The sequence below is a fragment of the Numenius arquata genome, chromosome 7, assembly GCF_964106895.1.
Source record: "Numenius arquata chromosome 7, bNumArq3.hap1.1, whole genome shotgun sequence".
Taxonomy (NCBI): domain Eukaryota; kingdom Metazoa; phylum Chordata; class Aves; order Charadriiformes; family Scolopacidae; genus Numenius; species Numenius arquata.
In genome coordinates, this window is record NC_133582.1 from 871,981 (window position 1) to 1,005,229 (window position 133,249).

The 133,249-nt window shown below is 44.5% G+C and overlaps 1 protein-coding gene across 1 annotated transcript; it reads left to right on the forward strand.

The window, feature by feature from the left end:
- The first annotated feature begins 8,134 nt into the window (after window positions 1–8,134).
- Window positions 8,135–74,274, forward strand: CD109 (CD109 molecule). Its single transcript, XM_074150576.1, has 33 exons — window positions 8,135–8,214; window positions 8,528–8,688; window positions 23,966–23,994; window positions 26,806–27,036; window positions 27,808–27,933; window positions 33,031–33,070; window positions 33,698–33,782; window positions 36,564–36,660; window positions 37,224–37,359; window positions 38,206–38,315; window positions 40,001–40,240; window positions 40,589–40,690; window positions 40,785–40,847; window positions 42,225–42,401; window positions 43,277–43,429; window positions 44,178–44,252; window positions 44,709–44,769; window positions 45,315–45,450; window positions 46,207–46,324; window positions 49,056–49,169; window positions 49,378–49,596; window positions 51,327–51,471; window positions 52,504–52,680; window positions 54,607–54,688; window positions 56,483–56,711; window positions 57,233–57,398; window positions 58,231–58,421; window positions 60,840–60,995; window positions 61,081–61,146; window positions 66,840–66,976; window positions 71,013–71,169; window positions 71,571–71,673; window positions 74,084–74,274. The coding sequence occupies exons 1-33, from the start codon at window positions 8,135–8,137 to the stop codon at window positions 74,272–74,274; spliced, it is 4,353 nt and encodes a 1,450-aa protein (XP_074006677.1).
- The last annotated feature ends 58,975 nt before the right edge of the window (window positions 74,275–133,249 follow it).

Consider the following 133,249-nt stretch of genomic DNA (forward strand, 5'->3'; position numbering starts at 1 on the left):
TTACCAGCAGGTGTCTAAGGAAGACATAAATAGGAAGATTCTCAGATGTTTGGTATCGAGGTGTGCTGAGCAAAAAGAAACAAACGTTGCAACAATGAAGATGCTTCTCCTTTGATGTTTATTTGAAAAATGTTGAACTTTGAAAGAGTAAATGTGGTGTCTTTTTACTAAAGTTATTTGTTTCAATTTTGCCCAAAATTGTGTCTCTAATTTGTTACTCTCTGCTCCAAAATTAAGCCTAAATTTATGATAGTTATAATATTTTCAAAACAGAACCAATCTGTTTTTTGTTTTGCAAATATTGGCAGCTATCCCCAGCTATTACATTTAGAGGATGTACATAAAAACTTTACATAGAAATAAAGTAGGATGATTACAAAACAAATGAGAAATAAAGAGGGAAAGGAAGAGAGAGAGAGAGAGAGAGGGAGAGGGAGGGAGAAGGAAAAAAGGAGATGGGCCCTGTTCAGTTAAGTTCTAAGAAGCTGAACCTGATCGTACAGCAGTGCTTATGCTGTCTCAGAGGAGTCATCTGCAACTGATGACTTTCATAACTTTCATATGTTCTTTAAATACTCTACAGGCATTTTTCCTTTTATTTGCTGGGGAGCATCAAGGCTCAAGAGCTGGAATTTTTTAAGACAGATGTAAAGTATATCTATACTTTATTTGTGACCCATGCCAGGGAGTAAACCTTGGTTTGACTGTGTGTCAACACACCTGCGTTGCTCAGTGTCGCTCTTGGGACAGCCTGGCCATGGACACACTGAATCTCAGCCGGATGGAATCCTGTCCTGATGCCTGTCACATAATCCTTGTACCTGCTTGCTCGGAGCTCTTTCCAGAGTGCCCCACACACCGTACTGCCGTGCCCTACCGACAGCGCTGAAACCGTGCTGTCACACACTCCTCACCACCAATGCTCATTTTTATTGTACTACGCAGTGTATAAGAGCTGTTTGTCCTGGTGTCACAATTTCTATTTACCACAGAAAAGGAATCAAGGCAGCAATCATTCAAATAGCAGCCTGGCTGTGAGTTACGTTATTTCAATTAAAATAAAAATATGTGAGCGTTGCAGCTAAGCGTAAGAAAAGTGCAGTTGGAAAACTTTAACAGCTGTTTCAGACATAATAAAGAATGTAATTGCAAACTCCCGAGATCTGTATCGTCTCACCATCAGGTTTTGCAGTCTCAGTCCTTGGAGGTTTTCAGGATCTTTCTGGCTAAAGCCCCGAGTAACCTTGTCTGACCCTGCTTTGAGCAGCAGGCTGCATTAGATGAGCTCCCAAGTCCTCTCCCCTGCATTTCCCTGTGGTACTGGGATCCTGCGACCCTCTCGGGAATGAAAAACATCACCTGCACTAGGTGTTTTAAATACAGTTTGTTTGGGGTTTTTAATATCTGAAGCAAATTACTGCTAAGGAACAAAATGAGAAGAAAAGAAGAAACTCCCAGAACTGCTGTTAGCGGTCAGAAAAATCACAGAGTGAATCTTTAGCCTAAAAGCTTGGCTAGGAGGCCTTAGGAAGTTGTCCAGTATAGGACATATTTCAGACGTGTGACAGCAGTTTCCAAATATTCGGTTGCTGCAGTAAGGTTTGGAAACATGAAGCTTTTGGGTCCACACCCTCTTCATTTAAATAAACAGGACTGACTGCGGCTGTGGGTGGTTGGCAATGGAACAAACAGTCGCTTTTTGAACAGGGTGAATGAATATCCTATAGTGACATTACTCAGGGGCTAAGTTTATTTAGACCTTGGGTTATTTCGTGACTTGAAACGTGAAACCGTTACTCAGGTTCTTCTTAATCACAGAGGTGGGACTCCTCACCCTCCCTCCTCTGCTGTAGGCAGTATGTGGTAAGAGTGAGTCCTCAGGGAGAGACAACTGGTATTTACCTGTCTCTAAAGTAAGCACAAAGTTCTGGGCAAGCTTTATAAATAGTGCGAATGTATTTTCTTTTAAAATCATTCTTAATTGCTTCTGTCTATAGAAGCCCTTTTAGCTCCTACGGAAACCGATTCTGTAAGAGACAACTTGTGTCACGAGGTTGACTCTCATGTTATCGACTGTCAAATGGATGTCATCGGAAACGGGATGGAGGTTCTGAGGAGTTTTACCTACATAATTCATGTCTGCCTGCCTCTGCTCCAAATAACTGCTGCTTCTTGATACCACGGGGGAGTTGGTTGGAAAGTAAAGGGGAGTTTTTCCTCCTTTTTTTTTTTTTTTTTAGATTTAAAAAAAAAAACAAGCTAAACTTAAATGTGGTCACAATTTTAGCTTTTGAACAATTTCCAAGCAGAAAGTTTGGTTTTCATTTTTAGAAGGAAAAAAAAAAAAACCTGTCCTGCAAGTGATCACATCCTACAAAAACTTTTCATTTTAACAACTACTTCTAATTTTGTCTTCTTTTTTCTGGTGTTGACCTTTTCTGGACATGCCGAGATGGAGGAAACCAGGACTGAAATAGTACAGTCTCTGCCACTGTTAGGTGCTTTGCTTTCCCTCTTGTCAATTCTGTTCCATTTCCTTGGGAGCAGATCCCTGGGATACGTTCATCTCTCGCTGGCTGATTTTGGTCCCTCAGCTCAAGAGCAACCCCATGGATTTTCACCCTGTTGCCTGGAGGTCCCCTTCTGTGTGCCATGGAGTGCAGAATTTCATCACGCTGCCCCTCTCTGTAGCCTGATTCCGTGGTGTAGATGTTGGAAAAGGCATTCAGGTTTGATGGGAAGCCGTGAAAAGCAGCAGCCCCCGCTTTCCCTGGCAGTGTGCTCAGGAAGAAACCCTTCTTGATCCTGTGTGCCACACTGCAGATCTGCAGTTGATTGACTTTAATGCCTGACCACTAGTTCTTTTTTACACTTTTCTCCCATATTTCAGCACCTGCTGTTTTCTTCCCACGAAGGCGTCGTGGAAGCCGCTGTCTTCAGTCTCTCGGTTTAAGGCATTGTCTCCACGCCTCAACTTACTTGTTTAGAAAATGTAGGGAATTAGGTTTGTCTGCGTGATGGATTGCTCTCAGGCCAGTCTGCTTTGAAAGGAAGCTGCCTCTGCCTACAGGGACTCACTGCTCCATAAAACAGCCTGCTGTACTAACATCCCATTTTTATGGGTAGATGAAAGTCATAAATAGCTATCACAGAAAAACACATTCATTAAAAAATCTGCTAGTTTTTCTGTACTTAACTAGAAGTGAAGTTACAAGGTACGAATGCACGCACTCCAGAGTGCTGTGAGAAACTGCTCTATGTCACGAGGAAACACTGCCTTTAGAAACTCCTCTTTATAAAAGCTGTAATTTAAATTTACAGTTTAATTATAGGCTATGGTTTAAGACAATTGAATCTCCAGGGAATTCTCACCTTCTTTAAAATGAAAAACTGTTAATGCACATTAAATTGTTTAATGAAAATGAGGTTTTTCTTGGCCATTTCAGCAGTATTTGCAGCGAGGAGGGGTTGCACTGACCTTTTGGAAGCCCTCAGAGAGCAAAGGGAATAAGGGCGGCTAAGATAAAATGATTAATGAATCCTGGTAAAGGGAATTCCATCACAAACGATTGTAACAAATACCGCCCTAGGAAAACAGGTTTTTGAGGACAAACTGCCATCACTGCACACTTAAAATTTTTTCACTTTTCTCACTTTCATGAAAACAGTACGTTGGGACCTGTTTTAACATGCCCCAACTGTATGGTTGAATGTTTTACAACCAGAGACAAATGCTAAAATAAAATAAAATTAAGGCATAACTTCTACTTTGCAATAAGAAAGGACATTACATGAGCTTCTGAAATGTTCTGCTCATAGGTATCTGATAAGATACAGCACACCAATCAAAGTCCCATCAAATAATGCAAGAAAACTCAGTTCTTCAGATCAAAGTCACGGAGATTTGAGGGAGGTGGAGGACCTGACCTCACTGAGTCCTGACCTCACTCAAGGCAATGGTTTCAGCGCCAGTGAGTTCTGTAAAGCCAAGAGTCTACTCTGAGGACACCTGCAACAGAAATTGGAACATTCAGCTGCACGTGAAAACCTGCCATGGATAATAAAATCAGGAACAAAAACATAGGGTCATTTTGCAGTAATTCATTGTGGTTCTGTGAGAACCCTTTCTTTCTGAATCTCATTTCTAAAAAGTGAATCTCTCAAAACCTCATGAAGCCTTAAGCATGATGTCCTTCTACATTTGATGTGTTTCCTACAAGACAGTGCTTTACTTTGTTGGGTTATTTCAAAGCACACATATAATAATGCATATAATGCAATAATACACTATTTACATATTTGATCCCATTAATTTTTGTGGGTATGGTTAAAATGTGTACAGGTATTTTAATGATAAAAATTAAAATATTATGAAAATATAAGCATATAATTCCAAGATAATAAGCTCTTTCTAAGCTATATTAACAACGAAGGAGCTTTTCTCCTATTTGGACATTGCTTGCTTGTTCTTACGCCAGCCTGTGAACAAATAGAAACAAAAGCTGATGCCTTCAAACCGGCCCTGATCCAAAGCTTGTCAAAATGAATGTCTGTCTTTAGGTTTGATCCATTAACTACTCAATGAGAACACTTAAGCTATGGTCATCTTACGTGCTCTGGCGACAACAAGATGTGTTTCAAATACTTATCTCGAGTCCCTATCAAGAAATTGATACTTTTAGGATGGGATTCAGTTGATTCATTTGGAAGGCCGCTTCTGAATGTCTGAACGTTCAAGTGTTGGTATCTTAATGAGTCGCATAAATCTGCTCTGAAAAGTGCCCGCTTCCCTCCGTCATCTCTCCAGCGACTGTAAAGAACTAATTGTAGAAGACTGCAGGGTCCACGTTGGCCCAGGTGAATCCTACCCCCTCTGCCTGGAGTAACAGTTCAAGTTGGAAGTGAATTTGCAAACAACATTATTTACTAAGAGAGATGTCTTCGGGTGCCAGGAAAAAAGGTCTTAATTGCAATGTAGGCCAGATTTTCGTGGAACTCCACCCTGGTAGCTCAGGGCGAGTTTCAGTGCGTGGCACACCCTTCCTCAGCCTAATGTAAAACGTTTCGACAGATTCCATCATCGGAACCAGCATCAGAGGTGGTGTCTTCTGGGAGAGCTTTCTGTCCTACCATCCTGTCAGGACTTTCCAGCAAACGCCAGTTCTTTGGGCTTACATCCAAGCCAGGAACGTGCCCTCCTGCTACCACGGGATCTCCTGCTACCACCCACCTATTTTTAGTATTCACTATAATTGTGCTCCGCTCACTGCAAGTGATAAAACAAACTTTTGCTTCCTTCTTAGGTCCACGAGCTGCTGAATCACAGTTTCTGCTAGGACCTCATCCAAAGCCTACTGAGATTAATTAAAAGATTTATTTGTCCCCTAAATGAGCTTTGTTGCAGGCCTTGAGTTCAGTGATGCATAAGGCAACCGGCTGAGCTTGGGAGACGACAGAATATTGTGCTGGAAAGAGACTATAGCGATCCTCTAGTTCGAATTTCCACACAGCATAGCTCTTCAGATTTCCCCGAAATTTGCCTCATTCCATGGAAAGAGGCTTTGTTTGTAGCACAGCCTGGCCGAGCGCCTGCTGCATCCACGGAGCGTCTGAGCGGCCAAGCTATCCCTCTGATGCTAAAAACAGGACGGGGCATTGACCGTTTGAGTCAAGCACGGTGGAGATTTTCCCCCAGTATTTTAGCTGCCGTAGCCCAGGTTTTCACATTTACCCGGAGGGTACTGTTTTCTACATGTGATATTGGAAAAAGCAGCCCTTGCTGTGCAGGTGTTTGCTTCCAGCCAACCTTCACACAAGCAGCAGCGCACGCCGGGTGCTGCCACCCTTCGTATTTACCGAGGCAGAAGGTGCTTTCTGGAACCATTCAGGAACTATTCCAGATCTCTGTATTGACTTACACACATCTTTACCGAGAGTGTACCTAGGCTGCAGCTCAGAGGTGTGATTTCAGCTGATGCTGATACATATCTTCTGGCTAGACTCAAAGCCAGTTTTACAGGAACAGGGAGCAGTGTAGCTGTGAGCGGCTGGAGGCTGCAGCCGGTGCCGTAGATGACTTTCACAGCCTTTGCAGGCTCTGGTTGTAAAGGACCGTGAAGGATTAGCAAAATTAGGTTCCTGGGGAGCAGTGAAGGTGGGAAAAGTGGGATTTTCCTTACGGTGACATATCACAGACGGGTGTAGAACTTGAGTCCGGTAATGCTTGCTTAGGTCTGAAAAGTACGAATTGAATGGTGAGGGATTTTTCAGCCAGCTGCCCTGGCCGGCACGCCGAACCCGGCGATAACCTGATTTACCCCCAAACTGTGTCACCAGAGCATCCCCTTCGCTGGCTTGGGGCAGCTGAAGAGGCTTCTCTTACTTCCCGCTATAGGAGTTCTTTATTGGTATTATTGTAGAAGAAGAGATCAAATAGATATTAAAAAATATCTTTAAATAACAAGCCTTTAGGAAAAACCAAAAGGGAAGAGGGAGTCCACAACAGTGTTGCAGAATGGGCAAAATCTGTGACATGTGCAAACGCTTTCCCTAATGGCCTTTTGGGCTACATCCATGCTAATGAATTAAACGGTGCCAGCAAATGTTCTTGGGACTGGGAGCTGATTGTCTCTGCCCTCAGGCTGAGCACGGCATGGCTTCGCCCTGGCCGGCCGGTGCTCTCTGGCATTCGAGGTGCGGTTTGGGGGGTAGCACGGACCCTACCCCATAGAAAGTTTGGGTGTAGCGCCTGTGTTTGGGAGAATGAGGGAGGTGTTTGGTAGTGACAGGAGCGGTGGCATGCCAGTGCCAGGGACCGGAGAACCGTAAGCTATGAGCAGCTTTACCCCCCGAGGCTGGGGCGCTGGGGGGGTAAGTGCTTTTCCCCACTATCTCCGAGAAGAGCAGTGGCAGTGACTGTTCATCTTCCCTGCCCGTTTCTCACAAGCAGCGAGTTAAGGGCTTACAAATAACAGCAGCAAACACCTCCCCCACTTTTCCTCGTTGTGCACCTTTTGGAGGTGAGGAGCAGCCGAGACTGACCGTCAGGCAGCAGGATACACCCCGCACAGGATACACCCTCCCTCCGGTCACTGCAGCCACCCGCGCCCCACAAAGAGCCAGCAGAGGCACGAACACTTACACAAGCAAATCTAAAAGACGTGAAGAGGCTGCGTGACTGCCTGGGACGCTGCTGGAGCACAGTGTGGATGTACAGTTACTGCTCATACGTTCATCAGAACGAAACGTGATGCTTCCATTCAGGGCTATAACCGATATAACACAATGTGACTATGTTTTTTCTGGGTGACCCGGTGCAGAGGTGCCAGCCCAGCGCTTCTGCAGAGACAGGACTTCCAAGAACTGGGTGGAATTTCTAAACGTATGAGACTCGTGCAGGGATGAAAGAATTCAGATGAGTCAAATCATCATTAGATGTGTCCAGTCTGCACAGTTACAACGGACCGGCTAAAGGGGCAGAATCTCACCCGGGCTGCTCCAGGGCACTTTTTGGCGTCTGAAAGTGGTTAAGATGCACACGTATGACCTTATTTTACAGATGCTGGGCACAGAGGACAGTCCGGAGCCACGTTACCAATCGGTTCACGCTCAAGCAGCTACAAGGCTCCTCGAATTTCCGCCAGCACCATTCTCCCCGTTCAGAGGCAGACCCCTTCCCGGCTCGCCCCCGAGCCCCAGCCCCCTGCCAGGGGGGACCCGGGGGGACTCCCCGAGCCTCTCCCAGCTCTGTTCCCGGGATCAGACCCCGCCGCGCCCCGCGCTACGGGCGGAGAACGTTCCTCCCGGGGGGTGGGTTTTGTAGGACGTTGAGTTCTCCGAGAATCCCCCCTGCTCCCCGGCCGCATCGGCCCCGAGGCGCGGGGTGTCGGGGGGGCAGAGATGGATACGGCTGCGGATGCGTGTGTATCTCGCTGCTTGGCCGCCCCCCCCGCCCCGGTTCTCCCACCCCCGCCCCGGGCCGGCCCCGGGAACGCCCCCGCGGAGCTCTCCTGGCGCTGGGGCAGCGGCGGCCTCTCCCTTCCCTCCCTCCCCCGCCCGACGAGGCGCCTCCCGCTCCCGGCCCCGCTCCCGGCCCCGCTCCCGGCCCTGCGCACAGCGGCGGACGCGGAGCGCCATGGCGCGGACCCTCGGCGGCGTCCCCTTCCTCCTCCTCCTCCTCCTCCTCCTCCTCCTCTGCAGCTCCGCGGCGGCCGGGTACGCCGGGCCGGGGGCGGGCGGGTCCGCGGGGCGCCGCGCATCCCCTCCCCGCCCGGCACGGACGCTGAGCGGGGCTTCCCCGGCGGGTCCCCGGGCGGAGCGGGGCTGCCTTCCCCCGGCCGGCTGAGCCGGGGGGCGCTGGGTAGCCCCCGGCGGGCGAGCATCACTTCCAGCCTCCCCAGCGCAGCGCAAGGGAAGAGCTTTGTAACTTGCATCCTACCTTGTTACTTTTTTTTTTTTTTTTTTTTTTTTTTTTTGGATTCTCTCTCACTCCCTGCCCTTTCTCCCTCTGCCCCTTTGGATTTTCCAGACCGACGTTCCTGGTGGCAGTTCCTTGGAACATCAGGCCCGGAGCAAACCTGAGCGTTGGGGTAGCCCTGCTGCCGGACAGCCCGGCGCAGGTCACCGTGAGGGGAGAAGTGGTCAGGGACAACCAGACCATCTTGAGCAGGGAAATGGTCTTCGAGAAAGGTAAGAGAATGGAGCTGGCCCGGGAGGATTTAGATTTGTCTCCCCCCACAAATATTGTGTTGCTCTCAAAATATCACAGCCTGTAAACAGTACTAAAATAGGAACTTTATTTTCCCAAGAAGGAGTCACTTACGGGAAAATCCTGTACTCTGCTGGCTCTGCGTGCAGGTGTGTGGCTGAGCGGGATCCCGAGTGAGTGCATGGGGGTGTTACCGTGTTGTAAACTCTGAAAATGATCGGACAGTAGCAAATGTGATGGCTGCGGGGTTTCTGAGGAGCCAGGAAGTACCAGGAGTCAGTCAATGCTGCGGGGCCACCAGAAAAATAGCGGGAGAGGTGCTGTCCTAGAATCATAGAATAGTTGGGGTTGGAAGGGACCTTTAAAGCCCACCCAGTGCCACCCCCTGCCCTGGGCAGGGACACCTCCCACCAGACCAGGTTGCTCCAAGACCCGTCCAACCTGGCCTTGAACCCCTCCAGGGATGGGGCAGCCACAGCTTCTCTGGGCAACCTGGGCCAGGCTCTCACCACCCTCACAGCAAAGAACTTCTTCCCCAGATCTAATCTCAATCTCCCCTCTTTCAGTTTAAAGCCCTTACCCCTCGTCCTATCACTACGGTCCCTGATAGAGTCCCTCTCCTTTTCTTCCACTATCCATACTGACTTCTATTTCCTGCTTCTCTTCTGCTTAACATGAAGTTCAGTGAGCCTTGCCTGAGTTTCAACCTGTCTGTTGTCCTTCCCAACATTATAAAACAGACCAGCAACTGGTAGTTCCAGGCACGGGAAGGTGTGTGGAGGTCTGTATCACAGCACACAGGACGATGCTTGGCACTGGGAGTTCCTTAAGTCGGAGGGAGTGGGGGGAGTCCAGGAACAGGTATGGATACTCTGTCAGGCTGGATACAGGGAGAGAAAAGGAGAAATGCTATCAGAATATACTATACTTGAAGTGCATGGATTTCTTGTTGATTTTTAATCTTTTTTCCTGTCTTTTAAACATACATTTGAATTTTCTGAGCTGTTTTACTTGATAAATGGAACAGGAAAAAAAAAGGGTGCTGATCATCTGAGCATTTATTTGTTATTTATTTTCTCTCTGTGAACAAATACATAAGCAAAAGCGATGCGGGCCAGCAGCGAGGGAGCTGCTCTGTGACAGAGGGTGCAGTGTTGAAGGCGAGTGTCTGAAGGTGCTACAGGAGTGGTCAGTTGTGAATAGTTACTCGGAGAGAAAGCAGAATTTGTCAGAATAAGACTCTAAAGCTCTAAATTCTTCACTGAAGAACAAAACAACCTCAAGATAAAACATGTAGCAGAATTGTTGTAGCTGTGTTGGTCTAAGAATGAGAAGGAAGAACTGGGGGAGGTTTTCTTCAGGGCAGCTGTTGCAGCTGAAGGAAAAACCCCAAACATATCTCCGGGCACACAAAATCTTTAAATGACATCATTGCTGCATATATTAGTGCCCAGAAAACATTGCTTTATCTGTCACTTGGGCCCGTTAGGTTACATGGAGGGGCTGATACAGTGGTATTACTGTTCCTGTGCTGCACAGGAGTTTGATGACTTTTATTACCGTGTGTCTGTGCGGAATAAGCATTAAGAGAGGAGCAGGGTGTAGCTGAAGCTGTTGATATCCAGGGAGCTGGAACTGCCTGCCCTGGGGAGGCCGCACATTCAGCGGCCCTGTTGCCTAAGCTGGCTCAATTATGTTCTGTATTTTTCCTTGCATGAGGACAGCAAAAGCAAGGGATTAACTGCTTTGAGAAACTGATCCAACTGAAAAACAAAGTTTTTATTTTTGCTGAGTGTTTTTTTTAGGCAGACGGGTTCCCTGGTTGGGTTTGCAAATGTTTGTGCCGGTGAGACTGAGATGGGTGCAGAGCCGGGGATTTGGGTGCCGGGGACAGAGGGCAGGCTGAGGACACGGGTTCTGTTAGTGCAGCCCAGCGTCTGAGCGTCAGAGCCGTTACCTACCCGGCTGGCAAAGGGCTGTGCAGTTCCCTGAAGTGAAGGATGGGCTCTGGTTCTCCAGCTCAGCTCGGTATAGTCCATGGACTGCTCCAAATTTCTCAGTTAGCTCCGTAATAGGAGCTTGTTAGGTTGGAGACACAGTTATTTTTTCTTTATATAACATAACTCTTGCTTTATATAAGAAATCGAGTGCTTGCCCTCTGGTGGGTGATAAAACATGCACTGGTTTAATGTTACTGGCAGGGGAATTTTGATATCTGGGTGATTCTTGGGAAACTGTCCACTAGAGAAAGGCTTTAGCCGTGGAGGTTGGGTCACACCTGTATCGCGCCTTTCATATCGCAGAGGGAAAGAAACATTTATCAATAACTGGCTAGTTTGTCTTCTTTGGAGTGAGGGAAGAAGCGTGCGTGCCCACGCATCTAAACAAGTGCTTCGCTCAATATTCCAGGATCCGAATGTACTGCAGCAAGGGATGCTGTTTAAGACCAATGTTTTGGTACAGAAATTAAATGAATTAGATTAAATGTAGTGAAAAGAGATGCACTGAACGTCTGCAGGCAGGATGTTGCTGCTCCAGGTAAACTGCGTGTGAGCAAGTACAACCAAAAAAAAATAAAACGCAGTGCGTCACCAGGAGGGAACAGGTTGCCGTTGTCTGCAGCCAACTCCAGAAACACACAAAGCTCGAAGTGAAGCTGTGTCTGTGCCCCGAATCGAGCCTTGACACATTTTCTGTGGGGATGCAGTGTCGGGGAGATCCTCACCCTGATTGGAAGTGGCTGCGGAAGGTGACAATGGCTCATGTGCAATCTGAGCTGTTGGGTTTTCTGGGTCAGCAACAGCAGCAACAAAAAAGACAGGAAAGTTAAATTTTATGCATGGGTGGCTTGATTCTCAGTGATTACAGTGAAGGGTGACTCTTGCCATGCGTTGTTATCCAGTCCTTGATAACTAAAGGTGTAGTCTGAATTGGCAAGAAGTGCGGTCCTACAGGGTTTGCTACCCAGAGACTGCAGTGTGTGCCAGTGTGTGAGGAACCTTACACCTTAACGGCCAGAGCTTCTCAAAAGTCCCTTTTCCTTGCTGGTGCTAGAATGATTTGGAAGGAGTAAGTAGCATCTAATCAGTTTTAAGAAAAGCTTTCACGTGTAATAAGGTGTCATTTACCCAACTGTGTGAACGCTTTTAATTCTTAAAGATGAGATTTAGTTAGAGATTTTGGTGTTTAAGGTACACCATAACATGTTTAAGGCATGGTGAGCGAGAACTGCTTTGTGAACTGAAGAATCTGGTTTACAAGAGCATGCGTAGCTTGCGTTCCCTGCGAGATACTTGTATGCATTTATGACTTTGCATTGCTTTTCTGTACTTCCAGAGAGGAGTAAACGTTAGTTGTTAACAGAGGTAATGAGCGAGAGCGTGGTAAATGCTCAGGTAGGATTTGCGAAACATGAGAGAGTTTGTGAGAATGTCTGTCAAGCTCTGACATGCAGTGATCATCCATACAGACAGCGGAAAACCTGCTTTTTCCAGAAGGCGTGTTTAGTAACAGCTTTCTGTTTTAGTAACGTGTTTCAGTAACAGCTAAATGGGAATGAACGGCCTGAGTACGCCGGTCCCTTTTGCTAACCTTGAGTTGCCTCTGCATACCTTATTCCAGAATCTTAGAATCATAGAACTGTCTGGGTTGGAAGGGATCTTTCAGATCATCTAGTCCAACCATCAACCTAACTCTGATAAAACCCATCACTAACCCATGTCTCTAAGCTCTATGTCAACCTGGCTTTTAAATCCCTCCAGGGATGGTGCCTCAACCCCTTCCCTGGGCAGCCCATTCCAAGGCTTAAGAACCCTTTCAGTATAAACATTTTTCCTAATATCCAATCTGAACCTCCCCTGGAGCAACTTGAGGCTGTTTCCTCTTGTCCCATCGCCTGTTCCTTGGGAGAAGAGACCGACCCCCCCTGGCTACACCCTCCTTTCAGGGAGCTATAGAGAGCGAGAAGGTCTCCCCTCAGCCTCCTTTTCTCCAGGCTGAACACCCTCAGCTCCCTCAGCCACTCCTCAGAAGTTCTCCAGACTCTTCTCCTTGATTTCCAGACCCCTCACCAGCTCAGTTGCCCTTTTCTGGACACGCTCCAACACCTCACTCGTAGCAGAAATGGTGGCAGTGGGGCTGCTTTTACAAAGGAGGGGATATTACATACACCAGTGTGGGGTTCCCTGCTGCTGCTGTGAACTGGAGGGGCCTTACAGCTTTCAGGAAAGGGGGGAGAGAGAAAAACAAAGTAAAGACTCTGAATTTGGTGAAAAAAAATATGATGCCAATAAACAACAGGAATTGGGAGGTAAGATGTTATCAGAAACCAGAAGGAAGGGAAGCAAACGGAGAAAGCTCTTGAGGGATTCATATTAAAGGGATAAGTACACGTTACCCTGACGTAGCAGAAGGGTAAGAAATAAAGTAACTAAACACGATCTTATCACTGGCCAAAACCCAACAGAATAAAGGAAAACTATGTGTATAAAGTGAAAATGCGATCAGATGACAAAGGTTGAGCTTACAGGAGTAGCATGGGTGGAAAAAGGACAAAACTGGCAAGACCAAACCATGAGCGGGAAGGAATCTGAAGAGTAACAAGGCATGATTTTTAAGTCTCATATTGACAGCGAGAAAGCCAGCGAGGGGTGTGCCATGCTACTGGCTGTGATGAGAGGGGCATTGGCCAGCAATGCTGGGGGCAGCAGGGGTTCAGTCTTCAATAGGAGGATCGATGGACTGCCATGGGAAAAAAAGGGTTAAGAATTAAGGCAACAAAAGGGGAGGGACAGGCTAAAGAGTGCTTTTGGAAAGTAGATGTTGATAAAATTGCCTGTAAAATATTTAGAGCATTGACTGAAATAATTTTAAAACTGCTGGTGGAGCTTGGAGAGCATGAGTGAAGGGAGAGGTTCTGGAAGGCTGAAAACCTGCAAATAAAATGTGTTCCACCACGGGCTGGCAGGGACTGTAGGTGGAGAAGCAGCAGGATATGGTTCTGTTTTGCCTTTAGTAAGGCTTTTGATGGTCTGGTGTGGCACTCTGACGAGCCAGCGGGGACAGCAGGGAGCTCTGATTAAATGCCTTTGTGGCTGGATGGAAAGTAATCTCCACAAAGTAGCTCTAAGTGGTTCACTCTCAAACTGGAAATGGGTTGCCCTGAAACTGTACTGTTCAGCAGGACGGACGCGGATGAAAAAGGGAGAACACTTATTGGATTAGCGAAGGGGAGGCAGGGATGCTGGGAGGGAGGATTAGAGTTTGAACTCGTTTTGGCAATACAGGAAATTAATAGGGGGAAAAAAGGAGTGTGATTCACCAGGGCAGCTTCAGAGCTCTGCTCTTGTATAGGGACGAGAGATTTACTCATTTACTGGGTGGGGAACAAAGAGAGGCAGCAGTCCTGCAGGAAAGGGGGGGTGTGAGGGGGTGGGTGATGGTTTAAAGATACAAAAAGGTGAAATCTTGTAAGTAATACTGTGGTGCTTGAAGAAGAAGGCAGATGCTGTACTCGAATGTATACACAGAAACATTTTCTGTAAGCAGTGAGAAAGCATTCCGGTAATCTTCACAGCCCCAGGTAGGCATCCTGGGGAACGCTGATTTGGGGCGCTGGAGAGATTCCAGGGAGAGCGGAGGGAAAGATTGGAGATCTCTCAGGAGACAAGTTCAAACCAGACAGAAGAAGGTGGGCCTTCACATGAGATGGAAATAACTTGTGGAACTCCATGTCCCAGGTGTGGATGGAAAATATGATTGCACAAATTCATGAGATAAAAGTCCATCAAGGGCTGGTCCAATGCAAAGGCATTAATTTTGGCTTTTCAAGCCCCAAGGCTCAGATTGTGTGGGCTGGGAAGGGTACACGAGTGCCCAGTACTTGGTCTGTTCAGATGTTGGGCCTTGACCATCGCTGGAGACGGGCGCTTGGGCTGAACAGACTTGTGGTTTGACCCTGGGAGTCTCTTCTACGTTCTGGGAAGAATCTCAGGAGAGATGGGAGGAACTGGAGTGAAGTGTCCGGAGAAGTGTGCTGTGCGCCTGGTTATATATATATATATATATAAAAGGTAGCTTTGAAGAGAAAGGGGTGGGAGCTAACAGTGGGTCTGCAGATGGGTCTCAGGTGATGTCCTTAGTGGTGTCTAATTAGAAAGAGACCCACGCTGATGTGTTGGGGGTTTATAAGCACCCACAGAGGCAGGAGGCAGTTGGGGAATTCAGGGGTCTCCAGTCATACACAGGTGAATTCTCTTCTCACGAGACTCTTGCGACTCTCTGCACTGGTGGCGTTGGTGGGTCCCGTGCTCTGCTACCCCTGACTTGTGAAGGCAGAGCTGAGGTTGGGGTTACAGAGCCTGAGGAGCACGTGGCAAGAAGTGATGATGGTCACCGAGATTCACTGCCGGCCAAAAATATATGTGTGTAGAAAACATGTGACGGACCCTTTCTCCCCCAGTTCTCCAGCTCCCTGGAGCTGTGAGGTCCAGGTGCTTATTTTGTATGGTTTGGGAATTATATTACCTTTATTTACCAATGAAGGAAGTTCCTGGTAATATTTTTATATACCTAAATTAATTTGTGATCTGGGAAAAGCTTTGTGGCTTTGCCGTCACAGACTCCGAGTGCGTTCCAGAAAATAGAAGAAAACCACTATGCAAACAAACCTTCTTTTTTCACTCCCTCTAAGAGAAAACTTAAATAGTTCCTGAATGTTTTATTTGCAGTGAAGGAGCTGGAGAGGTGACTTGACTTTGGAATTTTTGCTCCAGTGGCAGCAACTGATGCGATGAAGGTGACATTAATACCGCCCAATCTCTGGCACAGACAGGCTGAGCCACATGTTGTCCCAGTATGATTTCCTGATGTTTAAAGTTGGAATAAAAACTGCAGCTGCTTTAAATTGCAGTGATCGTGGCTTTGTCTGTGTTTATTTCATGGACATCAGAATGGATAATAACAATGGCCAAGAGTGCCTTGAAAGCAGGATGTGGAGATGCCTGGGAGTTTGTGTGTTTGGGTATGGCCACCAAGGGAAAACGGGGTGAGTGACATGAATTTCCCAATTTCCCATTTAGTTGAGTAAAAGGCTTAAGTCTGAGATTATTCTGAACAGTCTGCAGAGTTTCATAGAGCAGTTCTGACGTCAAGAAAGTTTTCTCTGTAGAGAAGGCGGCTCTACAGAGAAAGAAGACGACTCTTCTCAAGAAAGTTTACACCTGTCTTACAGCCAACAGCTGCACATGTGTAGTCTCGGGGGCAGAGCTCTTTGGGTATGGTGGGCAGCCATAATGTCATGTGCGTGACGAAAAGTCCGTGGATGGCTCCTAGACCCTGGTCTTGGGGAAGGCTGACAAGAGCCTGTGCTTGTGTTTAAGCTAGTGTTTAAGCGCCGGGGACAGCAGTTGCTGGACACTGTCAGAAGGTCTCTGGTTAAAGAGATGATTTGGTTTTAGAAATGTGAAGCCATTTTCTGGCGTCACTCTTCACATAAGACGGTGAAGTCTTGTAAGGAGCGGCTGAGGGAGCTGGGGGTGTTCAGCCTGGAGAAAAGGAGGCTGAGGGCAGACCTTCTCGCTCTCTACAACTCCCTGAAAGGAGGGTGTAGCCGGGGGGGGTCGGTCTCTTCTCCCAAGTCACAGGCGATGGGACAAGAGGAAACGGCCTCAGGTTGCTCCAGGGGAGGTTCAGATTGGATATTAGGAAAAGTGTTTACACTGAAAGGGTTCTTAAGCCTTGGAATGGGCTGCCCAGGGAAGTGGTTGAGGCACCATCCCTGGAGGTATTTAAAAGATGGGTAGGCATAGTGCTTAGAGACATGGTTTAGTGATGGTTTTTATTGGAATTAGGTGGATGGTTGGACTTGATGATCTTAAAGGTCCTTTCCAACCTAGACAACTCTATGATTCTATGATTTTGTTTTCCTCCCCAGTGTTGCAGGGTCTCAGATAAATCACCAGGAGTTTGCAGTGCTGTGTTCTCGGCTGCTCTCCGAGCACTCAGGTGATGGTGGCGATAGCAGCAGAACCCCTACAGTTGGGTGTTTTACCTCAGAAGACTGAGTGGAGAATTAAATGTCTGGATTATGACCTAGGTCTAAAAGGAAAATAGAAGGGCCGGTCTGCAGGAAGGTTGGTGTTGGCTTGTGGAAGGTACTGTGGATGTGGCAGGTCAGGGGAAGGGGCACCCGGCATCGGCAGCGTGTGTCTGGGGGTGGGAGATGGTGGTTCCCTCAGGGGTGGAGCCGGCAGTGCTGACAGGAGAAGAAAGGCTAAAACAGGGACACTCAAGGAGGTGCCGCCACTCCTCTGCCACGTGGAGCAGACATACAGCAGGAATGCCATGGTGAGGGCAGAGGGGAGGAAGGACAGCTCTCCTCCTCTTCATGCCCTCCATAAATCTGTGTCTGGTCTGTCCTGGCCAGGAGTCTTCTGTTTGTGCCTTCTATGGTCGGGTTTCTACCGCTCTCCTGATTGTGGGGTAAAAGCAGACTGGGGAAACCCTTTGGATTTAGATGGAAAAGGGTTGGGGTTTTTTTGGTCATGAATTGTCCTGGTTGTTAGGAAAATATCCCTGCCCTCTGCATTGCAGACTGAAGCTAGAACCTGCTAGCGACTGCAGATTTGGGTAAAACATGGCTTTAATCACAAAAACATCTTTGCATGTTGCCTTTCTCCTGTCCTCTAAAGTTGTGGTGCCCTGGCTATTGGCCACTCCCTTCTTTTTTTTCTTTTTAAAAACCACAAAATGGTATATGTTTCAGATAGGATGAAAACTCTGGAAGGACGTTGAAGAACAATATTTTTTAATTTCTCTGATGCTAAAATGAGTTTTTCAAATAGACTCCGTGGTAGAAAATAACTCCATTTACCGCTGCAGAGATTATGCTTTTCTGTAAACATTTTCTAAGCACGGATATGCGAGCGGGGCTGCCAGAAGAAAGACGTGGCATCTTTTTAGTGAGTCAATCCAAAGGGATTCCAGCTATATTTTCCTGTTCTCACAGAGGACTAAGAAGGAGCGAGAATGTCGGTGGAAATGGTTAAGCGAGGAGTTTGCAGCGATACCTGTCACATGAGAGAGAGTATGGAGTCAAGACCCGAGTTTGTGTCAATGCATTAGAGACCGGAGCGCTGCTGTCCTGACTTACACTGGCACAAGCTCTGGGTCCCTGTGCCAAGCCGTACAGTCATTTTTCTGGAACCTCTGTCCTTTTTCGGGAGTGGAAGCTGAGACATTTAGGTCTGGTCCTTGTGGTGGGTGGTGTCAGCTCAGGAAGGGGCAGCCTCCGTTCCTGGGTTTGAGTCAGGCCCACGCAACGGGAGGAATGTCAGATGCCATCGTTTGTGCAGCTTTCCAGAAGTCTAAAAAAAGATGCGTGTATTTGGCTCCGTAGAGTTTTCTTCCTATTTGCTTTGCTGATAACAAAACTCCAACAAATGGCATGGTGGCAACGTATGTTTAAACGAGGACTTAGTTTCCCAGTGCTGTCCCTACCACGTTGCCTTCGGTTCCTCTTCTGCTGGGCTGTCCTCAATGCCAAGGACTGAGGAAAAGGAGGCAGGACAATGTGGCGTCTGTTTCCACAGTATTTCCATACATTTCCTCAATGGAGTATTTATTGAATGAATACAGTATGAGCTTCAGGAATTCTGTGAGAGAAATGATTTTGTGAGCGATGAGGAAGGACGTTTTTTCTTGAAGGATCACGTCACTTCTGCGGGGAGTTTTTTTGGGTGTTTGTTTTTTAACTTTCCTCAAGATGAGTCTAGAATGGTCCACTGGCTTTTCCCTGCCTCCCCCTGCAGCCCGGGCACGGCTCCCGGTGGGGAGGTGGCTTTAGCTGATCCCTGGTGGCCCTGGGGACCCCAGTCCTTGCCCTCTGTGGCCCATGGCAACCGCACGGGTTCCTCTGCGGCTGCCCAGAGGGGATGTGATGAGTCAGGGGGAGGCCTTTTGTGGTCTGTGATGCCTTCTGCAGGGGGTGTAGCAGCTCCAGGCTCCTTTCCAAACCCCCTGCTGCTGCCGGGAGACAGTTACCTGTAATATTTAATAACTGAAGGGCTCCCTTGCGGGGATGTGCCGAAGGAGGGTGACAAAGGTTGCCGTTTCTGGGGACGGCGGACTCAACTGAGGCCACGTGTAAATCGTGTGGAAGTGTGACACACCACACATGAGTAAAATTTTCCGAGCAGTGCCACTGGCTGGCTGTTGGGCACCGGTTAACCCTTCATAAACCTGAGACTGCTGTAGGATTAAATATAACTATAATACAATCAAGTTATAGAAAAGTATTATTAAAGTATAAATATAATCAAGTGGATGGAAAAACATGGTGGATTTCAGCAATTTGGCATCAAGGAAATATTTTGCCTGTGGCTCTGGCTCAAGCCCATGGGAAGCCACCCCTGGGCGTAGCTGAGCAGAGCTCCAGGGGATTGATCGCGGCTTGGTAGTCTCTGAGAACATGGGAAAGGCTTGCAACAGCGGGGAAATTCACTGCAACGCCAAAGAGTTTTGGTTCTGCCCAGGCTGCTCGGCTCCTAACAAAATAATTATGTAGTGACATGAACTGGAAGATGATTACCTCATGCCCCAGAGCCTCTTTGATGAGTTTGGCTGGCTGGGAATGAGACGGCGCTCTGGGCTTTGTCAGGGCAGCCGGGGAGGCTGCAGCTCCCGAACGCCGCTCCGGAAGGGAAAGGCTTTCCATGTTTCGCTCGAAGTGACTGTGATTTAAATCTCCCTCCTCCCCAGCTGCTTCCCCCTCTGCATCACGGCTACGTTTGGCGCAGACCCCATGTCAGGCCTGGGAACATGGCAGAAAAGCGGTATTTCTGCCTTAAGGTGGGGCGTAGGTTGGTGTGTGTGCGTTGGCCCGGGTGAAGATGGAAACAGAAACCCCATGGTGTGAATATGGGATTTTTGCTTGGTGACTCCCAACGTGCTGAGGTCGCTGCCGCAGCCAGTGCTATAATTAGCAGTGTTGGGCAGATTAAAGCTGCTGTGGCAATACTTACCATGTGCATATGCACCCAGGCGCGTGTGGCAAACAAAAGTTCCTGTTCCTTGTTAATAACCAATTATCAGCAGTGACAAAGGTGTTGGGTTTGTTTTTCTGATGGCACAGAGGCAGGGGTTGTGGTCACACAGACCCCAGCTTTAGCACTGCTTTATTTCACAGGAGGGTGGGAACTAGAGAAGGGTTAGGCTTTTGGAATACTCGAAAGAAACTTCAGGAGGCAGCTTTATACAGAGTCACAGAATTGCCTCGGTTGGAAGGGACCTTTCGGATCATCTCTGTTGTTGCTCATTGCCCTCCACCCAGCCTCCCCTACCAGTGAAATATCATCAGCCCTTAAAAAAATTCTTCCCGGTTAGCAGTAAGTCCATCTCTCCTGAGTTAGGAAGGCAGACGTTTCCTTTAGCTAAAATGATGTCTCTGTGCGATTATTAAGCATAATTAGGTCTCCCTTATTAAGGGGAGACCTTCTCACTCTCTCCAACTCCCTGAAAGGAGAGTGTAGCCGGGGGGGTCGGTCTCTTCTCCCAAGTCACAGGTGATGGGACAAGAGGGAACGGCCTCAAGTTGCTCCAGGGCAGGTTTAGGATGGATATTGGGGAAAATGTTTACACAGAAAGGGTTCTTAAGCCTTGGAATGGGCTGCCCAGGGAAGGGGTTGAGGCACCATCCCTGGAGGGATTCAAAAGCCGGGTTGACATAGAGCTTAGAGACCTTGGTTAGTGATGGTTTTTATCAGAGTTAGGTTGATGGTTGGACTGGATAATCTTAAAGGTCCCTTCCAACCCAGACAGTTCTATGATTCTATTTGGGGATGGAGCTGTTTGGGCAGGTGTTGGGAATGAATGTATCGATGAGTGGAAAGGGGTTTGCGTTGCCTGCCAGTGGGGTACCCTGCGGGGCTGTGTTCTGGGGGCTGTCCTGCATCCCTGTGTGCCGGGTGTGGGGCTCCCGTGGGGCAGGGTGCCCTCTCCGCTGGGTGCTGGGAAAAGAACCGTGTATTTTCCCTCAGACTCCTGGCTGGAAAACCCCGAAAGGCGGTGGGGCTGCACAGAGTCCGTGACTGCCTGGGCTGCTGCTGGAGCGAAGAGGAGAGAGGGACGACAGGAGAAAAACATAGTGGTTTTAACGGTAGCGTAAACATGTTGTGGCAAGAGCTGTGTTGCTCAGAGCCCAAGGCCACATGTCCCCGTTAGGCTGCTGAAGAGCAGAATGAAGGACTGGAGTGTGCTACCCACAGGCTTCGTCTGTGGGATGTGAGTCATCTGCTTTAACTCGGGTTATAATTTGAGTGGATGGGGTTTGTCCTTCAGTGCTCCGGCAGCAGCCGGGACAACGGGCATTCAGCCCATCCAGACCTCCTCCTCTCTGCCACTGTCCCAGGGAAGAATTTATTATGTTCAAGGGTAGCCTCGGCTGCAGTGACCATGAGATGATAGAATTCAAGATTCATAAGGCAGCAAGGAGGGTGCGCAGCAAGCTGGCTACCCTGGACTTCAAAAGAGCAGACTTTGATCTCCTGAGAGATCTGATTGGTAAGGTAGCGTGGGAAAAAGAACTGGAAGGGAGAGGGGCCCAAAAAAGCTGGGTGGTATTTAAGGATTGCCTCCTCCAAGCTCAGGAGAGGTGCATCCCAAAAAAGAAGAAATCGGGCAAAATAGCCAGTAGGCCGGCGTGGATGAACAAGGAACTGCTGGACAAACTCAGGACCAAAAAGGAGGCCTATAGAGGGTGGAAGCAGGGAAAGGTAGACTGGGAAGAATACAGAGAAGCTGTCCGAGTCACCAGAAACCTGATCAGGCAAGCGAAAGCCCAGGCAGAACTAAATCTAGCCAGGGATGTGAAAAATAACAAGAAGAACTTCTATAGATATATCAGGGATAAAAATAAGACGAGGGAAGCTGTGGGTCCCCTCCGGAAGGAAACGGGAGACCTGGTCACCCAGGATGTGGATAAGGCTGAGCTACTGAATGACTTCTTTGCCTCAGTCTTCACTGGCAAGGGCCCTAACCACACTGCCCAAGTCACGGAGGGCAAGAACAGGGGCTCTGGGAATGAAGAAGCACCCACAGTACAAGAAGACGAGGTTCGAGACCTCTTAAAGAACCTGAAGGTGCATAAGTCCATGGGACCTGATGAAATCCATCCACGGGTCCTGAGAGAACTGGCGGACGAAGTTGCTAAGCCCCTCTCCATCATATTTGAGAAATCGTGGCAGTCTGGTGAAGTTCCCACTGACTGGAAAAAAGGGAACATAACTCCAATATTCAAAAAAGGAAACAAAGAAGACCCGGGAAACTACAGGCCTGTCAGTCTCACCTCTGTGCCTGGCAAGATCATGGAGCAGATCCTCCTGAAATCCTTGCTAAGGCACATGGAGAATAAAGAGGTGATTGGAGACAGCCAACATGGCTTCACCAAGGGCAAATCGTGCCTGACAAATTTGGTGGCCTTTTACAATACTGCCACAGACTTGGTAGACAAGGGCAGAGCGACTGACGTCATTTACCTGGACTTATGCAAAGCATTTGACACTGTCCCGCACGACATCCTGGTCTCAAAATTGGAAACTCATGGATTCGATGGATGGACCACTCGGTGGATAGGGAACTGGCTGGATGGCCGCATCCAAAGGGTTACAATCAATGGCTCAATGTCCAGGTGGCGGCCAGTAACGAGTGGTGTTCCGCAGGGGTCGGTACTGGGACCAGTACTGTTTAACATCTTTGTCGGTGACATGGACAGTGGGATAGAGTGCACCCTCAGCAAGTTTGCTGATGACACCAAGCTCGGTGGCGCAGTTGACACGCTGGAGGGAAGGGATGCCATCCAGAGGGACCTAGACAGGCTGGAGAGGTGGGCTCGTGCAAATTGCATGAAGTTCAACCAAGCCAAGTGCAGGGTCCTGCACCTGGGACGTGGCAACCCCAGGCACAAATACAAGTTGGGTGGAGAATGGCTGGAGAGCAGCCCCGAGGAGAAGGACTTGGGAGTGCTTATGGATGAGAAGCTCAACATGAGCAGGCAGTGTGCACTGGCAGCCCAGAGAGCCAACCGTGTCCTGGGCTGCATCAGGAGAAGTGTGGCCAGCAGGTCTCGCGAGGTGATTCTGCCCCTCTACTCTGCGCTCGTGAGACCCCTCCTGGAGTACTGTGTCCAGCTTTGGAGTCCTCAACACAGAAAGGACATGGACCTGTTGGAACGGGTCCAGCGGAGGGCCACGAGGATGATCAGAGGGATGGAGCACCTCTCCTATGAAGACAGACTGAGAGAGCTGGGGTTGTTCAGCCTGGAGAAGAGAAGGCTCCGGGGAGACCTTATAACAGCCTATCAATACCTGAAGGGAGCCTACAGAAGAGCTGAAGAGGGACTCTTTGTCAGGAAGAGTGGTGACAGGACAAGGGGCAATGGTTTTAAATTGGAAGAGAAGAGATTTAGATTAGATATAAGGAAGAAATTCTTTACAGTGAGGGTGGTGAGGCACTGGAACAGGTTGCCCAGGGAAGTTGTGGATGCCCCATCCCTGGAAGTGTTCAAGGCCAGGCTGGATGGGGCTTTAAGCAACCTGCTCTAGTGAGAGGTGTCCCTGCCCATGGCAGGGGGGTTGGAACTAGATGATCTTTAAGGTCCTTTCCAACTCTAGCCATTCTATGATTCTATGATTCTATTCTATGATTATTGACTTTGAAAATTAACATTTATTGGAGTTCAAAGGTTCAAGTTATTGCTTCATCTTGGATTGCTTTTATGTCCAGGATCAAGAAGGATATAAATTAAATGAATTAATTAAATTTTGTTTTGCTTACTCCATGAAGCAAATGAGTAAAAGATTGGTATAAACCTATTACTTTTTAAGAGATATAAAAAGGTCTAACTGCACGGGATCAGCAGAGGAAAATATGAGTTAATACGAGCCAGCAGTGAGCCCTGGCAACCGAGAGGGCAGCCCGCGTCCTGGGGGGCACCAAGCACATCTAACCAGCCAGGCAAAAGCGGTGATTATCTGCTGTAATTAGCGCCGGTGCGGCCTCACCCTGAGCAGGGGGAGCAGCTCTGGGCCCCGCAATTCCAGAAGGACGAGCAGCTCTGGGCCCTGCAATTCCAGAAGGACGTCAAGGTCCTTGAATGCACCCAGAGGAGGGCAACCAAGCTGTTTGTTAAACCTGCTAGTGTTGATGTCTGGGTAAGTTTTTATAAGCTTTCTGAGAGTGTGGTATTTCTTCTTTTTTCTTCAGATTCCTTTGGGACTCTTGTTCTTCCAGCAGTAAGTACTCCTTTCCTTTCCTCTTTGCTCAGGAAATGGTGAATCTCAGTAACTTTTCATCAGTGGGTGTCGATGAGACGATGTGTCGTTGAGATGATGCGTTTTGTGGGTGACTCTAGCTATTCCCACACGCCCAGAGGAGCGTGTTCACTGACCCACAAGCCAAGGAGTTTTCAGACCAAGTGCTCCTCAGCTTGTGACAAGTGACTGGGGGATTTGGGAGCTGACTCCCAGCACGGCACAAACCATCATAAAACCTGAACACGGAACTTGGCTTTGTGGGTTTTCTGAAGGGCTGATACCTACGGCTCTAGTCCAGACCCACCATGGGGGCTAATTAGAGCTGAAAGAATTCTGCAAAGCAATAATTGAGAAATGTTAAAATCAACATGTATTTATACACAGGCCTTGGAAATGCACATTCAGTGAAAGTACATAAGCGAGCTAGTTAAAAAAAAGTGTAATATTGAATTGTGTGTTGAGTATGAATCCCGGATGTTCATCCGGAAAACCCAATCTAAAGAATTCTGCATTTGTGTCAGGAAAAAAGTTTTACCAAAGTATTTATTTTTTTAAACATCTGTTAGGCTGAATATCCCTAAATCCAGTGGGTTTAAATTCTCATCTCAAGTAAACTGTGTCTCTGGTGAAATAATCTGGAAACGTTTGATAGATGGATAATGAATAGCAATGAGCAGCTCAGCATTACGGAGACTGGGTTGGAATGTGTCTGTATGAACTGTAAATTAACAACCATAGAAAATTCAGTTTTAAATAAAAAAAATGCAGGGAGCACCCCATGCTATCTGTCATTATTTGTCACAGGAAAAGATACAGAAAAAAATGTGAGGTCTCTAAATGGCATTTACAGACTTATAAAGAAGATATCAAAGACAACCCTTGCAAATCTGTTAGAATAACGCTGTAAGAGCACAATTCACCGCTATAGTGAGACAAAACAAGCCTATTTTCCCCCCATTTTGATTTTGAATATTTATAATCTTTCTTGGACTCCTTGTAGGGAATCTTGTCTGCTTTTTAGGGAATACACCTTCTTTAATAAATGGTAATATTTGTAAAATTAATTTTGAGGTAATATTTGACAGATGCAGTAAGGAAGGCTGTTCCTCCTATTTAATACATTCCAGAATACTTGGCCTGGAAGTTGGAGGGTGTTGAAATATGTGAATCATATGTTCTTGGCAACATGTACACAAAAACCTGCAGCTGAAGAAAATGCAGAATCCATTTCAGCGTGGAGCTTTGCACCTAAAATCTTGTTACATAAGTGCAGATTTTAAAGGGGGAACTCTTCTTTCTGTGCCATCCTACGCCTGCTCGTGGGTGAAAAAGAGAGCCTCTTTATTTTTCCCTTTCCTGTTGGTTTTTTTTGTGTTTTGTTTTAATTTTCCTGGCTTGATTTTAAAAACAGAAATTCAACAGAGAGGGATGAAATTGTAGCTGATTCCTCTTTGTAGGTGAACACACAGAGAAGGAAACGTGTTCGATACAGACATTTGTATCTACCTGGTTTGTCACCCTGCGACATTTTTCCCTGTTTGGGACTTTCCGTCCCAAAGAGCACCCCACCGCGTGCTCTTAAAGGGAGTTTTGCCAACACGGCAGCCCTTCCTTACAGGATGCTCCTGAAGCGCTGTGCCCGGTGAGCTCACAGCTGGAATTCTCATTGCCAGGGCAAGAGCAGCCCTTCGTTTCCGTACGTTATGCTGAAAAATGCAAGTCTGGAGGTTTTGCCCCGGATTTACTGTTGTAAAACCTTTTCCTCCCCCAAAGAGCCACCCCTGAGAGCCTGGTGTCACAGCTGGGTGTCCCTGCCGTCGCTCCTTGTCTTCTGCCCGAGGTGAAGTCCCCCAGTGCTATAGCAGCTCTTCTCTGAGCCTTTCCACCCCTGGGGCTGGGATTCCTCCTGCCTGACTGTAGGAAATGACCTAAATTAGGAGCCCTGGATTTCCCCTGTCCGCTGGAGAGACAGGCACAGAGACCTGGTTATTCAGATCTTACGGGGCCTAAATTTCCTCGCCAGTGATGTCTGGCTGTGTTTGCTGCCAGCGCTGAAGGAGCCTTCAATGTCTACCCTAAACAAGCTAGCCATATAAAATGCCTCTTCCTTTATTCCTTAATATTTTGGGAATCATAGAATCGTAGAATGGTTAGAGTTGGAAGGGACCTTAAGGATCATTGAGGTCCAGTTTTCCTTCCTAGATGAGTTGCAATATATGCTGTAATTATGAATTCATTAAACAGAGACAAAATCAGTGAGGTTTCTATTGAAAAATCAGTAGCCCACCTCATGAGATCTTCATGCTGAATTTGATTTTTCTACCCCATAGGACGTGAAGCTAAAGCTTGTAAACATAAGAGCAAGTTTTTCCTACTGTCCTGCTCATACTGGCTGCATAGAGCTTCTTCAGCTCTTTTTTTTTTCTTTTTTAAATTCATGAAGTTATGAAGTGATGAAGTCGGAAAAGAATTTGCCCCCAAGATCAAACCCCCCAAAATTTCTAAATATCTGTGAAAAGAGAGAGCACAATGTGTGTGTCTGTGAATGGTGTATGAACCCGTAGGTACTGATATCCACCAATATGTTGAAAAGATGCTTCTGCTGACACGTTTCCGGGTAATTGTTGAAATGACACTTTAAAGCCCTGAAATCCTCCTCCTCTTTTTGAGAATTTACATAAGTTGACAAGTTCAGGAATATGTCAGATGGCTATGTCGAATGTTTTTGTAATAATAACATCTTCAATAATATTTTGGATAGTTAACAGAGGGTCACTATTTTCCTTTTAGCTGCCTTTGAACAGCGCTGCTGGGAATTACGAGCTACTGGTAGAAGGCCATGCTGATGGCCGGCGCATCTTCTCCAACCGCACCAGCCTGATGTACATGTCCAAGAGCATCTCCGTCTTCATCCAGACGGACAAATCCATGTATAAACCAGGGCAAGACGTGATGTTCCGGATTGTCACCGTCTACCCTGATCTCAAACCTTACAAAGCATCTCTGAACATATACATCCGAGTAAGTATCCACAGGAACCTAGTTCTACGTTGGAATTCGCCATGTGTTCCAGCTTCATGTGACAACTAAAGGTCACCTGTATTGCTGCCTACACCTTGCTAGCAAGACCGCTGGCGTTAACGTTTGAGCCAGCAATGTGCCCTTGTGGCCAAGAAGGCCAACGGCATCCTGGAGTGCATCAGGAAGAGTGTGACCAGCAGAGTGTGACCCCTCTGCTCTGCCCTGGTGAGACACCATCTGGAGCACTGGGTCCAGTTCTGGGCTCCCAGTTCAAGAGGACAGGGAACTGCTGGAGAGGGTACAGCGGAGGGCTACAAAGACGATGAGGGGCCTGGAGCATCTCTCTGCTGAGGAAAGGCTGAGGGATTTGGGTCCTTTTAGTCTGGAGAAGAGAAGACTGAGGGGGGATCTGATCAACACCTATAAATACTTAAAGGGTGGGTGTCAGGAGGATGGGGCCAGTCTTTTTTCAGTGGTGCCCAGTGACAGGACAAGAGGGAATGGGCACAAACTGGAACAGAGGAAGTTCCATCTCAACATGAGGAGAAACTTCTTTCCTGTGAGGGTGGCAGAGCCCTGGAAGAGGCTGCCCAGAGAGGTGGTGGAGCCTCCATCTCTGGAGACATTCAAACCCGCCTGGACATGTTCCTGTGGGACCTGCTCTGGGTGGACCTGCTGTGGCAGGGGGTTGGACTGGATGATCTCCAGAGGTCCCTTCCAACCCCGTATCATTCTGTGATTCTGTAACGTGCAGCCTGGCTTTCCTCCTAGGACCCTCGGAAGAAGCTGATCCAGCAGTGGCTGATGGAGGAAGGTGATATGGGCGTAGTTTCCAAAAAATTTCAGTTATCCACGAACCCTCCGCTGGGAGACTGGTCCATAGAGGTGGAAGTGAACGTGAGTATTAATGTTGCCAGATCACAGAGAGATTTCATTTCTCCCAATAGATAAGAATAAAATTGTTTGGTGAAGCAAAACCAGAAATAAGCATGAGAAATAAGATGAGAAAATCCATCCCTCATGGCAAACACAAGATATTATGCAAGCTTCACAAGATTTTCAGCAGTATATGGTTTTGTAAGGAGAGATATTAAAAAAAGCATACATATTTTAGCCTAAGGTCAGTGTTTTGATTCTAAAATACAGATGTTATTTAAAAAGTGAGGGTTTTTAATATTAATATAAAAGAAAGATCTTACGCAGTACAAATTTTTTTTGAAGTGAAACACCCTTATGTTTATTTTGTAAGCGAATATAGAGAAATCCATTGTGCCCTGCTGTGCAGCCAGTCACCGTCTCAAGCGGTTTGGAATGAAAGACTATTTACAAATCTCTGCCTAGTTTTAGGGGTGTTTCAGTAATCACAGCGACTGGGGAGTGACTGAGGGAAAAACAGCCCTGCAAAACGGAGAGGATGAGTGGCAAAGCAGAACTGTTGCCTCCCACAGCTGCTGTGAGCTGGTTTGCAGGTTGCTGTTGGCAATCGTTCCGTCAGTCCGGTCCGTGAAGCTCTGCACTCCTCGTGCACCCTGGAGCCCCCTGGGAGAATCACGGGAGGTTTGGCTCTTCAGAACTCTGTGTCTTGGGTTTGTGCAGCCTCCGTTAAACGCCTGCAGTTTGGGAGCTGCGCTTCCCCCTTGGCTGGCAGTGGCTGTTCAGAGGCACGTAGCAAGTAGAAACAGGACCGTGGAGCGTTCTCTAATGAGGGAGGTGATGGGTAGAAAGCAGAAAAGCTCAGGTGATCATGTACGACTCGGGAGTAATGCTTACTGGTACCAGTTATGTGCTGGATAGATTTCTGTAGGCGAGGGTGGTGCTCAAGGGGGTGTCAGGACCGCATTTTTCAAACATGTTCTGCTGGGGGTGTGGACTCCTTACTGTTGTCTTTGGTGGGAAAAACGCTTTAAGTCGTCCCTGTGTGTGGCTGCTCCTTCCCGTGGCTGCTGCTCAGTCCCTTCGCGGTCGCAGGGAAGCAGCTGTGGTGAGGCTGGGACCACCGGATCGATGAGCGTCTCTTGTGTTTTCCTTTGCCCGGCCCAGCCCAGTCGGGGCTGATCTGGTGGAGAGCACAGGCGTGTGGCTCAGGCGTGGGAACCGAGGCCCGGGACAGCGGTGGCCTTTCTCAACAGCTCCCTTGCCAGGAGAAAAAGCGTTTGTGACATTTTGCCGGGGCTTTTCTGCAAAGTCTTGAGTAACCCCTGTGTCAGGAGGATGCTGCTGAAGGAACCGCAGCAGCCGTTCTCGGGATCTGAACAAAGACACCACTCCCTTCTGAAACAAAACCACAAAGAAAAGGAAGAAAATAACTGCAAAATTGAGAGAAAAATGTCTTAGATTAATCTGGGCAAGTGAAACAGCTACAAAAAAACCAGATAAGTGAAAGGTTAGTCGGCCATAGGAGATGGTATTCTGAATTTTAGCCGTCTGGTACCTACTGCAGAAGGTTAATGAGCGTGGAAAATACATGGCAGGGAGGGAATGTCTCTCACGTCATGAGTAAGAGGGAGAAGACAAACAGGGAACATCGTGTTCGCTGTCTCTTCCAGCCCGTGGCTCGAGGGCAGCAGGTGAAGGAGGCAGGGAGCAATTTCAAAGCAATGAAAGCAGCGTCACTGGGCTGCAGAGCACAGCGCTGGTGGGTGCTGGGAAGGCTGAGAGGTCGCCCTTGGGAACAGGTAAACTTGGGCAGGACAGAAAAGAGGTTCTTTTTTTCATTGGCAGAGGAAATGGTGAATATTTAAGGAACGCTGCATTTAATAAGTGGAAGAAAATGGAACTAGAAGATAGGTATCAATACAGATGAAAGCCTGAACTCTTGCGTATCTGTAGGAAATCTAAAGATCCCAAGGAGGACTTGATAGTTAGTAGAAGCATGGAAGAGTTTTTAAGTTTGCTAGGAACAAAGGAAAATCCAGCGGTGGCGGAGCCCAGTAACATGAGGAAACAGTAATGTCATTGGATTAATGAAACCTGCAAGAAACCTTGCAGAATAAAGGAAAAGAACTTTTCTGATGGGAAACACCTTCCGATTCTCTCGGTTACAAGGGAGCTTAGGCCCTGAAATCCAAGGTTATATGGGATGGGATTCGGTTTGGGGTTTAAGATGAGCGGCTGTCTGTGTGTAGGTGAGGTGGTGAGATTTAGTTGGTGGTCAGTGACAGCTGGTGAGTGACCTGGGTCACTCTGAGTGGAGATGCCTAATTGTTGTCTGGCTATTCCTTGCTGTTCCGCTGTCCGAGGGAAGTACAGGGTTTTTTCTGTGTCATATTTAAAGCTGTGTGGATTCACCGGTCCCTTTCTGATAACAGAGGTCACTGAGAACTCTCACTGAGAGTTTCCAGAGAACACTGGAAACTGAGGGTTTACTGCTAAGGAATACTTAGCATGTGCCTGGCATTTGTAACAGATATGCCTGTCCTTAACTATTATTGCTGGCCCTGGGTCCCTGTGGGATCCCGTGAAGCTGATGGATCTCCTTGGGGCTTTAGAAACATCTTCAGGTGACAGAGCGGGGCTGATCTCCCCATGACTTGGATGTCTTGATGCCACGGCCCGAGCTCTCTAGGGAAACAGCTGTCCTGCCATTCTGCCTCGTGTTTCCCTCTTGTCTTTAAAGAGCGTTTTTAGGTCAGTGGATAGCTTTTCCCTTCCAGTGGTTACGGATCAGCTCCCAAGAGCACCGAGGCTGGATTCCTGGAAGCACTGCTGCTGAATCCTGTTTTAAATCAGGTTCTGGCCGCTCGCTGCTGTTACACGTCCCGCCGTGCTTTGTAAGAAGAGCTCAGGTGTTGGTGCAGCTGTTCCAAGGAAACCCAAGACAGAATAATTACAGCCTGGTTCCCAAGTCTCCACCTGGTATTTTAGTTGGATATCTTATATTTCCTGTTGCGGAGCCTGGTGCTGAAAGACTTTTACTTGCTGAGTTTTCGTAGTGGGCATCTCCAACCTGAAGTTGTTCCTAGTTATGAGGCATCTTATAATCTAATTTACTGAAGTTGTTATTTGGAAATTTATCATCAAATATTGAGGAGTAGTAATGTTTCAGGTGCAACAAGGGCTTTCTAAAATATTTTTGAAGAGTATTATATTCTATTAAAAGCTTTCGCCATAAAGCAACTTCCAAAATCAGCTGGGGTTGATTATACAATGTACACTTTGAATTTTTTAGCTTTTGAAGTTTTTTTACAGTGTATCCACAGTGAATTCTGTGATGTTTTACCGCTAGATCAGCTGCAGATTCCACATTTCATGCCTTGAGTCTGAGGTTATACGAAATGCTAATGAAAGGTTATGATGAAATGCTTCTGTTGGTTCTGTCTGGATAAAAATCCCTTTTCTTTAGCTGCAGCACAGAGATGGAGGCGCATAATAGATGTTTTGCAGTTTAAGAAACACTGATTGAGAGCAAAGCGCTAATAGTCTGGAAGGGTGAGTGTGTCTAAGAAGCAGGAAAAGGCATGGAAACCAAAAACCATACAAGAATAATTGATCAGGGCTGGAAACAAGTGGGATAGACACAGTGTTGTTTTCCTGTCTTAAAAACAAACAAACAAAAGGCAAATCTCTCTTGGGCTGTATATATAACTAACTGCTCGTCTCAAAAGCCACCACTCCTGGAAACTGGTTTAACAACTTCCACTTCAAAATATTTGGACAACATTTGCTGGAGAGACAGCCATGCCCAGAGGAACTGAAACGATGCGGAGCGGTTGAAGTGCTGTTACTTGTCCCATTCCAAACCGGTTTGGCTGAAAAGCCTGTGCCGTTGGGAAATCTGCCTCGGTGTTCAGATCACCGAGATGAGCTACAGGGTCTTTTCCTTTCCCTGCCCTGGGGGGCACGGCTTGCTTTCTGTCATAAAGGGGGTCTTTTATAGAAGGTGCGGCCAAGACCATGACTCTCATGTGAATCTGTTATTGCTCACAGCTCTCTTAGCTTTTAATTTTATTTTTTTTTTTTTTTTTTAACTTCTAAGGTAACATGGAGCAAAATCTCATTTTCAAGGGAGGTGCTTTTTCATCCTGACAGCTGGGGTAACAGTCTGTTAATGGTTTACTTAACAGCAAGGGTGATATATATATGCTTAATGTTGGAAATAGAGGATGTCCAGAGAACCAGGCACGAGATAAAGTCACTACAGGTCATTTCCTAAGGTGCCTGCTGCTACGGTTACCTGATAGCAATGGGACTGGGGACTGCGCATCAGCGCTGCAGCGTTTGGTGTTGGGAGGATTATGATCTGTACAAATGTTGTGAAAATAGCAGATTCTGCCTGTGTCTTTTCAAACTAGGAGTATAAGTAGGGCAATTATTTTGGTGGTCAGTGACTTAATGAAATTAGTGGCAGTCTGGTTTTTACTTCAATAGAAGCCTTTTTAACTAACAAATGAACAAGGCAAGAAGTTACATCCCAGGAATGTCTCTGCTGAGGTAAGTATGCAGTTTAGACTGTAACAAAACTTTAGCTGCCTTTTGAGCAAATGAAGAACCTTAAAATCATATGTGGTTTTGGAATGGTCTTGTTCTTTAGATGGATGCTGTGAGAGCTTCCCTTCCGTATAGAGATACGTGAGTTAATTTTGAGTGAGCTATGGAAGGTACTGCTGGTAGGTGAGCCATGGCTCATCATGATGACTGTGGGTACCTATGCCAGGTAGTTTTATGCTAGATAGCTCTGATATTTGGTTATTTTATACAAAACCAGCCGTATGTAGATGTCTGCAGATCAGAAGCTCCACAAGCTCTTCATTATACTTATCTACAGTCTGCTGCAAGTGAGCTTCTGTGTCCTTCTGTGGTGCAGACACATACTACTGGTTCCTACGAGAGCTCCGTAACAGGAGCTGATAATGGTTGAGCCATGATTTAAAATTACATCATATCTGAAATTGTAATTTAACTTAAATGTGTGTGGGATTTGGCCTGGAAGGTGTGTTAAACTTGCTCATTTAACCACAATCGTATGTATTTTCTCATATGATTTTTTTTCAATAGGGTCAAGTTCATTATCAAAGATTTAAAGTGATGGAATACGGTAAGTGTCACTTAAGGGCGTTTAGTAGTGACCAAGATTGGTAGTTGATTCTCCGTTAATTTAGACAAGCTTCCCTTGACTAGCACAAACCTTCTGAATAATCCCGGAAACTCTAATTTCCATACCTCTTGCTTCTCTGTGTCCTGGAAAAAACATCATCTTATCAGCTGCCCTGTTTATCTTTGGTAGCTTTAGTGACCTACTACTGTAGTGTCTGGATGTCACACGATCTTTAAAATACTTATCTTAAGCCTGTGGGATGCAGTGATTGTCCCTGCTTTTACCGGATCATGCAGGCAATGTCTTCATCCCAAAATATCTGTGTAATGTTTGATCATGGAGCTTGGTGATGATTCTGTAAAGGCTGAATAGACTAAATGGTTTGTATTAGGGCCTTAGGTGCTGTGAGCAGGCTGCTTTTATGATATGTGGTGGTGTCCTTTCAACAAAAACTCTTAGTCTGAGGCATCCATAGAGATGGGTTAAAAGTATATCCTACCTATGTTCCTTAGGGAGCTGTAGCAGTCTGTATCAGATTACATGTTCTACTCATTACTTAAAAGGAAAAGATATTTTTTCTTGTGTGGATTTAATGCTTTCTGTAATTTTTTTTTTTTTTTTTTTCAGTTTTACCAAAATTTGATGTTATGATCACCACACCGTTATACTACTCCTTGAGAGAGGAAGATGTAACTGGTGTTGTCACTGCAAAGTAAGTAAATCATCGGTACCGTTGCCACCCTCGCTCTTAAGAAAATTGCTATAGGTCCCTAAGTGTCAAAGTGAAAGCTTACATTTAGAATGCTACAAAGTGCTTTCTTGACAAAATTAGTTGTCTCGCATCCATTTCTGGTTACAGGATTTTGTTGTAACAGTATTAGATAGATCTTCAGATTTCTAGTTAAGTTTTTGGGCTGGTAAAGGTGTTCCTAGACTATAGCCAAGGCATTTTCAGCTGCCTTATTCAGAAAATTTCTTGAGTCTTTTGCTTATGATGTATATTTTGAGGCATTTTTTGGTTCCTATGGCTCTCTTGTGGTGCTTTCCAACTTACCATGTCAAGGTCTGTAGTAGAGTAACTATATTTTATTGTAGTTGGTTTAATATAGTTATATTTCCACTTGGAAAATTATGCAAAATTCTATCCACATCCTTCTTGTTTCAATTTATCCACATTGTGGATTTGAAATATAGGCTGCTTCTGCCTATCAAAATACCTATACCTGAAAATGGGTGAAGAATTAAAAACTCTTAAGAAATTCAAAAGAGACTTCACTGTAGACTATTGTATAAATAATTTTTTATTTTTCAGCTGAATATATCTAGATAAATATCTAGACAAAAAATTCAGTATGCATTAATCTCAAACAGAAATTAATTTGATTTTGGGAAGATGAGAGACAGAGCTACCTGATAGATCCATTCAAGACAACCTGAAATAAAAGGTCTTTCATGGGTTATTTAATTCCATAAAATACACACCTTCTAAACAAGGACTCCATTTATAAGGGATATGCAGAAAGGATTGACTAACAAGCTATTTAAATGTTTGGACTTCTAGGAAAAAGCTTGCATATTATATGAGGTGTAAAGCTGATACTATAAACCATCTGGGTTTCTCCTGAGGGGCTATTTTTTTTTTAAAAAAAAGGTTTCCTCAATTTTTTTCCTCATTCTGCTTTCCTTTTGGAGTCCATTATATGCCAATATGTTTTTTTTTTTTTTTTTTAAGTTGTTTTGGTCTTCCCCAGGGTACTTGGCTCCTTCATTGGAGTCGATACTCAGAGGCATTTGAAAGCGTACGTGGCTGCTGCAATGAATCCAGCTTGGATCCAGTGACCTGTCTGAGAGTCAACCCCGGCAGAACCAAAATTGTTCTGATACGTCATAATTAGTTATTGGGAATGACTTAATTCCTGGTGACTGCATTTATAGGCATAATGCCTCTCTATACAAAGAGTTTATATGTCCCTTCCGCTTGTAAATGTCATAAACCCCTTTTGCTTTCTCATCTCTGGAGTGTTATTAGGTTAAGTGCAGGGGTGGCACTCAATGGCAGTAGCATCTCAAGGTTAATGGCAGCTTATTACTGTAATTAGGTCTGATGGAAAGACTGAGTGCAGGTGCAAGACAGTCTTGTCAGAGTTCTTCCTCTAACTACGATATTTGATTATTTTTTCCCTCTGCTTTTCACCTTTGGTATTTCTTAAGTGGCTGCCAGTCAAATCCATACTGATCTAAAGTACTCAAAGTTACCGCATCTGAATGTGTACTGCTGATGGACTAGGATGAGTTTGGGTTTTTTTCCCTCCCCTTTCTCTGTCTGAATCTGATAATGTCATGGTGTCTCATGTATAACTTGGAAACGTGTACAAAATCTTTATTTTATTACGCTCACTGACAGCAGTTCTGAGAAGTGAATATGGTACAGTTTTGGGGTTTGCCTCAGCTGCAAATTATGTTTGCCATGTAGTCATGACATGACTGCATTGGACTGTGATTACTAAATACTTTGAGTACAAATATCTTGAGATCCCTTATTTTGTGTTAGCAGCATTTGGGAAGCAAAACACTTGGGCTTCCCACATCCCATTTTAACCCTGGTGCATAGTAGTTATAATGGTCCGTGGGTGCTCTCTTCCACACCTTGCTTCCAGCTTGGCTTAATATAGTTAATTGTCCTACATTGTATAGCCCATAATAGTAGTAGTAGGTTTATAGAGCTTGTGTGGAGGAACGAGCAGCACTGTATGTCTTCTCTAGTTAGTGTCAATAAACTGCTCTCAGTATTGAGAAGTCCCCGTGTCGTGGTTTGGCCCCAGCCAGCAGGAGAACCACGCAGCCACTCGCTCGGTCTCCCCGGCTGGGGTCAGGGACAGACCCAGAGGAGTAAAAGTGAGAAAACTCCTGGGTTGGGATAAAGGCAGTTGCATAAGTAAAGCAAAAGCCACGCACACAGGCACAGCAAAGCAAGGAATTAGTTCAGCACCCCCAGGAGAGCAGGGCTCCATCAAGCGTCATGGTGACTTGGGAAGACAAACGCCATCACTCCAAACATCTCCCCTTCCTCCTTCTCCTCCCACCTTTATAAACTGAGCATAATGTCATACGGTATGGAACATCCCTTTGGGCAGTTGGGGTCAGCTGTCCCAGCCGTGTCCCCTCCCAGCTCCTTGTGCCCCCCAGCCTATTGCTGGTGGGACGGGGTGAGGAGCAGAAAAGCCCTTGACTGCCCAGCACCAACCAAACCCACCGGTGTGTTATCATCACTGTTTCCCATCCCAGACCCAAACCACAGCACTGCACCGGCTGCTAGCAAGGAAGTGAACTCCATCCCAGATAAACCATGACACCATGTTTCAAAGTATAGATATGTTCTAGCCATGTCTGAGGCCAAGGAAAATGTCTTAGTAGAATCTGTTGCCCTGAGAGCTCTTCAGGAGCCCAGGCCCTGGAGGTGGTGCAGTGTTGGACTTTGACTGATGTGTTTCAGGTACATGTATGGAAAGCCAGTGAAGGGAACTGTAACGGTCACTTGCCTTTCTGTCTCCTACTGGACAAACAAGAGAAACATAACAACGACAATGGAGGTGAGACTTCTCTTAGCCGTTGGTAGCGTTGTAGACTTTAACAGTGTCTCCTTTTGTAGGTTCAATGTGCCTGGGACCATGCCCAAGTGCGGAGTTCAGCTGGTGTGATCTATGGAGTGTCTTGTGTGGATAGTGTTAAACCGTCTTTTATTTCCACAACAGCGTGGCTACATTCAGACTGAGCATTGGGAATGAACTCAGGGATGGGCAGGGAATAACACCCTCCTCAGGCAGGGACCTCTTCCTTGTATTTGTCTGGAATGCCTGGGCACCGCGGCTCTGGCCAGGCAGGAGTGGATAATTATCGATATTAGGAAAAAAAAAAAAAGTAACTTTCCCCATAAGGCGCTGTTGGATTTAAAAAGTAATGAACTTCTACTGGATTTAATAAAAATGCTTACTAAAAGCAAAACAATAAAGGTCACTGCTGATAATTTCTCCTGCTGACGCTCCAGAACTTGTATGTGGGGAGAGCTACAGGACTTCACCAGAAACCAGCTGTTGGGGATGAGAAGGTGTCCTTGGCTTTGCTGGTTCCACATTTAATTTTTTCTCCATTGCAGATAAACGGGTCGGTGAATGTAACCTGTAACAAGCTGATGTTGCAAAACCTGAACGCTGATCAGTCGTGGCACCACGGTGATGGTGATTACACGGAGCCAATTGAAATCATTGCGGTGGTCACCGAGTCCCTGACAGGTACACGGCTGCACAGGGTCTGGAGCAGGAGGTGCTGGAAGGGCTCAGCAGCTCAAGGAGTGCTAGGAGAGCGGTGTGTGCCGATGGCAGCACCAGACGTCTACATGCAAATATATCATCTGAAAAAAAGTATCCTCTGAATTGCTGCTTGCCTAGATATTAAGTAGTTTAACTCGCTGTTAACTCAGTTGAGTAGAGTTCTACACTAAATGGTTTGTTCAGTAACCAAGAGAAAGGTTCAGGCAGGGGCTCAGAGTCAATGACTGAGCACTATTGATGGGAAGAACAGGCATAAAGAATTTCTGGCACTGGCCCGAGTCTTACAAACTTAAATTTAATCATAAACTTACCTGTTTGTTTGTAAACCTCATCAGTAGAAGGAGTTCCCTGGCCCCATGTTGTACTGTCTTTACCCTCTTCTAGACCTCTTCTAGATTTGCAAACTGAGCCTTTTTGTGAATTCATGTTCTACTGCACCTTGTTTATTAGAAAAAAAATTGTTTGTACAAAATTTCTGCCTGTCCCAGGAGCTGGGTTTCATCACAGACTCTCTGTAGGGAGCCTGGCAAGGTGAAGTTGGCTGATTTGGGATTCTTAAGTTCCTTTCTTGTGTCATTCTGACGCAGTCTGCGTGCAGGGGACTTCTTTGGCGTTGGGGAAGACAGTAGCAGTTGCATAGACCACCTCGGTACTGATCCTTAGCTGGGAGGATGAAGAGAGAAAGGAGTGGAAATGGAGAAAAATGTGATAGAATTATTTAAAAATCATGGTCAGTAAATAGTATTGCTGCTAAAGGAGTGTGGATGTTAAAAGCATGTTGTCTAAACACATACAATTATTCAACAGGAATCTCCCAAAATTCAAGTACCATCATATTTCCAAAGCAAAGCGACTATTTTATTGAATTTCTGGACTACTCTAGAGTTATAAAACCTTCTCTGAACTTCATAGCTACTGTAAGTTCTTTTGTTTTATTATGATCTGGGCATAAACAAATGTGACTACTTCTCCTGTATTTTTGCTTAGATGCCAAAGTTTGCCTCAGATTTTTAAGTATAATTTACAGATTTGTTTTCAAATTACCTCTTTTTTATGGTAACTATCGGCAAATGCTACCCTGAGAAGTGTTTGCTGTAGAGAAGGATAAAGCGCCGGGGAATGCTGTGGTGCTGGCAGGGTGTCCTTGGGTACAGGTTGTCAGCATTCGCGTGGAAGAGAAACCTTTTCAGTTTCCAACTGATTGTTTCCCAGGAGGAGACTGCGCTTTAAAGCACTAGAGGAGTTTCTGAGGCCCAGCCCTACTACTGATATTTGTGTATGGAAGTGTGTGTATATATATGTATACACACACACAAACACATACTTTATATAATGAATATATACATACATAACTAAGCAGCTGTTACAAAATTCAATAAACTCATCAAACCACACTGCTCTCAAGTGGAAGTGCCTCTTCTGCCTTCTGTCCTGTCTCTCTCCTGCCCGCTGCAGTCCCCTCGCAGGAATATTCCACGTTCTTTGCGCTGCCCATCGTCTGCGTTCAGCATTTCTGCATCTGGCAGAGGCTGCGTGTTCATCACTGCATCTTGCTTGAAAAGGGGAATCGACGTTACAACTCTCGAGCCTTTGCTTTGAAGAAATCAGACCTAAATACCAATAAAACGGGCTGAATATGCCCTTCCAGAGCAGATTGGCCCAAGCCATAGCTGTGTTCTAGCCTCATCATTTGGGTCTTTGGGTTTTCTCCTTTCTATTTTCCTTGCCAGCGTCCCGGTCTGATTCCAGCTCTGACCTGCTGCTTCTGCCTCTCCCAGAGATGAGGTGGGTGAGAGGCAGCTGAAGCCTTTAGCGACGCTGGGAGGAGGTACCAGTTCTGCACCAGAGCCGGGGGGGAAGAGCCATTGTCTGCGTAGGCAGTGCAGAGGGGGGCAGGAAAGGAGTGGCAGAGCAGGAGAGGTAACGGAGTGACAGACCTCTGGACTGAAAAAGAGAAGGGAAACATTAGTTCAGTGCTTAATGCAGAAGGAGAATTGTTTTACTATGGATGAGAAGCTCCTTGAACATGGGAATAAAGGCTGGTGTAAGTTGTAGTGCTGGTTGATGGATGCTGGGGAGAAGAAGTTACAGACTGTCCATTCTGCGCCTGTTTTAAGTCTTTTCTTCAGCTCTTTTGATGAACCTGGTACCAGCTCTGCTCATCTGGCACATTTTCCTGCACGTGGTGGAATGTTATGTTGTCCTTTGTGGTGGTGGTGAGATACAAGTGATAAAATTAAATATCCAGGCTTTAGGTAGCATATGCATAATTTCCCTGGGAGACGAGTGTTTTCAGCAAGAAGAGTGATTGGGAGAGCTGAAAGACAGGTCACCTTGTGGCTTCCATCTGCTTTGCTTTTGCTCTTTTTTTACTCCCTGGCGTTATGAATAATTCTGTTCTTGGCTGACTTGACTTGCCTGCCTGCAGTGTGCTCAAGGGATTAAATGTAAGTTATTGATATTTGATAAAGTTATCCTCAGAAATCTGAGGATTCCCTTGGTTTTTTGATATGATGTGAGTGCAAATATATTGTTACCTGTTACGTGTTGTGAATTTTAGTTTTGGGCTGTTGATAGGTGTTTTCTTCCTTTTTGCTTTTAGCTGAAGGTGACACGCTCCGACAGCAACCAGCTGACGGCAGAGGAGAGGCAGAACCTCGTCACAATCACCGCACAACAGTCAGACCTGCTTTTTCACCACTCCTCGCTTTCTCACCTGGAGAACGAGGCAACAGAGGAGAGAAATCTGACGGTCCATGTGCTCAATTACACGGTCCCGGAAAATGGAATTATTGATATTGAGTTTCCAATCCTGTCTAATACAAAAACTCTGAGAGTTCAGGTATTGCTCTGTAATATGTTACTGTGGAACAGCAACACAGCAGGCTGAGCAGCCTGTGATTAATGCTGCTCCTGCCATCTGCAAGCTGATGGGTCGCCTACTGTTATTTTCCTTACTTCATATTCATGTTAGAGCTGGAAAGAAAGTGATGGATCCCGTCTATGTGATCTAAATAATCACACCGAGGGAGGGAGGGGAAAAAACAAACAGATACCCAAAGCAAGCAGTAAGGTGGCCCGTAAGGCTACTGTGTTTAGGTTACCGTGCTCTTGTAAAGAGTAACGTGTATGTGAACATCACACAGATCTTGCTGTTGTGTTAAGGGCTGTGTTTGATGTTGTCCCGCAGGCGGAGTTCCTCAGCAGCAGGACCGACATTGGTGTTTATGACGTGTTCAGCTCCCCCAGCCAGACCTATCTCCAGCTTAAAACGAAGAGCCAGGATATAAAGGTATAGCCTGAGACAAAGCTTGCCAAGATAAGAACATTTCAAATTACTCATCACCTTTCCATGCTCATCCCTATCAACCATACTTGTTTTCTAGGCTGGGAAGCCCTTTGAGCTGAGCATTGCAAGCAACAAGCCAGTGAGAGAGTTCCACTATCTGGTAAGTTACTGGTTTCACATACGGGGACGGTCCAAGATGACTTTTACCAACCTGAGAAACACTCAGTGGGTGGAACGTGATTGAACAATAGAGAGATTCAGCATTTTATATTGTGCTTAATGAAAGAGATGGCCCAAACACTTTCTTTCCACTGGGGTGGTCCTTTTTCAGAGAGAGCTCCTCTTGGCTACCTGGCAGAAATGCTTCTGGCAACGTAAGGGGGTGCTCCCTGGGAGAAGAGCATCTCTGGTTTGGGTGTTGGGTTGTCTCTGCTTGCAGATGTGGGAGACGAGGTGCAGCTGTGAGAGAGACACTGTCTCTGATGGTGCAGAGCACCCACTGTAGGAGAAGGGGCAGGGATGTCCCAGGAGCGGGGACTGGGACCAGGCTGGGACTTGCCAGCAGGTCCCGCAGATGCAGGTGGGAGCAGGAGCCTGGGTGCAGGCTCAGGACTGTCAGGGCCGAGCTGCAGCCCAGAGCGAGGAGAAGGGGAGAAGACCTCGCTGAGAAAACGGTGCAGTGGGCAGGGCAGCGTTGTTAACGAGGGAACCTCCTCGGTAGCATTTGGAATACGTGGCTTGGTACACACCGTCATCTGTCTCCCACCCTCTCCTGAACACATGTGTGTCTTGTGCACAGAGTACACCGTAATGATGATGACAACTGCAGTTCTTTTCCTTTTAGAGTCTTTCATAGTAAACAATATAAAATGTGGGCATTCGTGTATTTTCTAAAACAGAAGCGCCCTCTAGAAGAGGTTTAGGAAATCATGTAGATGCAGGGAGGCAGGGAACTGCCCTTCATGGCTCTGTCCTCATGAGTCAGTGGGATGGTCCAGTGGGAGCAGGTTTAGAGAGGAGAAGCTGGTGCTGTGGCCTGAGCCCCGGGTGTTTGGAGGCACCTTCAGCTCCGATCTGATGTAGCAGAATGAATATCTCTTTGGTGGGCCCCAGCTCACACACTCCGTGGTGCAAACTAAAGCCTGGTAAGTAGGTGTGTTTGGAAGATTTGCTTTTAAAATCATATTCCTGATCCAAACTCAACTGCTATTACAGATGACCCACACGGCCCAGACGTGTGACTGTTGCATTTTTATCTTCTCGTAGCAGTTGTTGTGCTGTGCACTCCTCCTTGTAGTTCTTTACTTGACCGTAGTGATACAGGAATTAAAGCATGAAAAAACTCTATTTCTAATATTTAAATATATTACATTTCCCCCATGTTCCATACCCAGTCTCAGAAGTGGTCAACCACTTAATGAAGAAAAAAAATCACAGCTATAAGTCTCTTATTTTAATGACTATTTGTAGAAGGAATTGCAGAGCTTGTGGTATATTGAGATACCAACAGACTGAGTGTCTAATTCTTCCCTTTCAGGTGTTATCTAAGGAACAGATTATGGCTTTTGGCACAAAGGCTGCAAAAACATTCACTTTGACAGCAGAAAACTCCTGGGCTCCTTTGGCATGTATACTGGTGTTCTACGTTGATGAGCTTGGCGTGGTTGTGAACGATGCTCTCACCGTCCCTGTTCAGCCTGTTTTGGATGACAAGGTGACAATATTGAACTCGAGTCTGAGACCATGGTTTTGCCTATGTGTTTTGTGGCAAGCAGTGTTTTAGATCATGGGATTGGAAATGTAAAACCTCCCTCGTTGAGGATCTAATCTGAGGTTTGTGTAAGTCTATGGAAAGACTTTTGCTAATACCGGTACAGCTGGGGTCCAGCGATAAATGTAGGGCTACTTTATATCTGAAAGACATCTCTGCTAGCCCTGTGTCTTTCCCATAAATAGACACACAGCATCTCCTCGGGTTTTAATAGTTTGGTCAATGACTGAGGCAAAGATTGCTTTGGCCAACATAGTGGAAAGGTACTCAGAAGTGCTCTAAGTGTGGAACTGTAAACCTTTACAAAGACCTTTCTTTAGCCCCGCAGTGGTCACATCGCATGGAGCGTGAGCCCTGGGAGGATCCCTTCTCTGTGTCGATCTCGCTGTTGGAGCATTTAGGTGTAATCTTTGGGGGCTGAAGTTGTCCAGAATAATCTTTCCCTAAATAAGTTATATGATGCATTGTGCACTGATAGACAGCGAATGCGTTTCTTTTACTGCCCTCAGCTGCAGAAACTGGTGTATCCCTGTGGCTCAAGAGGTTGCCAGTTGTATACTAAGGTCTGGTGGGAATGGCCCCAGGTCCTGATGCTGACTCCTCACCAGCCCAAGGAGCTGAGCAGCTGGGAGGGTGAGAGAGCCAAAGGAATGCCCTGGTACTTTCCCAATGGTCCTAGGAAAAGCAAACCCAGGGTCTTAATTATAGCCAATTAAGCTAAGAAAATGCTTCCTCAGAGTTGTTAGTGGCTGTAAATATCGCTCTATAATTTAAATGCTGTATCATTTAAATGAGTGCTGTTTTTTACTTTTTTCTAGATTAAAATCTCTTGGAGCAAAGATAAGGCGAAGCCATCTGAGAGAGTCTCCCTTAAAATCAGTACGACAGAGCCAGGATCAGTCATTGGACTCGCGGTTGTTGATAAAAGTACAAAGCTCCTAGGAGAAAGTACTGACATAACAGAAGATTCTGTGAGTACGTGGGAAAAAGGGGTTTGGTTATTGTGCCTATGAAAGATGCATGCTGATGGAAATTACGGTTTATATGCTGAATGAGTAACGGGTTTTGGGGTAGGATATTTAGTCCTTAATTATGCAAGTATTTTTTTACTTCTGCAAGTAGTTTAGCAACATGAGCGGAAAGGACTGTAAAGCTTACAAGGTAATAGGCCCAGCATTTCTAATTCCAACTAATACTTTATTTCCCTTGATAAATTGCTCAGTTAACACTTGGCAGTTTCTTTTTTTCAGGAAAGATAAAAAAGTCAGAAAAACTCCCTAATGATTTGTGCTTTGTGCTCTTTAAAGTTAGTGATATAAAAGAAAGAGAGAGTTTTATTTTTTGGAGAGCAGAATAAATTATTAGTCTTTTTGAATTCCCTTTGCTTGCAGAAACTCTAGTGCACCAACAATTTGAAAGAGCTGACAAGATCCGTTATTCCTCAAGTGCTCAAATGACATAGCCCAAGTGCCATAGAATATTAGTGGGCTGTAGGTTCTTGTTTTAGGCTTATATGGTCTTTGTCACTCTTCCATTAATCATGAAAACATTCAGCCTGGTCCCCTTCACCCTGTCGAGGATTCTTTTCCCTTTGATGAGAGAGCTAAGGGAGCTGCTGCCTGAGGTGCAGCCCTATGAATCAGCGTCTACAGCAGTGAAAGTTGTGAAAAATGAGAGTTTGCATTCACTCTTTGGATGATTTTCTTTTTCTTGTCTTAGGTCTTCCATGAGCTCAATTTATACAGCACGGTGCAGTATTTCCCCCTGGTCAGAGGGTCTTTTGGGGTCTTTCAGGTATTCTTTTTTTTTTTAAATACTAAGCTGTTGGTTTTTTACTGCTTAGTGGTTTGCACACCACTTGCTAGAAGAAAATGCCCTTTTAAAAGTTCGGGACCATAAACAATGTACTCACATGTACTCACATAATGTTTTCACAGCTTATATAGGTTCTGAATTGTGAAATCTATCAATATGTAAATACTCAGCAAAGAGATAGGTTTATACTTCCGTAATTACAGATTGCTTTATGCTTGATACTGTCTTCCCTTTGAAAAGTTTTCAGTCATTAAGGCAATTTTCAGATTCGGATGATCTCAGTTTTGTTGGTTCCTGTATATTACTTGCATAAGTTCTGTAATTGCTTTATTATGGTGACTTTATTTTCTTAAAAAGAAGGAAAAGAAAAATAGATAGGTATTGTTGATGTCCTGAATGGCCTGTATTGAAATATGCTGTATAAATTTTATCCAGAAATGCAGCCTTTGGGTATCCACTGATGCAATTCTTGAGGAGGATAAGGAACATTTTCTTTGTAAGTAATAAAAATAAACGTAGCCAAATACCATTTACTGAGTGGGGAAGGAGGTCCATGGGTTAGGGCCCCCGGTTCTCACTGTACTGCATCCAGCCTCGCAAGCCGTTACCATTTCCAAGGTTCAAGACAGGCAAAATGCATATGACAAGTATTTTAATGAATTTTAATATGACTAGTATTTTAAAAACTTCCTTTTTCCTGCCATCCTGAGCGTCACTACCTGGGCCTGGGGGTGAAGGGAGTTTTTATGTGCAGTGTCAGTTGATAGATGTGGCAGTGGTTTGTTGTGTGTAGCCACATTACACCAGTTCCATACGCACTCCAGAGGGGCCATGGAGAAATTTAAGTTTTTGTGAAACTGTTTTTATTCTTAAGAAAAATAAGCAAGTAAAAAAAAGAAAGTTCCTAGTGTCCCAGAGTAGTGTTACTATGTGTAAAAAAGCTATAGATTATACTCCAAACACTGTATTAATTCGATTTTTCTTGTATTTTTCTTAAACCTAGATATTTGTATGTAGGGCAATATTTTTTTTATTTCGTAGATGGTGGAATGATACCCATCGAGGATGGTTTTGGTGATGATATGCCGCTATCTAAAAACGGACCTCCTGATTTCAGCAGCCTCTACGTGAGGACACATTTTCCAGAGACTTGGCTTTGGATTGACACTAAAACTAGGTATGAGATCAGAAGCAGATGGAAAGTAATTTAATACTTGCGGTTGGTATGTTGTAGGTTTTAGTAGCATTCTGAACCTGTGCTGAACGCTGCTTAAAAACGGCGTATTATTTATATTCTGCTACCACCTAGAGGCCAGGAGTGAGATTGGAGACCCACCAAAGGAGGGTTGTACAATGGCCCAAACAGGCCAACGCCTGACTGAAGGCCTTGTAGTTTCAACAGAAACCAGATAAAAATCCTGGAGACAAAGGAAGCTCTTCCTTTTACAGACGGGGAGATAACAGAGAGGGAGACCCAGTCTCTTTCTCTACAGTACATGAGAGGATGGTGGTTGGCCCAGAAAGGGAAATCTCTTCCTGTCTGCGCCTAATTGAAGGAGCAGCTCAAAGTGTCAAATGACTGTGAGATCTGACCGGTGTCACGGAGCACAAACCTCATGCTCTTTCACAGCCGAGAGGGTCAGGAAGCAGCCGTCACCTGGGATTGTTTTAAAGGATCTGTAAAAGTTGATGACATGTAATGGCATTCAGTGTAGTTACCTTCAATTCATGTAATTTAAAATAATTTAAGGTTTTTTTTAACCATCTTGATCCCATCACAAATATTTCTAAATGATTAGGAAAAGAAAAAGAGATAATCAGCAGCTTTTCCTGCCAAGAGTTTCTGCTTAATTTTTGATGCCTTTTAAACATTCATGTCCACTTAGGGATGTCTGTAAATGGATGCTTTTGAAAGACTTCTTTTGCCCTTCAGATCCAACACAGAGACCACGATGGAGGTCCTTGTACCCGATACCATCACCTCCTGGGTCGCCAGTGCTTTTGTGATGTCTGCGAACAGCGGGCTTGGAGTGACGACCGCTCCAGTGGAGGTACCGCAGCACTAGACAGTCCTCCCTTAAATGCTGGTAACACTGTGGATTATACTGGAAGCTGTATTTTAGTTCTAACAGCAGCCATCTCCTTGTACTAATAAAATGATTGAGAGGCCGTGCAGAGAAAACATCATCACTGATGATTTATGTGATGCTGTATCTGCCTCCCCTTCCTGCCCGTATCAGTGTCTCAGACATTACACAGACATTTGGGTGCCTGTTTCTGTTGGAGCAGTTGTTTTGGTAAGAGCACTTTCAGGATGTGCTCACTTCAGAATCTTCATATGTAGGAAGAAGGAATGAATAACAGCCTGAGGAAAGGGTATTTCCATGTTTCCTTGGCTCTGCCAAGAGGACCTTCCCTGGATGGACTACGCATGCAGGGGGGTTTGCACAGAGGAGGTGGGAAGAGGTGTCTGGGATGGGAGAGGGACTCATGCCACTGCCCTGCTCCTCTAACAGCCCCAGGAGGGACGATGGGAGAATTGCTAAAAGGCTGAATTCTGCCCTTGCTTTCTTCTCCCTGTCAGAACCAGTCTTGGACTAAACCTAGGTGCTGCTTGTTGGGTAACTTGGCTTGAGGAGCACAGTGGCCACGGAGAGCCAGTGGTGTGGTGAGATTCTTCTTGCTGCCATGTTCCTGTCTCCTGAGGCTCTTTTTGTGCTTCCAAATGTTCGAGGAGTTTAGCAATTCAAGCTAAATTCAGTGTTCCTAAGGTGAAATCTCTAACCTGAGACTCCCAACGTGTGAGCGCAGTTGTCCTCGGCTCACTCTGCGCTCGTGGAAACAGCCACTCAGAGTGGCTTGTTTAGAAGAGGAATTTCTTTTTGAAGTCTCATTTAGCTAATATTTTATATACCGTGAAGGTAGTTGCCTCCTTCCATTAATTATGTAAAGACCCTAGAGAAACTACATTCCTAATGGAGACAACTCCACTGAAGCCCCCAAGATCAGAGAGGTTGAAACTGTGCCATGCTGGGTCATGGATTTCCAGCCTGATGCCAGGACTAGTGCGAGTGTAGCTTGGAGACAACCCGTTACCCAGGGAAGTTCCCGTGCCCTCCAGTTCCTGGGGAGGGGTAACTGTTGGAATCCAAACCAAGATCCAGGTCCAGATTCCGTAGTTGGCTCCTACAGCAGGCACAGAACATGTGCTTTGGACACCCTCATCATAACTCCACCACAGAACTTGGAGCCCCATCTGGATTCTGTGGCTGAGGCTCCTTTGAGACTGGAATCACGATTCGTGTTTCTTTCACTCGACTTGGCAGAGATGGGGCAGAAAGAGGAATAGTTTTCTGATCTAAACTGTATGAAAATGCACACTTGGCCTGTCATCCTCAGATCTGAGAAGGCTGCAAGTAGAACAGATGTGGAGATTATTATTTAACTGTAATCACCACACGTACTGCTCAGTCCTTCCCCCTTGTTTGGGATGTTTAGGTTGTGCTCAGGGTTCCCTATGGCTGAAAGATGTTAAACGGTACCATACAGAGGGGAAAAGAAAAGAAATGCATGAAAACTGTGACAGGGATATAAATAAGTAACATCTGTGTCCTTAATGTCATTTGCTACTTTGCATCTTGGTTTTATTTCATTTCTACCACACGGTGTTGATAACTTTACCCTATCATATTTTACTGTAATATACTGGGATATTTGTACGATATTCCTACATGTAAAACTTCAGTATTGCAAGAGTTTCAGAGAAAAGCAGAAAAAAAAAAAAAAAAATTCCCTCCCCCAAACCAAAACCCAAAGAAAATAGGTAACAGAGAAAACCTCAACTAAGAACTAACCAAAATTTCTCCAGCAGAACTTCCCTAGTGTCTAATATCTAAAGAAGTCTGTGACACCGAAAGCTTTAGCAAACAACTTTTCAAAGTTTTAAAAGGAGAATGTTGGAATATTTGCTAGCTAGAGAGAAATCTGAGGGGGGTTTGGATCTGAAACTCAAAACACTTGGAAGAATTTTTTTAATGAAAACCAAATTAAAACCATTTTTAGTTGACATTTCAGTAATAAAGGATATCATGCTTCAGCCATTCTCATTGTACAGATGTTCCTAAGCAGTGAAATTCTGATCCCATTCAGCTTGATGAGAGTTTACCACCGACTTCCCAGAGCCAAGACTTCATCCAAAAACCTCTGTTCACAGATAAAAGCAACTGCTTGCTGGTGTATTCCTGCAGCTTTTCTTTTAATTAAGAAAATATGTATTTTTAGAAATATAGCTGAAGAACCTATGCCGAGATTAATCTTACAAAATAAGAAACACATCATTCTAAGGTGCTGGTGAATTACAGAATTTGGAAAAGCTAGTTATTTTGTGTTCCAGTGTGCGTTTCTGTGCTGACATGGAGACAGGCACCTGATGGATCCCTAATAACCCGTGACTTGTGCACTCAGAGCAGCTCACCGTTGCCTGAAGGGGATCCCAGGGCAGACACAGCTTCCAGACTTGCTGAATGACAGGCATTCGGTCCCACTTCAGGTGCCTGCGACAGCCCTTGCCCTGCCGGGGCTGTCACCAGCTCGCAGCTGAGGGGACAACCAGGAGCATCCTTGGCTTCTGCCCCAGCCCTGCAGCAATACGTGGTGTCACCTGCAGGGAACAAGTGAACATACTCTGCCAGCTGAATTCCAAAGTGGTCAGAAGACAAGCTGTGTAGTCACTTTCTGGCTGGTAGCTCACTGCAGGGGTTCACTGCTGACTTTGTTTTGCAGCTGGAAGCTTTTCAGCCTTTCTTCGTTTTCCTGAACCTTCCGTACTCTGTCGTCAGAGGAGAGCAGTTCATTTTGGAAGTGAACATCTTTAATTACTTGAAAGAAGAAGCTGAGGTAAAATAACAGTCTGTACTTGAACATTATAGACACTGCAAGGTCTTCATCACCGGTGGAGACCACACCTTTCTCTTGTGAAAACTTTGATATTTTCTCCAGTGGGTGGACCGAAAAACTATTTCTCTGAACACCAAAAAGGTGGCAGCGTATGAAAGCAGTTTTCCCACATTAACACTTTGTACTGCAAATGTTACTGTGTTGGCAGGTCACTGTGATCCTGGATATGAACGATGCTTTTGAAATTATTCTGACATCCAGTGAAATAAATGCCACAGAAAACCAACAGTCTGTATCCGTACCGAGTGAAGACGGGAAAACCGTTCAATTCCCAATCAAGCCGCGGCAGCTGGGAGAGATTCCCATCAAAGTGACAGCCATATCGTCTGCTGCTGCTGATGCTGTCGTTCGGGAGGTTCTGGTGAAGGTAAGCGCTCTGCCCCTGGGCTGGGGCCTGACAGAAATTGTTCCCTGCAGCAGACAACAGAACGCGGCAAAAAGGCAAACCCGTTCCCTTCTCTGCCTCTTGCTCTGCAAAGTTGGTTCCGGGTCAGGCAGCTTGAAGCCGAAAACACTTCTTTTAAAATAACTTCTCCTTGAAAATTGTTAGATCCCTTTCCAGGAGCGGACACATAGATCTGTCCTACAGCAGACCATGTCTCACATGGTTCTGAAAGCAGCGTGAAACCTATTTGTGCGCGAGTGCGGTCCTGGTGCTACAGCTCAGTAACCTGCAGAGTGGACCAGACGACTGTGTTATGGACCAAATAACTGTGTTATCGTCCACTCCATCTGGAGTGGAGCAAATACCTGTGTTATGGATGAGTGCAACCAGTTCTGCCATCCACCTGCCTTTAGTTCAAACCTTTTTTTATGTGAACATTTCTGTATTTTGCTAGTGGTGGTAATTCAGCCCTTAGGCTTTCTGATAAACCAGAAACTTGCCTGGTTTTGGACATCTAAGCCTGGTTCATGTCAGGCTCCATTTCAGTGGAAGGTGGAAGACACTTGTACGTCTTGTCTTAAAACAAATGCTTAAGATGATGGAATCAGAGCATGGCCGCTGCCGGAGGGGTGCAGTCCAACCCTCCTGCTCGGCACAGGATCAGCTGCAGCAGGATGCTCAGAACCACGTACAGTCAGGGTTTTGATATCCCCAAGGAGAGGGACTTCGCGGTCTCTCTGGGCAGCTTATTCCAGTGTTTGAACACCCTCACAGTTAAAAAAAAGGGGTTTTTTTTTAATGTTTAAAAGGAAGTCCCTTCATTTCAATGTGTGTGTTTTGCCTCCTATTCTGCTACTGGGCACCACTGGGAAGAGCCTGCCTCCATCTTCTTTACACCCAGGTATTTATACATGTTGGTGAGATGCCCCTGAGCCCTAGCCCTCTCTTCTCCAGTCTGACCAGTCCCAGCTCTCTCAGGGGTCTTTAGACCCCTCTCCCACAGGGCTTGGAGCTCTTTCTGAGCAGAGCCAGCCACCTACCGCCCTTTCTGCTGAAGTTCAGTTGTGCAGAAAAGGATAAGAGCTTGGCGGATGAAGGCCTAGGCTGAGGAAAGAAACTCATTTATTTTCTCTGCTTCAAGGATGTTTTTTCTCAAGGGATTTTGCAGGTGTGAGGAAACGAAACCTTCATGGTCATGTACCCAACTGCAGTTTAAGTCCTCCTTGTGTGACAGGCCGTAGGATTGATTGCAGACATAGAATCATAGAACGGTTTGGGTGGGAAGGGATCTTAAAGCCCCCCAGTCCCACCCCCTGCCCTGGGCTGGGACACCTCCCACCAGACCAGGTGGCTCAAAGCTCCATCCAGCCTGGTCTTGAACCCCTGCAGGGACCATGAACGCATCATGAAAGGTCTCACCTCTGGCCTTGGCATGGAGCTCGGTGCTCGGCAGAGAGCTCACTGCAATCAGAGGTGCCCTCATTGACTTTGTCTGGGTATTTTGGTAATTAACACGTGGTCTCCAGATACAAATAGTGGAGGTAGGTCTCTGTAAGAAAAACATTCAGTTTGGATGATGGTATCTGGGGTTCCTGATGTTTTAGCAAGCAGGACAAACACCTGGCAGTGGTGTAGGTCCCCCTGTACAGTCAGCCCCGGTTCTGAAGCCACACGCTGCTGGAGTTACACTAACCCTGCCTTTATTTTGGTAGGCTGAAGGCTTGGAGCAGACGTATTCTCAGACCGTCCTTCTGGATTTAGCTGGGAATAAACCACAAGCGCTGACAAAAACCTTGGAGTTCACTTTCCCACCTGATGTTGTAAGTGGCAGTGAGAGAGTGCAGGTCACCGCTGTTGGTAAGGGCCGTTTTATTCTATTGCCACCTTTTATTATTTGCTGCTCAGCTGTATTGTATGGGTTTGGTTTTTTTTTTTTTTTTTCTTTTTTATAGTTTCTTGCCTGCTGAGCACAAACTCAGTATCTAAGATGTGTGTGTCCATAATCCAGCTGCTGGCACCTTCTGTGCTGTGGGCATAGGTGGTTTTTAAGGAACAGAGCAGTGGCCAGGAGTAACGAGAAGTAGTAGCCTCTGTCAGATAGGGCAGGGAGGTTGGTGTGCGATAACCTGGGCTGCCCCAGCAGGGTTTGCCACCCCCAGAGTCCCTTCTGAAGGACCCTTACAAGATTTTGCCCGATATGGCTGTGTGGCTTTATTTGTAGGGAAATGCATTAATTTTTATTTAATCACTGTATTAATAGGTTGAGACATTAATTCAAAGTAATTTATCATCATGCATTGGACTAAGCATAGGAAGGCTTTATGGAGTGTGTTATTCCTTGCATTTATTTAATTTATGTTATTACGGTATTGACTATCCTTTCCCGGGTTTAGAGAGGGAATTGGATTTTCATAAGGAAGCTCCTATGTGGTTCATTAGTGTCCTGGTTTAATTCTGCTTGTCTGCAGAATAGGACCTAAAACCTGAGTGACTGTTGTTCCTGGTGACACCTGAGCTTTGGTACCTGTGGGTGGGAGAAGAAATACAGGAAGTTTCAAATATGTAACATTACTGAAGCATTTTCCTGGATGAAATATATTTTTTCCTTTTTCTTTCTTTCTTTTTTTTTTTTTTTAATGGTGCCTGTTTGAAATTAGTCTGTAGTTGGAAAGATCTGTGGGGAGACGAGTCAGTGGACACAAAGCCCACCAGAAGATGCAGAATGCACGTTTAATGCAGTTTTCTGTCCAATTAGTGGTGTTTAGTGCATTTCCAATGTAACATATTTTCATATTTTTGCCCAGTTTAGATGATACCACCCTGTAAGTGATAGATATGCATTTATTTCCAATAGGTTTTAATGTATTTTCATTACATTTTGTCTTTCAGGTGATTTGCTCGGGCCTTCTATTAATGGTTTGTCGTCACTGATTAAGATGCCGTATGGCTGTGGTGAACAGAATATGATCAATTTTGCTCCAAACGTTTATGTTCTGCAATACCTGACTAAAACCAGGCAGCTGAGAGAGGATATTAGATCAAAAGCTGTATCTTTTATGCGAAAAGGTCCGTATGCTTAAAAGAAGGGTGTTAAGATTTTTAAGAACTCTTACTGGTAAAAGATACCTGTGACTCTGCCTTTGGGTTTTGAAGTCCTGCTCTGTTGGTGTCATGAAAACTGGAAGAAAAACTCATATTCCTCTTTTTTTTTTTTTTTTTTTTTCCCTTTCTTCTGGGCTGACAGAATTAAAGAGCAAACAATTTTGTTTACAAGGGCAAGTTTGCTTAGAAAAAACCCATGTAGTTAATTTTCAGAGAAAACCTGTGGTTTAGAAGGTAGTTTATATGGTTTTACTTAGTGGTTGTTATCTCTCCTGTGATAGAACTGTGTGTGAGCAAACATTCCTGACCTCTGCTTGAGGCACGGAGGTTGAAAATCAGTCAGTGGGAGCCGTATTCATCCCAGGGGTGTCTGTCTTCAGCTCAAAATAAATTTTCCTTTCATCAAGATCCCAATTTTCTTTCAAAAGAAATTAAATGATTTTTTTTTTTTAAACCCTTCCTACTACAGGGTTTAATGGAAGAGTAAGGGGGGGAGGAAGAGATGTGTGATGTGAACGGCTGCTCTGCAGCCTGTAAGCAATCCACCACTCAGGCAGCCTGAGCTGGGCCACCAGAATGTTCTGAAGTTTCCCAGTAACAGATTTATTAAAGTTATTTCAAAGCAAGTGAAAATTGTAGGATTAAATGTCACTATATACAAAGCATTGTGTTACTTAACTTGTTCCCGGGGTTTTGAATGTAGGTATATGTTTTTAACACTGTAGTAGCCAAGCTAGTAAGTATGCTGAAATATTTGTAAATTTAAGATAGAAAAGAACCGCAATCCTAATCTCAGGACCATTAAGTGAGATGACAGCTTTGTCTGTATGGGAAAGACCTACCAGTTTTAATCATAACAACCCACTGCTGTTAAAAAAACCAAACCCTGTGTTTAAGTGGAAATTGTAATTTCAAAGTCTTCCAAAGAGACAAAAGCTAAACCTGGGGTAGGAGTTTCCATGGGGAGGTGCACTGCTGTAATGTAGCAGCTCAGATTCATGACTTTATATGTCTTCTCTTGTAGAGAGACCCCGACTAGGATTTCATCTTACCCTGTGAGGTAGATTGAGGGACTGGGCCCTTTGTTCCTCAGTAATTAAGGCTGTGACTCAGTCACTACGTGTCTAGACTGAGGATGGTACTTCAGCGAGTGATTAATCCTTGATCAGTGAAAGCAAGAACATTTTGCAGGGCAGTGGTTGTAGTTGGGTGGATCTCATGGGGTGTATTTGTAAACTCATTCATTTGTGCAGGACTTAATGATGGTTTTCCTTCTGCCTGGCTGGTTCAGTGTTGTGTCTCTATCTGCCAGCTGTTAGACTAAGGAATCTATTTTCTTAATTATAATAGCCGAGGAGAAGACAAGGTGGGGGGAAAGATGAAAAGATGCCTTGTGAAATGCTATAAATCGATACGATTATTGTTCTGGATACACCAATGGCAAGCGAAATGTAAGGGCAGGAAGGCTTTAGATATCAGAAGCCACCGTGAGTAGCGTATCATCGGAGGCTCTCCATTTCTAACGTTAACAAACGTTGGTTCTGCGCTGACACTAGCTGTTGGGCAAGGGCACTGCTGGTGGTGGTGAGGAGCTGGTGAGCCCTTGGGGACCTTTTGTTGTAGAAGTTCAGCCATCAGGAGAAAGCTTTACTTTTTCTGGACACTGAAAAATCTGCAGGTGCTTTCGTAGATGGACCCTCTGTGTTCCTGCCCCCCGCTTTCTCATCAGCTTCTGTGCAGTTTGGTCTGGGAGATTTTTTACAAAATAGGAAATTAAGTTCTGCCCTTCTCAGCCTTCGAAAGGGCCTCGCTTCACATCAGCAGAAATTTTGTGCTGGAACACCCGTGAGAGGAAAGTGTTCAATACCCATCTCTGCTTTTCCACTTCAGGCTACCAGCGAGAGCTGCTTTTCCAGAGGGATGATGGCTCTTTTAGTGCCTTTGGAAATGAAGATCCCTCTGGGAGCACGTGGTAAGTATTTCTGCCAGATTCACTGTGGAATTTGAGTATTTTAGATATTTTCCCTGCGACTAAAAATTTTTTTGTGAAGCTGGTAAAAATTTCCAGCTGTATTAGCCTTCTGGCTGGTTTTCATTAGGTGTTTAGGCCAACTCTAAGCTCGTTCTGCTGGGTAACGTGCTGTCAAAGCCATTATTAGGGCAAGGCGTTTTAATTTTGCAAAAGATGAATGATGAATTATTTTAGCCAGGGGAATAGCTTGGTCTGGAAGTTTTTCTGTTGCTTTTCTCAAGGGAATAATAATTAAATGACTTATTCTTGCAGTTGACTGAAACCATTTAGGGCTCTGTGATCATCATTGCTTCAAACAGGTTTTCAGACTGACTGAGGCATTTCACGGTCCATGTCATGGACCTGTTGGAATGGGCCAGAGGAGGCCACAGAGATGCTGTAAGGACAGGCTGAGAGAGTTGGGGGGTTCAGCCTGGAGAAGAGAAGGCTCCAGGGAGACCTTAGAGCCCCTTCCAGTCCCTAAAGGGGCTCCAGGAGAGATGGGGAGGGACTCTTGATCAGGGAGGGGAGCCATAGGATGAGGGGGAAGGGTTTGACACTGAAAGAGGGGAGATGGAGATGAGATGTGGGGAGAAATTCTTTGCTGTGAGGGTGGTGAGAGCCTGGCCCAGGTTGCCCAGAGAAGCTGTGGCTGCCCCATCCCTGGAGGGGTTCAAGGCCAGGCTGGATGGGGCTTGGAGCAACCTGGTCTGGTGGGAGGTGTCCCTGCCCAGGGCAGGCGGTGGCACTGGATGATCTTTGAGGTCCCTTCCCACCCAAACCATTCTGTGATTCTATGATTACCTAAGGGCTGAACAGAGTTACTGGTGGTAAAAATTTCTCCTTCTTACCTCTCTCACACTTCCTTTTTCTGAGACTGTAAATACAGCTGAAATAGCCTTTTCAGTGCTGAATTTCCCCCAGGGAAGCAGAGTGAGCACAGCAGTGGAAGCCGGATAGATAACAGAGACAAGTTATCATAGAATCATAGAATGGTTAGAGTTGGAAGGGACCTTAAAGATCATTGAGTTCCAACCCCCCAGCACTTTGTTCATCTAACCCGTGTTCAGTTAGTTAAATACGCTTATGTGTTTCAGTACACGCTGCTGACTTTAAACAGAGCCACCCCAGTTACTGGGCCACTGACTCTGTCACTCCCTCCAGAGTCAGTGAGCACCTTTCGTTGCCATCAGCGGGATTTGCCTTGCACTCAGTATCAATGGACTGGAAAATGAAGATAATTTATCTGTGCTGCCAACTCTGGTTGTTAAAGAGTGCAGTGACAGGTCACATGGATGCACGTTTGGCAAAGAAGGGAATCAAAGCAGAACTCAGGATTATTAGTAATAAAACAGCAAAGGTTGTTTCGATATCATTACATAATCATGATAATTAGCATCACACTCATAACTGCATTGCTTCGTAAGCTGTGATTTTTGCCACTTCAGCCTGCCAGCAGAAGGCGGGAGAGCAGCATTAGATAAAGATATACATGTGCCTGGGAGTCTGTACTCTATTTATTTTTGAAACATAACAGCTGCAAAAGGGTGATGTTTGGGAACAAGGGCATAGCTTCATTTTTTGGTGGATTAAACTTAATCTACTTGCTTGTCTGGGTGCAGCACGTATTTTCCTCTGTGCTTGGGAGGTGTGTGTAGAACAATTTACGCATCACGGTCTTCTTACACCGTCTTAAAGAGAAGAAGCTGCAATATGTTGCTGATTTTGTCATATTTGATTAACCTTTTCCCCAAGGTTATCAGCTTTTGTGTTAAGATGTTTCCTTCAAGCTCGTCCATTCATAGACATTGACCAAGACGTCCTGAGGGATACAGCTAAATGGATAGTCCGGCATCAGAAGGTAAATGGAGAGTTTCAGGAGCCTGGGAGAGTGTTACACAGTGATCTTCAAGGAGGCACCAACAACCCAGTCACTCTCACGGCTTACATCATGTCATCCCTCCTGGGCTTCCCAGATAAGCAGGTACTGGAATTCATCAACAGAATTCATAGTCACTGGAACACTCCATAGATTGTCACAGGCCCTGGCAAGCTCTTGCTAGAGTAAGGAAACAGAGGGACGTCTGAACAGAGATGATTTTGTTAAACATCCCGTATCTATCCAAGACAATACAAAGTTGTGCTGTTAGACCCTTCCATTTTCTATGCCTTTGCAAAATCTAAAGGCTGTTGCTTTTAGCAAGAATATTGTCATGGCTTTAGTCCAAGAACTTGCAAAGAAATTTATGGGGGGAACTATCTGTAGAGAGGTTAAGTCGTTCCACTTGATTTCATTGGGATTGCTCAAGTTCATAAGGCAGTGCCAGATCAAAAGGCTTGTCTTGAGATTCGTGCCTGTGACTCCGACAGAGATTTTCAGTATTTCTTGGTTGTTGTTTGTTGATAGTAATGGTTCTGTGTATGTACGTATTTTTCTTTTAAGTTATAATATTTCAATATGTATTTTATTCACTGTGTGTTCTTCAATACGATCTTCATTTCCAGCATGCTTATGTCATCAAGAGTGCTACGAACTTTCTAGAAGATAAGTTAGAAGGTGGCATTTCGGATAATTACACTCTGGCACTTGTGACGTATGCGTTGTCCTGGGCAAAGAGCCCCAAAGCGAAGGAAGCACTGAATATGCTGAACGAGAGAGCAGAACACCAAGGTACTGCACAGCGCTCTCAGGCGGTGCTACAGACGGGCTTTTGTCAGGTTTGAATAGATCAGGAGGGTGTGAGGGAGCATTTAGTTAAAATCACCATCGGAATGAAGAGTTGAAGGGTTGAACTTTGTCAGACAATACAGAGACCTGTTGCTCCGTTGCATTTTCTGTGGGGTCCCATCATCTCATTATGTTTAACCTCTTCTGAGTTCAGCAGGACTGAATTTTGTTCCCCGTTTTGGAGAAAGAACAGTCCATATGCAATACAAGAAATGGAAGTTTTTGGGCTCAAAATAGTAACTGTCCTCTTGAAAAATCTGAAGGAATTCATGTTGTCACCTAGAAACAGGGCTTCCTGGGTGTCCCTCTGTGGTTACTGAGTCAGGCCTTTTGGACAGTCGCTTTTGGGAAGGGAGGAGGTCACTTTTTTTGAAGGCTTCACTCAAGAACAAGCCTTGGGAGCAGACTGAGGTGCCTTCTCTGGTCCTGAAGAGAAAGGAGCACCCCAGAAAGGAGCACCCCAGCGGCCTCTTCACAAAGGCTCCTTTATGGGAGCACTTTGGGCTGAGAACACAAGGATCAACGTAAAGTTCACTGAAATCCACGGAAGTGACTATTTGCACTCCAGCTTTTTTTTGCATCTAGATTCAGCCCCTGCTGAGGAAGTGCTTCAGTCGGTCCTTTATGGGACACTCACCTAAATATTAACACAATTTTAAAGAACCTTGCTAGATCCCATATGCAAGCATTAATTAAGAGGTTTCCCTTAAGTCTTTCCCAGAGGTCCAAAGTCTTCAGTCTGTGGATCTGAGGTTATTGTTGGTTCCTTTTGCAGGAGAATTTCGTTTCTGGGTAACACCTGCTTCTGAAATTTCTGCTTCCTGGCAGCCCCGGTCCATTGATATTGAGCTTGCAGCGTACGCTCTGCTCTCCCACTTCCACCAAGACAGGATAGCGGAGGGGATCCCCGTTATGAAATGGTTAAGTCAACAAAGAAATCACCTTGGGGGATTTTCATCTACTCAGGTAATATCTTCTCTCAAGGGGCTCTGTTGTGCTTTCTAAATGAGCACTGTGTATTTAAAAGAAAAAGAAAAAAGGGAGCATTTGGGTTTTTGTACGTAATAATTATTGAATTTTGTTTTGCTGTAACACCCTTGGTTACGTTTAGGTTTGCATTCTTTGTGATATTGGCATCTTAAAACTGGACCACCAGATTTAGTGTTTTGGCAAGTATAATGAAAAACAGAATTGGAAGGTCACCTTGTTTATATAAAATATTAAAACGAAAGATCTTAAATTAAGAAGAAGTAGTGATGCCCGTGGAAAAATAATTAATCAGATTTTCCAAGCCAGTATGATAAATATCTGTGCTTACTTTCTTTCCAGGGAGAGAAACCTCTTTCTATTCTTTCCATATGTGGGTCCTCAGACTCCTGGGGGGCTGTGAGCTGAGATGGGAAGGGGGAATGGATTTTAGGGGGCAGCCTAACCCAGAGCCTCTGCTGGCACTTGCTCTTAATAATGTACTTTTTCCTCATTATTGCGGAGGTTTTTGATGGGCCATGAAATTTGGAAGATCTTCATTATCTCCAGGAGGTTTCCATGTTATTGAAACCACATCTTGTAAGCTATGCTGGCATCCAGAAAATTTATATAGTACTTTGGACTGCATTAGTTTAAACTAGCTTTTAAATTAACTACAAATGCTGGTCACAGTGAAATGTCACATTTCATCATAGTGCTCGGTACCAAGCTGTACAGCCTATCCTGCGTTATTTTCAAGTGTTTCTTGGTATTAATCTGAGAGAAATTAGTTCTACTAAATAAAATGCAATTTAAGAACCAGCCTGGTTCCCCTGAGGTTCTAGTATTTTCCTAATGTGTTAATTCTTTCTTATTATTTGAAGAGGCTGATGGAAGCACTAAATGAGTTGAAAAAGCTTTTCTCTATTCTCCAGAAACCATTTTTACTTGAAAGTTTGAAAATCCAGCGGTGCACCATTTATCCCTGAGGGTGAAGTTAAGAAATGAATTTAATCCTTTTGCTCTTCCATAGTCTAAACTATTTTGATTTCAAAATTACTCCAGGATCCCTCTGGATGCCTTTTTTAATTTGTGGAAATGACCCCATACTTTCTGTTAACTTCTAAGATTGCTTTAAAAAAAAAATATGTTTGGAGTGTTTCCATCCATGAGTTTATTACATTAGAAACTTAATGTATTGTTAAGCAATAGGGAGGAAGGTAATCAGTTGCACGTGTGATGTTTTGTGAGTCGGGGTAGAGCAGCTCGTGTCCGGAACAGCTTACCACGAAGAGGCACTTTGAGGTATTCTGTGGTTTCCCCAACTGGGGTAAGGGAAGGCATATTTCTGCTTTCAGAGGATTAGAATTGGCTTCTCCAACAAGGTCTTGCAGCTCCTTAGGTCCCTAAGGTAGATCAGATCTACAGATGTGACAGGTTGCTGTAGTTTCATTCACTTCAATGTGAAAGAAGTTTTGTAGGTTCGGGCTTCCAAACTTCAGATCTTCCTCGGGAACTGGTGTCTGAGCAGTCTGAGGGAGGGCAGAGTCATTCACATGCTTTGTCTTCTGCAAAGGGGTAATCAAAGACATTCTTTCAGGGTGAATATTGGCCTCCTACTGGAAAAGTTTGCTGCTTTCTCCTTAAATCTCCCTGTAGCTCATGAGTTGCATCCATCCTGTCCCACCAGGTTAAGCTGGGAGCTGGGATCCCAGCCATGGTGGTTCCATGTACCAGCAACTTTGGCACACAAAGACAAACAAAAGGGAATTTTATATATATATATATATATATATATCTCTGAGAATGTGTTTATAAGCATATTCTGCAGTGGTTAAACCGTTGCACAACACTTTTTGATCAAATACAGAGCATAAAAAGTGGGCTGAACCCCTTTGAAATTGTTGCCGGGCATCCAATAGAAACTCATTTCAGGCTTTTTTTTTTTTAATTAACGTTAATAGTTTTTCAAACCTGTAGCTTTTGCTTCAGCGATCAAGGTACCCTAAGTAACTCCTGTGCACTACTGGATTTTTAATGCACAGTCACTAAATAAATCTAGGGAGGAGAGCAGTGTCATTACTTTCCCATCAAAGTCCGTGCGGTGTGTGATTCCGACTGTTGTGTCTGCCCACGTGCCAGGTCTTCCACACACCTTGCACAAGAGGAAAATGTCCTCAGCTGACTCCCACCTCGTCCTCTGCTGCGTGTCACAGCAGATACCTCGTTGTCCTGTGCTGTCACCCCTCTCCTGTGGTGGGATCCCAATGGAGATGCGGAGGTGGCTGCATGAAGACTCCAGCATAATCCACAAATGGTTCAATGCAGGGACCGGGAGCTCCCCAGACATCGCCCACACACAGGAGTTGTCTGTGCAGCTGCTTCTCTTTCATACAAAGGATTTGTTTCTCTCGACAGGACACGGTGGTGGCTCTGCAAGCCCTGAGTCTGTTCGCAGCTCTCACCGCTGCCAGCGGGACAGAAATGGATGTGACGGTGACAGCACCTTCTCTGAAAACACCAGAAACATTTTCAATCAATACTCAAAATCGTTTCCTGCTTCAGACCAAGGAGGTACTGTAGAAAGCGAGAAATAGTTTCGTAAAGTCTGCTGACTGAAAGTACTTTGAAAATCCTGTTTTACTCATCTTTCTTTCAGATTCCCCCTGTGCAACCAGTGACAATGACAGTGGCAGCGGAGGGGACAGGGTTTGCTGTCTTTCAGGTACGCAATGCAACTAATCTTGCTAAAGATATGCTCTCTATAAGGAAGGTATATTTTGGGAGCTTTACAAAAAACAGTTAATAAGAACAATCTTCTGAAATGTCTTAAATCAGTGCCAAAGCAGTTTCCTAATTGAAGAATGCTGTGAACCAAATAGTGTGTGAATGGACATGCTCATGTGATTGATTGTGTCTGATGGCCTGGCGTTTTAAGCGTGGTGGGATGATTGGATTGACTGTTTTGGGGTACTTCCACGGGCCAGAGCCACGTCAGAGCACCTCTGTCCTCCTGCAGAGATGCAGTGTCCCTTCGCAAGACGAGGGACTGCAGGGGGTACCTCGGCAGGCACAAGGGTCACAGGAAAAACGGCGTGTGGACCAGGCAGAAGTGCCTCCTTGGGAACCCTGGTAAGGCCCAGGTCTGTGCAGAGCAAGATTACACTGCCAGGTATTAGAGTTATTTTCCTTTTATTGAAGTAGAATACAGTGATAGTGTAAAAGCTAATAATAAAAGAGTATTAGAGCCAGGTTCTCCAACAATTTGTACACTGTACTGGAAGAGCATGAAAGGCAGAGCCAAAGGATCCTGCAAACTGCTGACAGTAGCAGACGCTCAGCGGCAGCCAGAATTGGGGGCACAGCAAAGAGTGGAAGGGGGCACAGTGACCACCTCTCTGCCTGTCCTCCAGAAGACTGTCTCCTGGCAGTATAAACTCAAACATCTTTACGTACATTTAAGCAAATGAAGCTGGGATCAGTGCACGCAGTGTTTAGAACTAGCAAACTGTAAATGACCTTTTCAGCTGCTTGCTCTTCCCCCATCGCAGATACTATGTTCTGAAGGAATTTCACCACCAGGATTTTCCCTAACCCTATGAGAAATATCATGAGAGAAAAAACCAGTATTGAATCTGATTTGATCCTGGAGGGGTTCAAGGCCAGGTTGGATGGGGCTTGGAGCAACCTGGTCTGGTGGGAGGTGTCCCTGCCCAGGGCAGGGGGTTGGAACTGGATGGGCTTTAATGTCCCTTCCAACCCAAACCATTCTATGATTCTATATGGAAATTAATGGGCCTCTCTTACCTGCTGTCCTGTCCATGATAGTGGCTTAAACCACACAGATGGAAGAGGAGAACTTTGAAAAGCTACGGATCATACAGAAATATTAGTCTCTGAGCACGAGAGAGTCATTTGATTGGAAGTATGCAGATAAACTCTAATTAATGAGTGTATCGCGAAACCAGACAGAGTTCCTACAGGACTCCTAGTCGTACTTGGGGAAACTGAACTTAGGCTGCCCTTAATCTTCTTGAAGTTTTATGTCAGGTCAGATTCCACCTTAAGTTCCTTCCAACTTGGCCTTCACTTCAATGTTTTTATGCATCTAGGAGAGAAAAAGGCACAGTGGTGGTTGGTAAATATGCTTTTGGATAAAAGACCTTTACAAAGAAATCTTCCCAGCTGCCTACCGTCAGTGAACAGCAGCTGGAGATACACCTCAATCATCCAGCACTGGTCTGCAAAACCACCGTGCCGTAAATCACGACCTGGGTTTATTAATTCCAAGAAGTGCAAATGAAGTTTACAGAAAAGTTCAGAAGTTTCAGGGCTTAATTTAGGTTCAGACCTGCAGGCCAGGCTAGGAATGAAGGTCTCTGCAGGACTGCCTTCACACGGCTGTGGTTTCGGTGGGGGTGTGTGTGTGGAATGTAACAGTGGGGCTCCAGAACAGTTAAGACTCGTTAACCTCAATCACTGTTGAGAAATACTCCCTGATATTCAGTCAAGTAATTTGTCAGGCGAGCTGATCAAACACTTTTCAGCAAATTGTTTCTTGCTGGAAGAGGCTGATTTGTTGAAAAGAACGCCTTTAGTGGGAGCACATTGGTTCCAGTTAGTATTTTTGCCAGCAGGAAAATTTCGCATCCAGACCAGTGTGTCTGGTGAAGGCTGAGCAGAAGGCTTCCATCCAGAACAGTCAGAGTTGATTCCATAGTTAGAGGGCTCCTTGAGGGTATATAGCACCATGGCTTAAGTTCCTGGTTTGTTGTATGAACATGAAAATACGCTCCCAAGTGTCTGGTGTCCAGGATCCAACACCAGATTGCCTTCTTCATTTAGGTCACTGTGCTGTTGCCTTTTCCCCCGCAGCTTTGAGTCAGAAATGCTGTGACTTGGTTCAAAACAGTGAACTCGACACACTGGAGTAGCTTCTCCAGAACCTTTTCTTTGCTGGGATCAGTTCTTTCCTTCTGCTTCCCTTGGCAGGTCTGGTACTCTAAGAGAAAGAGCACTGATGCCATTTGAATGAGATTTCTCTCTTTCCCAGACACAAGCCAAAACTGGGTCGCATTTAATAAATCAGAGAGCGTATGACATTTTGATCGCATTTCTTCAGCTGGGTTTCATTGTCTTAGGGCCGCCAAAGTACCATGGGGAGATTCACTGGTCTGGGATTTGGCTTTCTGGCCAAATGTAGCATGTCAAAACAGTAATTCATTTAAATATCACAAAACACAAGATTTGGTCCATTAATGGAAAAGGCTGCTTTCCCAACAGAATGGATTCTTAGAAAAAAAAAAAAAAACAAACTTTTTTTTTTTTTGTGAAATCTCACTGTCTGTGTGTGCGAGTTGGCAGAGCGTTCACTCCTGACCCTGCAGAATCTCATAAATGTGTTTATTTTGGATAGTATGATTGCACAAGCAGACATTCACTTATAGCTTTATGGTCCTGCTGTCAACAAAGTCTCCTGGCTCAGCCCTTCATGGTATGGGCACGTGCTATGGGTGACCCGAGACACTGACTCTGCCCGAGGGAAGAGGGTGACTGTAGGGTTAGGGCATACGAAAGGCACTCTCTAGAGAAGGATGTTGAAGAAGTGATCTTAGATAGCCTGCTGAAGGTCTTGGAAGAAACACCTCTCCGGAACTGCCATGACCTAAGCTTGACAAATGCCTCACCAATCTGGTGTGGGTTGTGCCTTGTGGAAGGGAGGAGAACGCCACTGAAATCCAGGACCAAGCACCAGGAGAGGGTGGGCAGGCTCCAGGAGGATGGGTGTGGACAAAGAGGATGGGTCAACAAGGTCTCCTTGGCCACACTCAGGGAGGGAGTGAGGAAAGAAAAGAGAATCACCTGTGACTCGTTACTGAAAAGCACTGACCAATTTTCCCAGTCAGCGTGTTTTTACTAGACTTAGGCAGAGGCTGAGTGTTACTCGGTGTGATGGCACCGCAGAAGGTACCCCTGTGACATGCACATGTTTCTCCGTTACAGTTTGAGTGGATGCTAAGTGCTCAAAAAGGAACAGAAAAATATCGGAGGTGATTTCATTGAATTCATGTCCTCAGTCAAGCACGTTTGTGCTGCCAGATGAGGAAAAAAAAAAAAAAAGAATAGGGGAAGAGACATTGATTAGGGCTTTATAAATGAGTTGTGTTCTTGAAACGTAGTGCAGTCAGTTGGGTCAGACACAGTTAAAGCACCTCTGTCAGGCAGAACGTCACATTTTAGTTTTCTCTTCTTGGGCCTCTCACCGGAACGGGTTGTGGTGTGACAAGACTGGACCAGTTCTGCCTGTAGCTTTGTCAGCTGCTTCTTTAGGGGGTTAAGAAGAAACGCAGTGGCTCGTTTTGTTGGTTTAATGGTAATTTCTGTATAATAGCCTTCTGTCCCCAAAGTAAGAGGGTATATAGAAGGAGGCTCTAATTAAACTCTGTGTCATGAAAAAGATTTTTCCTTCATTGTCATGAGAAGTCAGGGAAGGAAAGTCAGGTCGTGACAGCGATAACTTGTTCCATGAAAATACCAACTGATTGACCTGTTCAGTGTGTGGTTTCAGGCATCCTGCGCTGGCAGTAAATTCCCATTCATTAGCGTTTTCTGGCAAAAGTTTAAACAGCTTTGTTTCTGCCATGACGGATCGTTGAGGCACTGCCAGCTTGTCTTCACCAAGCTTTCTGCCTGCCTTCAGCTGGCAGCTTTCTAGCTTGGCTTCATCCTTGGTAGGGCCTTCTCCTGTGGAGAGGTTGTGTGGGATGAATCCTCGGGTGCCTGCACAGAGCCGGCATACCACGGAGTGAGAGATGTAGCAGCAAAAGCAAAAATCAGAAATTAAAGACTCTGCACAGACTTGCTAACCTGTAACTTGGACAACCCCCCGTCATACCTGTACGTTTGGACTGGCAGCTTTCCGTTTGCTGCCAGGACCTCTCGTAAAGGGACTATGATTTTCCAGAAGCACTCTTCATTCCCCTCTCCTTAGCCAAGCAAAGTGCGTGTTGGGGTCTTGCAAGGGGTTATTTGAGCCATTTTCTGACTATTTTCCTACCAAAATCAAAGAAGGTGGTTGCCTTGCCCTGCCACGCGTTTTATCGTGATGAATAAGGCAATAGATAATGATTATTAGTTTGTATGTGAAAATGTGTGCAAACTTACTGTTCTGTTGTTGGTGAAAATAACTGTTTTGCTAAATAAAGTCAACTCTTCTTTGATAGTAAGTATTTTCTTAGTTTCTCCTATTTGATTTTGTCATCCTAGGGTTTTGAAAGTTTGGGCTTTCTGATTCATCACGCTGAAGTGCTGAGTTAGCAACCCCTTCTGTTGTCCTCTGTCAGGGGTGGTGTCCTGTTGGTGCCACAGCAAAGGGCTGCTGCAGTTACCATCCGCATCGCACTGGCTGTTAATCAGCCTGAAACACCTTAGAATGTTTTCTTAAAGTTAAATTTAATTTTTGGTGTCTTTTATTGGGTATAAGTACATGAGTACGCGGGAGCAGATGGGCTGGGACAACTGATACCACTGCCTGATTTTCTGCCATGGCTGATAACGGGAGAGTACTCTTTGGTTGCTCAGTTCCAGCTCCAGCAGTTCTGCTTTGGCTGTCGGCAGTAGTAATTTTATAGGATATTGAGGTAATCAGGCCATCTCCTAATTATTCAGGTCTCTTTTAAGGGCTTCTGGTTTTACCACTCTTCCACCACTGTTTCAAGCATCTTATACTTGTCTGCACTGGAAGAACTGGAAACTTTTCAAACTGTGCTGAACAGATGAATTTATTTTATGTTGATGTTGCTGTCCCTCACGGGACATCCCGTCGTGCCTCCTCACCTGGCTGAGCAGAGCTCTGTCCTCGGGGCAGACTGAGGACCATCACTTTGCCTTTGCTCAGATGAACCCGATGATGAAACTACTTGCTTAACTGCCAGAAAATGGTGGTGTTCTGAGCTTGGGGTAACGTGCTGGTCCTCATCTGGTTTGAGCATACGAATGCTGTGACGTGAAGACTGGAGACAAGTTCCCTACATACGTTATGTGTTTGCTCTGCGTTATGTGTCGATCTCTGAAGTTTGCCCTTTTCCATCCCATTTCACGCTCTCGGGAAGTAGCTGCACACACCATAAACCAGCAGACAACTAGGGAGAAAATCGCTGCTTGTCCTAGAGCTCCCTGGAGCTTGCCGCAACTGTCCTCAGTTAATCGCACTGGTTCTGCTGCGTTACAAAGTGTTCAGAAAAGGTATTTCATTCAGAGAATTGCTATGAGTCTCACGCGTGCAGCTGCCAGATACAAGGCCGTGCATCCTGCCTTGTGGGAGCGCTCCTCTGACGTTACGCTGTTAGGAACTTGCTGTTTTAACCACACAGATTTGCTTTACATTTGTCATCTCATGTCTCTACTCGCAACCCACAGCTCAATGTTATTTACAACACAAAGCACGCTGATCAGAGCCTCAGATCTGCCCGAAAACAAGAAGCCTTTGACTTGAATGTCGATGTAAAGGATGACAAAGATGATAAAAACCATTTGACCTTGAATGTGTGCACAAGGTAGGTGATTCCATTGGAGTGTCTCACATACCACTTTGTCTATACAGCTTTTAAATTATTTTAAATGAGTTCAATTATCCACTTGTTTCTATGTATTTATTAATGTACGGGATAGAAATGTAAAACTAAAGAGAATGAAAGAATGACTTTGTAAAAATGGCAGTAGTTAAACTAAGAACCAATTTATAAGCCAGTAAATAGAGTGGTAGATCTTTAGTGCAGAGCTGTTGCTGGCCAGGTGATGTTTTTTTACTGGTGTGCATAAAGATGGTGGTACCCTAAATGGTAGAGGTGTATGGAAGAGTTTGTATCAAATATGAGAGGAAACTCACAGGCTTGCTCGGTGCAAGTGCTTCTTGGCTCACAGCTTGGAGAGCTGTGAACAGAGTTGAGAACTGAACCAATGTCTTCCACGTTCTACTAGTAGCAGGGTGTGACAACTGCCCGTTGCTCTGGCCTTTTGTGAACCCAAAGCTTTACTTTTGTTCTAGAAGTAGATACTACTTTTTTTTTTTTTTTTTTTTTTGTAAACAGAGAAGGAAGTTCTGACATGCTGAAAACACCATTGAATATGAATAATCATTCTTTGGTCATCTTTATTAATAAACTTTGCTCAGAAGAATTTTGGCAGGAGTCAAACCCCATGTTTATAAAATGATAAATTCAACTGGGCTTTTGTCTTATTGTGCAAGGATCTTTGTGGTCTTTCATTTAGCATTTATGCTAGCTAGCATTTAGCAATATGTCTTATCGTTCCGAATATACTATATATAGTATAATGTAAGCATCGTTCTGGAGTTGAAAATGGTGATGGGTTTTCCACCCGGGCTAATTCTGTTCTTTCTGCTGACTGAGGGAGGGGGGTGGTGCATCCAGGGTGATGTTTCTTGTTCAGCAAACACCTCCTGGGAACGGATCTGGGACTGCTGAAGTAGCATCTCAGAGAGCCCAGAGGAGCCACCAGATCTCACCTGGATTGAGGTGGAGCTGCATTTGGATCAGATGGGGACAGGTGACATTGAACAGGCGCATTGCATATTCCTAGGTCAGCCCGTCATTAAACCAAGTTGTTTCTCTGACTGTTTTGCTGCCTCACTTTTACTTGCTGTGAAACTGTTTATACATGTATTTAAAAGAAATATATGAAGGTGTTTGTTCTCTGGCGGTTTCTTCAGTATGCACTTCTAATTGTAGTTAAAGAGCACTGCATATTTCACAGAGAACCCTGGAGGACATTGTATCTCTCTCTATATTTATGTTTTTAATCTTCTTATCTTTTATTCTCTACAAGGATGTTGAGATGACTACATTCTCTGTATTTTAGGAATTCATCTGTTTGTGAATGCTTTCTCTAGAAACACTGTTTTCTTCTTGTGACGTTATAATGGGTTCCTTGTAAATGCAAGATTTGCCAAGTACCACCTGATCCCCCGTGATTACTCTTGCATTCCTTTCCTCCATATCCTTTTTTTGTTATTTATTTAAACTTTAAACACCTAGAACTATTTTGTCCTCTGCCTGTCACCAGGGAGCTGTGACTGGAGCTGGAGCCTCTAGGTGACACCGTAATACAAATAATCAGCCACAGTGAATATGACTTCAGTAGAGAGAGGATTGATTTAATTTGGGAAACAGCCAGCGGGCATGAAGCCAGAGCCCTGGTTTAATGTGTGATACAGATGGTGGGCAGAGACACGAGAATACACGAGAGCTCTTAAAATAGAACGGGCTTGTTCTCCTTTAAAGTTTTCTATGAAGTGTCAACGGCTTTCTCGAGTCTAGCACAAACTCTTGACATGTGAAGGGTTTACATGACGGCTCTGGGATAAGGCTTGGCTGAGCGTTCTGATTTTCTAGCGAAGGCCCTTGGCTCAGGAATACAGACAGGAAAGGCTCCGTCTCTCTGGGCAGGCTTGAGGGTGATGATGTTTTAATTGTAAAGCGTTCAAAGGGTAGAGGAAAATCTAGTGGCATTATAAAACTGCCCCAGGAGAATATTTGGACCATTAAGATCCATTGACTCTTATTGTAGAAAGTGGACTGGTGTCATTTCTAATAAGTCTGTGTTTCTGTTCTTTAGGCTGAGACTCTGTCTCTAGTTGCTTGGCTTGATAGACCAGTCATCCTCTTCTTTGTTTTCCCTATAATATATTGATTATCTATATTAAATTCCTGAATTAGTTTAAAGTTGGTCTAGTTATAATCTTTACAACGTGGTGTGGCTTTCTGGTAGAGAAGCCAAAGGAGGCAAATGCAGAAAGACTGCAGAAACCTCAGCCAGTTCAGCCAGCTGTGGGTGTGCGCAGTCAGGTAACGCAGGCTGCAGCTTTGCAATGTTCTTCTTTCTCTAAATCTGCAGAATATTCCACCTTCTTCCAACCAGCTTGATGGTGGTTGGCCATGGTCAATTGACACTCAATTGGGTGTCATTTAAGATGCTGGAGCAGGTGATGTCTCGTTCAAATTGAGCTGATTCTGGGTTAGAGGACCTGACTCCCTGTCTGGGAGGCAAATACCCAGGGCTGCTGGTGTCTCTGGTCAGTCTCATTGCCTGGGTACCATTTCCAGGTGTGGGAAACTGGTCACTGATGGTTCTACTCATGCTCTTGTTTATGCTTTCTGCCTGCACCAGCTTGGTACTGTTTTCTCCTCTTTGCATTATCCATGGGAGGGTCTCACACAGATCTCCTATTGCTGAGGAGCTGAAACATAACATTTAACTCAAAGCATTCCCCGTTTTCTTCAGGTACAAGTTTCAAGGCTTCTCTCTTTCTCTGACTGATCACTCTTCTCATGTGGTGTTTTTTTTTAATTTTTGACGAGACTATGGAGTTGAAGAGATGATACCAGGAGCCACTCCCAAGGCTATCTTTCTTCGGAGCCAGATCTTCATAACTTCTAGGGATATATCTTATTCACTTCTTGACAATACCAAGCTGGTTTGGTTGCCCGTTGGTATTTTAGTAGCCCCGCAGGCTGGCTAGACAGCTTGGGTATTTTCCTCCCCTCTTATTGGTAATTATGCAGCAATAATTACATCCAGTTCCAATTTGGTTATTTGTTTTCAATAGCAGCTACTTTGGCACAGCACATCATCCCGCAGATGGTTTCATTTGTTTCTAACCTCAGGAGCCAACTGAAGTCAGCAGTTGTGCTGTTCTTCTTTCAAAGCCACCTCTGCCTTCAGTCAGCCTCTCTGCCAGGCTCAGCAGCGCTGCTTTGAGAGCAAACCTTCTCTGGTTTTAAACCATCCAGCTCTACAAAGAAATAGTCTTATTCAATTACTTTCAACTCCTGTCAGGCCTTCAAAATGAGGACTGGAGACACTTCTGTTCTAGTATAACAATAATCAATTACCCTCCATGCCAAGGGGGGGTGGAAACACTTCTGCCACCTGCTTTAGTTAGAATCACAGAATCTTTTTGGTAGGAAGAGACCTTTAAGATCATCAAGTCCAACCATTACCTGAACACTGCCAAGTTACCACTAACCCACGTCCCTCAGCACCACGTCTGCCTGGCTTTTAAATCCCTCCAGGGATGGGGACTCCACCACTTCCCTGGGCAGCCTCTTCCAAGGCTTGACAACCCTTTCCATGGAGAAATTTTTCCTAATATCCATCCTAAACCTCCCCTGGTGCAACTTGAGGCCATTTCCTCTTGTCCCATCGCCTGTTGAAACGTGTTTAATTGCAATATTTCCTGCATGTTTGTGATAAACCTGCACTTAGAGATGCCAACAGAAAGCTGCTGGTGGTGTCAGTGTAGTCTCTCATATGATTTATGCACTGTAGTTTTTTCAGTGCTAAACCTGCTTTTGCAGAGGTAGTTGAAACTATCAAGCAGAACAATAGAGAAATCAATTATTATCTCTTTATAGTTAGGAATTTTCTTGTTGGCATTTTGTTCCATTTATTTCTTAAGTATTCTTAAGTAGTATTGCTTCTATAGTTGGGATTTAATGATCAGACAGTTTCTTTGGAGAGTGGTCTACGGTATTTCTACTAAAATGTTTTTTGTCTCTGTGTTTTGAAAAGGTACTTGGGTTCTGGCACAGCTCCCAGGAGTGGGATGGTCCTCATGGAAGTGGGCTTACTCAGCGGTTTCTCCGTGTCACCAGATTTCGTTCCGTTAGATAATACAGTGAAGAAGGTGGAAAAGGACAATGGAAAAGTCAACCTATACTTAGACTCTGTGAGTAGAAAATAAAAAAGAAATGTGTTTGTAGTGATGTTAATCTTGACTCTGCCATTGTTTGGTTTAAATTTGGAAAGACGTTGTGGTTGTACTCTTTGGGGAAATCAACATCTGCTGTTCACATAGAATTAATAGTTCCACCATTTTTTAGTGATACGGATTGGATGGGTACAATTCGGTTGTATTTGTAAGAGGTCTCTAAATGAGGCCTCTTAAAAATCATATATAAGGTGGCAGACATTTCCAGAAGTCTGTAATTTGGCCAAAACGACTACAAAAGAGACAAGCATCTTTCTGAGCATCCTGACTCCAAGTCTGCTGCTGAGTTGGAAGTCCTTGCCTCTTCCATGAAAGACCATCGCCGGGGTTCTCAGGCTGTTTCTCTTCTGTTTTTCTAGCTAAATGAAACACAGGTTTGTGTGGATATTCCGGCTGTGAGAGACTTCAAAGTGGCAAATATCCAGGACGCTTCGGTGACTGTGGTGGATTACTATGAACCTAGTAAGTGTCAGTCATTCCAAGTGGATCTCAGTGACTCAGAATTTGAAAAGAAAGTTTCTTTTCATGGAAATAGGACAAATTTTAGTGAAGACAAAGCCACATTGAACTGAAATTTGGTTTTTTTTCATTTAATTGCAGCCTTTTTGGACATCAGCATGCCAAATTTTCTAACAAATAGTTGCGCTTTCCCATATATATGTTTACTGCCCTAATGGGTTCGTTCCTCAGCTGGTGTGAATTGTCATAACTTAATTGTCAGCTGGTGTAAATTGGCTTTGGTCTGGCCCAATGTGTTCCCGAAACTACCAGAATGAGGCCGGAACTTCACTGTGGTTCACTTACCAAGTTAATGATTATCTTTTGAGTAGCTTTTCCATCTGTTTCTTGTTTAAACTAAGAGTCCTTGACTGGAGAAAATGCCAGTGTTTTGATTTCTGTAGTTATGTAAAAAAGATGTACATGGGAAAAACAGTTTCAAAGTTTTTTGGGTTGGGCTGAGTTGGTTTTGGGTTGTTTTTTTGTGTGTGTAGAGTGTATTTTAGAGGAAGGCAGAAACGCACAAAGCTCTTTGGCAAAAGGAAAAGCAAAGAGAGATTACAAGGTGCTGAAGAAGATATTAGAGAGGCTCTGGTTACACCAGCCAGCTGAAACAGGAGAGATGGGGACAGACTTTTCAGGAGGGCCTGTTGCGATCGGACCAGGGGTAATGGTTTTAAACTCAAAGAGGGAGAAAAGATTTAGACTAGATAGAAAGAAGAAATATTTTTACACTGAGGGTGGTGAGAGCCTGGCCCAGGCTGCCCAGAGAAGCTGTGGCTGCCCCATCCCTGGAGGGGTTCAAGGCCAGGTTGGACGGGGCTTGGAGCAACCTGGTCTGGTGGGGGGTGTCCCTGCCAAGGGCAGGGGGTGGCACTGGATGGGCTTTAAAGGTCCCTTCCAACCCAAAGCATTCTGTGATTCTATGAAAACAAATTTCCGTGTGCTTCAGTTCCTCGGAGAAGAGCTCAGGACCTAGACTTTTATAAGAATGCTGCTAGACTCATGGATATGTGTATAAAAAGTCACATATAAATGCACACATGTAAATATTTTCATTCTATTTAAATACATTTAGTATCCATAAATTCTCAATTAATAGATCAATATTAATTTAAAGACAGACATGAATTAATATCCTTAGGGACTAAAATTTGTGACATAAGCAGTGCTGCAATAGAAAGCTTTGACTTTAAGAAAAAAGATTGCTTCAAATATTATTTTACAAGACACCATTCCTGTCGCTATGTAGTATAGAATTATTGTTGGTCAACATATATACATATGCCATGATTCTGAGTTCTCCTGGGAGAACTCCTTCCTGTCTAATACCGGAACCTGCTTTTATTTTCATCTGTTATTTTCCATGACTCTCAGAGTGGGTGACCCCAGCTGCAGGTGTATATTTTATGTGATGGTGACAAATTCAGGTTATATTCAGAGCCAGGAGATGTCTGAGGAGTCCTTGTGCTCTGGCATTGATCAAAGCAGTTATTTGGTCAAAGCAGTTATTTCTGTGTGGCAGAGGTGTCAGAACTGCCTTGGACGCCAGGGTCACTGTACCCAGCTGCTCAAATGGCTGCTGCTTCTGTGACCTGACTTTGGCCAGGGCTAGTTGGGTGTCACCATTGGGCAAGCAAACTTCTTTAATACCTTGAAGCTTGAAAGGAAACTGAATATCATTTCCATTAAAAAATACTACTAATTAAAAAAGAAATCGCAGTGTCCCTAGTTGGAATGAAAACCTTCAAACCAAAAAACCCACTAAGGGAATGAAACTGCACAAACTTGTGTGAGTGACCACTGTGCATTGATGTGTTTGAAATGAACAGGACTTTCCAGGCTCCTGGTCTGGCTCCATAGCAATGCTTCGGGGAATGGGGGAGCGAAATCCAGGAGCAGGAGCTGGGTGAGGCAGGCGATCCCGGAGTTGGGAAGCTGAAGCTTCCAAACATATTATTGAGAGAGAAGGCATCGGTTATGAGAGACCTAGCTCTTAAATGTCACAGCCTCATGTGGGTAACGCCTCTGAATTCCTGTCGTGGGAGCTGCTCTGGGGGCAGGAGCAAAATCCCTTTTCAAGTGTTTCACCCAGGTTTGTGAGCAGATTGGGCCCAACAGCTGGGACTGAGTCCACGAGAGTGCCTTTCACCAAGCCTTTGCCTGAATGTATTGAGAGCACTTTGGTGTTTTGGGAGAAGAACAAAGATTAATGCCTGGGCTTGAGCACCCGCTCTGGGAAGGGTTTTGCAGGGTATGACGAGGTCTGCATCAGAGTTCAGTGCATCCTTTAAAAATGCTTTCTTTTTGAAGCTAATTTGTTGGTAAGTTCTCAGAAGCTCATTAACTAATGCTAACTAATCTTTCCGAACAGGGAGAAGAGCGGTGAGAAGGTACAACTCGGGGGTAATGCAAAGTGTCACCCCTTGTGACTTCTGTGACAGCGACTGCAGTCTCTGCCACCGCGATGGCTCTCCAGCCCTGCTTCGGTGCTCCTCACTGGCCTCCTTCTTCTGGCTGCTCTCTGTCCTTCACATCAACTCCCTCTGCACTTGGGTGCTGTAAGAGGAGACGGATTATGTTTCACGTCTAAGATTTCCATAAATTATCCAAAGAAAATCTTATGTTCAGATACCAGCCCGTCTTTAGTGATTACAGCGACCAAACTCCTGCCGCGTTCAGGGGAGCTGGGCTGGCCCGGGCGGTACATTTCTGGCTGGGCCAGAAAACGTCTTCAAGTGTCTGCTGGAAAAAACTTTCCAAGTGTTCATTTCATACTGCAGTTATTTTCTGAAGAAGCACAGAGTTGCCGAGAAAGCAGCCTGAGAAAACACAAACCCAGCTCTGTGTTCCCACTCCCTTTCTACCCCAGCTTTCATTGCTCCTTGGTTTTTAGGGCTGTACATTAGTTTCCTGTGCTTTTCTGAAATCTGGCTGCTTCTCTGTTGGGGTGTTGGGCAGCAGAGCCCTGGGAGCTTGGTACCAGAGCTCGCTTTGTGCTGTTCTGCAGACATGACACTTATCTTTAATATTGAATTTTGCTGTGTGCTCTTATGGGGAATAATATGAAAAATATAAGGAGCTGGCTTCACGGCAGATCTGAGAGCCAAGAAGTGCTGCATTCACAAACTGCTGAACACTCCAGAAAGTTGTCAGTCTGTTTTTTTATCATTACAGACAAGCTAGGTGGATGGTTTGCCAATTCATAAGTTATTCATGTTTGAAAATAAGGCCTTAGGATGTTCTCATGCATTTTACTCTGAAAGGCTTTTACTGTAAATGTATCAAAGATGGAATCTGTGCTTGAGACTTCATTTTTCCAGGGTTTTTCGGAAACAAACCTAACTCTCTTCCCGTGTGGGAACGCTGGTGGCCATTGGCATATTTATGGCCAGCAGGATGAAGGTTGCTTTGATCCTTTTCTGGTTTGTAGGAGTCTTCGGGAAATGTCACTCCGGGGCATCATTTATGTCTTGCTTTCGCAGCATCATCTTGACAACGATTTAAGTGACATAACCCCAAAGAGCGGTTTATCAGCCCTAAAGATCTATTTAGCTCTCCCTGTGCCACGTCGACTGCGGGGCCCTGAGGAGAGGGATGGGGAAGAGCAGCAACCACTTTTACACCCAGACCTGCTCCTTGCACGTGGGGAGAGTTACGGGTCCCTATGGACGGGAAAAGGTGAGACCTTGGGAACTCCTCCCTCTGTATGAACGTCTTCCCTGATTTATCCTTCTGGAACACTGCCCCTGATATCTAGTGCTTACTTCTTTGTGATAGGGGAGCCAAGCTCATAACACCCCTGGTCACTGCAATGGAGTTAATAGCTGTCATGCCGACTAACAGAGGGGGAAATTTTAAGGCTATTGATTCCCTTCCTACCTTTCTGAGACGGAGTGTGCACGTGTGCACATGTAATAATATGGCAGTCACTTTCCCTGAGCGATTTCTAATTTTTATTCAAATTTTGCTGCTGCTTAAACTGTATATTTTTTTATTTTATGCTCGTCTGTACTTCTGTTCACAAAGGAAGCTGGTGGACGGTAGCACGGAAAGAGCCCTGAACTTCCTGCACTGGGCGCCTTCTAATGTCAAGGTGTCCGTTTTTAACTGTAAAATGAGTTTAGGTGGGGTCATTTGTTTTACTTTATCTGTACTTAGAATCTACAATGTTTTTCCCAAACCTGGGGTTCTGTTCTGTCTCTCAGGCAGAGCTTAGGCCTGGTTCTTTGTACTCAGTTCATGTGTTTCACTTGTCTTTGGTGCGCTTTGGATCCAGCCCTGGAAGTTGATTAGTGCCTTAACGCGAGTGCCCGTGCTGCCCCGACCCACAGGCAGTTATACTGATTTTTTGGAAATCCGAAGTGCTACTTAGTCAATAGGACACAGGATCTGCCCCTCTGTAAGTCATGCCCTTGATGACATGAGTCCAAAGCTGGTAGAAACCGAGATACAAACTGAAACGTATCTTTGTGCCTCAAACCCTGTCCCCCGTGTGTGGGAGCAGAGAGTGAACTGTGCCGAGTGTGGGATCTGGAGAACACTCACACGCTGAACTGGGGTGTGTTTTGCTGTGGGTTTGATTTCTTGGTGGCCTTTGGGTTCAGCAGCCTTGGCATGTCATTTGCCTCCATTTAATATAATTTCTAGAACCCAAAGCTCACCGACTTTCAGTTTTTACTATATGTAGAGCTTCCAAGAGGAGCCTGATTAATCTTAGGATAAAGAGGCTTATTTTCTAGACAAGTTGTACTGGAGATAAACTACTCCTTTGCAGTAGAGAGTAGGAATAAATGAGTTTCATTTTGCAGGCAGTCCCAGCTTCCTGAATATCCTCCAGAAAAATGTATTTAAACTGCTCACCGTAATTTCAGATATTGCGGCTTTTATTAGTACTGCTTTACGTTTGCTTTTGAGACAAGCAACACGTGTTTCTCAATGACTCTTGGCTGCCTCGCCCACCCTAAAAAGCATCGGTCATGATGCACCACATCACGGGATTGTCGGAGTTGGTGAACAAACAGCCGGTTGCTGATGTTAGAGGGGCTGTGCTCCCGCTGAAGTTATTGGGAAACCTGTTAGCGAAAAATCCTTAGGAACTAGGTCTTTAAGGAGTGATGGTAAAAGCAGTCAGGAGAAGGTAGTTGGTGATGGAGTCATTGCTTGAACGTTTCTGTGTGGTTGCTGTTTCTTTGAAATCTGAGTATTCTCTGGTACTTCCTAAACCCTCTCCAGCCACGTGCCATCAGTGGACACAGGGCCATTAATATGCTATTAAATCAATAAGAAATAGTAATTTATTTAGGACTGAGTTTAAAACAAAAACATCATGCATTTTGAAGGATCTCCCCCCGCCTTGCTCCCACTGACTTCACAAGCAGGAGCCTGTGGCTTGTGCCCATCAATGGCCAGTTAGAAAAGGGTCAAGTGGCCAAACTGGTGCAGGAGGAACAGAAGAGCCAAGGTCCAGCGTTAACGTGCCTCTCTCTTGCCTTGAAAGTCTCTGTTGAAAATCGAATCTAAGGTTCAAAAATTGTTTTTATTCAGTTTTCAAAATATTATCCTAGCAATATTTCTCCCAGTGTGCTGTCCCAGTCGGTATGAATATTGACAGTACTGGGTTTAAGCAGATTCCTGTAGGAAGCACGTGTACATGCGGAGCTGTTCTTTAGGCTCCAGTGTGCTGCGGTGTGTAACGTGTGTGCAATTAAAAACATATGAGATCTTCACAAAGCGCCCAAACCAACAACACAGTGTGATGTTCTGGTTTTCAAAATACACAGTTAGGTTTTTAGGAAAGATTGTATTTGGAAAGCAGCTGGTACCGGCTTTACTAACGGCATAACTTTTCTATCTCAAATACCAAGGAAGAGTATTCAGTTTTAATTCTAACGGCCAATAATATTCCTGTTACAGCCTTCCTTCTTCCACCGTGAATCTTTATGCAGTGAGCTCTATTTATGTGTTTAGTCCTCTAAATACATCAAAGATTTTGAAATTAGATGTTTTCCGTAGTAATTTATCCATAAGCAGCAGTTACGTGTTTGGGTCTTTTGAGTTATTATTAGATTCTCCTTTACCCTGCGTCAAAATATTTGACTTCAGTGTTGTGTCTTATTCAGTTTATTGTATTTTTTGTGCCACTTGGAAATATCGTTGCACTAATGCTGCTCTATGCAATAAAGCCTGACCGTGTGCTGCATTAGGTGAATCCAGTGATTATTTTTCCTAATAGACAGCTTGTTAGTTTCCATTGTGTGAGCATTAATTGCTTATGTGCTACCTTTGAGTTGCCAGAACTCCAGTGTTAAGATTCCCATTTAATTTCAAATCATACATTTTATTTTGTATTTCTTAGTGGTTACCCAGAAGCTTCATCATCCTTGCTCAGATCTCGTGATGTTGTGTTATGAGTTGATGTTTTTGTTGTGGTTTTTAGCATGGGTAGGTTGGGTGGGGCACTAAGATGAGGAAGAAAATATTAAAAAAAAAAAAAAAATGGCTCAAAGAAAGTATTGCATAAGGAGGTGCAATCTACCGTACATCAGCTGTCCTGCTGGCTTTTTCCACAGCAGGCCTCAAGCAATTGGAACTAAAGTCTTGGCTGCCTTGAGACATGGTCAGATACCCGTTTTGGCCTAGTTTAAGGTCATCATAAACCTTTCCACTTTTGATCAAATCAGAGATGGCAGGAAAAGAACGCTTTTCTGAATGGTTTTGAGCAAAGGGAGGTGCACTAACACGCTAGCTCTGCCAACTGCTTCTGCCTTTGCAAATAGTGAAACAAATATTGAGGAACTCAACTGTTTCACGGGATTTTGGAAAATTGTCATTGATTTATTTTTCTTCAAATAAAGTTTGCAATAGCTATTTTTAAATTCTATTAAAGATGACTTGTAATAACACACGTCTAGTGTTTGCTTGTTTAGTGAGGCAGCCTCCTGTGGCAGATGGAGGTTCCTGTTGTGTGTCTTCAGGTTGGAGTGGCGTGATGGTGGCTTCCGTGGCTGGGCTGCTGACCATGGCCTTACGTGTCATCGCTTGGGACTTTTCCAGCAACCACACTTTAAAAGCGTATTATTTTAGTCACCATGAAGCTAGTGGAAGCTTTACTGTTAACGTCAACAGGACCAGCATACTGGAGAGTGTGTGATGAACGCAGTTAAGTTCCTCAGGCCCTTTGTGGTTTATGGAGAACCTCAGGAGCTGCTCTCTGGGAACAGGAGCAAACCAGCAAATCTTTCAGAAATAGAGCTTATTGCTGTGTGGGGCCTGGGTGCCAGTGAAAGAGCTCCAAGTAATCTTTATAAGTATTTCTAGTAATCCCTATAAGTATCTTTAAAGTAACCTTTATAAGTAATTTTATAAAAAACCTAATTGAATTAATGTGAAATTTTTTGGTTTTTTTTTCAGGTCAATTGCTGTTTTAGCTGTAGTTTTTTGTGCTTTAGAAGTTTGGCTTCCATGACCTTCCCTTTCCCTAATTCTCCTCGCAGTTCTCTCACTGCGCTCCCTGATCAAGAGTCCCTCCCCATCTCTCCTGGAGCCCCTTTAGGGACTGGAAGGGGCTCTAAGGCTCCGGGGAGCCCTTCTCTTCTTCAGGCTGAACCCCCCCAACTCTCTCAGCTGTCCTTTTAGAAGACGAAGTGGAGACACAGGTGTCTCCTCGCTGTCTCTCATGTCCTCTGCCCATCTGTATCTGCTGCTTCCCCTTCCCTTCTGCTGAGATCACACCACCCTCTTGCCATTGAGGTAAAACCTGCCTTTTCCTGCATTGGTACAAGTTTTTTACAATTGGGTCTCTCACTCTCTGTTTCAGTAACATCCTTTTGTGGGGAAATAAAGTAAAGCCCAGGAGTATAAATCTGGAAATATTTTATTTCAATAGAACTTAAAATATCTCAGTTGTGCAGATCAAGAATCCACTGAAGTAGAATCACTGTATCGATTAGCTTTGAAAAAAATCCCATTCTATCATTTATTTTGCTCACCCAGAGCTCTCCCCACAACCCCCAGATCTGTAGAAAATACACCTATTTCCAGATGGCAGCAGATGATAAAAGATACAGAATATTTCAGTCTTGTTTCTTGCCTTTTTCCTCCCATATGTGTAACTGCTTTAAGAGCCGCAGAGTTGTGGAGTGTTATTTTTTTTTGCCCAGTATGAGAAGATAATAAAGCAATAAAAATTCCCTGCCTAATCTTCGCGCCATATGTTTGAGTTGTGTGTTCTTATCCCTAACACATAACTTATGCTGATCTTTCTTTAATAAGAAAGCACTTCCCATAGTGGAAGATGGTTTCATGGTTTTTCTGTTTTCTAAAGGGTATTTTCCCTTCTGCTGAAGACAACGTTTGCCCAACGTCTGCCGTTTGTTCTCGCTCCCTTTCTGCCTCATTTCCCCCCGTTATTAGGGACCGAGGAGTGGTGATTGCTAATGGCCACGAGAACTGCCGCAGGCTGGGACTGCTGAATATTAGAAATTTCCAAGTATAACACAGTGGATGCTGTTTGCAGGCTTTGCAAATTATCCTTTTCTGGGTTTCCCTTTGATCCCTTTCCTTTGAGCCTACCCCTTGTCCCTAGCACGTCGTGTGTTCCCAGTGGGGGACAGTCCTGAGGGGTGACAGGACTGTGGCCTCAGGGGAGTGACTGGGGAGGCAAATCTTCTGAATTTGCCTAAATAATTGGTGGAAGGAGATGGGTTTCTGAAAAGGGTCAGTCAGAGCACCTAAATGATCTCCTCATTCAGCTATCTATCTATGTATTTCTTTATTTTTATCGTACTTCGAGACTAACTCTTATTACAGTCATTGAGAATGTAATAAAAGTGATTGGCTGTTCATGAAAGCCCGTAAGAAGAGAGAAACCCACTGAGTTTATTACGATGCCGTTCAATGTATTTTATTATTAGAAGAAATTCATATACAGCTAAATTTTCAGACAGTATAAAATTTGTAAGGTAGTAGATAACAGGAAACTAATTTTGCAGTCGTATGGGAGGTGCTTGGTACTGTGGTCTCCAGACTGAGTCACCTACATGGAAATTTGAATTTCAATTTTGTCAATAATTGTTTAATTTCAAAATATTTTTGTATTAAATATGAACAAACCCAAGACTGTATAAATGTAACATGAAGCAACATCTTAAATCAACTTTGGCCATCAATCAATTTAAAATTCTTGGTTTCGATATTGATATTATCCCTAAACGAAGCAAACTGGGAAGGTGACTCGCGTAGACCAAAGACCAGTTCCTGGAAAGGTGGATTTGGTGCAGGCTACAAGATAAAACATAGAAGCAACCAGAGCTTGAGTTGAAGTGTAGATACTGGTGTGAGCATCATGACTTCTCCTACAGGAGTAGTCCTGGGCAGTGTCGGGTGGATGCAGGTGTACGGGGCACAGAAGTGGGGAAGAGTGGCTGGAAAACTGCTCAGCAGAAAAGTACCTGGGGATGTTGGTGGACAGCCAGCTTAACATGAGCCAGCAGTGTGCCCAGGTGGCCAAGAAGGCCAATGGCATCCTGGCCTGTGTCAGGAACAGCGTGGCCAGCAGGAGTAGGGCAGTGATGGTGCCTCTGTCCTGGGCACTGGTGAGGCCTCACCTCCAGTGCTGTGTTCAGTTCTGGGCCCCTCACTACAGGAAGGACATGGAGCTGCTGGAGGGTGTCCAGAGGAGAGCCACCAAGCTGGTGAGGGGTCTGGAGAACAAGTCATATGAGGAGAGGCTGAAGGAACTGGGCACGTTTAGTTTGGAGAAGAGGAGGCTGAGGGGGGACCTCATTGCCCTCTACAACTACCTGAAAGGAGGGTGTAGAGAGGTGGGTGTTGGCCTCTTCTCTCAAGGGAATAATGACAGGACCAGAGGAAATGGTCTGAAGTTGGGGCAGGGGAGGTTTAGATTAGATATCAGGAAGAATGACTTTAGTGAGAGAGTGGTCAGGCACTGGAACAGCCTGCCCAGGGAGGTGGTGGAGTCGCCATCCCTGGAGGTATTTAAGAAACGTGTACACATGGCACTTCAGGGCATGCTCTAGTGCCCGAGATTGTTGGGTTGTGTCTGTTTGTTTGTGTCTGTCTGTTTGGTGTGGTGGTTTTTTTTTGGTTTTTTTTTTTTTTTTTTTTTGTGGTTGGACTCAATGATCTCAAAGGTCCCTGCCAATCAAGAAGTTTCTGTGATTCTGTGAAAGTGTTGGCTCCTCTTTGTTTCTGACCTGTGGACACCTTTGAATTACCTGTTCCCACTGGCAGGCACGAGCTGGTGGTGCTCCCTTCCAGGTCTCAGTGTCCTGGTCCCGTCGCCGTGGTGGCTCACGTCTGCCTGGCGCTAACAGGGGGTCCCGAGACCCCCGGCTCCACGGCGTGGGCAAGAGAGGACTTCAATGTGTCTGGAGGAAAGAATGAGAAATCGTACCCCTAATAAAGAGGAATCAAACCCTATGAAAAAAGAGTCTCTTGATCTGATTCTCGACAGCCACCCACCGGGGAGGCTCCATGGATCTCCCCGGGGATTCTTCTGGCTCATGCTGATGGAAAGGGAGGATTGGGCCGAGGGACGCTTTGGGTAAGTGGATAGATATTTTTTTTTTTTTTTTTGGAGATGAATGCTTGTTAAAATGCTGGATCAAGGGGGCAGGGATAGTAATATAAGCACATGTGGAAATAATGTACTGAGAAAGCTCTGTGGTTTCATATGGAGAGAAGAGCTAGCAGCCAGCTCTAGCGCAGTGGGCAGCTAATTAAGGCAGAGATCTCTCTGTACATTGTATTCTAAGTTCAGCACAAGAGCAAATACCAGCAAGGTGCCATAGGATTTTCCCTTTATAGTTTGCAGTCTGATTTCAGGAATGAACGATGCATCATCTCCACAGCGATCATCTGAAGACGAATGGGTTGGCTGGATGTTGGGTGAGGGTCAATATGATTAATGTGTCTTCTTCCTGCGCACGATCGTCTTCCTTGGTCCATTGTTCACATGCAGCTTGGGTCTGTTGTTCCTCCCTCCCTGATTTTAATTGCATATTAGTTAGAATAATAAATATGTGAACAGTTTTAGTGTTAAACAATAGTAAATTGTATTGACGCAGTTGTCAGGAGTGAGTTTGCCATTGCCATGTATCCTGCTTCCTCCACCTAAAATGGGACGCTACAGCTTTCATGGTTCCTTCCCCGGCTCCATCCACTATTTTCCCAATACGCCGAGACCAACCACAGTGTAGGAGACTTTTATTACAGGATACAGGAGAAGCAGAGCCAAGAAAAAAGGTGTGAATTCTTCGTGAGGAAGCACAGCGTGTGGTCTCGAAGTGGTACCTCTCACCAAAGGAGTATGAGACATTTAACAGTGCATTATCCAGAAAACAAAGCCCAGTGTCACCTGCCCAGCTTGGCCTCAGCTCCTTCTCTAGTTTCATTCTTTTTCCACTTATTCATAATGACTTTATTCTTCTACATTTGCAGTAAGTAGGACTGGGATAACACTGCACAAGGTGAAATACAGGAACTTTCTCACACGCAAACCCAAACCCCATGTCCCTCTAGATTAGCGCCTTTCACCTGGCAGCTGTGGGGAACATGTGGCTTGCAGGAGGTTTCCTACCCAGCCCTTTTTACCAGAGGTTGATTGAAAACAAGCCATGTGAACTGCAAACAGAGCCAGGAGCCATCTTGTTCTCCCCAAGCCGGGGAGACGTGGGCATGGGGTGACAAGGAGAGGGACAATAAGGGTGAGGAACTCAGGTCTTTTTAGTCCGGAGAAGAGAAGACTGAGGGGGGATCTGATCAAGGCCTATAAATACTTAAAGGGTGGGTGTCAGGAGGATGGGACCGGTCTTTTTTCAGTGGTGCCCAGTGACAGGACAAGAGGGAATGGGCACAAACTGGAACATGGGAAGTTCCATCTAAACATGAGGAGGAACTTCTTTCCTGTGAGGGTGGCAGAGCCCTGGAAGAGGCTGCCCAGAGAGGTGATGGAGTCTCCGTCTCTGGAGACATTCCAAACCTGCCTGGACACATTCCTGTGGGACCTGGTCTGGGTGGACCTGCTCTGGCAGGGGGTTGGACTGGATGATCTCCAGAGGTCCCTTCCAACCTTGACCATTCTGTGATGCCACCAAAGGTCAAAAAACACATTCCTGCATTTATTCAGGATGCATTCCATCGGCCTGAACATGACTCTTGCTCTTGCTCTGCATCGCGTGCAGCGTGCATGTGAGGGTGATCACTCCATGAGGGATGTCAAGGAACAGGGCACGCTGGCATAAACATGCTGAGCAAGAGTCAACAACAGCAAGCTGCAGCAGGAAAAAACAAAGAACAGGTTCCAATGTTGTATAAACAAGACCAAAACTTGGAAGACTCGTGATGGTCTCCCACTTCTCAGCTACTGGGAACACCACGGCTGTGCTGTGTTGCGGTCTGTGACAGGAAACCAGTGGCCTGGCCATGGAGTTCCCAGGGGCAGACAGAAAAGGTTGTTGCGAAAGCACAGTCACTGTGGGGAGGTTACATGAGTTAGTGTGGAAGAGCCTGGAGGTAGGCGTGTGGGATAAGATGTTTCTTGGTCAAATACAACTCTCTATCTGTATCAAAAACTCTTGAAAAGTTGAGGAGAATAATTTCACGCAATCACAGAATGATATGGGGTTGGAAGGGACCTCTGGAGATCATCCAGTCCAACCCCCTGCCAGAGCAGGTCCACCCAGAGCAGGTTGCACAAGAACGTGTCCAGGTGGGGTTTGAATGTCTCCAGAGATGGAGACTCCACCACCTCTTTGGGTAGCCTCTTCCAGATCAAATTGTGGAAAGAAAGTTTTGGTTTAAACATCAGGGAGAACTTTCCTAATAGAACAAACAAACGGTGGGGTGGGCTACTGTGGGAGAGAGCCTGCTTCTTCAGCAAGGTGCTCTTTGAGAGCAAGTTAGACAAACATCTGCTGATAATGCACCTGGGTCTGTATGAGTCTGTCCAGGTGGTGGAGATGGAATAAGGGATCTCCTGGTGTCTTTTCCAGTGCTGTTCTGTTACGAGCTCAGGTCTGCATGCTCTGCTGCAATGGCATGGTGTTGGATGACTTTTATAAGGGACCTATTGAGATGTGCAAGATGTAACTTTCTGCTGATGCTACGGTAAGGGCTGAAAAGCTGCTGTGAAGTCACAACAGTGGGGTTACGTGGTGTCAATGAAAATCTAGCCCATAATTCCCTCCATAAGTCAATGGTGATTATTAAAAGCACAGTGAGACCACTGGGAGATGGGGCTTCTCATTTATAACAGGGTTCACAGTATTTGCAGAAGGAAACAGTCGGTCTTGGACATGCCTCATTGGAAAGTACAGGATCAGGTGTCCTATCAGATACAGTGAATTTCTGTGTCTTTCAGGGGTTGTCTGTGCCCAATAAATGTGTGTGGGCACCCAAACTGCAGATCGGAGCTGCATAAATTATTATAAACAATAAATCATTATTGTAAAGAGATTTAAACGATAACTTTGTGCTGGCTACAGCTGCGTTGTTCAATCACAGTGAGCGGATTCAGCCTCACAGAGTACGAGGGAGCTGCCCAGGGAGTGTTTTCATCAGCGGCTGCGGTTCCGTGCCAAGCTTTGTCCTCTGTATCATGTTTCTGCTGAACTTTCCTACTTCTTCACTGTTTTCTTCCCCAAGGATAAAATCAAAATGCTAGAGGTTACAAAACCAGAAAAAAGCTGATACCGGACATACCTTGGGCACATCATAACCCTCACAGAAAGCAAGATTGTGATAACCAAGGTGACAAGAACACTTTGGATTACTAGTTACGCTTTTCCAGGAAACCAGAGCTCCTATTTGCTTGTATAAACAGAAGTTGAACAAATGAACTTTTTATCACCGAATTTAGCGTGTGCTGAAGGCAGGCTGTTAGGCAGAAGTGCAGCTCTACACCCCGTACCTTTAAAATGCATCTGTAGATGAGGCTGGCACCGTCCCAACCCTTCCTATTATCATATTCCTTGCCGTACTTACAGTTTTGCCCCATTTTACGTGCTGTGGCTGGCTGTGCAAGGGCCTTGGGAGCCCAGGACTACACAAGACCCCAAGAGTCAGGGCCCGTCTGGGGTGTCTCAGACTTAGGAGTCCTCGTGAGCTTTCTCACCGAGTAACCCCACTCTTGCTGCTGCCTGGGGGGGCAAAAAAAGGCCCCTTAAATAAGTGACTAATTATCTGTCACATGGAATACGTTCACTGCTGTGCTGGAGAGCGCGGTGCAATCGGTGGTTATTTCATATTTGTCAACAAACTCCAGGAAAGGTTGCATTAAGGATTGTACCTTGAAGGGGTCAAGCGTGCAATGGACTGCCGTAGGGCATCGCTCTGGGCAGGAGATGCTGCCTGACGTGGCTGTTGGCAAGGACGGCTGGCAACCATTGGCCTGATTTTTCCAAACAGAAACATCCCTTGTTCCTTGGGAGGCCGACATGATGGCCGAAGATGGAGATTGATGACACGGGTAATAAAACAAACAGGGAATTTCTCTTTTCCTGGTGAGAATACTCCCTGCCTCCATAAGGGCAACGCAGAAAGGGAATGAGCAAGGACATTGAGATGTCCTGACATCTTTAAACTTTTAGCTCTTGAAAAATTCTTTGGCACTGCTCTGCGTCTTTCCAAGTATCCCTTTAACAGAAGGAATATTATCCCATATTTACAGAAGGAAGCCCATCCTGGTTGTTCCTTGCTAGAGCTGCCAGTCACCATTTCCCCTGGCTGAGAGAACCACAGAGAACGCAGCTGGTAGCACAAATTCATGGAGCAGAAATCAACCCAGCCCAACCTGCAGGATTGCCTGGGAGCAGCGACAACTGCAGGGAGAGATTTTTGACCTCTGCAAGTTACTGGTTTTGCACATCCCCATGTGTATGGCTTGAATAGAAGCACAGCAGTTTGTTATTTTCTGTTCTACAGCTTGCAGCTGCACATATAAACACTTTACATTGGAAATCCTCCCAAATCTGTGAAAGCCCCAATGATGTAGGTCTTATATCCTGGCAGGAGCTCATCTTACCATCTCCAAATGAGCTGATGAGGTATGTACACTCATCAGATACTCGCTGGATTTCCATTCTTCTGGGGTGCAGATGCCCATGAAAGAAGCCCCAACGCTGGGCCAGAGCAAACACCAGAGCTGCTGCTCTTGAGCCACTGTCGTGTGACCATCTGGAAAACAACTGATTGCATCCATTTTAAAAATCAACTGCTGCCTTATTAACTTTTTTTTTTAAAAAAAATATTGTTCATTGCTGAGAGCAGTAATCTAAACATTAGCACACACTGGAGCACGCCTTGCAGCACTTGGAGCACAGGCAGAGCCTGGAATTCTCTTTGAAGGCCACCCATGAGTCTCAGCTGAGGCACCTTCTCAGAGTGCAGATGTGACACTCAGCCACCAGGTGCATTTTGATTTTCTAGGCCATCTTCAAGCACTTACATTGAATATTTCGGAATCAGAAATGGAGATGAATTGGAAAATCCCAATCAAACATGAGCTTCATTAAAATTTCTGAGTTTCTGCCCTGAAATTTGGGAATATCAGAACTGTACAATTTCTCCAGTGGTTTAATACTTGACTTTTTGCAGCCTGCAGAGGGATGATAAAGCGGCTCCATTTAGAACCAGCTCCAGAGAGCTCCTGTGTCTTGGGCACACGTGCTGCCCAGTGCCGTGAAAAAGCCAACAGTTTTACTCCTCCAAGAGACTGATCTCATGGCAAAGGTTTAGGAAGCAAAGCGTTTTAGGGCTGGAAAAACCTTTTTCAGCCAACTCTACTGGGAAATGTTCGGGTCTGAGTGAAGGGTAACATACATTCTTGTACAGGTGAAAAAAGATGTGCTCACCTGGCTGTGCTTCAGAACGCTGTATGTCCTGTGCTGTACGGGGTGTCTGATCATCTGGGACCAGCAGACAGTATTCCTGATAAACAGTTGGTGCTAGGATCATTCCATACTTTTTCACAAACCCTGAGGCAGAAATTGTTGATATAATTCCAGGAGATACCCTCAGAAATTTCTCAGAATTTCCTGGTTTTCTCTTTCTCTTCTTTTCAGTTTTGATGCTGAATGTGAATTTTCAAACCAAGATGTTCCTGAGACTTTTCTATTTTGAGAGTGTTTCACCATGAGTGTATTACATATCTTTGCAATGCCATCATTCAGCACTTTATGGCAATGATTTCATTCTGTAAAAGTTGTAATTCACCATAAAGTTAGGGAAAAGACCATAAAACATTTCTGGAATTGTAGAAAAATCGCGGTCTAACTCACCTAGCAGAAGCTTGGAAATTTCAGTAAGCTGAGGTTCAGATTTGATTCAAATATTCCAGATTCCCTGAGTTGTGATAGTTTTCCTTAAATGATCTTCCTGACCTTATTTATTAAAAATACCTTTAACTCTAGACTGAATTAGTGTTTGATATTTCAGAAAGTTGGCAAGAGGTGGGGCATTATTTGCACTTCCCTGAACCCTTTTGATACTACTGAAAAAGAAGTGAGAAGTATATGACTTCCTTCCCCTCCATAACATCCCCTTAATGTCCAGATGGAGGTCAGTGACAAGTGGTGTCCCTCGGGAGTCCATACTGGGACCGGTGCTGTTTAATATCTTCATTAATGACATAGACAGTGGGATTGAGTGGATCCTCAGCAAGTTTACGGAAGACAGCAGGCTGAGCGGTGCAGTTGACATGTTGGAGGGAAGGGATGCCATCCAGAGGGACCTGGACAGGATCGAGAAGTGGGCCCATGTGAACCTCATCAGGTTCAACAAGGCCATGTGAACCTCATCAGGTTCAACAAGGCCAAGAGTAAGGTCCTGCACCTGGGTGGGGGCAACCTCCACTATCAATACAGGCTGGGGATGAAGAGATTGAGAGCAGCCTGGCCGAGAAGGACTTGGGGGGTCTTGGTGGATGAGAAGCTGGAGGTGAGCCGGCAACATGCACTGGCAGCCCAGAAACCCAACTGTATCCTGGGCTGCATCAAAAGAAGTGTGGCCAGCAGGGCGAGGGAGGTGATTCTGCCCCTCTGCTCTGTTCTGGTGAGACCCCACCTGGAGCACTCTGTCCAGCTCTGGAGTCCTCAGCACAGGAAGGACATGGAGCTGTTGGAGCAGGGTCCAGAGGAGGCCATGAAAGTGCTGCGAAGGCTGGAGCCCCTCTGCTGTGAGGACAGGCTGAGAGAGTTGGGAGGGCTCAGCCTGGAGGAGAAGGCTCTGGGGAGACCTTGTTGTGGCCTTTCAGTATGTAAAGGGGGCCTACAGGAAAGATGGGCACAAATCCACAGATCCTGTATCGTGGGCTGCAGGGTGGGTGACAACACTGTGGCCTGCCTTCACCCCCATTAATATCTGATATTGTTCAAATGAAGCAAATCTAAACTCAATGACGCTGTGTCAGCATTCTCTTCCTGTCACCGCAACAGGGACACTACTGCCATCTAACTGCAGATGGTCTCTAGGAAGCACATACCTGTTTTCTGCTCCCTTTCCTTGTAGATGTTTTCCCACCCAGATCTTTACCTACCCAACAACACATCTCTGCCAGGATTTTCTATATCTCTGCCCTTCCAGCAGCAGCTCTCTCTTGGGGTTGTCCTGAGGACTCCTGTGCAGATTTCCTCCTGGCCTTCCTTTGCCTAGCTTTTGTTGACTTCATTTTTGGTGCTTCTGCTTCCCTTGAGAGAGTTTATGACCATCCAGAAATTACCTCTGCTAGGAAATTATTCTTTTCCTTAAAGGAATGTGTTCTTAAAAATAACACTAACCTTTCAGGGTAGACTCAAGGGATGACTAATACTTTGGCTTGCTCTCCTCTCAGCAGTTCATATTCTCTCCTTCTCTCCTTTCTCTTTCCTTTCAGTTCCATGCTGTGGATTTTCTAACTCTCTTTAGAACATAACTGGAAATCCTTTCTTTGTTTATGTCTTTCACTGCATTTTTTTTTTCCCTCTGTAGCTCATCTCGCTACTCTGCAAATACGAAGGACTCTGAACCGATAACAACAGGTAACCACCGCTTTGATGCCCATTGTCCTTATTTTCTCTAGGTTCTTTCAGATACATTTTTTTGTCTTCCTCACTTTTTTTGCCATCTGTGGTAAAGACAATGTAAGCATTAGCATTTTGCAGTAGACATCTGTAATAATTCTCCACTTCCCTTCTTTTATCTGCAGCAACTGAGCTCAGTCTATGCTCTTCAGATTTAATGCTTTTGGAAAGTATAGACAGCATAAATCTCTGTTCCTTTTCCCTTGTCCAGCTGAAATGGCGTGGGGTTTTTTTTGCTTGTTTTTATGAAGAGGAGCAGATGATTACTGTGCTGTCACCAGCATCCTCTGCTAAACTGCATAATTGCCAACTTGAAAATCCTCCTGGATGCTTGTCTTTCCCAGCACCGTTTATTCTGTGCTTGTCTGCTATGCAGTGCTTTTTTATTTTTTTCAGTACTAATCAGTCTGAAGCCCCCATGAGCATGAGCGTTAGTCCCTTTTTAAGGAAGACATAATCAGAACAATTAATTTTTGAACGAGAAAGAGGTGAAAGCCATTGCACCTTCTGGCTTCCAGAGCAGTTAAAGTCACAGAGGTGACTCCAAGGCCAGGTTTCCAGGAGTGATGAACTGCTGTAGCTCCTGGTGCCTTTGGGTTGGGAGGAGGTGGTGGCTTGATCCATGTCTGCTTGGAGAGGGGCATGTGGAGCCTTGTGGTAGCAGGAGATCTCCTTGTGATCCTGCTGCGACCAAAAGGAGGAGACACATCCCCAGAGGAGGAGGCTTTCCAGACCGTTGACCTGAGGCCAGTGGCATTAGATAATCCCTTCCAGTAGCTGACTGGGCTCCTCCAAGAACATTCTGGGAGCCCACCTCATTTGGCATCCTTCACTCCTTTTAGGTCTTGTATTGGGAATCTCATTTACATCCACGTTGTTCTGCTTGTGAGAAATCTTCTCGAGGTTCCAACCTAAATTTATCACTTATGCCTATGGGCTGAGCTGCAGAAAGCACCCACAAGAAACAACTCCAAGAAGAGGTGATCACCACTGGTGTGTTTTACTGGCCTTTGTAAAGGTCTTGGATACTTAATTTTTTCTAAACAATTAAACAGTGTTGTCTGCCATGATCAATTTCTTCCTTTGATTTTCAGCCAGAAGTGACTCTCCTCTTTGGATGCTGCTTTATCCCGTCTCACCAGCTCAAAGCCATCACAGGGTGAACGCAGGGCAGCACGCTTTCTGTGGGGTGGCTGCCTGCTGGTGAAAGCGGTTTAGAGTCAGAGACAGGCTTGTAACGAGGAGACTCCATCAATTGAGATGATAGTGGGGTAATAAATGAGCCCCAGAATAGTTCGGGCAGCTCGGAGTCATTCAGGGATCCCACCTGAAACACCATTGCTCCATTCATCGCTGTCCCGTTGGAGATATGAGGAATGAAGGCAGGTGGGTAGGAGCCCCGAGGGAATAAAAAGAAAAGGCTTTGTTCCATTAGGACCTTTTGGCAGCACCATTGCCCTCTGTGGTCCAAGACCAGTGAAGAGAGACCTTCAGGGCCCCTGGCAGTGAGTCCTGTGGCTGAGAGGGGGACCAGCAGCATGCTGCCCTGATCGCTCCTCACCTGGTGTCCCTCCCTTTCTCTTCGGCTCGTTTCCCTTTTCCTCCCTCTGATGTAATTTTTACAGATGAGGCATAAATGGAAGGATTCCAGCAGTCCTCTAGTAGCTTTTCCATTGACATAATGCTTTATGCTTTTAAAATGGCTTCAAATAAATATGATAATTAATAAAGATAGGCAGCAAATTAGGAACATAAGGCATTTTTGGAGGATGAGCAAAGACCACCCGGCATATCACATATATTTCCCTTACACACAGATCTTCCCAGCCCCGCTCTGGCCAATTTCTAGGCAAACAGCTCTAATATTTCAATCCCAACTGTTTTATTGGTTGTGTCTAGATTTGCAGCAGTCACAATTACGAAGCGTGCTGTAGGCCTGACCAGAGACTCACGGAGCATCCCAGAGAAGACAGAACACAGGGCTGCTGAGAGCTTTAGCTGACCATTATTTCCCCTGCTTCCGTGACCACTGGTCGTGCCTGACATGTATGTGTCAAACCTGTTCTTAAAAGTTTCACATCAGCCATCGTTCTGGTCTCACAGCTAAACCAACGCTGTACTTCAATAACCACCCCCCTCACCTCTGCTCCCTAAAAACAGGAGTTCTTGCTCCCCAAAATTCCCATCCTGTGCCCCTAATGAAATTGGTGTTGGGGTGGCAGCTCAAGCTGGGGGTATGTTTTGTTGTTCCTCAGTAAAAAAATTGTCCCTAGAGTTTCATTATTCCATAAAGCCCAGTGGCACAAATTAGGGTTGCAGTTTCTCACCCAGGCATTCAGAAGCAGGCTGGTTTTGCCAATCACAGCAGCAGAAAGGGTAGAAACTTGCTTTTCAAAAGTCTTGAGAACCTGCTTCTCCTTTCTTTTCATATATGACTTTTTATTTATATAGAGGCTCATAAGAGAAAGTGCTCCCAGCGCTCTAGCACCTTTGGCACCCCTTGAACTGTATTAAAACAATCACTTTACATTTCCTTGAGTGTAGCCCCAAAACCCAGCTGGATCAGAAGGATGGAAACGAGTTCACCCCTCTACCATCCGCAGGGTTTTATGTCCCCGGGTTCTCCACCCACCTTCTCACAGGCCAGGAATACGACTCCCTCTTGGAGACCAATGACTGCATGTGGCTTGGAGGTGGGGGGGAAATAATTTCCAAGATATTGAGCCCTCATAGAGAATTCCCTGCCCTGCTCCAGCTCCTACAACAGCAGGGCTCAGCAGCAGCACCTTGCTAAGGCAGCTCCGAGCAGCCGCCACAGGGAAAAGGGGACATCTTTTAGGAAGGACCCAGCTTCCCAAGGCTGGTTCTAAACACGCAGCCTGGCAGACAGCCTGTGGCCAGAGCAAGGTCTGTGCAGAGCCCGCAGCTGGTGTCTTCACGAAGGGAAATGCCTCATCAGAAGTGGGGGCTGAGCTGATCTGCTGCAGCCTCCAAACGGAGCCGAACCGCTGCCCAGCGCAGAGCTCAGCATCATCATCTCATCTCCAGCTGAGACAGGCTCAAAAGACAGTTGCACAGTTCATATATTAAAAAAAAAAAAATAAAAAAAAAAAAAAAAGAAGGGTGCAATCCTTTAGCCATCTGGTAAACGGAAAAAAAAGCAGACTTTGCAATAGCAGTTGCTAATCTGCGGCTGGGCTGCTGAGCAGACACTCCGGCTGCAAACCCAGAGAGCAAAAGGCACAAATCTGTCAGGAAACCAGCAGAAAGCGCCACTCTTCCCACCGCTCAGCACCAGCAGCCGGTGTCACCTACCCCAAACCAGCTCGGTGGTGTCCCAAAACACTACATAATGCAACCCACAGCTCTGGTCAGCAAAGATGGATTTTAAAGCAGATTTTCACTGTTATATTGCCCTCCCCACATCCCATGGCTGTCCATTAATGCAGACTGGAGGCCTTCAGGGTTGTGGATGCTCCACACATCTGAGAATAACCCTGGCAACATGCCGGTCCCTCTTTTATGAGTGTCCTGTCCTCGGGGAGAGGACAGTGTGGTGGGAGGAGGACAGAGGAGACAACTGGGAGTCATTTCTGCTACCTCTTGTGAGGGGTAGGAACCAGGAGCAGAGGTAAAAAGAGTAAGGGAATGACCCGGTGCTCCTTTAGTCCTTTTAGAAATAGTCAGGGTCCTGTCTGCAGGGACCTGGATTATGACTCCTGGATCATAGAATCATTCAGGTTGGAGAAGACCTTTGGGATCATCGAGTCCAACCATCAGCCCTACTCTACGAAGTTCTTCCCTACACCATATTGCCCAACACCACATCTAAATGACTTTTAAACACATTCAGGGATGGTGACTCAACCCTCTCCCTGGGCAGCCTCTTCCAGTGTCCGACCACTCTTTCTGTGAAGAATCGTTTCCTAATGTCCAGTCTAAACCCACCCTGTTGCAGCTTGAAGCCATTCCCTCTTGTTTTATCGCTAATGACCTGTGAGAAGAGACCAACACCAACCTCTCTACAGTGTCCTTTTAAGTAGTTGTAGAGAGTGATGAGGTCTCCCCTCAGCCTCCTCTTCCTCAAACTAAACAGTCCCAGCTCCTTCAATCACTCTTCATAAGATTTATTCTCCCGGCCCTTCACCAGCTTCGTTGCCCTCCTCTGCACTCTCTCCAGCACCTCGATATCTCTCTTGGATTGAGGTGCCCAAAACTGGACACAATACCCCAGGTGTGGCCTCACCAGTGCTGAGTACAGGGAGACAATCCTAAAACCCAAGTGCGGTACCAGAAGCGACGGGGGGAGAGCAGAGGGCCCTGGTCTGAAAGCACTGCTGAGAGTTGTTGGTTTCCCACTCAGTGCTGGGCTTGGTTTTGAAGGTCCTGCCCCGAGGTACCCAGCCCACCCCATGCATTGCGTGGCGAACTGAAGCCAGACACCTAAAACTCAGATTTTTGTGGGGCTTGGGGCACTCAGACCTTGTGAGCTGACTCCTCTTTATAGACTTTCAATTTAACAAAGAAAAGTAAATTTGCTTTTGCTGCTTTTTGCTTCTTACACGTGTCTCTAAACGCGGACCCGAGCTGTAGCATTTTACAGTTACGGAGGATGGAGTAACAGTGCGAAAACCGTCACGACATTCCCCTGATTTCCCACCCTGTTCCCATGGGGATTTAGGGAGGAACTGCACCAGACGCAGCGTTTGGCAGGGCTTGGGTCTTTTTTTTTTTTTTTTTTTTTTTAAATTTTTTCCTCTGAGCCCAGAAAGCTCTGTTTCTGTTTGATCCTGATGAGACTGGCGTTGAGGAATTTGCCACCAGTGACACGGCCTCTGGGCTTTGGGGGGCAGGGGAGACCACAAGCCTTTGCCGCTGCTCCTGGATGAGGGGGGACAAGGCAGGCACAGTCGCCTCATTTAACCTGTGCGCTGCCCCTCTGACAGTGACAGCGAAGCAGCGCTGCTCACAGCCTGCTAATACCGTTAGGATATTCCACGAGACACTTGATTTTTCTGGTATTTAAAAGACACCCAAACCCTTTATCCTGGCTGCTAGTGCTGGCAATAATAACCACAGCAAATTCTAGTGAATACAGTCACAGAATCACATGGGGTTGGAAGGGACCTCTGGAGATCATCTAGTCCAACCCCCCTGCCAGAGCAGGTCCACCCAGAGCAGGTCCCACAGGAATGTGTCCAGGTGGGTTTGGAATGTCTCTAGAGATGGAGACTCCACCACCTCTCTGGGCAGCCTCTTCCAGGGCTCTGCCACCCTCAAAGTCAAGAAGTTCCTCCTTATGTTTAGGTGGAACTTCTCGTTTTCAAGTTTGTGCCCGTTCCCTCTTGTCCTGTCACTGGGCACCACTGAAAAAAGACTGGCCCCATCCTTCTGACACCCACCCTTTAAGTATTTATAGGTGTTGATCAGACCCCCCCTCAGTCTGCTCTTCTCCAGACTAAACAGACCCAAGTCCCTCAGCCTCTCCTCATAAGGTAGATGCTCCAGGCCCCTCATCATCTTTGTAGCCCTCTGCTGTCCCCTCTCCAGCAGTTCAGAACCAATGAGTAATGGGAAAACAGCAGTGTTCTAGTATTATCACATCTGTTTATGGTTTAAAATACATTCAGGGCAGATTCAGGGCTTTTTTCAGGCTGAATAGAAGAAGGTTTACAAATACCGTGTCTGAGCACCTGTTAGACCTCTCTCCGGTCCCTCTCCGAGCTTGGATCCGACCCTTCTTCACCGTCGAGGTGAAATTCCCAGCTGCAGAAGTGCTGGAAATTTGTTCCTCATTCATTTTTTCCTCTAGTTCCAGGAATGAAATAACACTATGAAAAATGCTTCAAAACAAGCCTGGAAAAATATTTGCTGTAGTACAGAAAGCAGGCGACGGGAAGACTTGCGAACCATAGCAATTTCTGTGTGTGTGCTCAAATCAAATCAAATTTGATTGGGAAAGTATATATTATTTCTTCCAGACTCATTTTTTTTCTGCAGCAGTTGAACTACTACGTCATTTGGTATAACGCCTGTGTGCTTGCTCCTAAGGCAGGTCCTGTTTGTACTCTAAAGCAGGGAGCAGTAACTCTTAGGCATGATGTGATTTATTGTCCCAGCTGCTCTTCAGCAACACGGGCTTAGGGTCAAACCAGTCGGCTGAAAAAAACTATTAGTTGAATAAATCTGAAGAATGAAAGAAACTCAGTGAAACTTCTCACCGATATTTCACAGTTTCCTCTCGGAATAAAGCTCTTTTTGCTCAGAGTTTGTCAACAACTGAGTCCATAGAGTGCATATTTTACAACCCAGCATTAAATGTATTATTTCCTTCAAGCAGGGATCCTGATGAGGTAAAGGCAACTGAATACTGGATTTTGCTGGCATTTGCAGTGGGAAAAGAGTAAAGAGGCTGGATGTCATTGCTGGTGTTGTTTCCCTGGGGCAGAGAGGGACTTGCTGCCTTCTCACTCATTGGGGGATGACCATTACTGTTCTTCTGTCAGGCACAGAGACGTCTCACCAGCCCAGCAGGTCAAGCCAACAGGCAGCTGGCAGCCGGTTATAGTCCCCATTTCCCAGTTCAGGACGGAGACAAGGAGGGCTTTCCTGCTGTCCCACACCCAATACTGTCCCATGGCTGGTCTGAAGAATGAAACAAACTCAGTGAAACTTCTCACCAATATTTCACAGTGTCCCACCTAAATAAAGCTCTTTTGCTCAGACTTTGTGAACAGCTGAATCCACAGAGTGTATATTTTACAACCCCCAGCATTAAATGTTCCAGGGCTGGTCGCAGACCCCCCAGCCCCTCACCTCCCAGCCCCACTGACTCCTCTCCCACAGTTTAACACAGCAAAATGTTCACCAGAAAACAAGAACCCCTCAGACCAAAGCAACAGGTCTTGGGCCACAAAGCAGAGATCGTGCAGGGGCTGCTGTGCCCCCGGCACCACTAAGAAATGAGATTTGTGGTCCTGCTCTGGCCACAAACCTCTCCTTGGGGGGATAAATCAGCAGCAACGGATATCTCACAGGGACAGAGATCAGGGATGTAGCTCCTAGGAAAATTTCAATATGAAACTGGAAAAAAATTAAAATTTCATCCAAAATAAAAAGAAAACTGCAGGTTAGGTTTTGGCCAAAAGTGTCAATTGTTGGGGAGGAAGTCCTTCAGAAAGGCAGATGATGAAAGAATTGTGGTTTCCCATGAAAAAGCAAGAGAAAATTTTCCAGGAAAGTCTTTTGCCTAGTCAAAAATATACTTTTTGATTAAAAAAAAAAAAAAATTTTAGATCAGACAATTTCTCCTCAGTCCTGGTTAGGACCAGCATTCCTGAGAGGACCTTATCCACTAGATGTCAGTCTATTGCCATGCAATAAAAGCAAACGAGCCAGAAATGTCATCAGAAGTTTTTCAGGATGAGGATATTTCCACTGAGGCGTCTTCTGTCAAAAATGTTGCCAATAACTCCTTAATTTCTATAAAATTCCTCAGCTTTGGATTCCCAGATTTTTTCAAAGCAATTGCAACACATTCCATGGACTATGCCAGCCAGATATTTTTCCACTACCACATCTAACCCCCGACTGACCTTTGGTTCACCAGATCTTTAGAAATTTCTAAGCAACATCTGAACAGCATATAAGAAGAGTTTAATCCCCCCTCTCCTCCCCAATGCCTCTGCCCCTCATATCTGCCCCTTCAGTTCATGGTGTCACTGATTTTTTTAGAGAAACAAGCACCTTATTCAGCTGAGCTAAGTGTATGCAGCAAAAAAGGTCTTTCTGCAATATTTTACATAGCTGAAGTAAACGCTTTTCTCCCTGAAAATAACATGTGAAGACAAATGGGGTGTATCCCATGAAACATGGCATTTCAAAAAATATCTGTGATTGTCCTGCTCTCAGCAATCCTTTTTGGGCTGCAGGTGTTCCAAGCAAAGACCAAAAAAAGCCACTGGAGATAATGGCTACAGAAATGGATGATCTTCCCACCACACGTGGCAAATGCTGTGATACTGTAAATTGCTCACGTTGAACTTTCATTCCCAAATTGACTTCTCTGGGATCTGTGGCAGTTGCATCGCATGAAAACGTGCCCATCAGTTTCTAAATGTTGTGGTCTGGGTGGCAGGCTCTTTCGGTACATTCTGTTGCTTGTGTCTTCAGCAGTATTGTCTGGGCCTTCTTCAGTACCGACTGGGCTCCTAGAAAAATATGTGAGATTTACCTCTGGCACGGAATGCAAGAGGAAAAATTACTTAGACACCAGACGAGAACGGTACTTTCTTTCCTCACCACAAAATTACAATTTTAGGAGGCTTGTTCATACAGTTCCCCTGCTGAATTAGAACCTGAATTTTCAGAAGACCGAGACTCCCTTTCACATACACATATGACTATGACAACAAGGGCAGTTTGGATTTGCAGGGGTTTGTGTTCAGCTTTTCTGAATAGCACACAGAGGCCACTGGGCAATATTTCAAGTACAAAACCTGTTAAGGCATCTGGGTTTAAGCCTTTTCTTGATGATCAGTTGTGATTCCTTCACGTGCAGAAGAAACTCTGTCTTAAGAAGAGTTATAAAAATGTTTCTAAAGGCGGCTTTTTTTTTTGGCACAATTAATTTGCATCCAGTATTTGCAGCTGAATTTAATGGGCTTGCAAAAGTTCCTACACTTTTTAATACTGGATTATTGGGAGACAGAGAATCAGTTGGCAAAAGAAAAAATGTTTGTATCAGATTTGTGTTTGCAAGATTGGAAAAACAGAAAAGAAAAAAAGAGCCCTCTCAGTCATAAAACTTCAAAGACTCACCTTTCTTACAGAATATATGAAAATTGAGAAATCTACCACCCCGTATTAAATGCCCTCCTGTTCTGCTGGGTGGTGAGCATCAAGCTATGCTTCTTAGCAATGGTCTCAGGAGACACCAAGGGACAGTTTGGGTGACTATCAGCCTGGTAACGGCAGGAACATGTTTGAGTAGACATACTGAGGCCTCATCTTCCCTCAAGAAGCTTCTGTGACCGAGCTGTACAAATTAAACCTGTTTTTTATCTCTAAGAGAAGAGGCTGGCATAACAGAGAGGTGTAACCAGGTGGTTAATAATAAACTGAGTCTCTTCGGGTTGGCTAGAGGTTGGTGCCAAGAAAATTGTCCCTAACAAGACCTGAGAAGCCATACACATGGAGCTTGCTCCAAAGGAGCCTAAAGAAACCAGCAGCCAAAGTTTGGGAGAAAGCACGGTCTAAATACACGTTCTGACTTCCAAGCGCTATTTTCAGCCACATTTGGCTTTCGTTGACAAGTCCTGCTCAGCACATGGGGTCTGTCTCACAGGTGTGGTGTGTTCCAGACAGCAGAGATCAAACAGAATCGGATAAATCTGCCTGTTGAGACTTAACACATGATGTATGCTGGAAGATATGATACAACACCTTTGGTCCTCTGTAGTTATTCATAAGTTGGAACATACTCATATTTGAAGAGGTTCACTGAAAGCTGTTGTTTAATTTGTTCTAGCCCGACACTTACCTTCAAACCATCTGTGGGATTTTCCCTGCAACCGCAACGGTTTATACGAGCTGCGACCTCTCAGGTGGGTCTTCTTTGTTCTTCATCTGGTTCAGTATCATTAGACCATCTGCTGGTGACAATTATTGCTCCTAGCTCTTTGGGAACCCACAGCAATCAAGCAGTTAAAGCCACAAGGGAGGAAACCCAACCCTGCTCCATCCCTGCGCGCTTTTACTGTTGCATGAGCCCTGGCTCAGAGGGTCACGAGAAGGCTTTATCTCCTCTCACGTAACAGTCCAGGTCCCTCCAGCAGATGGGAAATAACAGTGCTTTTGGCTCCAATGTGCTGCAAAGCCAACTTCCTTTTCAGCTAGACAGCAAGGTTAGTCTCTGCACGTAAAATTATCTGGGAGAAGACTTTCTCAACACAAGTACTCTGGGCTCTTCCTGGGACCAAAATTGCTTATTTTTACATTTTTTTTTTTTTTTTATAAGATTTGTCTCTGGGGCTAGGAAATACAGAAGTTTACTTTATTCTGAAAATAATCCTTAATAAAAACAACAGAAAAAAAATCCAAGTCTCTTTTTATTTTTTTTGACCACTCACATGGGAAGAACCTGCTAGAAAATGTGTTGGTAATAATCCTCTATGTAAGGTATCTTTAGGATTTATTCTGATACCCCTTCCCCTGAGGAAGATTGCATGTTGCCATGGTCATAGAAATGAGTGTGGGTTTTCCCTCATGCCCAGAGCACCTCAACTTAGAAAGTTGAAAGAATAAGGGTCAGGTGAAGATCCTTCTTTGAAGGACCCGGTGGTCCTTCAGACTGAACAAAAAGATAAACCACCACCATGTTCTGGTATGGACACTCAAGAAGTGTTTCAGTCCAGGGATGTTGTTTCCCCAGGTAGCAATTTATTTAAAAATGAGTGATGTGGAAGGATTCTTTGGGACAGGCACAGGGAAGCAGAGAAAAGACTGAGAAGTCTGAGACAAAGCAAACTGTTGCAAATCACAGGAATAGGTCTCCAAAATGTTAGTACAAAGCCTGCAATGACAAAAGTGGTCCAGAAATGAAAACCAAGATATATTACTGCCCTTGTACTGAGGAAAAGTGGCTGGCTGAAGGTGATAAAAAGTGCCTAAAAAAAAGACAAAGGAAGATGTTTCAATCATTCTAGGGAGGCATCTGTGAAGAGGAACATTAATTATGTCTCCTGAAAGAGAAATGCCACTTCTACAGTGGAAGCCAATTAGCAGCTAATTGCTTCTCTCCAGATTATCAGACCATTCTTGAAAATGATAATTAGGAAATGTTACACACCAGCAGCCAATGTGAACGAAGAGACCAGAGCAGCAGTTAAGGCACTGATTTACAAAGCCCCAAGAGCGATATCTGCTCCATCAGGGCAGAAGAGGATGAACCCCACTGCTCTGAGACGCTGTATTTCGACTTGGTGGGAGAACTAGGGGACCAGGAGTCGTCAAGAGGGCTCTTAAGGGAAAAGCTGCTGGCCATCAGACCCTCTTCCTGAGGCCAGGCAAGCCTGAGTCAGAGCTACCCCTGAAGCCCACATTGGGTCCCACCCTGAACCAGGACACATAATCCTCACTTCGCTGCATTGGGTATTTTTGGGGAGGCGTGAAACTTCTTTGGACACCCCAGGAGATCCTGCCACAGCGTCAGGACCCTGCTTCAGGGCTGTCTGAAATGTCACGATGGGCTGTCTGGGGACACTAAATACAATGCCCAGCCCCCTGAGGACGGTACGGATGCTGTTATGCTGCTGCAGTAAATGCTGCCAGTCCCCAGACGATCCAAACGGGAGGCTGAATACGGGAAGTCAGGCATCGGTGTGTGCGAGAGGAAAGCAGCCACAGCAAGCAGCGGTTCCTCAGGTCAACTCCAGGAAGAAAAGCAGTAGGAACATCCTTTGCAAGACAAAGGATGTAGTGAAAAAATGGAAGATGGGTGGAAATGCAGGGACAGTATTGGTGAAGCAGCTGCTGAAAGAGATGACAGTAAAACACTTGATGGGCTCAAGTATGTCCTAAGTGCCGCGTTTGCACTGCTCGGCTCCTTCGTGGTGACAGGAGGAGAGGGCAGAAGAGAGGGAGGACGGGGGAGTGCGATGGCTGAGGGGTCTCCGAGCTGCTCGACAGGCTGATACCACAAACTGGTGCTGCCTGAGGTTAGAGAAATTCCGTGTACCCACAGGCAGACACAGGGGAGCGGAACATTTGATGCAAAAGCTGCAACACGCTGCTAAGACATTAACTACACCCCTCTCCCCCTTTCAATTTGAATTTACCAAGAAAAAGAGGTGGAAATATCTGGGTAGATGTTTAAGAATGAAACAAGTTGCTCTGCCAGGACAATCTGCCTTTAGACAGCTGGAAAGAAACACGAAAGGGGCTGACTAGCAGTAACCTCCTGTTGAAGTTGGGCTGAGAGGGAAAGCTTTCGTGTCTGGACATCAAAGATGCCTGGGAGATGTAAGACAAAGTGGAGAGAAATTTTTTTTTTTTTTTTCCAAACATTGTTCTTGCCCTAGGCAATGCTTGGCAGACTAAATATGATTCTTCTTCAAGGCGCGAATTTAAGATTCAAGACATAGTCCAAGATATGACCTGAAAGGAGATGTGCGGTATCCATATTACCAATTATCCATACTAATTATATTTAATAAGAATATATTATCATTTGATAATAGTAGTCCAGAGCAATAGAGAGCTTAAGGATGAGTTTTCTACTTCTGGGGCAATGTTTAGCAAGGTTATCTTTTACTAACAATACTCCAGGAATCAACTGCTCCTTCTGAGATTTTTCAGAATGGGAGGTTGTGACACAAGCTCTGAGAAGGTCGCAAAAAAAAAAAAAATGAATGGGATTGTTTTGCCCATATAAAAATAACAGGGGCATGCCAGAAATCATCATTATTGGCAGCCTCGGGGCACACTGCTGCAAGTCAGCGGCGCTGGGAGAGCGCAGGGAGGCTTGGACCACGTCTGCTTGCACTTTGCCGAGTTCTCATCGGTGCTTATTCATTTCTCACTTTCCAACACACTCAAGCCAACATTTTTCATATTTGGATGGCAAAGTCCAGCTGAGTTAATTAAATCAGAAGTGAGCAGGATACCAAGTGATTACATAGAGTATGTCGGTTGCAGGTTTTTTTTTTTTCCAGGGGATTTTCTCAGTGTTTCTCAGATTCTCTCACAATGTTGTTGGGTTTCCCCCCTGTTTTCAGAGCAAGCGATGAGTAATGCCCTTCCAGCTGTGCCACCTTTGTCAGGAGAGGTGTGGCAGCTCCTAACAACCTCTGGGCCTGACAAGATATGTCCTAGCAGAGCAGCCCGAGGAGTTCAGACAACCATCCAAACTGGTGGAGTCTGACAAGTTATTACAGGCCAGCTGAGCCCCAGCAATGCTGTGGATGTGTTTTAAGCATGTGGCAAATCTGAGCTACTGTACTACAGCTTCAGCTTCTTCCATCACAGACTGAGAGACCTGTATCATCCAAATTAAGAGATGTCTTCTGTACTTACTTGTCTTGGAGAGTCCTAATATAAGGACAAGGTGGATTCTGTATCAGGGCTGTACTTACCACATGGCTGTGAGATGGTTATGAAATGTACCTTCTGCTGTTCGAAACTGAAGAGCAAGTCAAGCTTCATCATCAGGTTGCTTCTACCTGACCTGAATAGCCCAGTTTTTACCTCTAAGCAGTACCCTGCTCCCACTCATGGCTGCCTTCCTCTGTCACACCTTATAACCTTGCTCAGCCAGACCTCGGGTTTAATTGTGTGAGAATTGGGAGCAGCTGGTAAATAACTGTGATAAAGGTTTTTGTCTCAAGGACATTGCCCCTCCAGAATCTGCTGCAAAACTGATGTCTTCCACAAAGGCTATGAGCAGAACCAAGAAGGGATGAGTTTGTTTGCTTTGTACAATGATGGTGGGATTTGAACCCCACAGACTTAAATTTGCTCGATCTTTCTTTCTTTTTGTTAACAGCTTTTATTTTTTTTTTGTCAGGTGGCATTATTTAGTGAATCTTACTGTATAAGAAATGGAAAATACTTTAGACTTTTATCTGAGAGAGTGGGATGCACAACTTGGCAAAACTGAACTTTGCTTTTCTTGCCATTAAAGATATAATGAAGTTATTTTATAGCTCCTTGACCTTGGTAGTTTTTGCATGTAATTATTCATCAACAAACACATAGTGCCATTAAGAATAGTAATGTTAATTTTTGAGGCTCTCGCGGCACGATTGCACGAGAATCCATTGAGGTCAGGCGGTAGGAAGGAGCCGATTCCCTTCGGTAGCATTAATGGAACTGCCCACGTACATCAGGCAGCTTTCCACAGCTTTTCCATGAGGCGTTCTGTCAGTCTGCTGAAGTTTTCTTCACTTGTTGAAAGCAGCCAAGCTAACATTACAGAAAAGAAGAATTAGTTAGAGGTGAGAGAATAACACCCTGGGAGTTTCCTTCGGGTTTGGGAGTTTCTCTTTAATTTTTTTCCAGTTTCCCGGCCAAACACAGGATAACCTGATACCTGCCTCGGTGCTGCGCGTGGTGCTGTCATGTCTAGCAGGAACAGGAAAGATGTTTTTGTGCCATGCTCTCCTCGTGTTCTGTCTTTTCGTCTTAAATCTGTATTGTGACTATTGCTAGAGGAGTCAATCAGCGTGGGATCAGTGTAGAGAACAGTGGTTGTCGGTGTGAATGACAAGCATCAAAAAGAGAGTGAGAATGGGTGGGGATGTCTGAAAATATCCAAAGGGAAATCTCTGAATATACACTGCAGTTATGCTTGAAATACACTTTTACTCTGCAGTCACTTGGTGATGCTCTTGAGTTGTATTTCAGCTTTGTAATATATAATTGGCAGAAGGGAATATGTTACTTAATTGTTCTTCCATTTTCATTCCTCTTTCTCAGTTGAATCCTGAATTTAGGATGGGGTCCCATCGTGCGCTCCTGAGCTCTCTCCTCAGTCTCTCCTGCATAGACTCAATGGACAAGTCTGGAGTCATGGTGAGTTCTTCAGTGCCAGAAGTGATCAACCCAGGACGTGGGATGCATCTCAATATTTCCAGCCATCTAAAAATATCCACTCAAATTACTTCTTCAGACTCTCTCCATTCTTGCTAGAGAGGTCTTTCCAGAGAGTGCTTCACCTCAACTCACCATGAGCCAGGTGGCCAGCTCTCCTTTGACTACAGAAGAAGCCTATATGAGTATTATACACTAAACTTCCCCTTCCTAAGTTCCTTTGCTCTTCTTTCATAGCTCTGTGGTCTAATCCAGCCCTGTGTTGCATTCACAGGACAGCACAGCTGGGACCTACCTGAGCTGCAGCAGAGGGTATGTCATGCTGTAAAAACCAGCACGAGGCAAATGTTCGGAGATTTCTGCAGTGTCTCAGCTGTAGCAGGAATCTAAGGAGCTAAACCATATCTTGAAACCATGCGAAAAACAGCTGCCTCAGCTCTGCCCTGGTATTTCCAAGACTTTTTTTCATGCCAGCCTCCCACAGATGCCCTGGGAAGCCAAGTCTTCTCAAACTGTGGTTCCTGAAGATCTGGTCCTGGGACTATTCTCACATGTTGCTGCTCATCTGAAACAGTTAAAAAGGGTTATTAGACTGATAAAATGATCTAGTCAATTGTGATTTGTATACAAGGCCGGAGAAACCAGTCACATTTTATTTTTTCAGCATATAAACCTTTCTGCAGCACTTTTTCCCTCAAACGTGTCTGATCCTTAGCACGTTGTCCCCTTGGATGAAAAAATTATTGTAAAGCATAAATACTTACACGTGCACTTTGTTTTGTTTTTTAACAGTGTGTAACAAAGGAAGCTCCCTTTGTGATGCCGGAAAATATGCCTTAAATAACTGGTGTTTATAAGAAAACGGCTGCAAGTTACACAAGTGATGATTTTGTGTTTGTGGGAATTCGGTGGGGAGTGGGTGGCTTTTACACCAGACTCAAATATGGAGCTCTTTTTATTGGTAACGTCCTGTCTTTGCAAAGCATATCCTTGAAAACAGTCAGTTAGATGTTATTTGTACCTTCGGCCTCATGACCTGACTAATCAGACAGCTTAGAATTTGCGGAGGCTGAATAAGACCATTTTTCCTAAAATTCTGTTTATGTTGACGTGGCATTTTTCTAGGCGTGATTTTCTAGGCGTGATTTTTTCAGAGTTTGCTCTTCATCAGCAGCAATTTGACTGTGACGTAGCAGACCCCGTCTGGACTGAACGCTGCGTTTATGTTGCCGTGAGATCGAGTAAATGCTGTTGGAAAGTTTTATTATCTGCTGTGAGCAGTGGAAACATCAACAAGTAAAGTCAATTAATGTCAAACATTATTTTCACACTGTCGCATCCTGAGGGGTGCTTAACCCTGGTCAACAGTGTTGGAAATGTAATGGAAGTAGGGTGCAGTAACAAAGTCAAAAGAGCTGCTGAAGAGCTGCTGAAATAATTTACTGCTGAATCAGTGAATTCCTCTCCGGCAGATTTCTCAAGCACTATGAAATAGTCTGATACAGTGAATGAGACATCTGTGTTGAAGAGTTGGAGAAACGCTTATTCTTATTTGTCTCAATCCGTTGTGGTTGGTTTTTTTTCTATTTATTTTTCAAGAAAAGAAAACATTCTCAGCAGTCACTGTCCTGATATCTGTAAAATATTCTGCTACTTTTTCTGAATGGCCACAGGAAAAAGTCTAAAGTTGTATGTTTACTGGGAATTGTATGAATTATATGAATTATTAGCCATACAAAAAATATTTTTATAAAACAAGAAAGAACATGTTTCCTATTTGAAGTAAAATACAATCAAAAAAGACAGAACAGATTGAATTCTGTACAACAGTAGAAATAGTAATCAAGAACAGTTTTAAAGCGTATTGCCACAACCTGTGCCAGTAACTGAAGATGTTTTCTGCTCCTTCTTCCGCCTATTTTGTTTTGGGTTTTTTTTTTTTTTTTTTTTCATACAAAACCACACTTTGCAAGAAGAGGGATTTTGCATTAGGACTTCATTGGTAACTGAATATATGTGGTGCTTTTTAACTAACATGTTTAGATACTCAGTATTAGCCACTTCTGGTAGAACAGGTACCTTTAAAATTTAAATACTTGTTCAATTTATTCACAGGATTCTCCATTTCAAATATCGCTTATGCTGCAAATGACACAGTGAAGCCAATGATTTTAGTAACCTCAAAATATAAGATTATTTGTAGATTGTTTTTTCTAGGCTAAATGCTATAAATAGAAATCTTTTTACTGTGTTCTAAACTATATCTATAAGATGTTTCAATATAATTTAACCGATGCATCCAGGCAGGACAGAGCGTGCTGAAAGATGGTTGAGTGATACTTCTTAGCTTGGACTTCCTAAAACTTGAGTGAATACCATGGAAAGTTCTGCAAAGTTCTACTGCAGAAAACTTAATTGTTTGAGTCAAGTTTGGGATGGGTAGAATGGGAATGAAATGGTAAAATAGTTTTTTTACAGCAACTTCTGTCTGTCGTCTTCTGGAGATTCATCCGCCACATAAAAGCATTCACTGATGCTTAATGAGCTGAAGAGCATGGGAATGAGCCCAGGTACAATTACAGCTGACTTAGGAATTCGTTAGTGATCTGGGAACCCAGCTGTGTGGATTTCACCCCTGCCTCACGTCCTCGTGCTCGGCATATTCCCCACGTGCCAAACCAGAGGGTCACGGGGGCTACGGCTAAAGCGTGGAGCTCAGGGTACTTCATAGCCCCCAGCAGCGGGTAGACATCACTTCTTGTCCAACCCCGCTTAGGACAAGATCTGCATGAAGGGTGTTGCTCCTTCACCTTGCTTTTCATTGGGAGTGGTGGTTTGGTAGGAGCTAGGGGTGATGGGGCCAGGACTGCAAGGCATCGAGGTGTGCTAAATATATTAGGACTGGAGCCCAGACAAGGCAGTTCTCTACTTAAATGAATCAATAAAACTGCATTCTTTGAGCTTTGAACTGCTATTTAATAATTGTTAGTGACAGATCTGCTAAATAGCTTGGAATATACTGCGTAGTCACTAAAATGTGTAATTTTGTGGCAAGCCAGGAGCTAATGATGCCTCTGCCAGCAGCTGTTAGTGCAGAAGCCTAGATACAGTCTGTAATTACCTGTGCTTCAGTTTCCACCTCTTTTCTTCAGATGCTGTGGTGTCTTAGAACCAGCTGGGTCTGGTGGAACCCCAAAGCTGCTGCACGTTGAGGGTGGCCTGAGAAAGGGGCATAAGATACTGGCTCAAAAGCACAGATGCCTGAAGGGGATTAAAGGGATCAAAGAGCCAGGAGGGAAGTAAATGCCTTGAAAAGGTGACTATGTGGAGAAGAAAGGTGGCAGAGGGTGCTTCTGCCCAGCAGATGGAGATCTGGTCTGGGTGCTTCAGCCAACCTGGCAGTATCAACCCGTTTTGTACTGGGTCACTTTGCCCCAAGGTCCCTCGCAATGGGGCAAAAGGCCCGGCTGCAGTGATGGGGACGCAGAGATACTTCCATGAGACTGACCTTGCCTTTTGTCGTTACTGGGGGGATGACACTGAACATAAATTTACATAATTAGTGGGTCATTTTAACCTTCACTTCCTTTTCTGTAGAACCCCTGCCTGATCTTCTGCGCCACTCGTTATGCCTTGGCAAGAGCAGAGCAGTGTTCTTACTGAGGTGCATTGCATTTTTTTAAGGTCAGCCCTTAATTTTGTAAAGGTCAATCAGAATTCCCATTCTGCCCATCCCACACTTGGCATTCTTGTGCCTTCCCAGCTCTTCCCTGTTCCAGAATCACCTGCATTTTCGGTGGCAATGCTCTGTTTGTCCTTGAGATCATAAAGGCAACAACTGTAGATCCAGCAGGGATGCCTCTGGATGTTCCTTGAGATTTCCAGTTTGGCAATTAATCTCTGATAATTAGTCTCTAGGCACATTTACGTGAGAAAATTAAGCATGCCAGGGAATGATCCTGGGACCAGGACTCCATCATTTGTGCTATTTATAACCTGTTAGAACAGTCGTGGTTGTAATTTTGGTGCACTAACACCTTCTCAAGCAAAGTTTGAGCATGGATGAGGCTGACATGGACCTGAGATCATCCTGTTATGGAGGTTAAACCAGCTGGACATAGGATCTTCTGTGCAAGACAATGAGTCTCAGCACAGTTTAGCCCACTTGTAGATTTGTACTGTCTGGATATAGGCTTTTCACAGTGGTTGCAGTATTTATTTACAATCGATGCATTATTTACTTATTTCCAAGTTTTTTATGAAAATGTGATTTAAGACAGCACCAGACAGGGTGTGAATGTTAAGGTGCACAACATTGACTGCGTTTCCTTTATCTACAATCTTCCGAAACTCCTTTTGCAGGAGGAAATTAGATGGATTTGTCAGAACTGTATTGACTGTGACTCATCTCCTTGCTATTTTCTAAATAACCTGGATTTCCATTCTCATCCTGACCTGAGGTTGGGCTGACTGGCCTCTAATCCTCTGACTCCCGTTTCCCTCATTTTCCTGAGGGAGACCCTTGATTTGCCCTTCACCAGCCTTTTGAAGCCTCAACTATCCTTCATAAACTCTTCAAGGTGATGGCTTTGAAATTGCGTCAGAATAAACTTAATCAAACTGGCTGTTATCGCTGTTCTTTCACCTGCCAGTTCCTCACTCTAGACTGGATTCTTGTTCTCTCACTCACAGCAACACCATGTTCTCCTTTTAACGCTTATAATTTTTAATGTTGTAAGCTTTCCTTTCCCACCAAGCAGGGAACTGTTCTTTGAAAGGTCTTCAAGTTATTACCTTGAAATGAGATATGATTTTTAATAAATTTGAGTATTCTGTTGAGCTGTGGGAATGTTAGACATTCACAGATCCGTGATTCCAGAATAAAACCTGCATTTTCCTACTTATTAAATACATTTGTGTGAGACATTTGAGAGAAAGTGGGAACAAGTTGTGTCAAAAGCTTAAATACCTTTTTTTTGCCCCACGGTGATTCTTTTGCCTTTAGCAGTAGTTACATTCTTTAACTTCGATAGGAAAGAATGGGTTACGCAAGCACACACGGCAAAGCGTATAGAAAATCACTTTATTGTTTGTCAAAACCCGTGCTGAACACTTTGAGACAGTGTTATGCAGCCTTTCTTTTTTGGGGAGTGATAGGAGTGACTAACTTGGTAATGGAATTGGCAGAGACCGCGTTGGCTGAGTGCTTGGACCAAGAACTTTGATGTAATAAAGCTGCATTTTCAAGGCCTTCTCAGCAGTGTTTTGGACAGCCAGGAGATCCAGCGGTTACTGGTCCATTATATTAGTCCCGGTGGGTATTGCATGCTGATCCACACCAAGTTGCTTAAATGCATTAACTTCTGAGAACTTATAATTTGACTAATACAATTATTTTTCATTCCGGATTAGATTTATTAATCAGTCTTGCACAGATTTAGAAATTCCATGTATTTCATGTTTATTTCTGGTAGGAATGTGAGTGTGATTCTGAGTCCTAATGGAAGCGGAAAAGCCACATTAATCTCTTCTGTATCAATGTCATTTCGATTGAAACCTTTTGTTTTCCCATGGACTCTAGTTAGGAGCATTCTTAATGACATGGTTACTGGTAGAATCATTACAGAGTTTTATCTCTGTTGCAGGCACAGTCTGTTCACTGAGACATGATGTTCATCTGTTCATCAGAACATCATCTGTTCTCATGTATAGGACATATTTAATTAAAGTGTGACATTTCCTTAGTTTTCTGACCTGGTATTCTGGAATACCGCATTTTGGGTGGAATTAGAACACTATCATTACAAAATAACTATCACGTTTTCTGGCAAAATCCAACAGTTCCTCCTAGACATCGAAAGCCTAAGAGATGTTGTTATGATACTGATGCTTCCACTCTTCCAGTAGAGTGCTTGCAGAATCATAGAATGATACGGGGTTAGAAGGGACCTCTGGAGATCATCTAGTCCAACCCCCTGCCAGATCAGGGTCATCCAGAGCAGGTTCCACAGGAATGTGTCCAGGTGGGTTTGAATGTCTCCAGAGATGGAGACTCCACCACCTCTCTGGGCAGCCTCTTCCAGGGCTCTGCTGTTCCATTCCTTGTCGTGCAGAAGGTATGAAAATGACCCTCATGGATGGGAAAGACTGTAATCACACATTTATGCCAGTCACATGTACTTTACAGTGCTGGAGCCTAATTCCCAAACCCATGCAGGGCAATTTGTGTGAGTGAGCAGCAAAAAGTACCTGTTAACTGCATTAAGGGTGAGCATTTCTCCATACGTGGGGGAGCTTGGCTGCTGGAGAGAGACCACAGGAGCCAGCTCCCTCTGTTTGGGCAGAACTGGGCTGGAATGAACTAAAGACAAAAGCACGCAGTCTGAGGCAATCCCTTTGGTGGTGGTGGGACAACGCCGAACGAAGCCTCTGAGGAAAGTTCAGTGCAGGGGCTCTGGACACTGTGATATGATCTCAGACGTTGCTTTACTGTTGATTCGACATTGCCATAAATCTGTACGCTAAACTGATTATTAATCCCCTCCAGTTTGGCGTTAGCTACAGACTAGTAATCCTGTTTGAGGCTTTCGGCTGACGTCATGACACAAAGCTGGACAGGAGAAAGTCAAAACCTTTCAGTACTGCTGGGCTTGTTTTCTGACGTAGGTTTGGTTTAAACAGCTCTCAAGAAAAGCTTTCGGCTTTTCACATTTCAGCAAAGTGGAAGCTGGGAACTCTTTCAAAAAGCAGTGAGATGCTTTGATAGCATGAGGCACAGCAAAATCTGGTGCTGCTGAGAGAAGAAACCACTAAAGGATGTTCTGCCCTTTGTTGGGAAGCAGATAACGCACGTAATGCAGCACAGTCATGTCAGTCGAGGGTGTGCTCTGAGGATACCTCTGCCTGACACGCCTGACAGCGCTGGTGCCCAGTTCCAGCACCAGCTTTTACCCCTTGGTCTGGGGAGAAGGACATTTGCTCGTTCGAACATCCAGCCTGCAGCCAGATTAATGGGGTTGTGAATTGGGACTGTTTTAACAAAAAGCTGGGGTGAGCTTGAAGCATGGTTTTCTCTGCAAAGCAAAGTGGAGACCGTGTTTCTAACAGTGCTGGGCACCTTCAGGAGGCTTTGGGGGCATGAGCTTGGGGTTCTTCCTGGAGAGGAACAGCCTGGAGATGTCTCTCCTCAGGCTGCCCCGAGAGTGATGGAGTTCCACTGCAATATGTCATGAATCCCTGTCAGGATGTTTGCCTGGAAAAGAACGTGTTTTTACTGACTCAAGTCTAAATAAATGAAATATCTTATCTAGTGCAAGAGCTCATCAGGGTTTGGAGAACAAGCACACAGTTTTCTTGAGCAAGTAACTCTGACCAGATGACTGAAATATGAAATTCTTGCCATGGTGTTAATACCAACTGCATTTTAGGAAAAAGATTATGAAAATGCAGGGTTATAGTATTGATAAGGAAAAAAACATTTCAGAAATCTATTAATTTAAACGTCCCAGTTTTATATGACAGGTTTTCCTTTCTTGTTCTGTTCAGATATATGGCCAGACATTAAAAAAAGAGTTAATGCAAATCCTTCCGTTATCAAAGCTAGAAAATATTGGAATCTAGATGGCATTTATGGGAGAATCAGCAATTAGTAATTATCCAGACAGGCTGAAGCTGCAGTTCCAGAAGGAAGCTGCTGTCTTGCTGCTGATGAACAGAAAATCCAAATTTAAATTCATGGTGTGTTCCCATAGAAGATCTGTCACGTTCCTGGTATAAAATTATTTCATTTTATAGAACCATCACTATTGAAATCTTAAAAGGTTGTTAATTTTGTGCTTGGATAAGTACCATTAAAGTGCACTAAGCTTCATTCTCGTACTCTAAACCTGTTTGCATCAGTGCTGTATGTATGTGTGTGAGCTCAGAGTGTGTGCATGGGATATCGCTGGGGAAAGCCAGCATCCCTGGGGGAGCATGGGCACCATTTCCATCCCACAGTTATAATCAAGGGAAAATATGCAGAAGTTTAATTTAAAAGGTACCATTAAATTGTAAAACATAGTAGCACAAGCTGCGTAACAGACCACATGGGGAAGCGATGATCACAATCTTGCATTTCTTCTTGTGGCTCTGTTGGGTTGACATGGTGTGCGCTCCCAAAGTACGTCTGTTCTCCTTCCCTTTCCTCAGTGGAACAAAAGCCTTATAATCGCTGCTTTCCTCTGTGTTAGCCACGGTGGTTTATTCTGCCCTGTGGACATGCCATCAGTCCCGCCGTTTAGTTCTGCAGCACGATGTTTAGGCTCACGGGGTGTCTCCACCAAGACGAGCAGGACTTTGCTCCATCTCCTGTTGTGAAGCACACTGGGCTGGCAAAGGTGACACAGCGGGTCTCAATGGCTTAATTGTGTGTGATAGCTAAAAGCACTTCCCTACATGATTTATTTATAGATGATAACTGGTAGAGGCTGGACTGTGTAATGGAGTAGATGACTTGGTCTCTTGCAAACAATATCCTATTTCTTAAGGGAAGGCTTTGAAGAATTACTGGTTGTAACCCCGCAAATTGGCCCCATTTCAGCAGTTTTGGTCAACACATAAAGTTGACAGCTTCTAGGGCCAGTGCAAGCAGCACCTTCTATTTTTCAGCATTTCCCCCAGCCTGCTACAAACTATAAAGAAAAGCTATGAATGGTTTTATTATGAATCACTGAGCTGATGCCAAGTAAAGATAGACCAGAGCTCTCCTCCACCAGAGATCCTAAGGGCTTGCTCAGGACCCTGCAATCCTGGCCCCTCACGGACTTGGCAACTGCCAAACTGACCTGTCTCACTAGCAAAGGGTGGGAAAGCAGCGGGTCATGTAAAATGAGACACTTCACCACCCAATTTCCTCATCTGACAAAGTGAATTAAGCTCCTCAGGGTTTATCTGAAGTTTTTATTAGACTTCAGCAGCTCTCCTGGGCGAGTTGAGGTCTAAATCCTGAACGGCAGAGAAGGGAGCTGAAGACAGGGAAACCTCATGGTGATGGGAGGTCCAGCGTGAGGAGCACGCAGCCTGCCAGGCTGTGCTCAAATGGGTCACTAACAGCTGCGTGGGAAAGAATTAGGAAGAAATTCTTTGCTGTGAGGGTGGTGAGACCCTGGCCCAGGTTGCCCAGAGAAGCTGTGGCTGCCCCATCCCTGGAGGGGTTCAAGGCCAGGCTGGATGGGGCTTGGAGCAACCTGGTCTGGTGGGAGGTGTCCCTGCTCAGGGCACAGGGTGGCACTGGGGTGGCTTTAAGGTCCCTTCCAACACAAACCATTCTGTGATTCCATGATTCTATGAAAAGAGGCCACCACTTGGGTGGCAAAAGATAGGGCTCTGACAGCTTGTTAAAAAGGTAGTGGGACACCTGGACCTCTGCCTCAGGGGGAGGAGGGCTTTCTCTCACCACCAGATAAGCATCCTGGATATTTTGGGATCCAGCCAGTGTTGCCCAACTCTCCCCTACACATGGGTGTTGGCGTGGCCTCAAAGGCATCATCTCAGCTCCCCAAAAGCCTGGCCCGTGAGTCCCCTTCTGAGGAGCTCACAGACCCATGGCACATCAAAAGGTGTTTTAATGCCAGCCCTGTCTCTGTTGGTAAAGAAATTATTACTCATAGGAAAAAAGATATATCTGTGTGCAGACATAAACCCATGCACTGTAATTTAGATTTCTAAACGATGTGGTGTAGCCATCACATTGATTACACTACAGTTATACTGTGTAGCTGTCAGTTGTCTCTCCGTTGGATGTGTTTTGCTATGGTAAAGTCTACACAAAAACCCCAGATCTGCATTTTCCAGCTTTCAAGATTACTAGTCCATTGCATTAGGAGTCTGAAAATCATGAATGTGTTAAACACAAAAGCCATAACATATGCAACTTTCCAATAGATTTTTTATTTTACAAACTAACCAGAGAGTAAGTTGGGCAACAGCAGTAGACTTACTTAAAAAATTGTCTGTGATTGAAGGACTGCATTATACACACATAAATTCAGAGTAGGTCCAAATCCAGGAACCTAATTTTCAGCATGTATAAACATAGAGACTAGAGACATTGTTTTTTGTCTTGTGAATGGAAATATTATTATATTAATTTAAAAAAAAAAAGTGTCTTTCTCATAAGTAAGATTTCTAGCCACAGGAAAAAATAATCAGAACAAGACTCACATGATTTTTTTTTATGGTTAATAAAAAGGAAGAAGGGAAAATCTCATGTGCACTTGTTCCACAGAGAAAACAAACCTTCTACAGATTTTAGACGGAGTTGTAGATACTCATTTTTGTAGCTGTGCACATACTCATCCTACCTCCAGTTAATTGGTGAGATGAAAAACTGATTAATTTTCACACCCTATCACAATTTAAGAAAAATTTTCACATTTTCTCTCTCCTTTTCCGCAGTTTCAAACCAATGACTTCTTGTCCTGCTCGTGGTACAGAGCACTTTGTTTCTTTCTTCTCTGCAGCAGATTTATGTATATAAAGACTGTTACCCTGCCTCCCCTCCAGACTAAATATCTCCAAGTTCTTTAGTTGTGTTTTCTGAAAATAATCCTGTTTTCATTTTTTGTAGGCTTTTGCAGATCTTCTCTGGAATTTCTCCATTTTCTTGAATGAAATGCCCTAAATTGGACTGTGCCTAGAACAAAATGTATTTAGGTATAGTTAATTTTAGCTAGCAACAAGTCGGGGAAAACCGCTTTTTTGTGTTTTCAGTAAGGATTTTCCTGAAATAAGGTTTAACAGAATTCTCTCTGTCACTCTGCTTCATATTACATTCCACCTTCCAGACAATAAAAATCAGTTTACATCTTGGAGACTATAGTTGAGTAATCATAAAATAAAATGTATGATGTCAAGATTAAGATAAACAAGCTGAAGGCAATCTGGCAATATGATAAAGGACTGGCTTAATTGTGAGAAATGGCCAAGCAGATAAAAGGGGAAACCCAAGTAAGGGTGAACACAGATGAAAGCCCTAGTAATAGAGATTTTGTTAATTTTTTACTAGAATAATCCTTAGCTATGACATAGATTTTTTTTATGATGTTTTCTAGAAAACATAATAGAAAAGTCTCTGTAAATCGTTAGCTGATCAAATGACCACTGTAGAATTGCAATTTCCCGGTTACTACCTATAAATTTTAACAGAGAATCCAGGTTAAGTCATGTAATTAACTTTTTATTATTACTTATTCCTAAGGAAATCATTAAACTCCACAGAGTTCAGAGAAAAACATACAAAATACTAAGTTTTATGTATTCTAGCTACCCTGTTGAGGAGTACCTACCCACTTCAAGATAGCTCTTGGGCAAATAGGCTTCTCCTCAAATCAAAAGATAGAGCTCTTTAAGAAACGCGGGTGAATGAGGGTGCTCCATGGTCTGGAGGAGCGTTCTGATACCATCCCCCTCTTCATCTTCTCCCATATCTGGTGTCTGCTCCTGTGCATTTGTTGGCTGGAGATCACCTCTACTTGATGAGAGACCCCATTTCTCACCACTGCAAAGAGCTTCCAAGTGTCCCTCTACCTTCTCTTACATTAGGGTGGATGCTCCTCTGCTAAGGACTGACTTGCTGAACTCTCATAGCAGAGAACATTTTCGCAGTCCTATGGAAACACGAGAATCAAGAGAGAAAGGGAATCCTCTAATTCTCCCTTCTCCCCTGAGAAAGGATCACCTGCTGCCACAGGAAGCTTATCACAGATGGAGTCCTGGTGGGCTTCACAGAAAATCTGTTTCCCACACCGCAGACCACAAGGCCACATCACAATGTCCTCCAGCATTGTCAGTATTGGATGGTTGAAGCCAAAGGTGAGACGAGCTACAAAAGACTCTAAACTGTTCTACCTTGGGATGCTGGGTCCAGCCACAGGCACGTCCAAGCCCACATCAGTGCACCCTCCCAAAACTCTTGGTTCCACAGAATGGGAACTTTTCTGTGTAGTCTGAGAAGGAGCTGTGGAAGGTTGTGCTGGTTGCCCTGCCTGAAGATGTGGAGCCCAGAGCACGGTCACGCTCACTATAAATGTAGCCTACGTTCTATAGGATTATACTGAATGTCGTGATTTATTTTGTGAACCCTTCAGGCAGTATGTTTGCTGTAATTCTTAAAAACATCGCCTGCCAGAAATCACAAGAAGAATTACTTCATTAAGGAGTTCTGCTGAGATCAGGGATTATGGTAATAGCAGATCTGCAGTCTATTTTGATTTTGCCGTTACATCAGATAAATGACCGCTATTACTGCTCTGGTGGTTGTTTACTCAGCAAACGAAGTGCATTCCAATTCACTTTATTGTACTTCATGATTTATTTGATTAGTGTTGTTTACACTGTGACTAAGCTACCCAAGGCTTTATCATGTTTGTGTTGAGAATGCTGTGAAGAAAGCTAGACTGGTTGCTGTGTGTCCCATGTATAGGGAATGTTCCGCTGTGGTGAGCCACCAGCAACTTGATACGTACTGATACAGGGGAAAAAAGCACTACTCAAAACTGATGACCTTGCAAAACCACAGTTTTTAACCTACACTTTTTACTTTCTCAAAATAAACCTCATACTCACAGCTTCCATCTGTTTTTTAGAACTTTTTGCCATTGTCAGGTGAGCTAGTCTATTCTTCTGTCTTGATGATGCAAGCCTTCTGGTAAGATGTCTGCAGCGAGTGATGGAGGGTTGAACACCTTGGGCTCTGCTCTTTTACATGTTCATACCCACACGCAGTGACTTTTCCAGCCTGCTGTGATGTGGGAGAAGAGTCAGTCTGTACCACTCAGAAAGGGAGGTTTGAGCTCTCAAATCCAGTTACAGTCATGAACGGCACCAAGTTCTGCTCCAGTCATCTGCAAAAGCAGCTGCCTTCCTCCCACCAAGTCATCTCTGTCTGAAATGACCACGGTCTCCCGAATTAGTGCTTAGAGATGGCATTTTCAAGGTTCAAGCAGAATTTTATGCTGGTGCTAGTATAGCTGGTTGTTGGCTTAATTAAGGCCATAGATGCCTCTATGGAGATTGTCAAATAACGTAGTTGTGAGTCCAGGAGTGTCTGTGCTCACTTGACTTTTCAGTCATGGAACTCTCATTCTGCCATAATGATAAACACAGGGCAAATTGGAGCTGATTAGGGAACATGACCTGCAAGAGAAAACACACAATAAAATACAGCAATTACTGGAAAATGTCAAAGTGTTTTTATGTGGAACATTTTGGATGGATTTGGTGGCCGTCTGGAGAGCTGAGCCAATGTTGGAGCCAGAGGACAGGGGCATGTACGCATCCAGGATTAATCATGAATCAAAACACATAAAGAATAAAAAATACATGAGATGTACGTGCTGCGGAGCTGCATCGTATGGGCCTCATTAGTCTGGGCAAGCTGGTTAGCTGAGTGCCACCTCTGTGCCTCCTGCTGACCTCATTTTCACAAGAACCATGTTTTTAAAATACTCTGTGCTTTATTGTTGTTTAATATTATATTTAAATTTGGTATTACCTGTTTGGAAAAAAATACACAAGTTAGTGTTGCATTTAATATATCTATTTATTTAATTATTTTAAAGAATGGTTGCTAGAGGAGCACATGGCAGCCAAATCTAACTTATTTTAAAAATAGAACACGTAAGTTAAAATCACTGTTCATTCACACTATTGACTCAATCTGTTTTGCATATTTTCGGATAGCAGAAACCGCATTTATAGACTGAAACTGCATTTTATCTCCGTTCTTCTTCCCCACCAGCTCGTCTTTTGGCACATGGGGACCACCTGCTCCTGTGTCTTTAGGATTTCCTCCTTGAAGAATGTCCAGCCTTCCTGGACTCCTTTGTCCTTCAGGGCTGCCTCCCAAGGGACTCTGTCAACCAGTCTCCTAAACAGACCAAAGTTTGCCCTCTGAAAGTCCAAGGTGGCAGTTCTACTGACCTTCTCCCTTACTTCTCCAAAAATTGAAAACTATATCATTTAGTGGTTGCTTTGGCCAAGACGGCCTCCAACCATCGCATCACCCACAAGTCCTTCTCTGTTCACAACCAGCAGGTCCATCAGGGCACCTTCCCTCATTGGCTCCCTCACCAGCTGTGTCAGGAAAGTCTCTTCCACACACTCCAGGAACCTCCTGGACTGTTTCATCTCCACTCTATTGTATTCCCAGCAGACATCTGGAAAGTTCAAGTCCCCCACAAGAACAAGGGTTAGCAATTGTGAGACTTCTCCCTGCTGCTGATGGAATATTTCATCCCAACCATCCTGGTTGGATGGTCTATAACAGACTCCCACCATGATATCTGCCTTTTTGACCTTCCCCCGATTCTTACCCATAAGTAGTTGGCCTTTCATCACTGTCAAGCTCTAGACAGTCAAAACACTCCCAAACATAGAGTTAGTGAGCCTGGAGCAAGGTCACACCATGAGCTATACAGCTCCATTGGTCATGGTAGGAGAATTGTGTTCAGTGACAAAACTCTCCCAGCAGAATTATTTTATTGAAAAATTAAACCAGTACAGGCTTTAGAAAATATTTGATTATTTTTACCATGTAAGGATTTATAGTAATTAAGGTTTTCTTATTTTCCTATTATTCTGTCCATTCTTTTTTTTATGTTTCTGGTGTTTTTAGAACTTTAATGACCACATTTCTAAATGCACTGGGTAGGTTACAGAGTAAGATTGATAAATCTTTGTGAAGTTTCTGTACTGCTTATACGACGGATATGAAAAAACTTTAATTTTGGAGAGGGTGAAATGAGCAGCACAAGTATGTAGAGATTTTTTTGTTGAATCTCTTCACTTAACTAAGAAATGTGCTGATGAATTGCTCAACAAACGCAGTGCATACACCAGTATCCAAGACTTATAGGAACAGACTTGTTAACTTGTACCTGTTGCTGTTTTTAGCATGTTTTTAGTTTGCCTTGTGTACACAGTAACCCCACAGCAAATTTGGCCTGTATCTTATTTATCCCTGTTAACGTTAATGAGCCTATGTGTATAGCTGCACATTGCTTGTCTGGGGCTATTTCTGGAAGAAATTTATTTCCCCCAGTGCTCAACCCACAAGAACAATGTGCGTATGGCTTTCTGCAGCAACAGACTGTTCGTGCTATATTTCATTTTCCTTGCTCTTTTCTCTACGGTATGATATTATAATATTACAAAAATAATCCTGTATATTTTACATTATAGTTCATAAGTCACCCTTGAATTGTTACTCAAACATTTCCTTATAAGGATATATAATTCTTGGATTAACATCTGCCCAATAATGTTTTGGGCCTGTATCAGCAATACAAAACAGTTACAGCAGAAATTAAATGTCAATTATTGTTCCTAGTAAGAAAAGGTGATCTCTGGTACGTGAAGGTAAGACCTTCTAAACACAATCTGTGTACTGATGATAAACAGTTTGATGTGCTCAATATTATGACTCTGTTTCTTCAAGAGGTCCCTATTCTCCTGCTAATTTGTGCTGTTTTCCACAGCCCAAGTAACTGAAGAAGATGGTGGGACATTTGCAAGCAGAAGCACCCTCTCTCCGAGGGCCAGCAGAGATCCAGGCGTTACTGATTTGAAGGAACAGTCAGCACATCCTTAAAGAAAATACATGGCAGCAATGAAGTGCTCGGTATCTGGCCGCTCAGTGGAGATGGAAACTCCTGATGGCCAATGTTGTTGGCTCTGCTGGTGTTTGTGGTGGCAGAGAGGCTTTCTCTGCCCCTCTCAGGGCTTTTACAGGCTCTAGCTCTGCTACAGTCCCAGCAAATGAGAGCTGGTTTTTGTGTCTGGTCATCTCCAAACACAGGCAGGTCCAGCCCACAGGGGCTTACAAAAGGTGGGGTCTATAAACCCTTCACTGTCCTTAAAAAGTCCACACGTGTGATTATGCTGAGGAGAAGGGAAGCCTTCAGGCAGAAGGAACTGGGAAGTTAAAGCCAGCTGTGTGCACCCAGTGTGGGATTATTATGTGATGGGAAACTGAGCTGTTGAGCACCCTCAGGATCAGTTTTATCTGCCATTCCCAGTGTGAACGTTTGAACGTACATTAAACCAGCCCAGCTCGAGCACCTTACACCTCAAGAAGGAGAATTTGTAGAATCATAGAATGGTTTGGGTTGGAAGGGTCCTTAAAGCCCATCCAGTGCCACCCCCTGCCCTGGGCAGGGACACCTCCCACCAGACCAGGTTGCTCCAAGCCCCCTCCAACCTGGCCTTGAACCCCTCCAGGGATGGGGCAGCCACAGCTTCTCTGGGCAACCTGGGCCAGGCTCTCACCACCCTCACAGCAAAGAATTTCTTCCCCAGATCTCAGCTCAAGCTCCCGTCTTTCAGTGTCAAACCCTTCCCCCTCCTCCTATGGCTCCCCTCCCTGACCAAGAGTCCCTCCCTGTCTCCCCTGGAGCCCCTTCAGGGACTGGAAGGCTGCAATTAGGTGCTGTTCAGGAATGCACGATAACATAGTGCCAGCCCAAGCTCTCACTCGGGTGGTTTGGATGCAGCGGGTGCAAGGCAGGATCACTGCCATCCAGTCCATCAGCAGGCGTCCTGTGCACGGCTCTTCCCTTTCTCTTGCTGGAGCCAGGATACAGCCAAGTTTCAGACACCGTGGTGTTTGGCAGGTACAAACCTTAGCTTCACAAGGCAGACATGACCTAAGGATGCTCAAGTAACAGGGATTCTAAAAGAGTCTGGGAAACATGGGAAAAAAAAAGAAACACAGAACAAATCCAAGTAACCTTTGAGAAGCTACGACGAAATGTAAATCCATTTCTTTATTGTCTTCTTATTCTATATTAGTAAAGTTCTACTTTAGAGATGAAAGATAAGTAGAAATGTACTGAATTTTCCAAAATGTCTCAATGTCTGTTTGTGCCTACTTTGAAGCAGGCACACAAATCCATAGCTATGGCAATTTCTCTTACAAAGCATATAGATTCTGTGTCACAATAACTTTCCATTTGGTGCAGTACCCAGTCCTTGCCAGTGGCCAACAGTAGGTGCTGGAGAGGAGAATAAAAATATCGAGTAGATGGTGACATTGCCCAGAATAATCTGGTTCCAGAAGTCTATGACCTCTTCACTTGAGGCGGTTTCATAGTCCTTGACTAATAGTTCTTACATGAATGTATGCAATTGCCCTTAGACTTTTGACATCCTGTTGAGATGAATTCCAGAGGTTAAGTGGGTGTTGTGTGAAGAACACCTCCTCCTCTTCCCTCAGAACTTGTGATGTGCTGGCTTCCTCTGATAGCACCCCGTCCCCCTGCTGTGGGAGAGTTCTGGAATGGCTAAAAAATACACAAAAAAAGTTCTAGACTGATATATTTCTCAAAACGCCTTATACAGTCTAAGTAAAAGCCCTTGCCCAAACGTGAGGACACTCAAACCTGAAGGCGTTTGAATCCAGGGCCCAGCTTTTGCATTTTGTACCCATTTCTAAGGAAGTCCCCAAGGCATATTAGTGAAGCAGGTCTGAAGCCACTGCTCTGGGAGGTTCCAGTGAATGTCTCTGAGGAGCTGTGTTTTATGGTCACCCTCGTGACCTTCCACTAGCTGATGGAGGCAGTTTGGGGGGCAGAAGACACGCAGAGCAGCCAGTGCAAACCTGTGCCGCCAGTCGCAGATCGCTCCCTCAGAGCATTCGCAATAGCAGACACAGCTGGGGATCATTTCCTTTCCCAAACAAACATCACAACCTGATTTGGCTCTTCAGACACTTTAAAATTCCATTTTTTTTGCAAAAATTCATCCAAAGTAATATATTAGAGAAAAGATCTTAAAAGCAGTGTGACTAAAAGGGCTCTAGGGAAACAAGATGAACTGATTAGACATTTTTGTGTAGTTTGATAATTCGGCAACTCTTATTCTCATATTTTTGGTACATCTAAAAGTAAAGTATTCATTACTCTATAAATAGCTTGTCAGCTAGAGAAGCAGAGTGACAGACCGTATGTTATTTGGTTGCTTTGGTTTAAAAGCTGTGCTTTCTTCCAGCTCCTACAGGATATGCATGCGTGTGTGCAGCTTTTGAGGGACAGTGTAGTGACTGCCTCCCTCTATCTATCCCTCTCAGGGTCCCTCAAACACCAGTTTTTATCCACACGAAGGAATAGCTCACAGAAGGAGGTGATGGGGACTGGCAGGCCAAACCTAAACCAATATTCCTTGTTTTATACTGAGCCTGGGATGCATCTATGGAGAGACGGCAAGGGTGATCTATGAAGAACGAAGGTCAATGAGCCTTTGAAAGACAACAGTTGCTAAAAAACCATTGCTTAAACTGTTTGCATCCTTAATGCTCCGCTGTTTTTGAGAAAACTGGGAGACAAAAAACAGAAATCCCAGGAGAAGAGCTCCTGTAGTGCACTTATAGGCAATCCACAGCAAATGTTAATTGTTAACAGGGAGCGAGCAGGCTGCAGGGGGGATGTCCCCTCCGCACCATGAGATAAAAGTGCCCAAGAAGCTGTACTCGGTTTTGCCTTTGCAAGCCTTAAGTTTGCTTCAGTTTTCAGCAGAGGATTGATGTGAGTTCTGAATGTCCATTTGTCCTCTTGCATTGCAGCACTTCTGTTTAAAAGGAACTTCAGGATTCAAAATACTGAGCAGAAAATACTCATAAAATGGAATAAATTCAAAGTTTTTACACAGATATTTTAGAAAAAAATATTGAAGTTTGGCAAAATGAAATCTGAAGAATTGACCTTTTTGTCTCCCTGTTTCCTATTCTGAATGTTGAGGATATGATTATAAATAATAAAAACAATAACACTAGTAACAATGTTGGGTGCCGTCTCTGATGAAATGGCCATGCCCAAGCGCTTTTCCAGCAGGATGAATCCTTGGATAACACTTGGCAGTGCTTTTCCACCGGTCCTCCACATCAGGCTTTGTGTTTCTTACGGAGTTGAGGGACTTGAGTTGTTGGGAGACATGAATATAACGGGAATTCCACCAGATTTCACAGAATTTGTCACTTGCCTCCAACAAATGAGGGAGACGTGAAAGTTTAATGCACGCAGCTGATGTTTGCTGAGCCTGGAAAGGGTGACTTTCCAGGACCTCTACGTTTTTGGGCTGGGGAAGACGTTCATGAGCAGTGGAAGGTCACGGCTGATGCCGAGCAGCTGGGGCTGTTCGCAGAGTTCGTGGTCTGGGAACAGCAAGATAAACAGCAGAGTCCTACTAAAAAATAAATAGAGCATGTCATCCCCAACTTTTGACCAACTGGAAAAAAGTACCATCATGTTGAGCATGGACTTTATTAGTTAAAGTTCTAAAAAATGTCCAGAAGGCCCTGATTTGTGGGAACTTGTTTCTGGTGCGGAGGAGGAGAATAATCCAGTTTGTGGTGGTTCAATTACTTATCCCAAGATCTCTGTGAAAACAGCAGGCTGGTTTTCACTTGAATCAGCTTCCTTTATGTACAGCTGACACCCAAAGTTTAGTGCATGGAGCTGACTGTGTATTCCAGCTAATTGTGCTTAAAGATTCATTATGACTCAATTTAAAGGTTTATTCTGTATTTTTCCCCCTTCTGTTTATAGCTTCATACAAGAAATGACATTCACAGAGTGCTGGTCTCGGAGCTGAGTGTGAAACTGGTGGTCTTGAACTATTCTTCTATAATTTACCATGTACTTGGCCCCTCTTCTCTTTTTTAAAAACAAATGATGATACCATCTATTGGTTTTCATTTTAATGCACTAGAATTAGCTGTAATATAAGTTTTCCCAAGCACTGTAAGCAGAAGTATATAAAGTTGTGCCAAAAAGACTATGAATAATAGATCTGAAGAAAATCCTGGAAGTGCATGGATTGCACTATCAGACTGCATTAGGCAGAACTCATTTGGCAAATTTACTAGGTTTTAGGGAGTATTTATTTTTATCTTTCGTTGTTCCATTTTTGCTCTGTGGAACCAGAAATCTACACACTATATACCAGTCATTGGATGGGAAACTTGTAATGTTTTACAGAAGAAAAGAGTTTAAAAATGCCATTTTTTTCTTTTTTTTTTTTTTTTTTAATAAGAACTTGTCAGTTTCTTTGTTGGATGTGAAAGAAATACCTGGAGAAAAGCAAAGTGCCCTGTTGGTGTCTTCTATACACACCCTGTAAAAGTGTGTATCTTAACACCTTCTCCACAAATAGATCCAAACCCTCAAGGGACTTCAGAACTGTGTTATTGCATTCAGGGTAGCTATGAAAACTTAACTTTTTCTATATTTTGTACCTTGAGTGGCTTGGGAAAATGAGGATTGTAGAAATGAAAATAATAGAAAAAAAATGAAGTGAGTTCACTGCCCCTTCCCAAGGCAGGTGCCTGATTGTTTTTCAAATTTAAGGTTTGGCTTGACAATGAAGAATCACTAATATTTGTCTAAAGGGATAAAATAAAATGTATTTTCTAGGCTGGGATTAAATGAAGTACCTCTTAAAAAAATTTCTGGAAGGGGTAAGTGTTTGCAGGCCTTTTTTCTCTTTTTTTATCTATAAGTCAACTTGTACACTTTTACTTTTAATATTGTTGAGTGCTCCCGTGTGTCTTTCAGTTCTTAAATGCAGCTCTAGCCTAGAATGTACAGGTTCTTAAGGGGTAGTGTTTTAAATATTAAATATTTAAATAGTGATATAATGATAAAAATCACCAACATAACAAGCATTTTCTTGACTGTTTTTTCACAACATCTAAAAGTTGTCTATAAACACTAAGACACCTTACATTGTCTGAACTTTAAGGACAGAGTAGTTGCTCTTCCAGAATTTGTCTGGAGTTGGTTCAGGCAGAGGATTCAGGTATAAAATAAATATACGTTCAGAGTTGTCCAAGTTGCCTCTGCGTGGTCGTGTTAACTTTCAAGTTGGGCAACAGTAAGGGGGAACCAAGACGGGCAGCAGAGCATCTACCGTTCTCTTTGCAGCTTCTCTCTTCCCTTTGAGGCAGCATCATTGTGGGTGTTCTTAGCCCAACTGTGAAACCACCTCCTGGGGGGACCGCAGGGCGTAGGAGAGGGGGTGCGGGGGACTTTAAAACGAAGAGGGAGTCTAGCCTTTAACATCCTGTCACAGAACTGGTTGCTGGTAATGCAGACACAAAGTCATCTGCAGAGCAGGCATGTTTTGCGTAAGTATTGTAATTTTCACCTACCCTCTTGCATTTCAAAACTACTAGAGATTATGAGATTGATTCCAGACAATCAGGAGATAGAACTGATTTACAGCTCCATTCCACAATGTACCAAGTGGAAAACAGTTACGTCAGGTTCAATCAAAGTTGTAGCCATTTTTTCATTCATACTTGTTAAGTGTCCGCTTGCTTTACTTTCAATATGTTGAGCAATATATTTGCTCAATATATTACAAATATGATTGACTAGATATTTCTGATATGAAATAGCTTCTGGGAAAAGCACACTGGTTAGTTTCCACGATACATTTTGTGTTGCTGTTCTCTTGAAGTAGCTCTCAGAAGGGAAACCATCACTTAAGTCATTTGTCCAATCTGGCTATACATCAGTGGAGAGACTACACTGCAGAAAATATTCCTTCATTGGCAGGCGCTTCGATGGGATGACCTCATCATTTTTTCCATCTCCAGTATGGAGGTGTCTAAGATTTATTACAATCTTAATATAAATTCAAGACTATGGCTATGTTTTTATGACTTATTGTCATGACAATGACAAAAAAAGGCCGACGTAAGTACAAGATAGCTTTATAGTGTCAGGATATTAAAATATGTCAATCCAAGTTTATAGTGAAATTTAAGTAGGAAGCATCTCAAAATATTTTCTCATTTCTGTTCTTTCTAATATATTAAAATAATTAATTCTGTTACAGAGAAACAATGTTTTTCCCATCAATTCAATACATGACTTAAAAGAAAATGACCATTTCAGGATGATTTTAAAATCTAATCTTTCTGGATGAGATTCCAGATAATCATGGCCCATACTGTGACAATCGATTGGAATAGGAGTCAGATCTGAAAAAGAGCACAGACCTGAATGAGAAGACAGAGGTAGAGTTCTGTGTTCTTGTTCAAAGATGCAGTCTGACTGCTTCTTACCTAAGAGTTGTCTCAGCCTGAGGTTTTTAAATGCCAGTAATAAAGCCCTTTTCATCCTTAAAACTCCCAGTGTTTAACCTAATGGCTAGATGCCTACCCTCCATCTAACCATCCCTGGAATCCAGACAAGATGGGGACAAATATAATACCCCAAATGACTTTTCTGATATTACTGGGCAAAGAAAACCCTGAAAAGCCTTTCAGAAATGTTGGGTAACAGGAGCTACTGCTGAAAGGTTACTGAGATGGTTGGAGAAAAGCTGAGGAACAACAGAAGAACTAAGTGTGTGAGGGGAACCCCTCAGATGGGGGAAGAAGGTCAGAAGGACACTTCTTAGGAGTGAGAAGAAAGGCTGAGTAAGACCACAGAGTAAAGGGTTATACCAGACAATGGAGCTAAGAAAAAAGGAGTCTGGAAGCCATTGGCACAAGATGGGATTTGCAACGTGATCTGTATTCTGTAGATTCTGCCAGAGATGAGAAGGGGAAACTTTTGGGGGAATCCAGCTGCCATGTAAAGCCCAGCTGCAGTTTTCCAGCCCTGCTCTGTGGAAGACGACACAAGCTGCGGGCACCAACAAGTGTCTGCTGTGTCCTCAGCTCAACCTTGCTCCTACTGTACGTACAAACCATGTGCCGAGTGTGAGTCAGGACTGATCTGGCCTTCCTGGAATCCAGATCTTTTCAGTGGGTGATAGATCAGGCCACTGAAACTATCCAGGCTACCGTCTACAGGATGTTGGACCAGTTCCTGAGGTCGTAACTTGTCCCCCTTCTGACTTAATCACATTTCCTATTTGTCCTGCCGTGCGACAGGGAAATAGGTTTAACTGTCATTGTGCCGTACCCTTTCTTAAGGGTGAGGTCTCGGGCACATTCTTGTTCGCGTGTGTCAGCAGATGCCACAGTTACACAATGAACGCAACGGCCACTGTGCTTATTTGTGTTTATATTCTGCAGCTGTGGTCTCTGGGAGGAGCTTTCTCATCCCTGGCCTCTGGATGGCAGTTTGGAGAGCCCTTACGAGCCTCCTTTAACCATCAGATGGCCCTTACCAGCCTCCTTCAGTGACACTCACATGATCAAGATACAAATACCCTCCAGCTAAATCACAGAAGCCACCCCAGACTGCTGACGTCTCCTCAGGCTCTAGCTCTCATCAGACCTCTTTGTGATTGTGTCTTTTTTTTTTTGCATGCAAATTTGACAATTTATCTTTGTCTTGTTAGATTTTTCATGTGCAACGGTCCTGCCACTCCTCATGATAAGTGACATTGCAAATGTAGTCACAGAGTCAAGAGCTGCCTGAAGCAGGAGAATTCAAGCAGCAGGCAGTCATGGTGTTTATGGGAATTCACCAGGGAACAGCTGACTGACCAAGCTGGATGGTGGTTCTCCAAGCACTCCCCAGAGGAGGACTGTTTGAGAGCTGTGCGTTGATTAGAGGCACTTCCTTCTACTGAGACCATGAGTTTGTTTCTGGTACGTGGCAGACAACTGAGAATAATTGCAGGGAATATCACATCCTTGGGATGAACTGGCACATTTGCAATGTCAACATGGTTGGCAAAAAGGAGTTTGGGGCTGGCAGGAGACGGTTTGTAGGAATGATCTAGGAAGAAGGGTGGAATTGGATGGATGGAATCGTTGTCCTCAAGCAAAGGGGGGAAATGGTGGACTTGGGGTGTCTGATGATCCAGATGGCTAGAGGGTGCGAGTGAGAAATGGGAATGTGAAAGGCAAAAAAACCTGCCAGTGACAACAAAGCAGCTGAAGGAGGTGTGTATGAGCAGATGCGGAAAGGGAAGATGAGGAAGAGGGAGGTAGAAGAGCAGTAGGTCATCCAGTACTTCTGTGGGGAAAAGAGAGATATGATGGTGAAAGGAGTGTGTAATGAAGTGTGATCCCTGTAAAGGCAATGATGAGGAAAAATAACCTCTTGCCCATACTATTGCACTTTTGGGTTAAAATCCAATTATTTATAATAAATATAATATATGACTATCTTTCAGATAAAGATATTTAACTAAATGCCAAATTCATAGGTCAGTGAAGATGAAGTCAATGGCAAAACTCTAGGTCAAATCAGTCCAAAGATGCTACCAACACAGTATGAAACACCGTGAAAGGAAAAAATTGCCATTTTGGCCTCACAAAAAATAAGTAGATTAACTATAGGAAAAATATTTTTCCCACCTTCACCCCTGTACTTTCCACCATCATTCAAATGCCCACATCCCTTGAAGACTTTGTAACTGGCTGCCCGTTCATGAATGTCTTATTAGCTATTTATCATAGTCAAAAGTCTTGGCCAAGTGTTTTTCTTGGACTACGAGCACGCAACAGTCTTTTTAAAGCAGTTTTTGCTTCCATTATGTTATTTCCTCACTGTTGGCTGCTATTCTAGGTTTCAGGTCACAGTGTTCCTTGGCTTAACTTCTCCAGAAGATCAGGTATTAGGAAGGTAAATAGTTATGTTCGCTGGCAGTGGAAAATGGAAGAGAGACTTTCATGTTTGCAGGAATTCAGTTGCAAAGGAAGAAGTCCCATAGATTCATAGGAGCTCAGGGGAGACCACAAGTCTGTTGCACCCAACACAGCCTTAAGATTTTTGGAATGTCTTGTAAAAAAACATCAGAACTCTGTGTTATCCATGAACTTGAAGACAGCACTTGAGTTTTCAATGCTTATTTTGATAAGAAGTGTCATGGAAACTTCCGTGTAAGGACACACCTGTAATATAATGTTTGTGGTTCCTCAAGGCTAGCAAATTTAGTTCATGGACAAATGGAGGTGAGGTTGTTAGACAGAGATCTCTCACTGCTTAGGTGAGTTCTGACAAGTTTTTGTTTTGTTTACAAGAGGAAAGAAATTGTTTGATCTGGTTATTTTCCAAAATGACCTTCTTGGTGTTTCACAGGGCAAGAGGAAGAGTATCAGCTCCACAAACTTCAAAGTTCAGTCATGGTTCACTGCTGATTGGGCCAGTGGAAGCAAAACTGGTTTTGCACGTATGTGTATGTGTTACAGTTGTGGCAGGATCTCCACTTTCAAGACGATTGTTGAAACAAGCCTATGCTCATAGACTGAAGATTAAATCAGCCTTTTGATGCCTTGTTGCTGCCGGCAGTTTTCTTTTTCTTGTGTATAACTTGGTGCTAAGACTGGGAGAAGCTCGTGTCTCTGGGAAGTGATGGCAGGACCTGGGGAGTGTGGAAGGTGGTTTCTGCAGAGCTGGAGGCATTCACTCAGAGGGACTGACCCTCTCATCTCCTGCCTCTTTTCCCTGGGGCTGGGGGAAACTGGTTTTCTCTGATTGGTGTGTTTAGCATCTTTCTGCCCGCACTTGCATAATAGTAGTGATGGAGAGTTGATGGATCTCTCTTGGATTTAGAGATCCCACATCTTTCCTTCCCACCCCAGGTTGCCAGGCCTGAAGTGACGAAGTGATGCAGGTTATTTTGTTCGAGGAAAAGGCCATATTTCCTCTCTACGCTGCACTTGGGATAAAGCTGGCAGCAGTGCCAACTGCAATGCTGTAATTAAATCACTGCTGTTTTCCACTGTACTACTTCTGCCTTGCAGGATAGGTGTGTTTCCTTACAGCTTGTTCCCAAGCAAAGAATCTTTCAGTAGTGTTATTGCTTATTTAAGGGGGAATATGCCTTCATCGCAAGAGTTTCTACTTCAAAACAAGACGTCCCTCCCTGCTCTGATAACGTGGCTCTGAATGAATTCCACCCTCACTATGCCCATTGGTAAGTCAAAGTCTTTTTGGAAGACAGTCTTTAATTACGTTTAGACTTTTGCCGTAGGCTTTCATCCAGTCCATCCTCCCATGAGTGGGATCTTTCATGAGAGCTGTCAAGTATACTGAGAAGATGGTTTATGAAGTGTTAATAGCAACTTTCAACACTCCCAAATGACTAGTCATCCAAAGGCATAGCACTGTACTTTGTAAAAGCCTCTGTTTATAATGTTTTGAACATGTATGCTAAGCTATGCCGTTTAAAGGGTACTCTCCTAGAGTACAACAGGAGGGAGAAAGTCCTTTTCTGGTCTGATAATTTTGTTTGACCTCCTGAGGAAGAGAGAACTACATGAGGTGAGTGAAAGGTAATTTGCCAATAACCGATTATGTCTTATGTTCTGATGTGTTGGACATGCCCCATGCTCTCCAGCAATTCTTAACCAAACTTAGATGATATTTGTCAACCCAGGAGACGACACAGACTAACCCAAGTTGAACATGTTAAAAAAGAGGCTCTGTGCAATATGTGAATTAGATTTAAATCTGATAGCACAAGCTGGTTAAATGATAAAAAGCCTTAAAGATTGGATTCATATATGAAAATAAGTTATATATCATGTAATATATTCATAACAAAGAATTACTGGAAGAGTCCTGTAACTCCAGACTTCCAAGTATGGCCTGATTTTTTCACACCTTTTGGTTGTTAATGCAACTAACACTGCAACTATATACATCTGCGTTTCATCAGGCTTGACCCTGTGGATCTAAGGGCATGAAAGAGCAAATACAGGTGGTAAGAATCAGCCTAGAGGCTCGTTTTCTAACTTGTGAATATAAAATCTTCTAGGTCAGAAAGAGGAGGGATGTAGGAAAAGTTAAGCTGTTATCCAGAGAGGGCAGACAAGGCTCTCTGGTATGGAGAAGCAGGCAGGGTGGTTTGGTTTTTTGTTGGTTTTTTTGTTTGTTTGCTTATTTTTTTATTTTTTTTTAAATAGAATATAAAACTGATTCTGAGCTGTTACACCCAAGTAGCTGAGGCGGCTATTGACCTGGCTCGCTGCGGGGCACAAACAGCCCATGTGGATATCTGAGTTAAATTTTCAATGCAGCTGAAATTTCATTCAGAGGAAATTAAACTTTTGACTAAGCCATTCATTTGGGGCAGCAGATGAAGGTTATGCTGGAACTTTATAATTTTTAAACAGCAGACCAATAAGGTGAATGTATGTACCCTGAACTTTGGTTGGTTTTTATGCAAATGCTATTGCTGTTAGACAAATGGACAAATTTATTTGGATGAACTCCAGAGTCAGCTGAGGGTTCACCCACTGATGTGGAGGTGACTTAACATAGGCAGGGGCCTTGACAAGAAATATATATGAGGTGGCTTCTGGTGAGGTTTTTCTGGAGAAAGCTGGTGAAATTTCTCTGGGCTCTTTTGAGGAGGGATTGCTGTATGGGGGAGAACTCTGTCCTCTTACAGAGGTTGCTTTCAGACACGTGCCTTTCTGAGATCTCATCTGGGATACGAATGCAGCTGGACTCAGACATTGATTTTATGCATAAGGTATCAGGACTTTTAAATCTGCTTCCAGTAGTAGGTGATGTGCGTTTAACAAACTGCCAAAGCCAAGCGCTCATCCATTTCACGTTATGCATTCCCTTGTGCCTTAAAATGTCAGAAATAGCACCACTTGAAGCAAAGGAGTAATTACACCAATTACAACTGAGGAAGAGAAGTGCATTAGATGAATCTTGGTCTGTGGGACCTGAAAGCCTCCTTGTTTTCCTTAGTGTAATTTATGCACGGGAAAGTTAGGTTCTTAATTTAAATTAGACTTCCTTTATTGCCAACAGACAGCTCTTAAAGGATGATTCATACGATGCCAATATCCCAAGAGACCTGTTTCTTTGCGACAGTATTTTGCAAATTTCAAGACTTTTAGGAAGTTTTCCTTCAACCTTCTTTTCTTTAAGCTAAATAACTCAATTTTTTTCCAGCTCTCCTCACAGGATATATTTTCTTAAGTCTGTCCAATTGGTCTATGGTCAGAGAAAGAAAGGAAAAAAAAAAAAGAGCCCAGTAATTCAGTTGAGAACCACGTCAGTTGTGAGCAGAGTAGGTGGTTTACTTCACATGCCTTACCCTTGACTCCTGCTCAAGTATCCCATAAAGTTGTTTGCCCTTTTTGCTGCAGCGTGACAACACTAAGTTATGTTTAGATCGTGCCTGTTTAGACTGCCGTTAAGCTGGTTGTCCCCCACCCAGTTGCTCATTGCTACAAAAATGTTGAAACTTGCACTTGTTTTTTATTTTAATAAAATTTATTGTGTCTTTTTTCAGGCCGCTTCTCCAACATGTTGAGGGAATTTTAAGTTCTTTTCCTGTCACTCAATGCTCTCTTGGCTCTTGATGTGCTTATTTATGCTTTTTCCCATCGTTAAGATGAAGATAATGACCAGGGCAGGAACCATAACATAATCCCACTGAATACAGGCTTCCATTTTGATACTGAATGTTTTAAATCTTCTGTCTGGATACTGCTTTCAAATAAGCTTTGCGCTACCCTGTGGTGGTTTCATCTGGACCACATTTCCCTATTGCATTTCCAAGAGTATCCCCCTATTTCACCACAGGAAGGCAATGTCAAAATTCTTACTAAAGCAGGGATATATGTTATGTATGCATTCTCCTACCCCCAGAGTCACTTAGAGAAATACAGTTGATCTGAAACACACAAAAAAAGCCATATTTTTCATACAAGCAATCTATCAAGATAATTTGCTAAAATGACAGTGAATAATGCTACTTAAGTGGTCTTTGCATGACCTTTTTTTAAATCATGTTAATATACTGGTGTTCATCAGATTATACTTAAATATGGCTGTGAATTTTGTCCCTGGAAAGCACTTTCCTGTGACTACTATTTTTGGCTACGCATTTTCATGAGTTCTTTTTGCTAAAGGGAAGTGCTCTCCTTGTACAGAGGAGACCGTTGCCTCACACTCACT

What these genes read in the sequence shown, in the direction of transcription:
- CD109 (XM_074150576.1), top strand. Translation starts at nt 8,135, where the DNA reads ATGGCGCGGACCCTCGGCGGCGTCCCCTTCCTCCTCCTCCTCCTCCTC. An exon ending in TGCAGCTCCGCGGCGGCCGG is followed by an intron (nt 8,215 to 8,527) that starts GTACGCCGGGCC and finishes TGGATTTTCCAG; the next exon opens with ACCGACGTTCCTGGTGGCAG. An exon ending in ATTTAAAGTGATGGAATACG is followed by an intron (nt 33,071 to 33,697) that starts GTAAGTGTCACT and finishes TTTTTTTTTCAG; the next exon opens with TTTTACCAAAATTTGATGTT.